Genomic DNA, 143,440 nt, shown 5'->3' on the forward strand with positions numbered 1-143,440 from the left:
ATTTACTACTGAGCCCACATGGGGTAGGAAGGCAGTAAAATAAGGAACACCTGAAATGTGCAGAAAAGACTTCAGCAGGGAAATTTTGGTGAAGAAAGAGTTAATGCTTTTAAGCAGCTCTCCGTCCTCTTACCATAGATAAGGGTGCATTCTAGTGGCAAAATCCGTGCAATGCAGCTGCATAGCTGACTGATCTAAAAAGAAACCTGGGGAATATGAGGCTTTGGAGGATTGTGTGCATGTGCAGAAAGGGGGGGAGGGGGGAGATGTGATCTGAAATGCACAGAAACCTCACCCAGAATTGCCTGTTCCCTTTTGATTTCCCGCTCTCCCTGGTAGCCAGCCCTGTGCCTCTGCTGGTGAGCGATCTCCCAGCACTCAACCCAGCCATCCTGCTGCAGCTCCAGGTGTAACATCCTTGTGCACAGCTGCCTGGGCTGGCCACGGGGCTGCACAATGCAATTTTGGAGATTCCCTTCACCGCGCTTCCAGCTTCCCCACTCCTAGCAATGAATGAGCACCGAGGGAGGCAAGTGTGAAGGACCAGGGCCCAGAGAGCTGTAGCACTGAGGAATGTAGAGGTGGAACAAAAGGCAGCAAACTCCAAGCTATCCAGTACAGGGGATGAGCACTGCAAAGTGCTCTCTTTCTTCTTTTTCCATCTCCCCCTACACTTTGTGCAGGGCAAAAAGCAGAAGAAGAATGAGCTAAAATGTGCAAATTGGAATTTGTATGGCAAAATTCCCCTTGTTCTCTGGCATGCCCTAAGCTACAGCGAACTTTTCCGAAGAGTAATCTAGCACAGTTCTTACAAGCAGCCTAGCCCTCCCTCCTGCACGCTGTCCGGCCACGTTAACCCTTGTTGTCTGGGGATGTGGGGGGCACAGCCTGTACACCCTCATTGAGTTCTTATACCTTGCTCAGGACTGGGGAGGCAGAAAGGGACAGCTGGGCACACTGCACTCATAGAATAGGAGTAGGGTGGGTGAGAGCAGATCCGTGGCACACATCCAGCCATCTCCCTGCCATGCTCACCTTAGGAGTCGAGGGGTACTCAGGGTCCCCCCACTTTCTGCAGGTCCCGAGCAGGGCACGGGAGTCCCCATCTCACCAGCAAGACTGCAGTCAGTCTCAATAGCAAGCCCTGCAGATGCAACATCCCCCTACCTCCCTAAACTCACAGTTCTCCCACCCAGATGCCCTGCAACCCAATTGCAACCATTTTTCTCCTTTTATACATCCACATATATATTTAAATATATATATATATATTTAAAACCGTGCAGATCCCAACTATTTTTTCCCCCTGCCTCTCCCCTCCCAATCCTCGCCTTCCCCTTCCCCCTCCTCCTCCCCTTGTCTCTCCTCATAATATTATCCTTGATCACTGCCCGGGGTTTGAAGCCCAGAAGTCAGAAGCTGCGCACCCCACCCCCACCGGCTCGAGTGTGTACTGATAGGGCCCTGGCTGCTGGCACCCAGTCAAGCTGAGGTGTCATTGGGATCTCAAATTGCAGCTAGGGGCTGGCAGGCAGCCAGGGGCAGTCTATTTAAAAGACAGCCTGTTCTGCAGTATTCAGTCTCTTTAGAAACTTCTCCAGGGGAAAAGTGTTGGGAGATCTACAAAGTGGATTTTTTTTTTTCCTTTTTCTTTTTTTTTTCTTCCCTCTTTCTCCCCGTTTTTTACCGCTCCTCTGCAGACTTTCCAACCAAACATTTCAATTTTGCAGAAAACTTCTGTTTTCCTTTTTTTTTTTCCTTCTTTTTGCCATTTTGGGGGGCTTTTTCTCTTTCTCCACTTTTTTTATTTTTTTTTTTAATTTTTTTATTTTTCAAACCTTGGAAGAGGAAAGCGAGAGGGTTGAACAGAACCGATCGAAACACCACTTTGCTTCATACCACGCTTCCCAGCAGCTCGCTGCGTCGGGAGAGACTTCTCCTCCGCCTGCAGAAGAAGGGGGAGGGAAGGGGAGCTTTGCATCCCCTCTTCCTTCTCCTGCGCTTTGCTTTTTTTCCCCCCTCTTGACTGCTTTGATGCCATAAGAGCAGGACGCTGGGTTTCAAGGAACTTTGCTCCCTTCCCAACCTGCCTCCTCCCATCCCTTTGGGTGCGTGTGCTTGTGTGTGCGTGCGGTCCCATCCCGCTCCCCAACCCCTGCAACCTGTAGGCTGCAGCTCCCCGTGCAACCTTCTCTCCCTTTCCCTCCTCCTCCCCTCCCTTTCTCTTTCTGCGCTCCCGCGGATCGCCGTGCAATTCCCCATTTCCAGGCGAAAAAAGAAAGAAAAAGACCCAAAGCAAACGTAGTCCCTCTCCCACAGCCAAAAGAAAAGCTGGAGGCTCTCGCACCCCGAGAATAACCCTCAGCCTGGGGTGCCCGCAAACAGGGGCTGCGCTTTCAGCCGCTTTTCTTTTTTAAATTCTCCAGTTTTCTTTTTTTCTTTTTCCTCCCCCCTCCCGGAGGGGCCAAGCGGGAAGCAGACGTCCCCCGCCCCCGCCGGCGGCAGCCCCGCGCCCCGTCCCGCAGCATCCATCCCCCCGCCGCGATGCTGCTGCGGCTCCTGGTGCTGCTGGGCGCCTGCCCGGGGCTCTCGCGGTGCCTGGGTTCCTTCGTTCAGTGCGAACCGTGCGACGGCAAAGCTCTGTCGCTGTGCCCTCCGCCGCCGCTGGGCTGCGAGCTGGTGAAGGAGCCGGGCTGCGGCTGCTGCCTCACCTGCGCCCTGCCCGCCGGGCAGCCCTGCGGCGTCTACACCGAGCGCTGCGCCCGAGGGCTCCGCTGCCTGCCTCGCCAGGGCGAGGAGAAGCCGCTGCACGCCCTGCTCCACGGCACCGCCGTCTGCCTCAGCGAGAAGAGCTACCGCGAGCAAGCCAAGGCCGGTGAGTGCCCCGCGGCCGAACAGCCGCTCTCCTCTGCGCCCATCCTCCCGCTGCCCCCCTCCATCCCCGCCTGCCTTTCCCTCTTCCGGGAGCGCTTCCGCACCCTCCCGCTTTGCTTTTCCGCCCTCCCGGCTGCTCCCTTTCCAGCTTTCCGCTTGCTTTTCCACTCCCTCCCTCCGCTTGCTCTTCCCTGCCCCCGCCGGCCGCTTTCCCATCCTTCCGGCTGCATTTTCCAGCGTTCCAGGTGTTCTTCCGTGTCCCTCGCTCGCTTTTCCACCTTTCCAGCTGCTTGCCGTCCTTCTGCTCTCTTTCCATTCCCAGCTGCTCTTCCTTTCCCCCTCCCCACCATGTTCTTTCTGGCCACTCTTCCATCCCCCTCCACCACACCACTACCAGCTGCTTTGCCATCCTTTCAGCTGCATTGCCATCCTTCAGCCCCACTTCTCCCTCTCTTTCTCACATCCCCTGACAGCTCTTTCATCCTTACTGCTATTTCCTCATCCCTTCCTCTCCCCACTATCAGCTGCTTTCCCAAGCCCCCAGTTGCTTTTCCAGCTTTCCAGCTGCTCTCCACCACTACCACTTCCCCTGGTTGTTCTGCCATCCCCTTATTGCTATACTGCTTTCCCAACTACTTTCCCATCATTCCAACTGCTCTTCCACCCCCCCCCCCCAGCTCTTTTTCCATCCTCTCAGCTGCCCTTCCATACCTTCGGACCACTTTACCCATCTTTCCCATCCATGCCCTGGCTGAATCTCCTATTGCATCCTCCCTCATCCCCCTGTCCATCGCCTCTGGGTTGACCCATTCCTAGGAGAGTTTTCTTCCCCCACTTCCTAGCTGCATCTGAGTCTTTTCCCAGCTGAATCCTTTCCACCTCTTATCTCCATCCTTGCCCTCTCCCTGACCTCCTTTCTCTCCACCTTGCTCTTGGGCTCTGCAGCTTGAGCTCCAGGGGACCCTTCTGGGCAAGGCACCCAAGGCACCTTGCATCCCTCAAACCCTCCTGCTTTGGCATTCAGACTCCTTCTTCGCCTTGTTGCAGCCTGCTCCTTGCTGCCTGCTGCTGGACATCTTTGTTGGGCAAAGGGCTTTAGCACTGGGAGGTAAAAAGAGCAGGTGCATTAGGAACAGGGAATCTGAATGCAGAAAAGAATGACAGTGTAGCTAACAGCCAGAAAGAACATATTAAAAGCAAGTATGAAGGCTGGCATGGTAGCACTAGCGCAAAGCCAAGCTGAAATGCTTGCACCTTGCACGTGACAAAAGCACGAATGCAAGTGCTGCTTCACTTGGACACTTGCTGCACTCCCACTGCAGGATCTGTGGCTGATTCAGGGTGGTTCCCCCTATGCAACACTTCTACGTTTCTGCCATGGCATACAGGAGGGCAGGAAGGTGTCAAAGGGACCCAGGAAACCACTTGGCAAAAAAAAAGAAAAAAAGCAGAACCAAGGCTCCCCAAGTCTTTTTGGTCCAGAAAAACATCATTTTTGCTTGTTAGCAAGCTGCTGCTTATATCAGCACAATGAGAGTCCATTTCTCCTTTCCAGCACCTAATAAATCTTGATGCGTTTAGTATTTTTTCCTTATTACTACTTGTGCTGTTATGCGCCATCCTTCAGAGCAAACACAATTTCTGTGTGTATATATACATCGACATATCACTTTCCCTGCACCAAATGACAAAAAGTGTCCTTCCTCCCCTAAAACTGACCAGAAACAATAAAGCTGAGTTCAGCTTTCTGCAAGGAACCTGGATGGAGCAAGAGCCACGGGACATATGGGTAGCAGAGCAGGAAGCCAGGATCCCCTTTCCCATCTAGGAGTGCAGGAGGTAGCTCAGAACCCGCTCGCAGATGAGCTATGCAGAGCATCCTGCAGTGTCACCTGCCGGGTTTATTTCCCTCAGTTGTATGTCTGGGAGGCAGTGTGCTTGGGACAGCAAGCCGTGAAGTGAGAGCAGAGCTGAGCCTTGCACACATAGCCAGCTTGCCCTTTGCAGTCTGAAGCATCCAACAAACCTTTATCTCTTGGCTTCTTGCATGAATCTCCTTAAGTTCCACCTGCCCAAGGAGTCTGGTCCTTCAGCAGATGCTCTGCATGCAGAGCGTGCCCGGTCTCCTGGTAACATTGCTGCTTTTGGTTAGCTTGGGGTGGGAGCACCCTCAGAAGAAACACAGAGGGCAGCAGGACAGAGGGCGCAGGTTTGTTGCAAAACCACTGCTGGCACCACTTGAGCTTTGAGTTTGCACCCGAGTACCACAGGAGCTCATTTCAGTGGGTTTTGTTTGAGCTCCAGTGGGAGACGCTTTGCAGGAGGCAGAGTGGCAGGTTTCTCCCCAGCTTTGCCAAAAAAAAAAAACCCAAAAAAAACCCCACACAAATAAAAAATAAATCAGGAATTCCTGAGGATGGGAGAAGGAAAAAACTCTCTTGGCATTCGGCTGGTAGCGTGTGAGAACAAAGTATATTTTCATAGGCGTGTTCCTAAGCAACGGGGCAAGGAAAGAAATGAAGTTTGACTTGAACGCTCCGGCCTCTGCCAGTTTGGCCAGCAGCACAGGGACTGTGTGCTGGGGGAGCTGGCTGGGCCCTCCGATCTATCAGTGACCAAAATTGGCCCTGAGCTGTGAACTGCTGAGAAAGAATCAGCACTCTTCAAAATGAACTATGGGACAGTGGCAAGGACAAGATCTAACTGCATTTCTATCTATTTCTGCGCTCGTGCTGGCTGAGCTGAAAATCACAGATGCTTTCCTCCTTATAGCCAAGGTGGAGGCGCAAGGAGAACAGTGCAGGATCACAGGGCTGGAGGCCGGGCTTGGCTCTGCAGCTGAGCAGATGTTTTGCGTGGGGACAGGATGCTCCCGGGCACAGTGCCTCAGTTTCCTCTTCTGTGAGCTGGGCACAGTGGTGCTGAGGAACGCTATGCAGGATGTGCTGCTGGCTGGCAAATGGGTCGGAAATGAAAGCAAATGTAGGATTAAAGGGCTTTGGTAATGCTTGTTTTAAGTAGGCTGATGTGTAGGTAGTGACAGGACGGTCCCTGTAGTCCTGGCTGGCACAGCAGCCAGACACTGTCCTTTACCGAAAGCCAAACACCACTGCTGCGCTGTAATTGACGTTCCTGGTTAAAAAAAAAAAAAAAAAAAGAAAAGAAAAACCATGAATGAGCTTCATTTATGGCACAAGCTTCAGGATTCTGGGTTCGCTCTGTTTGGTTTAGGTTTTGTTTGAAACTCACCACGTCTTTCCATTCCACTGCCCTGTGCTCCCGCCAGACTTCCTCCTGCTGACACAGCAAGGTCAGGCCGAGCGCCGGGAGCACGGGGCACCGAGCACAGCCTGCCGCCCCAAACGGGCTGCTGGAAAAACAAAGGTTGTCAAATATTTCCTTCTCCTCTGCCGTTCCTTCGCTTTCTAGAAAGCAAGCGAGACTTGGCAAGTTTCCCCACGAAACCGTGAGCCAATGATAACCAGGAGGGGAAGGGAGGAGGGGTGCAGAATTAGCGCTAAGAAAATTGTCTTTGCTGCGTCAGCTGGAAGCAGGAGGAGGAGGAGGGCTGCAGAGCCCAGGTTTTCTGCAGCTTGCATTGGGTGCAGTCCCTCATCCAGCCTGACACGTTCCCCACCCCGCTTCTCTTCCCCCTCCCTTGGCTCGGCGATGCAGGATGTGGATACAGGGTTTTGAGGTGGGCAGCAGCTATGGGATTGGGGTGCAGAGCCAAGCACAGGATCCTTTGTGCAAAGAGCTTCCGACTTGTCAAGGCAAAAGCTACAGAACAGGCCTGCAAAGCCTCCTGTCCAGAACAGGAAAAATCCCATTTTTCTTCTCATCTGAAGTTTCAACTACAATATCAATATATTAAAAAAAAAAAAAAAAAATTGAAATCCATCAGGTGCCAGCAAGAAAGCTGGGTTTCTGCGGTGTGCATGTATGGAGGTGGGAGCAAGGAGTGGTTCAAACAGGAAAGGAGGGGCCTTGGCTGGAGAGTCTTTTCGGCAGCCTGGTTTCTAAGGAAGAAGCAAGAATATTAAGTAGCTGATCCAAACGAAATTCCTGCCTGGTGCCAGCAAAGTTCACCGGAGCAGAGACGTGGCTCTGTGCGTGCGTGCGTGCGCGAGTGATGGAGCGACTCCAAGCTCCCGCGCACGGCTGTCAGCCTGGACCGGCTCCCAGGGAGCCCGCCCAGAACTGTACCACTGCCTGCAGTGCTGGGGCTGGCCTTACATGGGAGCCTCTGCAGCTAGGAGGGATGCTGAAGGCAAGCAGTGTGCCTCCTGCCGTCAGTGCTCGCGTACCAGCATCCCGTGCCCGGCACACGTTTGGCACACGCATGTCGGTACAGCAGGGAGGAGGACAGGCAGTGAGTCGACTGTACTTGCACGCAGAGCACGGTGCTCTGCTTCCTCCTAACGACCGCTGAGAGCTTTGCTCGCTGCACTGAACAGCTCTGCGCCAAGTTGTTATGGCAGTGGTGGCTCCCGGTGCTCCTCACCCAAACTGGGAAGGCCGGCAGGAGAGGACAAGCTGTAGATAAATGTTGTGACTTGTTTTTCACTTGCACTAACTCAGGGCAGATAAAATGGCCCATAGTATGGCAAATCTTGCCAGTATTTTTTCTCAAGCACTTAGTAGTGTTAATTCAAGGTCAGACATAAAAACGAAAGGGGAATTCGGTTTGAGCACACCTGCCCCTCAACGTGGGCTGCTGAGCAGCAGAGTTATTACGCACAGGGAAGATATGCATGTGAACATACACATACATGTTCCCATGTTCACACACCCACACATGTCTGCACAAACATTTAATGTGTGCAAACACACACGCAGCATTTTTGTCTCTGGGGGCAGAATGGTTTCCTGGAAGCACGCATAAATTTCTCTTACGTGGTTCTGCTTAATGACTAGAACATGGATGTTTGGCCATAAAGATCAGATACTGACACACAGAGCAGCCTACCCTTTCCTCCCACTGAGGACTGAGAGATGAGATGCAGCAGGTGAGCGTATCAACAGGAGGTAAGGGGAGATAGAGGCAAGATAGTTCTCTTTGCCAGCTGCATGGATCTGAGCTCACATGCTGTGCTTGGAATTGTGGGCTGTATTTTCTGGATGGACTAAGTCTGTGTAAAGTACTCTGACAGCCTGAGTAACTGGAGATAGCCCAGTGAAGGTGTAGACAGGCTGTGGCTTGCTGAGGGCTGTCCATCCACCTCCTTTTGACTGTCCATCCATCTCTTGCTCCATGCCAGGACTGGAGAATATGTGCAGGGAGCTGTGGTGACTGATGCTGGGAGTCTGCAAGCTTCTCTTTGCCAAGGTAGTAACGTGGCCTTTGGGAATCTGAGAAATGAGACCTGAATTGGGAAAAGATGGCAAGTTTGGTGAGATATGGCAAACTGAGGACAGGAGAAATAACCTCCAGTGTTGAGGAGGGGCAAGCAGCACGAAGATAGGGTGCATGCAGAGATCAAAAATGACACAGTTTGGCTTCCCTAGCAGCCTGCATAATAACCACGTAGTAAAGAGGCTTTTTACAGGTAAAAAAAGACTGGTATAATCTGCTTATCCTCAGGACAGGTGTAGCAAAAATCACATGGAGGAGAGGGCAACCTCCAGGCTGGGTGCCCTCAGGGCTATGTGCTGGAGGCCAGGAGGCCACAGAACAGCTGGGCTCATGCTCCCAGGCCCCAGGGATGCCACTGCAGATCGCCAGGCACAGGTTACACGGTGTGTCAGCCTGTTTGGGAAGGGTCACATCACATCTGATGAAAAAGTAGTGAAATCCCCTGTCGTCTCCCCACTGCTCCCCCACCAAACACTGTCTTTCTATTCCTTCAGCTGTGTAGCCAAGGCAACTCTCAGCAAGATGTTGTTTTTGAAGTGGCTCTTTGATGGTGGTGATCTAAGGGGACCCCTTAGTGTTTATGTCAATCCACCTGCTCTCAGTTAATCCAAGCAGGAGCCAGCATAATGTGTTTGCAGAAATTTGGGACTCTCAGTGGTTTGATGTCAGCGAGTTTGCTCTCAAGGAAGCTATTTCTCAGCATGTTCTGCAGGATCTGCTGTCTGCTTATGATGTTTCCAGGACAAGTGTGCAAACTGCTCATCAATCTGAGCTCCACTGGCTGTGCATCATTCCCAAGCAAGGCTTGACCCTGAAAGATGCTGTGTACCTTTTTCCCATGACTGAGATCCAGAGCAACAAAGGCACCTAATCCCCTCCGTGGGAGCTACCTCAGTCTTCGAAAGACTGAAGAGGAAAACCTAGAGATGCTGTTGTAGGATTGGAAAGCATTTCCAATTGCACTTCCAAAGCAATTCCAAGCTGCCCACCTTGAGGACTGTTATTGCAGAGTTTGGTTTGTTTGCTTGCTGGATGGACACAGCTGGTTCACTGATAGAGATAATTGTTATGTTGATAGAGATAGCTTGTCTGGTTGCTATTTAAGGGGAAGAAGATAATCCTGACAGATACTTAAGGAAATGATCCTCCAGCTAAACAAGAGAAGGAATGTATCTTAAAGGTAATACTGGGGGCAAAGTTGACCTATATTCTTTTTAAAAAAAAAAACAAAAAAACAACAGTATAAATATTTTCTTTTTTCCAGTCTGGATGGAAGTTGCCCTCTGAAGATAATTGAATCTACAGACCCTTTCATTATTCTTGCTTAAGAAATTAGATGTTATGCATTGGACTAATGATGAAACCCTAGTAATTAAGCCAGTGAATGGTGATGGAACCTGGCTTTCACTTTTTAATTTAAAAGAGATGCAGGAAAAGTGAAGAAAAAAAAAGTTTTATTAGGAAATCTCATAACCATGTAGCAATCACAATAGACATCCATGAGGCTGTAACATTCCCTTTCATTTGTGGCTGAAGAAATAGCAAAAGTAGGGGAATTTTTACTGCATCATTTCATAGCCATTTCAGTATTCAGTTCTTTTCTTTTATAACAGCCAGGGAGGCTTGAAGTTGTGGGAAAAACAACAGCAAAGTGCAACAGGGAATTAGTTCTGGAAAGACTCAAGACCTGTTAGTGTGATCTGAGTTTCAGACCCCAAAATGGAGACCTGTATACTGTATCCTGTATACCTTGTTGCACTGAAGAAATCTTGATGTTGTTTTTTAACATTGAAAAGCATCTTTGCATACTGATGGACCAAGAGAAGTTGGTTGGGTTACGCCACAGTACAGTGCAGGGAGAGAGATGGCAAGGAGGAGCAAGAGCAGCAGTTCAGTTCAGGCTTGAGCAAGTTTCTTGTTAGCAATATTGTCAGAATGTGAACATCAAACTTCTGGTACTGTTTTGTGATACTTCTTAAGTGAATGGAGAGATGAAATAATGGCGAGACCTACCCAGCCTGGCTTTCTGACAGAGGGACCACTAAGGAAGCAGAAGGGAGGCCTGAGGGCAGAGGTGGAAATCTCATCACTGAAGCTCATAAAAGTCAGGTCGGACAGTACATGTGACGATGTGTCATCTGGTGCTGACACAGAGATGAGCAATGAATGATCTCACAGATCTTTTCCATCTGGTTTAAGGCAGAGCTGTGAAAGTCAGGCTGAACTCCTAGAAACTCATCCAGGCTCAGCGGGAGGTTGCAGTCATAGCTGCACGTGTGAAATATTTGTGGGGTTTGGCCAGTTCTCATTCAGCACCTCAAACAGGTGCATCTCCAGATTCCATCTAACACACCTTCACCTCCTTCTAGAGGGAGGCAAAAGGTTTGGCTTTCTCTTCCTTATGAAGGAAAGAGGTGTGAAGGGTTGGAAGAAAACCCCAGCAGCAGTTGCTTTTCAGGTCCTCTCAGCTGGTAGCCATATGAGCAGTTCAGGCTCTTTTGTTTTCATTCAGAAGATGAGAAAGCACTTTTGTTTTTCATGAAGGGATTTCCTTTCTTTTTGCCACAGCTAAGCCTCTTGGAGAAACTGTCAGTAAACAGTTGAATGATGTTCGTTGGGAGCTTCTCCAGATTTTTACCATCAGTTACAGAGAGACAGTCATGCAATCTTCTGTCCTGAGTTTTCCTTCTCCTCTCTTTTCTGCTCTTAGTTCCTTGGCAGCATGGTCTCTTCTTCGATGCCTTTATTGCAACCAGTGGAATCTGCCACTAGGGTGGATTTGTTGGAAAGCATACAAGACTAAGAAAGACTCAATGATTTCATCCTTTCCAGGAAGAAAAAGTATATCTTGGTCACTATGCTTTTGCAAGATGATTTATTTAGATTTCTCTGGATTATTCTTCAATTCATTTCTCAGATTCTTCTGCAGCTTCATATGGAATGGGAAACATCTGCAGACTCCAGATGATGTGAAAGAAATATGTTTTATCTTCCTATCATCAGTGCATCAGCTACAGGAGCTTTTTGATGTAAATCTGATCCTGAAATACTTCCTTCCTCTCCACCTGCCAGTTCAGTTCCCTGGCAGATAACTTTGTTCATGAAGTGTCAGGCTGATACAAGCAGCTATCTAGAAACAGAGTGCCTGCAATTTTCAAGATGGTGCACATCAACATTACTTAATTGAGATAGATGGATGTTTATTCATTTATTTAGGAGGAAGAGACTAAAATGTTTCCTAACCCAGTTACTTGTTGAGTATTTTAGGTTGCACCTTACTGGAAACGATTGGATTGCCACTGTGAACCACAAATTTGGTCACACTGACTGTTAGCCACAAACCCTCACCCCAGCTTTGTGTGCCTTATATACATAGTGCAAATTCTAAAACTGTGTTGAGAACTGATCTCAGTCAGATTTGAGAGCTCTCTGGAGACAAAGAGCCAAATCAAAGACACCACCTCTTGGTGAGCGCCAGTCATTGCTTCTGCATGTTAGGTAGGAAACTGCCCAGCTCATCAGCTGATACCCAAGCCTAGCTCTTCCAGCACAGCGTGGATGCTTGGAGCCTGCTGAACTAACAGCTAGCACATGTAGGGAGGGAAAGGTTGTCATGGAGCTACGCATATCTAAACCTGCTTTTCTGCTTGCTCTGGAGAGTTGATCCCAGGGAGTTTTACTTTGTGGCTGCAGCAAGGAAAGTCAGCTCAGGGAAGTATCATTTGTTACACAACTGCACTGATCCTTCTGTATGCTTCTAGCTGCCACAGCTTTACCTCTCCCACCTTCTTGGCATTTGCTGGCAGGGCAAAGAACTAGTGCTGACCTGGAGATCCGTTCCTACAGATAGGCCCTGTGCTTCCATAGCAGAACTAAACATGAGCTGGTTCCCTTTAGAGCTTCTTCCCACATGCTGAGCTGCATTTCTTCTCCATCCAGCTTTGTGTGAGGACACCAAGGTCATCAGAACAATGATCTCCCTTTCCCATGAATATTGTGTGAACCTGGGGGCAGCCCAAGCACCTGATATTCACGCTCTGCAGGTGAGCCCTGGCTGATGCAGCAGAATCTGCATCACAGGTTTCTGCTGAGACATTAATCTCCTGAGAAAAGAGCTGGTCTTCCAGGCTCTTTCAGCAAAGCTCAAGCAGTACCTTGAGAGAAAAAAAGCCCCAGCATAGTACATCCCTTTGCCATCTGTCTCCAAGGCTCTTCAGGTGTTCCTGAGCATCCTGCTGGGTCTCAGCTTAATAAAATAAGTCTTAACCTAGAGTTGAGTATTTCTAGCCGTCTGGCTGCTTTTCCAGCCCTTCCCTGAGCTTGGTCCCACCAAGCCATAGACTTCTCTTAAATATTGTCTCTGTAGCACAAGAAAATGAGGTCCTAGAGACATTCTTCATGCTGTTATAGGGATTTAAGGCACCAAGGTATCCCAGAGCTCTTTTCCAAAAGCATCTGTGGTTTTTGGGCTGTGATCTATGGATTTCTTTTGTGGGTACTTCACAGTGTTTTGACTATTAAAGACTTCCTTGCATCAGTCAGCAGGTCACAAAGGTAATTTGCTATTTTTGCAGCTCTTTGGCTAATTCCCAGTGAAGGAAATAGAGTATGGGTTTTCTTAACAGTATACCTGTATATGTAGGACAGTTTGGCACAGCCTCCCATGAGAGCTGCATCATAATCCGCAGATAGACCCATACTGAAGAGGCAATGGGATTTACCTTTCTTAACTTCAGCTTAAGTGAGACCAGTGCAGTCACAGGAGGAGAGACTGCAGCCTCCAGAAATGCGATGTTCCACCCTAAAATCAGCACCTTAGCCAAATGATGGGGCTTACTGCAGTTTGGAGGGTGCAGTATCCCCACAATGACCAAGACATGGAGTTTAGCCATCCAAAAGTCTCTGTGTCAAGTCTGTTGTAAATGCCTGTTGCACATGTTGTGGTCTCAGAGGGGCTGAGATGGCCATCGGCAGAGGTTGTCCTTTCCAAGCCAGGCTGCTGCTTTCCAGCCCTTCTCAGTGTGTGGTGCCTCCTCCCAGTCTCTCATCGCCTTCAAGCCTCACCAGCATGCTCCCACGCCGACCCACCACTGAATCTCCACAAAAGCACAAAAGTTCGTCAAAAGTCCAAGCTGTGTTGCAGCTGGCTCTCCTGCAGCCAACACCCCGGGCTAGTGGAGGGACTGGCTGCAGCCTGCATCCCTGGCCCTGGCTGCTCCTCCTCCTTGGCTGGATGGCCGCTGCGGCCGCCTGACATCACTGCCTGACTTCACCGGGCAGTGGTCCATGGCAGTGACCCCAGCCCTGGGCATTGTTCCAGAGCCAGCTCTGTGCTCATCCAAGCAGGGCTGGGGGTCACTCATCGCCACGTTGTAAGTTGTGCCTGCTGTGGGAATGTAAATGAGCTTTTCTTCGTTAGGGTGGCGAATGGGCTGGTCCCTGTGAACTTTGAGGAGCTCAGGAATGCTTTTGTTCAGTTGTGCTCTCTGGCTGCCAAAGGGTGCAAGATGAGCTGACCCTCCTGCTCTGTATCCCATTCCTGCCTGCCCATTGGTAACGCAAACACTGTCCCTATATGCTGAAGGAGGGATTTTTACTTTCCTCTCTTGGTCAAAGATGTAAGTGCAGGCTGGAGAGGAACTTGCCTGCCCGTCCCAAATTTTAGTGTGGGTCAGTAGTCAGGTCAAACAGGGGAAATACACAAAGTGAATTATTACTGGCCGGAGACCTGAGCCCAGAATTCCTGCATAAAATCCAATCTAAAGAAAAATAGGTACATCTTTTACATTACCTGCAAGTGTTGATGCTGCTTTCAGGGGCAGTACCAATGCTTCTCCTCTCCCAGCCAAGGGAAGCTGCTTTCTGCTGCCCAGCCAGAAGCAGCAGCAGAAAGGATGGAGATGGAGAAATGCTGTCGTTCCCCTGCTGAAGTTTAACTAAGATTCTTGTTGTGTCTTTCTTTAGCACCTTCCTGTTTAAATGGTGCATTATGTTAGTGTTTGTGCTGTAAATATTAATAATCATGATAGTAATCAAGTAGGCTGTTGAGAAAGATTGGAGGCAATGGTTGTGCCTGTACTTGTTAGGCGCATATGGCTTTTTTCCAGTTTTTGAACAGGACAGCAAGTTCTCTAGCAGTGGCCTGTGGATGTAATGAGCACGGATCATTAGCAGCAGCAGTCAATAGGTACTTTTCCTACCTTCCTGCCAGAAACCAATGGAAATTTGTTACAAAAATTCAAGCCTCCCAGTCATTTGGAAAACACTTCCTGCTCAGCTCTGCAGTGCAAATGGGCAGGGAGGCAGTGTTCTCACACACCCACGTGCACACGCACACACTGTGTGGGCTTCATATGTGTCCAAACCTCTGAAACATGAGAGTGGCGGGGCTGGTTTGGGGCCAGGTGTAAGGAGATGCACAGGCTGTCCCAGGCATTGACTGTCGAGGACAGCAGAAGGAATTTGTGGCTTCCCTGTGACCAGTATTTTGCTGTTCTGTGTCCCTATTATACTGGAAGGGTGGAAATAGTTCCTGGAGGGAAGGATTCCTATAGAACTTGTCCTGGCCAGCCCTGATGCTAAGCCTTTAGCCCCTAGGGCAGGGGACAGCCCACACTTAGCTAAGGGTACATTCTACCTCCCAGGGCTGATGGTAACCTGTACAAATTAAGACATCAACAATACAGCCCTTCTGCTGACCTGACGCATGCTGGAGCCGTGCAGGTTGGTCTCCAGCTGCTCTCTGCTTTTTCCTTGGTTCCTCCATGGACACCAGAGCACCAGGAGCAGAAACGAAGTCATGAGGTGGCTCTGAGTTGAGTTCAATCTCCTGCCTTGGCCATAGGGTTACCATCCCCTTGAGATGGCTGCAGCCGGAGTCCCACCTCCAGGCTAGCCAGTATTCTCAGCAATGTCACTCTTCATTGTGGCCATCGAGTCTAGGACATCTGCTAAGCAGCGACCTCCTCCTGAGGAGTGTGTTAAAGGGATGACAGTGGTGAGACCCACCCACCTCCTGCTGCCCATGGAGCTGAGACTGGGAGGTATAGCCCTACCTCTGCATACAGCCTGCCCACAGCCCAGCCACCGGAGGTGGCTGGGTTGGGGCCAGGTGTGAGGAGGTGCACAGGCTGTCCCACTGTTGCCAAGGCGGATGGGAGTTGGCCCTGGCTGTAGGCAAGAAGGGGCCGTGCATCAGGCCTGATGGTGATGGCGAGGGAGGAGAAACTCCTGCCTCCTTCCTGAGCAATTAGGGCTTCTTCAGGAAAACTGGGTGTTCTTCCCATTGGCATTTCCTTGGGAGCAGACACATAATGCTGACTGCTGTGCGCCTGCCCTGTGTGGCAGGTGATGGCTGAGGAATGAGCCAGTGGGTAAGGATGGGATGATGGACAATTCTTTGGAGATGCTGACACGGTCCCAGTGGCATGGGGTGGCTGCAGGTTGATGCAGGTCAGATGGCTGAGGGGCATAGGAGGGACTGGGGGTAGCCAGTGCTGCCCCGACTCTGACAATCCCCTCATGTTGACATCATGAAGGTCTCTGACCATCTGCCCAGAGCTTGTCAGGAGTTTGTATGTTAGGGACCTCTGCCCTTCAATTTGTCAAAATTGGCTTGTTAGTATCCAATTAGGGAACAGATGGACAGGTGCATGAGCTTCAGCCTTGTTGCTGGAGGAAATTAGGTTAAAAATCACCAGAGGGCAGAGAAAAGGGATCTATGGAGTTCTCACTGGGAGATAAAGACCTAAACTGTTGTTTCTTCCATGGCTGTCTGCATTCCAAGGGAGTCAAAAGGCATCTGTTCCATTTGCTGCTTCTATCCTGGAGGAAGAGCTGGTCTCAGGTGGGAGCTGGGCAGCTTTCAGTGCTCACCAGCCCTCACTCTCTTTGCAGAGTGCAGAGCTCCTTTGCTTCCCATCTGTCCTTGCCAAAAGGGCTCCTCCACATTAGCCCCTGGCTTCCAGCCCGCTCTGGCTTTCTGGCAGCTTGCAGGAAGCAGAGGAACAAGGTGTTTCCAGAAGCTCAAGTTGCTGACCATATGAGTGGACACAAGCTGCTGCAAACACCTATTGCACCACGATTCCAGGGGACTGGACACTCTGTGCTGTTTCTCTGAATTCTCACTGCTGTGTCCTGTTTGTTATTTCAGAGCTGTCCAGGTAACCATGCCTCTCTTGTTTATTACTGCACAGGTAATGAGCTGCAACCTGTTGTGTTCTTGTAGGTTGCCTGCTTTGAAAGGGCAGCCCAGGGAGATGCCCTAGCAGTCAGTGCCAGGGGGGCTCCAGGGACAGAAGAGGCAGTGTGTCACTACTGTGGGTGAGCTTGTTCACTGAGGATGTCTCATGGCTTCTTTCAGACCTTGGATTGCAGCAGCATCTTGTGGCAAAGTGTGCATTTCGGTTGCACTTTGTACATTCCCAGTATAATCTATCTCTTCCCTATCCCCTGTCCGTCATCTCCTTATAATAGAGGAGTGACTGAAATCCTTCAACAAGGCAAAAATTTGGGGACATGAATGTCATGGGGCAAATTGGCAAGAGGATCCTGTTCTGGATATACATGCGAGTCCCAAAGATGATGGATGGGGTCATTTGTGTTGCTTTGGATAGTTCGGAGGGTGCCGACTCTGGTATGTTGATCAACCTCTGTTCTTGTGGAAGAATAAAAAAGAAAAAGCAGGCTGCTTTAGTAAGTACATGTCCATGGAAATCTTCCCAGCTTTGAAAAGTGGGAGCCCAGTGACTGGCCTGTCCCCTCAGCCATCTCCAGAGCCACCCACAGATTGCATGCACCCATGTGCAGCCTGGTGGGGAAGCCATCTGCAGGGTCACTCCTGTCTGCCTTGTTGTTTCAGCCCCTCTGGTGCCTGTCATCCTGCTGCAGTGGCTTCTCCCATGCCTGCCTGCTGGTCCCAGCACAAACCTGACAACATCAGTACTGGACTCCTGGGAACCAGGGCTGGGAGGCAGCAGCCTCAGGAGCTTTAAACTGTATTCAGATTTAGTCCAGATATAGCCCTTTTTCACTCTGGTGGCTGTACTAAAGGTCACAAGTCAGCTAAGTTTAGACTGTCATCAGCTCTCTCCTATATATATCCGAGTAGGGCTCCTGAACTGCATCCATCCGGCGCAGGTCATGCTGAGGCGATGTGAGGGGGTGCACGGGGCCATGGACAGAGCGTAAATGGGTTCCTCCCTTGCCTCTGGTATCATCAGTGATAGCTATGTTCAGGCAGCATTACTCTGCAGCATTGCCTCTGGCTTTACTTACATCACAGCAGGCTTGCAGGCTGAGGACTCTGGTCAGTGTCTTCAGCATCACTGCCAATGTGTCTGTCCAGCAGTGTGGCAGCTTTGCTAATTGATAGTCCTTGACTTTGGAGTCATCTCATCTTTGAGCATCCCTGGCTTTTGTTCTTGCATCTGCAAGGCTGAGATGTGAGCTTATCACTTAATCCTCCTGCCATTGCTAAAGAGGGACTTCTCCCCCACATTTTGTGTCCTCTCTGGTCCTCTCTGGATGAGGGATAACCATCCAGATAACCAGTCATTCTCTACTGAAACACTGCGAATAATGGTGGCCTTGTATGTAAATCCCATTCTAGAACCCCCAGCTTCTCCATTCCCAGAAGACACTTTCCTGTCCTGAGATCACATGAAATACACACCAAGTCCCAAAAATTGGGATAAAACCAGGGCTGTAGAAAGGAGCTGGAAAAAGGCTTTCAAGGAGGGCATCATTGGGCATAGAATTGGGCAAGCAAACCCTTGTCAGCTGCTGGAGGCCTGACAGTTCTGTATCCCTTTCCTTACAGAACGGGAATCCCGTGAGCATGAGGAGCCGACCACATCGGAGATGACAGAGGAGACCTACCCGCCCAAGGCCTACCGGCCCAAGCATGGCCGCCTCTCTGACCTCAAAGCTGAGGCTCTGAAGAAGGACCGCCGGAAGAAGCTGACCTTAGCCAAGTTTGTGGGCATGGCAGAAAACACAGCACATCCCCGCGTGGTCATCCCCGAGCTCCGGCAAGAGTTTGAGCTGGTGGGTGCTGCCCACTTTGCCCCATGGAAGAGGGGCTGTGGGAGGGCTTTGTGCCTCTGGCAGGGGGTACCGGTAGGAGGGACCAGGGGACATTTGCAGCTCAAGGCTTCCTGCCTAACTTACTCTGTTCCTTCCCCGCAGGGCCCTTGCCGCAGGCACATGGAGGCCTCCCTGCAGGAGCTGAAGAGCAGCCAGCGGATGGTCCCCCGCGCTGTGCATCTCCCCAACTGCGACCGAAAGGGATTCTACAAGAGGAAGCAGGTAAGAGCCCTGCAGAGGCAGGGATGCTCCCCACACAGAGAGGCTTTATTCTGTCACAACTAAATGAAGAGAATTGAGGTTTTTCTTCCACTGGGCTAATGGGAAGATTGCAGTAAGCCTCTCCAGGCATGGTTGGTGGGGTTGGCCTTGTTGGTGGCTCAGAGCATCCTCCAGCCTGAGGCTAGCATCCTACAGGAGATGGTGGGGTAGAAGGAAATGGAGAGCTCCAGGCTGGGAGATGGAGATGATGAAGTAAAAGAAGCAAAGCACAAGGCCGAGCCTCAGTCCTAGCACAAAGGAGGCATTGGAGGGTGGTGGCAAGCTCCTCATTTCTGCACTTGTGTGTCTCTCCCCAGTGCAAGCCCTCCCGGGGACGGAAGCGTGGGCTGTGTTGGTGTGTGGACAAATATGGCATGAAGCTGCCGGGGACTGACTACCTGAGCGGAGACCTGCAGTGTCACGCATTCGACAGCAGCAACGTGGAGTGAAGTTGCATCCCCTCCCTCTGCCCCATCACCACCCACCCAGGCTCCCTTCCACCCTCCCCTCCGCACCTCCCTGCGCCCCAGGACTCCGATTCCTTTCATCTCATGTAAGAAGAATAAAAGAGAGGAAAAGAAAAAAGAGAAAGAGAGGAACAGAACAAAAAAATAAATAAGGGACAAAGAAAAGGAGAAAGGAAAAGAAAAAAAGAGAAGAAAGGAAAAGTTAAAAAAAAACCCACAAAGAAAAAAGAAAAGAAAAGAAAGAAAAGAAAAGAAGAAAAGAAAAGAAAAGAAAAGAAAAGAAAAGAAAAGAAAAGAAAAGAAAAGAAAAGAAAAGAAAGAAAAGAAAAGAAAAGAAAAGAAAAGAAAAGAAAAGAAAAGAAAAGAAAAGAAAAAAGAGAAAGGAAAAAGGAAAAAAGAAAGGAAAGGAAAGGAAAGAAGAAAAGAGAAATACAAACCCTGAAGAGACTGAGGACTCGGAATCTACAGCAGTGTCTTGACAACAAGGACTCAGCAAGGAAAGGACAGAGCCAGAGACAAGCCAGCTTTGGGTGCTCCGCAGTCCCGCACCTCTCCCTGCACTGCCTGCGCACCCCTGCCGCCGAGCAGAGCCCACGCCGATGTAGAAAGCTCTCCGAGTTGGTGATTTTCTAGTACGGGGTGCGGGCGGGGTTAATTTTTCATTTCTTTATTTTTGATTTTTTGTTAGCTAGTCATTTTCCAAAGGGTCTGGAGAGAAAATCTTGCAGCCATCAGCGTCTCCCCTCCTTGCTCCATTCCTCTGGAGTTTCTTCCCTGTATCGCTGGGATGCATTCAAGTCATTCTTATCTCCATCCCAAATGACCACCCTGATCCAAGCAGATTTGGACCACGCTGGGAGGAAGATGAAGAAGAGGAAGAGGAGGAGGAGGATTCACTGCGCACGTGGAGATGAGATGGGGAGGGACACAAAGCTTCTGCAACGGCATGAATACTCCCCACAGTATTCGTGAACATCAAAAAGAAACCAGAAGGGAGACATACCCTTCTCAATGTGGCTCCTCTTGACTTGGGAAGTCAGAAATCTGAGTTTTGGACAAGTGAGACTCTGAACGTCACCCATGCGGGTATGGAAGTGTTTGTGGCGTGCACACATGTGCACAGATGTGACTTCTCCTCCTTGCCTGGAAACATGCAATTTGAGGGCTTCACTGTAAGCAGGGGGAGAGCTGCCAGACTGAGCAGGGAAGAGAGTTGTAGTGGTGTTCCATCTGTGTCAGCTCCATGGATGCTCTATCACTCCCAAGAGCAAAGCAGGCATATACTGGGACAGGGGGACTGGGGACGAAACCCTTCACCACCATGGCAAAGACCAACTATGGAGATTTTTATTTTTTTTTCACAGCCAAAAAAGAATAGTTTGCTCCAGGGGGAAAAAAAGACTTTGTTTTATCTTGGTTTTTTGTTAAGGCTGGATTATAGCCTTTCCCAGGGGTAGGAAAACACCAGCCTCCATCTTTTGCATTGCGGAAACTGCTGACATCTGCCACGGCTGACTCCCTCTGCCAACTCCCCAACCTGCATTGAGCTCTGCGACAGGTCTTCAAGACTTGTAACCCAGGACCCAAATCCTCATTCAGCAACAGCAGCCACCGCAGTGTGGAGACCCACTGCCTCAGGTTTGCTTGGACAGCTGATAGCCGCCTTCCTGACTATTTCATTGGGTTTTTTATTTTCCGTGTTGGATTTTGGGACTCAATTCCCCATGACAAGGGTCTCTGTGGTGGCTGTGCTGGGAGGATATCCCGCAGTAAAGATGAGTCATGGGGTCTGGGCATAATAGCCCTGGCACGTGAACACGTACCTGGAGACATCTGAAGTATACATCTGATCTTGGGGGGAGGATGCAGCCAATGTGTCCCCCAGTGCTGGTCTGAACCTCCTGGGGCTGGATAAGGAAGAAGAGGGGATTCCCAGCACCAGTGGGGCCAAGATGAGGGGGAAATGGGTGCTGAGGAGCTCTTTTGGAAGCTTCTCCCCATCACTGGTTCAGTGCCGTCACTGTAGTGTCCCATGGGATGAGATCAACCCCATGGGCAACCCACAAGGATGCTTGTCTCAACGGAGAGCAGGACTGGATGGCCCCCAGATTTTGGCAACGGACTTCCATGAAAACCCAGTGGGGCACATTTGGAGCTGGGAGTGAGGTGCCTTCCTGTGCTGTAAAGAAGAGGGGACTGCCACCATATGTGGATCTTATTCCCCCTACTGAAAAAAAGAATGCAGGAATGGGGTGATGGGGTAGTCCCCGTGCCATGTTGCTGGAGGGGAGCTGGGGCCGGGGCAAATGGAGCAAGGTCGGATTGAGCTGGGTGGAGGGTGAAGGTGGGGTGAATATAGTGGGAGGTGGAGGAGCCATGTCAAGCCCCAAGGTCACAGATCACCATCAATGCTGTCTCCTCTCTCCTCAAATTGCCGGTCCCAGTACAAAACCCAGTGTTATAGGCCAGTACCACCTTCCCCAGTACCCTACCTCCTTTCGTCTTCTCTCTCCTTCTTGCTTTTGTTTATTTTTGTTTTATTGTTTGATTTCCCAAAACTTGAAAGCCTTTGGCTGCAGAGAAAGGAGCCATGCTGCCTAGGGGTGGGCAGAATGGGAGCGGGCAGAGAGTCAGCAGGTCCACAAGGAACATGTATTTTGAGGTAAACTCACCTCCTGGGGGGGTGCAGAGCAGTCTGGTGGTGGCCTCATGGCATGGCCACCATGGTGACACTGGGAGGGGGACGCAGGAGGATTCTCCAGCCTCCCAGTACAAAGTGGGTCCCAGCTGTGGACTCACAGGCACCAGAATCCATTGGGTGGTGACAAAGCATCACCACTTCCAGCAGAGAGGCAGAGGGACCTGCTTTGCATTTTGTGGTGGGATAAGCAGAACAGACACATCCGGGAGCTGGAAGGGCTGCGGTGAGAGAGGCGCACGAGGAGTTGCTGGCCATTTTGCACGCCAGTGGCCGCATGGTGAGGAAAAAGCTGGAGCAGGGGTGAGGACAGTCCTTGGACCACATCTCCCATGAGAGATGTTCAGCAGCTGGGTTACCCCTTGTCTGTACTGCAGTGGCCTTCGAAAACCACTAGTACAAGAGCATTTTGCACTATTTCTCCGCTCTCTTTCTCTTCCCCCTTCTCTTTTTCTCTGCCTTCTCCATGAAAAAAAAAAAAAAAAAAAAAAATTTTTTTTTTCTTGTTGGTGTTGTTTTTTTGGTTTTGTTTTTTTGTTTTGTTTTTCCCAAAACGGAGCATTGTATATTTAACAACCGACAGCTCACCTTGCTTCCAGACAGCTGTCCTGGCCCTGGCGAGGAGCCCTGCTCACCGTGCCCCGTCCCCAGCCCCGCCAGCCACCCGCCACTGCCACCGGGACAGACGTCACCGCACACATCACCCACCGTTGTACCACAGTCGTTCACACACCAGATTCCGAGTTTCCTGCCTGTTTTTTTTTCGTTGTTTTTTTTTTTTTTTAACCTTTAAGCAATACTCACTACACATTTTACGGTAGCTTTTTATAGCTTTACATACATACGGTAGCTCTGTTTTTTGGTTTTTTTTTTTCCCGTTTTGTTTTGTTTTTGTTGTGTTTGTGGTTTTTTTTTTTTTTTTTTTCCAGTAAACAAGAAATACTCATAATCTTACTGGTGGGGAAAAAAAAAAAAAAAAAAAAGCAGTTTGTGAAAAACTGACAATGGAAGAAGAGCTTAATGCTCTGTTTAGCATTTTGTACTTAAAAAAAAAAAATCTCACATTTTATTAAAAAGTGAAGATTGCTGTATACTATTTATTCAACTTATAATTTATGTTACTCTTTGATCTTTGTCTTTTCTCATGACAAAGCATTTATTTAATAAAGTTATGCATTCAGTTAGCTTGTGCCTGACCCTCGTAGAGTGTCTGCGTGCCAGCCCTGCCATTAGCACACTGTGCCTGGGGGCTCAGCCAGCTCTATGGGTCCGACAGGGCAGGGTGACCTGGTGGCAATGGCTTAGGCAACCTTTAGACCCCAGAGAACTCTGCTAAGACAGTGGTAAATTTGAAAGGTTGAGCTTAGAGCATCCTTACTGCTGAGCTGTAATTTTTTAGCTGTTTATTTGCAGGGGTGGGGCTGGAGCACCCATGTTCTGCTGGGTCATGAATGGAAAGAGAATTGTAGTCATAGAATCATTAAGGTTGGAAAGACCACTAAGACCATCTAGTCCAACTGTCAACCCACACCTGTCACCACTCTAAACCATGGCTCTTGGTGCTACATCTACCATTTTCTTGTATGCCTCCAAGGATTTGGTGCCCATAATGCTGAGCACTCAACTGCTACCCCAAATTGATCTCAATGCTTCAGGATGCGATATCTGAGCCTCAAAACTCTCCAGGCAGTGGGAAGTCCTGCCCCAACATCTCGGTGAACAGGAATGTCCCCATCCCATCCCTGCAGGGTACACGAGCCCAGCCAGGCTGTAGTCTTCAGCAACCTCATGACAGCCCTCAGTGCCCCTTCCCACCACCCATGTCCTCCTCCTCTGCTCACACAACCTTTCATCTTCCCACACACCCCTTTGTCGCATGCCTCCATCCCCACCGTCTGCCTCAGTTGCCAACATCGTTCCATGTGCCCAAAGCATCACAGGAGACAAAAAATGTCCCCTTTATCCCCAAATAGGTGGCTGGGCTGTGCTAAGATACATCCCCCACCCTCTATCTGCATCACCAGACCCAGCTGCCTGATCTGCAATGGGCTCCTCACCCTGGAGCCGGAGTGGACTGTGGGGCCTGTATCCCACTGCCCCTCAGTGATACACAGCCCAAGGTATGGAAATCAGCCAACACCAGGACATTTTTGCTGGTAGGTGGGGAAGCACTGCTGCTGAACTGTCAGCTATGCCAGCACTGAAAGGTGGCTTTCCACACAGACAGTTCAGGGCTATGCTACCAGTTCCTTGTCACCATCACCCATGCCCATCAGGCCCACCCACAGCACATTCCATGCCATGGCCCTGGTTAGCCCCAGCCATGCAGAAATCTCTTCCTTCAGCACTGCAATTTCAGCTCTTAAGCATGGCTTGCAATTATTATCATTATTCTTTGCTTTGCCGTGGCATCCCGAGCTCCTTTTGGCCACAGAGATTTTCCTCCTGCAGTCCAAGAACTCTTTGCACAGGCAGCAGAGACAAAACCAGCAAGGCCAGGATGATCCCTGGAGAACAGGTCCATCTGCTGGCTGACAAACAGCATGACCGGCTGCAAGAACCAACTTGAAAAGCACCCAAAATCCTGAAGACTGGGAGTCTGGGAGGAGCTGACCTTCACCCAAATATCTGCTGAAGTCCCAGGGCAGAGGGACTTTGTGCCCTTGCAAAGCTCTCACAGAGCTCCCAGGTTGAACAGGGTGCTTCTACAGCCCCCCTCCCAGCAAGAACATTGTGCCAAAAACCACCTTTTTCCACCAGACCTGTCTGCCATCAGGCAGCAAAACTGCCTCTGCACATGTGTCGGGCAGATGCTGACTTGAGAGGACTCAAAGGCATGGCTGCATTGTGCAGAACTGCAGAAACACCCACAGAGCAGGAAGAGAGGGGATGGGGTGACACCAGGGCTTCCCAGCTCACACAACTGGGACCAGTAGGGGTAAAAACCAAACTCCCAATGCTGCTCATTGGGCTCAGCATTTACAACACCCCCAGGGCAAAAGCCCAAGTTTGTGTGTGATGCATCAGGCAAGAAAACATGCTCTATTTAATAGAGAAGGTTGGGGAGGGGGAAGATGACAGTTTTCTGGCATCCCATTTAATTTATTCCAACTTTACGCAGCTCAGCATCTCCCAAAGAGAAAAGAAAAACACAAAAAGAAAACTTCCTGGTTCCTAAACAAAACAAAAAGTACAAACTGCAGCTGACAGCCAGAGTGTGCATGGTTTACATGGAAAAGCTGAACACCCTGTGCTGTTAACAGAAGACAGGTAGCATCATTTTTACAGTTACTCAGTTCTGCATTCAGGTGCATTCTCTTTCTCTCTGATACATTCTCACTCCCTCTCTCTCACATACTCACATCTCTCTATCACTTTCCTCCTACAGCCCCAAAGCATTTTCCTTTTCTCTTCCACTGATACTTCCAAACTCCTGCAAGGACATGAGGAGTTCAATCTGCATAGACTGTCCCTGCTCTTTGCACTTGGGAAACTTCGGGCTAGGAAGGTGGGGGGAAGTGAGGGGGTAAGGAACAGCAACAAACCCCAGCATTCCCATTACTGCAGAGTTTTGGGCTTTTTGCTTTTCTTTCCCCAGCCCAAGTCCCCAGGTGAGTGGTGTTTGTCCCACAACCCCAAGGAGCATATGCTGGCAGCACCCCTCAGCCCCTCTGTGGGCCCATCCCAGCCCTGCCCAAGGTCCCACAAAAAACTCTATATTTCTCCCCTTACTGTAGTAAGGATAAGAATGTTTGCAATTGTTTTGCAAATGGAATCCACATTAAAAATGGGGGGAAGGAAGAAAAAGTCTCCTTGCTTCGGCGACAGGGAAGTTATTTATTCTCAGCGTCGGTGTGTTCTGTACAGAAAGAAATCAACAGGTGAAGTAATGGCAGAGACATCGGTCCTCAGAGCAGCACGTCCAGTGCAAAACATCTCAGAGCGCCTGCAATTGCTTGGATTTAACCTATACAAACATGCATGTGGGCAGAGGGGTGCGTGTGTGTGTCTGGGCCTTTACAAAGCATGATATATACTGTACTTACAATAAAAAAAATGTGCGCTGAAAAGCAGATGCTCACTCCTGTCCCAAGCGAAAATGGAGGGACAAGAGCAGCTGCTGGGAGTGCAGGTTTTAGATGGGTTTTTCCTATCTAGAAAGAAAGAAAGAGAGACACTCCCTGGCTTATTATCCTAAAATCTACACAGGCATCCTTCCACCCAGCCCCGGCGAGTTCACTTTAGCTCCCTCAGCTTAAGCCAATCCTAAGAAATACCGGGCAGCAGCCCTCCAAACCCCTCAGAAAACCAAGCATTCAGCTCCACAGTCACCCAAAGGCCCCATCCTCCCAGAGCAGCAGGGCTGGCTGCAACCAGCAGTGGTTCAGGGGGCTGCCTCGTCCTTATCCCCTGGCAATGCCCCCTTGAGGAACGCAGCCCCATCATGCTGCCACGCTCCAACTGGAAAGAGGGGACTTCCCTCCTTCCCACACCGCATCCCACGCCAGGGCCAATGCACAGGGGACAGGCAGGACACGAGAGGCAGTATTTACAGTCTTTGGTCTCGGGGAAGGGAGGTAGGAAGAGGGAAATGGAACTTTGTTGTTCGTTTCTTTTTTCTTTTTTCTTTTTTTTTTTTTTCTTTCCCTCTCCCACCCACGGTTAGGTGTTTTGCCTGCAGGAATATGCCACAAAGCAGTAGGGAGGGCAGGGCCACAGGGCGAGGAGCAAAAAAGACTGGTTCTCTGGCTGACATTGGGCAAAAGACTATAGGAAAGTAGTCCCTTCTCCTTGCAACCTCCCCCCCCTCCCCCCCCACCCTTCCCCTCCTGTCATCTCTTCCCTCCCCAAGAACTGGGGCAGCAGGAGGGCAGCACACAGGACCCAACCCCGGTCTCTTCCAGAGCCTAAAAGAGACATGCTGAAACCCATGTAAAAAATCCAGCACCGGGGCCACAGCAAGCAGGATTACATCCATCTACTGGCTCCGCAAGGCGTGTGCTCCCCGGTCCTCCTGCTCATGGGCTGTGTAGAAGAGGTGGCACTCGGGGTCCCCGCGGATGGTGGGTGCACCCTGGATCACTTTCCCATGGATGGGGTCCACACACCAGCACTCTCCACGCTGCCCGTTCACCGACATCTTGCACTGCAGAGAGAGGGATAGAGCAGGCATCAGCTGAGGAGATACAGAGAGACGAGCACCCTCATCCACATAGATTCTCTGGAGATTCAGCACAGATAGCTTGGATGAGCCTGTGCTGTAGCAGCATCACTGCTTCTTCCCTCAAACCGTGGATGGCTGGACTAGATGATCTTAGTGGTCTTTTCCAACATTAGTGATTCTATGCATGAGACCATTGAGCTGATTTCAATAAACCATGAGGACAATCATCCCCAAATTACATTTCTCTTTCAACTGTGGATGAAAGCACCTAGACAGTCAACAATCCCTGGGTGAGTAGGGATGAAATATGCTTACAGAGCAGCTGCATAAGCTTTATTCTGCCTGCAAATTGAGTTAAACATACTAAATGTGACAACACGGGTCCATGGACAAACTCAGCTATGTTTGGGAACAGGATCTCAACCCCAGCAGTGACCACAGCAAGCATGGACATGGCCTCTATACCCCAAAGCCTGCTCTGGTAAGAGAGAAGTTTCTTGCTGTAATGGCTATTCCTTGCCCTTGCAAGGCTGTAGGCACCTTGTACCTGGTTCTCATCCCCCCATATCCAAAATGAATACATCCCTAAACATGGCACAGCAGGATCCAGCCCCTACAGCAGACTCTGCATGCATTCTGCAAAGCTGAAGTCAAGCCATTTTCTGCAGCTGGACTGAGGTTAGAATGCAGCCTTATTCGGGGGGAAAAAAAGCAGGAAAAAAGGTAAAAAATAAAATAAAAATAAAAATAAAAATAAAAATAAAAATAAAAATAAAAATAAAAATAAAAATAAAAATAAAAATAAAAATAAAAATGCTCCCCAGCATGAGAGCACATTAAGGCACCCTCCACCTTGTCCTGACCCACAGGAGGTGGGAGCAGCCAGGAATGCTTTTATTGGCATCTAGTTTCCAACCAAGGAAAAGGAGCTGACACGCAGCTCTGGAAACCCAGATGGACTGAAAGCTGGGAATGGCCTCATGTTTGTCCTCACCCAGGGCAGGCAGAAGAGACAGCATTTTTGTTCCCTTTTTCTGCAGCTATGATCAGTGTGCAACTTCTGCATAGTGCAGAGAAGAGAAAGGACAAAGCAAGATTATCTCAGAGCAATCTGCTCTTTTCTAACATTTTTGGCTTTTTCTTTTTTTGAAAAAAATGCTCCCAACTAAAGGGTGGAAGTAGCTCTTAAAAAAAAAAAAAAAAAAAGGCTTAGCCATGAAAACAGCAGGATGTCTGGGTCTTCTCCAAGGGATCATTCTGCACAGTTATAAGAGGTGCTCACATCCAGGTACTATCAATGCAAGCCAGCCCCCAGATGTTGCTTTGCTGCTTAACAGAGCTTCCGTCTGGCTCCAGATTCTACTGCAATATCTGCTGATGCCCCCAGAGCCTGTGACCATTCCTCTCACTGTAGATATCATGCAGCCAGCTCTGATCCAGGCCCCGCATTTGGTAAGGTTGATTTTGTCTGGCTGCAAAGCTTTGCTGGGCAAAACTGTTCAGGGAAGGTGTGGGAATGAAACAGAGAGGAAAGGAAGAAGTCAGCACAGGTAAAAGCCTTTCCTGGGAGAGACCCATGCCAGAAAAGCTTCAGCATGCTCCTGTTTCCAACCTGAGCAGAAGAATCATCTCTCTCATCACTCTCTGTGCACATCCCACACCCATACTGCTCCCAGCTTGTCCTCCTGCATACCTCCTGCAAAGCTGCAGACATTCAATCTAGGAAGAGGCAAGAGAAAGGAGCAGACAGCATTGCAGCAATGCTTGTAACCCTTGTTAGGAAATCACTATGATACAATCATTTAGTCTGTGGTGGAACAAAGGCATACTACGCTACAGAGGTACTGGGGATAAGTGGAAGCTCAGCTCTCATCCTGTTAGTGATGACAACTTGATGAGAAATGCAACTGCCCTATGTTTTGGGTCTGGACAGCAGACAGGCAGTCCCCACACCCTGGGACCTGCTTCCTGCCACCCAAGGAGTAGGGCGTAATTTCTGTGCAGTGCTGAGCATAGTGATGCTGCCACGAATGCAGCTGGCTCCAGGGCTCCAGTTCTTCCTACTTGCCTGCTTGAGATTGTACAAGCCATGCTTGTCACAGTTGGGGATGTGGAGGGAGTAGAGGTGCTCCAGGGGACCTCGCTCATCCGGCAGTCGCATGGTAGAGATGCGTTCCAGGACCTGATCCAGCTCCTGCTGACAAGGGGTCTGAAAAAAGCCAAGAAAACAAATTAAAAAACAAGAAATGTACATCCTGATAAAGGGACCATTTGCCATGTCATAACCTCAAATCTTCACATGGTAAAGAGCAAACTAATACCTAACTCCAAAGCCTAGGACCCGCCAAGGCAGTCCAGTTAAATTCCACCTGGTGTTAGCCAAAGCAACTCTGCACCTCACTGCCTTCTGCATCTGCTTTTTTTCTCCTAGACAAGTGGCAGCACTTGTCTCTAAGCCAATGGTAGCAGCACCATGCCATGGAGCCACATCTGTGCCACAGACATCAGCCTGTTAGGCTAAATTTGACCTAAAGGACTGCAGTTGCAAGGTTTATCTGGGACAGCACATGAAGTGTAGATTAGGGAGATGAGGCCATAAGCAGCTGCTCTGCCTGTTCCTTGGAAGTGAGGTTCTCAAAGTTCCTCTCTGTTCTTCTGGTCCTAAGATATAAATACCCCATGCTGATAGAGAAATATTACAAAGTTTTTGGAGGTGGCTTTCCATCCCCATGACATCTAGTTGCCTTGACCTAGCTGCCCACTAGAGGGAAACCATGGCCAAGGACCGGAGGGCAGCAGGCCAGGTAGGACATTGGGCACTGTCCTGCTTCTTGACAACTCCACAGCCTATTCTCTCTCTGGGGCTATCCCCAGTGCAGGCAGAGTTCCACACCATAAATCCCGCAGGCCATCCCTGGGGAGTTGCTTAGGAAAAAAAGGGTGTGCAAAAGCTGGGTTGCAGGCAAGGCTCACAGCCTGCGGGGGCTGGTGCTGAGCCAGCAGGACCCCCCTTCTCCAGCTCTGCTGTCAGAATGTGAAGCTGCAATGAAAATAACGCCTCCTCGCCAGCACATCAAAGTTCATCAGATGGTGCGTTCAACCTCAGCTTCAGGCCAAAATAAATGTTTGCTTTTCTTTTTATTTTTTTTTTTTCCCTACTCTTTTTCTCTTTTAAAGGCAGTTTGTTGTAAATGTCATTTTGCATTCTGCATATCCTTGAGCTCTGCTTCCCCCCCTCCTCCTCTCACCCTGCCTGTCGGCATCCGCGACTTCTTTGAATCCTCATGGTTGTGATGGGCCTTGCCCACTTTGCCCATCTGCCGCTGCTGCTCGTTCACCTTCTCCCTCATCACCGCCAGCTCCTTCATGCCTGTTTTAATGGGTTTCCTGCTGCTGGCTCCACTCAACATCCCCCCAGTGCTGTCCACATGGTTCTCAGCAAGGATGCTCTCAGACCGGTCATCACCATTGTCTGTAGGAGAGAGAGGAGACAAGGAAAGGGTCAAGCTCAGCCAGGCCTCTCATGTGTTCATCCCATCCTGGATTGCTTTCAAGCGTGGCCAGTTACCAAGCCATAAAATCTTTGCATGCAAAAATTTTAAATTGCATTAGCTCTTTCATCTGGAAGGCGAGAATAGATTCTTTCATTCTGGAGTTATTATTACTGCACTAAAAGACAGTTTAGAGAGCAGGGGAAATCGCTGCTGGAGAAGTTCTTTCTGGTTTTTCTTTGACCTTCTAAATTACTTCCCGAAGAATGTAATTTTCCCATCAGAAGTCCAGTTGGGTTAGTGATGCCAAGTGCGTCTCTGCTCCAAAACTGAAAACCACAGTGATTAGTAACAATACCTTGAGTCCATCTATCATCCCCTAGAGTATCTCCAGGAATACTTACTCAATATTAATGTGCTAAAATAAATTATCAGGACCGCTTTCAAAAATACCTCGCCTTTCTTTTATGGCCACCCTAATTTCCCGCAGAAATCCTGCCATTTCAGTAATCATCCTTGCCATATCATCTTTCACATCATTTGTCATGTGGTACATTACTCATTCAGCTGCTAGCACACAGCCTATCTACTGCTGGATTTGAGCACTTCTTCTAACTGCGGAACTACCCTATGTGGCATACCAGCTCTGCCACAAGACCCCTACCTAATCCAGCCACTTCAAAATCGGCTGGCAAAAAAGCTGGGATAACACTGGGCTCTTCTCACCTCCTCCACCCTCCGTTTTATCCTTCCGGTCCTATAGAGATGATGAACACAAAGCATCTTTACATTACCAAGGGAAATCAGAGCACTCAGGCTCACATCACAAACAAACACAGTCCAGAATGCCACTGGCATTTCTGATTTCAGCTTTATTATAGAATCATAATGGTTGGAAAAGACCACACAAAAACCATCTAGTCCAACCAGCACCCTAGATACTCATAAGAAGAAACTATAATAAACCACGAACAAAAGAGGGCTCGCAATGCTTTAATTCACTTCATTTATGAGTCCATCCTGCTTTCTCTAAGTCTAAGCATGCAGAGCATCTTGATTTTAACATCTAGAAGCTTAGAAGACTCATTAAAATTGGAAAAGACCTCTAAAATCACCTATTCCAACTGTCCACCTACCACTAACACTGCCCACTAGCCCACATCCCTCAGTGCCACCTCTCCATGTTTTTTGAACATCTCCAGGGACACTGGGGGACAGTGAGCCAATCACCTCCCAGCAGCCCATTCCATTGTCCAACCATTCTTTCAGAGAAGTTTTTCCTAATATCCTACCTTTCTTTTAAAAGCTGCATTGTGATGTTTTATCAGGACATAACTGTACTGTCTTGATACAGGGTAAAAAAAAAAAAAAAAAAAAAGTGATAATAACAAATGTTTTATGTCACAGCTTCCTGAGCTCTTCTCCACAGTGCACCATAGTGTGTTACTACCCTGGGAACCTGGAGGGGAAAATGCAAGAAGAGTTTTGTCCACAATTACTCAGAAAACACATGGCTGTCCATAGACTGACAGCAGAGCAGCCCAAGAAGGCTGGATCAGACACATCCCAGCATCCCATTCCCATCAGCATCTGTTTGTGGATGTGCCTCAGAAGGACCATTCCCAACCTGTGCTACAGACAAGTAGCAACAGCACATCTGTGCTGGAAATTGCATCTGCTTGACAGGATTTAAAAGCCACCAAAGGACCCCATCCTTTGTGGATCTGTCCAATATCCTTTTGAACTTCCTCTTGATTTTGGCCCCAAATCTCCCCGTACTGGGATCAGCACACTTCCCAGAAATACTAAATGAGTTTTGTTTGCAAGTTTTTAAGCTGCTTAGGTAGCAACTGAAAAGCAAACATGGGGCAAAACCAATCTGGCAAAGTGTGTAACTTTCCTCAACACTGGTTCCAGACAAGAATTTGGATGAGGCTTGATAGCCAGATGGGCGAGCTCAATGTCTGGGCTGCTGCCTGGCAATTGCTGCCTTGGCTATCATCCGAGGAGCTGGGCAAGGAATACTTTTGAGCAGGAATCTTCTGTTTATCCACAAGTCTCCCCGTTAATTAGAAACACACAGTGAGAAGGCCACGAGGCTGCCCTTCAGACAGGATCAAATGAAAAAGTCACATGCAGAAGATGGGCAAGGCTAGCCAGGAGCTGAATCCCAATGAGCCACTTTAGGAGGGTTTTAGCCTTTTGACTTTTTTGTCATCTTAGTGGCATCATGAAACTATCAACAACATGAGGAGAGCGAGTGTAGCAAGGCTGCATTTTGGATGCCATGTGGTGCCCAGCTCTATTCAGAAGACCAGCAGTGTGACGAATGCAGTGACCTTCCCAATCAATTCTTCTTCCTGCCTCCAACTAAAATATATATACATCTGCCCAAATAAGCACCACTCTAGTAAATCAAGGCAAGCTGGTAAGCCTCTTGTCGGCTGATTCATTCACAAAACCTGCTTCTGATAATATTTTCACTCATTTTTCTCACTTTCCAATGCTAACAAATATCAGCCCAAAGAAAACCCCTGGTGGGAGCAGAGCGTGCAAGCCCATGTGCACAAACACACCCAGGGACGGGAGAGGTCCGTCTTGGCTCCTCGAGCACCCACCACAGGAACAAACTCAGATTGAGGGCCAAAGAGGTCCAGCTGCTATCGACTGCAAGACTTCCTCCCTGCTGCTGAGCTGATCCACTCTGGGCTGAGTCCAGAGCCCCAGCACAGCTTTTCCATCTCCTGAAGCCCATGCTGCTCCTTTGGAGTTCTGACTGACCTGGGGCTACCAGAGATGGCTTAAGGTCAAGAAGGACCTGTTTTTCCTGTCCTCTTGCTCACATTCATTCAAGCCATCAATCGTGGCTTCCCCTTACTCCAGCAAGTACAAAAAGGGTCAGAATGGAGAAGATCAGTCCCACCTTCCCTTCATGGAAGAGTCTCAAGTTTGGTGGGCCTCATTTTGAAGAGCTAAAAGGGACCGGGCAGCAATGGCGAGAGCACTGAGTACTTACGTTGGAAGAACAGGGAGCCAAATAGTGCTATTTACAGCCAAATAATACTCTCTAACTCTGCTCAAGAGAAAAGAGATGTCCATGCATGCTTACGACTATAGATCAATTCAGCCACCTACCAACACCACCAGCATGGGATGGGCAGGTATGGAATCGAGTCAGATACACAATCTTAATCCATTTGTCATCCTAGCAAACGCCTTTTTGCTGACCAATTTCAATTCACACTGAATATATCTGTGAACAGAGCAGTGCCAAACTCCAAAACAATTATGTTTTATAGTTCTTCCATTTTCCTATGGCATGTGGAAAACATCTTCTGTGCTATTTTGGATCAAAAGGTAGAGCGCTTTGCGCAGGGCGTGACAAGTGTGGCAAGAATCAAAGCAGATAGCTGAAGTTCTCCTGAACACACGAAACAGCTCCTCCATGGCAAGAAAATGAAATGTTATTATGGCTTTTTTCAAGGAAAATTCCCATTAGCTTCAATGGGGCGAGGACTTGGCTGAGGTGGAAGCATATCCAATGGCCATCAACTAACGTCTGTATCGAGCCACTCAGTCTCGCCAACATTTTCAGAACCGCTACCAATTTCCAGTACTGAAAGCTTTCAGAATCTGATTTGAGACCTTTAGGCACCTCCACCAACACAGCAGAGAAACAGACAAGCTTGCAAAGGATCTGCTGCTTCCTGAACTGCAAGGAGAAAAGCGTCATGCAAAGAAAGGCAGCTGTCTGACATTAAAAACACACCTCCATCCTTTTGGAGAGCCCCAAAGCATATGTGGGCCACAGGACAGGACTCAGCCAGCCGCAAGCACCATGACATCACAGGGAGCTTGCGCCGTGCCAAGGACTGCATTGCCCTCGCCAGCGTCGCTCTCCCCCTATATTCACTTCCCTCCAACAACAGCTCACTGAGAGGTTTTGCATGCACGTTTATCTATCCAGAGTGTTTATATAGCAATTCAAGTGCTGACTGAGGTCTCAAACTCACAGAAAATTTCACCCAAGTAACCTTCAACACCCTGCCCACAGCCCGCCCCTCAGCTCTGTGCCCAGGATGTGCCCCAAGCTCACGTCTCACTGGAGCTACTGCCCTCCATCTCCAAAGCACATTATGGTCCACTAACGATTCTGGAGAGAGAGGCGTTCTTTCTGGGATACACACAGCTATTTTAACAAGTTCTGCTCCCCATTCCCAGATGCCCAGCCCTTGTCTTTTGCAGCCCGAGAGCAGACAGAGCCTTTAAACCTGACCTTGAACATGCATCACAGCCGTGGCCAGTGATCAACTTGCAGAGGGAGAAGGTAAAGGAGCAGACCCCGACTGCAGCCCTAGTGATCTCTACCTCATCCTTCTGCAAAGTATTTAAAGAAGAGCTCTGGGCAAAGGTTCCTTTCTAATAGCTATGGTGTGGGTGTTGTTGACCGGGAGCTCAGATATCTCAGGAAACATTTCCCAGCAGGGATTATATCGGCATTGCAATTTCCTTGTGGCAAGAGCTGCCAAGAACAAAGTCCCCCCCAGGCTCTCTGGCCCACCATGCCCCAGAAAGGAACCAGGTTTGCTGCCTACCACTGCCAGACTGGACAAGACTGGACCACTGCAGTATCCATCAGGTCTCAGTTACCACTGCAGGGATGGACATGAGGGCATTGGTGTGTGGTCCAATCCCATACAACTGAGCCAGTTTGGATGCGGCTCTTCAGAGGCAGAATAAATCAAAGCATCCAATCGAGTTTCACGCCCTGCTTCACACACACACAAAATACAGTAGGAAAATGCCACAGAGGGAGTGCAAGCAATATGCAATGTAGAAGAGAAAGGGTGCAGAAGGGATGCATGGAAAAACCATCCCGGCCCAGGACACTTCTCACAGAGACCAACTGGGGACAACTCCGGGAACAGTAACTCATCCCCAGATGCCCCACTAAGTCCCAACAAATGGGAAGCTCCTGAACTACAGGTTACATCTAGACCAGGTCTAACAGCTATCATGAAATCATAGACTGGTCTGGGTTGGAAGGGACCTTGAAGATCATCTAGTTCCAACACCCAAGTCATGAGCAGGTTTGCCAGCCACTAGATCAAGCTGCCCAGGTATGAATTATGTGGGAATCCCACCTAGATACTCCCTCCTGGTCTCTGCCCAGCCTATTCCACTCAGCCTCATACATCTCTGCATAACCAACATGTGCCCTTCAGATGCTTGCTGACAGTTAAGCATGTCAAGTGGCTGCAGAGGACACAGCTGCGAGGGGTATACCCATGCCAGCCAGCAAGGTGGCTGCATATCACTACCAGGAAATTCCCACTGTGTCTCCAAGAGATGGCCTGACCTGAACAGTACGCTGTCCACAAAGAACCCACAGCTCCCTTGGGGCTCTCAAACACCCTTTGTTTGTTGCCATCCAATCTTTTCAGCCCATCTCCAGCAGCAGGAGGGAACGCTATGTCCCGGCCAGGGCTTGCTTCACAAGCTCCTCTCCCTGCTCTGAGCTGCTGGGGTGATCCAAGGGGCACCCAGTGCCTTCCTTTGGCTCAGCTGTCTAGCAGGAAATGCTTTATGCTCCTGCAAAATGCTGAGACACTGACTCAGGGCAGCGCAGCCTCCAGAAGCAACTTAATTCTTCTCTCTGCCCCTTCCTGGTGGCTGCACAGAGCAGCTTTCCCTCCTCCATCCACCTGGGCACAGAGCCCGAAATATACCCACACAGTGCCCTACAGTGTGTCTGTGCCCCATCACACCCAAACTCCTCCAGCACTCTAGGGCAAGTACTGAAGTGATAACAAAACAGAGATGATGGCAGATAAGAGTGAAAGAGGCATTGAAATGTCCCTTCCCCCAGGCTTCACTTGAAACTTTTTTTTTTTTAAATCATGTTTGCAGACTGGTTTCCCAAGGATACAGGACTTGTGCAATAACACAGCCTACCTCTTATGTGTTTCTGCATGTGTTTGCATGACTGCCTGTCTCCCTATTAGGTCCTCCTCCACCTCCCAGTATATCTACAAACACGTCAGCATATGCCAACTAAATCTCAAACAAGAACAGAATTCTCAAAAATATTAAGTTTCCACCATTTCACGAACATGTGCAGCCAGGCTGAAGAGAGATAAAACAGCAAGGTTTGTTTTGTTAACTTTTTTTCCAACAGATTCAGCTGATGGGCCATGTAGCATATCACCAGCCCACTCCCTGTGGGCCCAGAAGAGCACAAAGCGCCTCCAGGAAAGGTCCGCTCCAGCCCTCCTACTGCCAACAACCAGCCCAAAAATGCTGTTTGACATCCTGCTCCCTCCTGTGCCAGCCATTTGCTTTGTGTCAAGAATGATAGGGTCCCTCTCCCAAGCACTGCTTGGGTCCCTCAAAAATGCAGACAAATGCTTCTGCAATCTACTTATTCAACAGCCACTCATCGACCCATTTTCCTTTCTTCCACTTCTTCCTCTGAACATGGAACTGCAGAGTTACAATCATCATCCCTAAGCATGCCTACAGCAGAGATGCCCCAGACTCCTAAAAGCCATAGCAGAACCAGGTCTTGGCTCATGGGCAGACACAGTGGTTTGGCCCCACCTCTGCCACAGTGCCCAAGCTGACTTACCCACCTCCACCTCCCTCCACTTGCTTGTTTCCCAGGGCACTGATAAGAATCTGGTCCTAAAAGCAGCATGTAAAACCTACACTGATCCTTCCCAACCCTCCCTTCCCCCCCATCACCCCCATCCCCCACCCCCCAATACCACACACACAACTTAAACTCGTGTGAAGGCAGCCTGCTAGGGAAATATGTTAACGTGTCTGAAAGGTTTTGCTGAGTGAGGCTCTCCAAGCTCCCTGCCACCATAAGAGCATTCTCCCTTGCTAGTGAGCCGTATCTCAGCCCTTTCAACACAATTCTCTGATTAGCCCTCCACATAGCTGGAATCTTCCCAGCAGAACCAAATGAATTAACTCAAAAACACTTCGAAGTTTAAATTAATTGCACTGCAGCTTCCCTGTTTGACCTTGACCCTGCTAGTAAAATCCCTAGGGTAGCTACTTCATAGTCATTAGAGGCTTCTGCGTGAATGAACTGAGCTGTTAACATCACCAGGCCACCTCTCTGCCTTCCTTTCCCTGTCATTTGCATGCATTCCTGTGGTCTTCAGTACCCCAGCCACCCCAAAAAGCCTGCACCACATTTCAGTCTAAGCTCAGCCCCTAAATCCTTATTTCCTCTGAGTTTCCAGAACAAAATCAGACCACAAAATCACTTCATTCATTTCCTTCAGGCTACACTGCAGTGTTCATATCTCCTTTATTACGCTAGTTTATTAGGAAACATAGGGTCATCTCCGAGACCAAGACCATTCAGGCTACTGCATCTCATAGCCTGGACTGCACAGAAGATCTTTCCTTGCTGTAGCCTCAATGATAATCCCCAAGTTAATTGCTATGTAAGTGACATTGTTTTGGCACTGGGATGTTGCACCTCTGTACTGTAGGAATGTGGAGTCTTAAAAAGGATGATTCCCATCCCATCCCATACAAAGCTCTGCAGACCAATCAAAGGAAGAACAGCCCCTTCCAAGGTTCAAGAGCTTCATGAACACCCCAAACCCACTCATCTTTCTCACGATTTTAGAGAAAATGCAATACACAGGACACAGTCAGACTCTTTTTCCCATTTAAAAATTACTGCCTTCCCAAGTCCAGGCACTAACAAACCAGCACCAACAATTAGCTGAGGACGGACCACAAATCCCTTTGAATCTGCATCAAGGAGTAAGCTAACTCTCCAGCAGACTGTCATACCTGCCCAGGAGGGTTTTCAAGACCATGTAGCAAGTTCCTTGGATAGAGTACTTTAACCAAATACAAGATTTCTTGTTCCAAATGAAGGTGGCTCAGCAAAATGTTTTTTGTCTCTCATAAAAGTTTGCAGAGATAGTCCAGTGGTCATTTCTGGCCATAAAAGCTTTTCCTCCACGGGCAAAGCGATGCCCTCCTGTTCCAGCTCCTCAATGATGGCTTGGACCAGCAGCAAGGCGTATTCTGACTCTGGAAATCCAACTGTGCCCTTTAGTGCCCAATCACAACTCCCACTGAGATCAACAGCTAAGGCAGGCAGAAGCTCCAGACAGGATATGAACCTACAGCAGCATTCCCATTTGCCTTCTGGGAACGCTGCAAGCCGAGTTGCCAGAAGTCTGACCTTCTGCTCTACAGAAAGGTAGAAAAGCTTGAAAATTAAGAAGAAAAAAAAGTAAAAAAATACAAAGCCCCAAAGGCCAGAGCAGTGCCCCACCCTGCCTGCCTGTCTCTCATCTATCTCCGATGTTGCTCCACTCCCTTCTCAGCCACACTGGCTTCTCCACTTATTACGACTATTGCATGCAAATGGAATGAACTTCAGCCATTTGTATTACTAATTTTTAAATAACATCTCACTTTTCCACAGTCAATTTTCCAGACAGTGGCTCAGTCCAGGGCTCCCCTCACCACCCACCCAAATCTCATTGCGCATTTCCTCCAAGTCTGCCTTTTCAAAACATGCTATTATTATGGCAAGTCCTTTCTACCTTCTCCTCAGAAACCATGCCAGACCCCCAACTGCAATTACTACCACCAGCACCTCCAGGTCTACCAGACCTACTGTCCCCATGCAGCCCCTTGGCTGAGCACCAGCTCTCAAAGCCAACCCTATATCGGAATTTTCCCCAGGAACCTGCAATCCCCACAGACAAAGCACAACTGCCTCCGAATAGAATCAGAGCACTGAACTGTGGGTGGAAAGACAGTATCTGCTCTATTTAGCTGAGCCTCTTCTGCCCACCAGCAGCTCCCAGCTGTCTACAATGCTCACAAACATTATCCTTCCCTCCTTATGGCAGCCATTATAGATTCACCATATCCCCTATGTGAATTACAGGTTGAGGTGCACAGATTGTGCTTTTGATGACCAAACTAAACAACTTTGCAATTGTTTCAGGTTAGGTCAAAACATTTTGTTCATCTCCCGTGGAGTTCTTGGACCAATATTTCACCATTCGGCAGTCCCTCTGCTGGATTTCCTTACCCTTGTTCTCCCATGTAGGGTCAGAGCTGAATTTAACTGTCATTATAAATAACACCGCAAGAAGGGACTTACCCCCATCTTGATTGCACATTTATCATTTACTGAAATCAGACAACTGCCAATCTTTAGGCAAGAAGGACTCACTGGTAGGAAACCACTTTTCAAACAAACAGATCTGTTCAAACAAAATACAGCCTTGCAGATTTGTCCCATGGCTGACTGACACATGCAGTAACTTCATGAAGGGCTGAGACACACAGATATCCTAGCAGAAGGCAGCAACGTACAGCACACTGGCTGATCTGTAATGACAGCATATGGCATACAACAGCCATGCACATGCTGGTAATGCTTGTTAGCTTTACAGTCCTTTATTGACTTCCACCCTTCCAAGCCATGGGTAGATCAATGGCGTTTGGCGTTCAGAAGGAGAAATTTCCTCCCACACAGGTGGGAGGAGTAAGCTCAAGGCAGCCCGCTGTGCTGCTGTGCTGTGTCACTGCTTCAGGCTCCTGCCTTTGTAGGGAAAGGGGACGGATCCTGTTTTATTTCCAAACGATATCGTATTTTGGGCCACCCATGAAGTTGCCCAAGCTCCAACCTCAGGAGAACGCAGCCTCCTGCTGAGCAAGAGGCAGGAAGTGAGAGTCATAAAACTGCGGTCGAGGAAGGAAGAAAGGAAAGGGGAAGATCAGTCGGCTGCGTTCCCAAGGAGGAGGGAGGCATCGCAATGCCTAGAATACAGACCACCACAAACCAGTGATATGATAAAGCAGCTGAGCAGCCAGAAGGGCAGCTAATATTCTCTCAGAGCTGCAGGCATACATCCAGCCAAAACATGCAGCACCAAGTGCCTAAGCGTGACTGCTGTGCACCTGATCCACACAGCACTCCTTGCCCTGTGCTGCTCAGCTCCATGTGGGCCTTCCCATCAGCTCCAGAGTTGATACCTGGAAGATCTGGCTACAGTACAGAGAATTAGGCTTGGAAGATACCCAGGCTTGTGACAAAGAGCCCTTTATGACACAGGGAGATCCCCAACTGACAGCAAACCATTCCTGTCTGTGCTATCACCCCAAATACACAAAACACTGAGCTTCTACAAGGAAATGCTTGGGGATATCCTAGCTTCCAAATGAACACATTCTCACAGAGTTTGCTCCAGAACACTTTGGCACAGCTTTGGCTAGCTTGTGCCATACAAATGTTTCAGCTCCTCTCCAAACCAACCTTGCAAGTGGTCTGAGCACTAAACAGCTGAGCCCCACCCAAGCCAAAATCCAGCTGCTCAGCTGGCCACTCACTGCCTTGCACTGAATACATACAATGTGTGAAAAACAAGCCTCACCCATCCATCCATCTCCTTTCAGCCTAAAGAACCCTGCTACCTTCTACTGCATTTCTGCATCTCCACATTTGGGGATCATTCAAAGGCACTCAACTCCACAGGCACAGGGCTTTGTGCAAGAGCTCATCAAGGGAGCCAGAGCATGAAGGTGAGAGGCTGTCATTAGCTGAACTGCCTCAGAGTGCTGTCATCAACCCCCCCAGCCCCTACCAAAGGCTTTTGGCAACTCCAAAAACAAAATCACTGCACTGCTCCATCACAAAGCACAGGCGCATGCGCCCACCCCCACAGCACTCAGTCTATAAAGCTGCACTTCATCGGAGCCACATCTGTTAGTGCTTTAGAGCACGTACATCTGGCTTAATTGAGCACTTGACTTTATTGCTGCTTTATCTCCATTTTCTGAACAGGCCTTGAAGAGAGTGTTCTGTGTGTTTGTGGGCTTCTTCATTTATTTTAAGGTTTTTTTTCCCCCCATAGAAATCCCACCTGAAACAGAAAAGCCTTTGCTGCAGTCACTTGCTTGCTGGGACAGCTTTTTGCTGCATCTCCCTTCTACACGATGAACCCTGACCTGTGTACCCTGCTCTTTGTTCTTTGACACCACAGAGCTCTGATGCACCATCTCCCCACACTCTGACTCTCCCGGGTAAAAAAAAAAAATAATAATATATATATTTTTTTTTAAATCAACATTATTGGTGGAAGGTGCTGCAGTGCATGCCAGGGAGAAAAGAAAGAAGAGAAAAAGGTCTCACTGCCCCTGCTGCCTCCAAAACTTTGCCTCTGCCAAGTTACAACAAACAGGAAAGGCAAAATCAAAACACAGCCCCTACGTCCCCCTCCATCCACTCAGCTCAGGCTGCAGGGGTGCCAGCTACCACTCACAAACAATTACACTGCAAGCCTTCTCAGACACATCCTCCCAGGTGGCCTGAGGAGCAGAAAAGCTCAGCTCAGGAAGCCTGGATGTGATGCATAGGGTGCTTGAAATGCCTTCCAGGAAGCACTAAAGTCCTTCATGCCCTTTGCCAGCCCCTGTGCTGGAAGATGCTGGTTCCTGCCCGTGAGGAAAGGAGGACTGACTGCAGAACTGGCAGTCTTCCCACTAAGCCACCCCAAATGCTTCCCAGCAATATAGCACGGCTGCTCCCTCCTGCAGGAAGTAGTTGGGGCAGCACTGCTGGGCTGAGGCATCCTCCCAGGAATCTGTGCCCAACATCCTTCCACAGTTCTCAGATCACAATGCGTCTGGCATGGGCTGGTACCGGCAGCATCTCAATCCTGGCTCTGGAGCTGCCCCAGCCATCTCCCCTCCAACCAGCAGCCTGCCTTCCACCCATACACAGAGCCCTACTCTGCCAGCACTGCTCTGATCCCTACTTGTAAACTCTGCCTTTCAAAACTCCCAATGGAAGCAGGCATCCATGTCCTGTGCCTGCTCCCATTCCTTCCAGAGTAAGATATTAAAAGCACTGTCAGTCCTCCCAATGCTGCGTTCCAGTTTGATTTCATGCTGCGGTGCTGAGTTCAGCCATCTTTTATCCTTGCTGCCTGGTATCTTTTCTCAGATGTCTGAGCACAAAAGCCACCCCTGAAGCAGGCAAAAAGCAAGGCGCATTAGCAGTAGCTGAACGAGCTCCCCAGTACTTCCTGCTCAAGTCCAACAAGACTTCAGGCCCAGAAGAAGAAAAAATTGAATAGGAGAGCTAAAAGAGAGGGGTCAAAATGCAATTAAGCTCTGCACTTCCCATCCCAAACTGGCAGGTGTTGCTGAGAGCTTGAGAGTTCACCAAAGAAAGCAGACCCACTTTCAACAAGACAAGCTCTTCTGGTCTCTTCGGGAGAATGTAAGCAAATTATACCTTCTAAACCTCTCCTGTCTTCTCCCCTTGCTTGGGGGCAGGGGAAGGCTTGTCCTTGTGCCCGTACATCTTTCACATCAAAAATTCCCTCCTTAGCTTTCAAGTGATTTCTGCTGTGTTCTACCCATGGAAAAAACAACAACCAAAGTCATCAGCACACAGATACCCTGTCTTCCAAAGGTGGAGAGCTTAGACACTACAGTACACAAAAAGCAAAACCTGCAGTGAGACCCTCTGACTTATCTTCAAGGTCACATGTCCCACAGGCTATGGTTTTCGTGCAACCCACATTACTAGTGTTGAACAGTGTAAAGGGGACAGAAGAGGGAGGCTGCATCAATGCTCACTGTGCAGACTGAGCAGCTCCAAGCACAACTGACCATTACAGATGTTTGCCCATGTAGAGGCACAAGCAGCTTTGTCCAGCTGCACACAGCTTGTTGGAAGCCCCAGCACATGACTCTTCTTTATGTCTCCCTGCCAAGAAATGTGTTCTTCCAGTGCAGGACCACCATCAGCAGCTACAGCCAGGGTCAGCAGCAGATGTTAGAGGAAACACAAGGATTGATCCCTTCCACTTCTGAAAAACCAACATTTGGGAACTTTCCAAGCCAGAGACTGCACACAGATCTCCATACTTCACAGTCACCTATTCTCTATAAATTACTCTACTACTCCTTTTGGACTAGATGATTCTTATGAGCCCCTTCCAACTCAAATGATTCTATGACTCTTAGGAACCATTTATACCAAGGATGTTTTCCCCTCTGGACACGTTGTCTGATCTTTTTATGGGATGCTGAATGAAACAGAAACACCAACCTTCTCCTTCTTCACACTTTACAGCCCATGATAACAAGTAAGCAGTAAAAGCGACCTTCACATCCAAGGGTAGATCTTCACACTGCTGAGAAAGATTCTGAAGACCCTTTCATCAAGCTGTGACCTTCAGAAAGCAGCACACACCTGCTGCCTGTCACACAGGTCTCCATCACACCTCTGAAATCAACTGCAGCCCTCAGAAGGGGCTGGGAGCCAGGAAACCTCTGCTTTAAAGAGAAAGAAAAATGCCCGGCCTTTTCACAAATACAGAAGGCCTTGGCACAAGCCAAGGGCACAGGAACAAAGCCAAAGCACATAGAAAACAGCAGCAGTTCTTACTGCTGCCCAATTTGAGAGCTGGGACATCACCCCAGAGTGAGCTCATGAGGGATTCGTCACCGGGTTGTGACAGGTTGTGTGGGACTCCAACATGACTGGAGACCTTTGCAGTGCCACCCATCACCACCATGGCAGCTCCAGCCCATCAGCACACTCTTGCCATGGGCTGCTCTTTCTCAAAAGCCTGCAGAGCACCTTGGCTGGATCCCAATGAAAGCATCTTTTAATGGAATTTTTCAGGTTTCAAGGATATCTGTATCTGGCATAGGCTGAAGTAATTAATATGTCAAACAGATGATCTGGTATTGATTAACTGTTTACCATTGCAAACCCACCCTCCAACTCTGCACCAAAACACTCAATTCCATAATTGTTTTCTCCCTCACCTTATCCCTGCCTTTCACAAAGCACAGCCACAGCCTCGCTGCCACTTCTCTGCTGGGGCCATGCTTTGCCTCATCAAGTAAACAGTGACGATGTCAGCCAGGCTGAAGCTGCAAGGCTTGCCGAGGGTTGAAGAGAAAACATGTGTTGCTCTTGGTAAACAGATAAACCCAGCTTTGACTGAGCAGACCTCAAGATGGACAGTCTCAGCCATATGCATTCGCATGTCTGTTTTCATTGTGAATTCTTCCTACTGAATATAGGGTAAGAAAATTATCAGGCTGATCTTACTCCTATCAGCTTTACTGAGTCAGCCCCTGTGCAAGTAAGGATCTGTTCAGCATCAATTTCTTCCAGACCAGGGGAATCCCAGCAGCCAAGGTGAAGGCTACTTTCTCTACATCTCCTCCTGCATTACCTAAAAAACATGCCCGGAGGAGCAGTAGGCAGGCAGCCCTGCAGGGAAGGGTTTAAAGTCAGCAGCAACGGGTGGCATTTAACACCTGCAATAACATTAAGACAAATTCAGAGATTGGGATTTATTGCAGCAAACAGCAGCAGAGCTGGCAGGTCCAGCTTTACTGGGAACAAACTGGGTCCTCCACCCTGGGTCTCATCACCCAGCATGCAAAGAACATGAGTTGGGTGGGTTGCCAACTGTGCTTGCTGCTTCTGTGTGCGTGTGATGTACAGATCAAGCTGCATGATGCATCTCCATAGGAAAAAGTGGAAAGATAAGATGATAAAAAGAAAAAAAAGCCATAAGGGAAAATATTTTTTCACCTATAGATAAGTATACAAAGACTAAAAAGGAATCTGTGACCCTTCCAAATGCAAAATTGTTACTGAGATGAAAACAATTTACTGGATGAGACTTACATGGATAATCCAATTAATTAGCCGCTGTCACAGTTTACAGGAGGGCTGTGATTAGCTTCTCCTGGTGTGATTTTTCAAGTCAAAACAGGAATTCAGATGGTAAAAATCTGGGATCTGAGCTGGACCAGGAGTCAAGCTTCAGGACAACGTACCTTCCTTCTGGCCATAAAACTAAAAAGTCAAGAGCACCAGAGAGCTGGATGCATCTAGAAGACATGACGCTGCATGAGCTGGCCCCCAAACCAAGTACCTCCACCAAAGAGTGGGCAATGCTCAGATGAGACCTGCTACCGTGAAATTGAGTGTAGAATGGAGGTCTGCAGATGCTGATTGCTCACAAAAGCTGCCTTGATCCACTGCCGTGACTGATGAGGTTAGCATAAATCCTTGAATCAGACAAGAAACAACACCTCACTGATACAGCAAACAGCCCCAGAGACAGACAAAGGAACAAACTCTTAATAAAGCATCAGGTGGTGGAAAGTGTTAGGAATCATTGGAGAAGCCATCAGGCAAATGAACTGGAAAATGGCAGGACGCTGATGAATATCTGGCACCAAAAGAATCATCAGCTTCCCTGGGATGTTCCCAGAATGAAGCTGTCAAGTGTGTCATAAATAGCTTGAAGTGCACACCTTGCTCCTTCACCCCAAATGCAGCACAGCTGCACCAGGAAACGCAGAGGTAGGGGAAAAGCAAATGCCTAAAATCTAACCATCATTAAGTCACAGGAATAAGTTACCCCAGAACAATCTACAAAGGAGTGTTATAAGCTGGGGAAGAGGCTCCTGGAGGCCTTCAAGGCATGAGACATCTTTCTTTCTTTCCTGCCAGCTTCTGTTTCATTTGCAATTAAAGCACCAGATACCAGCTATCCTTTCCCTGTTTCTACTGAGGGTTGTAGGCCTCCTGATGTTTCCTCTTGACAAATTATTTCACTATCAAGGGCTTCCTAACTTGGTCACATTACCTGTTATCGGCATTGTATAAGAGCATTGCTTAAAAGAAAATTTCCCCAGTTTCCCCATGGCAAATATTCACTTTCTGTGCATTCGCCATTTCTCTGTCCCCCTGCAAATCCCCTCTTGTTGGAAGTTTAAGGTCACAAAGCACAGATTTCCTTTTTTCACTAAAGCTGGAGTAATTCGGCTTTGCTGCGGGATAAACTCTGGAGCCTACAGAAAATAAACACAGGATACTTCTGCTATCCTGAAATGCTGAGCAATAAAATCTCAGTAAATAAATAAATACATGAAAATTTGCTTTAAGACAGAGTACATCATGCTGCTTACAAATTAAAAAGAAAAAAAAAAGAAAAAAAACAGCAGACTGAGGTCCTGCATCTAGACAACAGGATTGACAAAAGCAGCAAAAACCTCTTGAGCCCCACTTCCTTTGATAATTCAGCTCATCTTGCAAAACTGGAACATTACTTTAGCATAGATCCAACTGCACTTTGAACCAGACCCCACATTCTGGGAGCAAGATTTTATTTTGCATTTGGTGGATAAATATTGATCTTTAACAGCTTCTCTCCCATGACTTTGCCAAACTGGAAGAACACTGGCATGGCAAGGTCAGCACTACACTGCCCTGGGCAATGACAAGAGTAAGGAGAACATGCAAGAGAACTAAAAGATCATTACAGTTTTTGCATAAGGGATAAAAACCCATCCCTGGTGGTGGTGCAAGGGTGTCCGTCCCAAGGAACTGAATCAGCCCATGCCATCAGCCACATGACATCTATCACCCAATGGGAACAGGAAAGCTGCTGTGCTGCCCTGCCCTCCAGGTGCTACATGGAGGTGTTCTAGAAGGAGAACACTCCAGCCAGCAGGAGATGCCATGTTTTCAGATGTGATATTATTAGGGCTGAGTTATGGCATGCTGTCCTCATGCCAGCACTGCTCTCTAGCTCACAGTGCTCTTCCCTCTCCCCATCTTTGTTTCCCTCCCCTATCATGAGGGAGCAGCCAAGTCCTCCCCTGCCAAGCTCTCCTCACCACACAGGCTCCCGCTCCCCTGGAGCTCTTCCCTGCACCTGCGCCGGCCCACAGCCATCTTTTTTTTTTTTTTCCAAGCTCATGACTGCAGCCCAGGGCTTGCCAGCTGCTTTCAGAGAGGGTTAACACTTCCCTCCCCCCACTGGAGGCTTCTCCATGGATTTGAGTGAGACTGGGTTTTGCAAAGAGTCCTGTTTGAAGATTCTAGCCCGGTCTTCAGTTGCAAGCCTCAGCACTGTACTATTGCATTTTATCCCGTTTCTGACAGTCACCCCTTTAGATCAACTCCCCAGAAGTTTTCATGAACTTGCTCTCCACAGCAATGATCCCAACTTGGCGCAACTAAGCACTGAAGCCCTTCACACCTACCAGGGCCATCACTGCAGTTTGCTGGTTTGGGTTGATTCATTTTTAAATGAAAAATCATCCATCAGACAAAGTAGTGCCTTGGCCTGGCATGCTCCACCTCTACTCAGTTCCCAGTGCATCCCACCTGTTCAGTATTTACCCACAAATCTTTAACTACTCTTTTCCTCAGATCCATTACAAGATCCACTACTGAGGCCATGTTGAGGGGGTCTGTTCTTTAATCTCCTTTGGAGAGCCGAAATATTGGGTCTCTATTTGCTATTTACCACCATGATTTGCATTCATGCCACAGCAAATTTCTGTCCTGTTCACTTCAGAAAGTTCCTGGCCTCTGCTCTCCAACCAATTTCAATTTAGTTGCTTGTCTCCTGTTTTTCCCATTAATTTTTTTAAAGTTTCCATATCCTCACCCCCTCCAACTGCACTGAGAACTGAAATGAAGGTTGGTTCATGCTAGAGCCATACCTAGATCATCATCTTTAACCTCCAATTAGTCCTTACAGCACAGCAGCTTCAATATTTATATAGCTGAGAAACCTGTTGCTATTTGTTTTAATTTCCTTTGCCAGGCCTAACACAGCTTGACTTTTGGCAATTCTCATTCTATCCCTACCCCTCCTGACCTCTAAGACAATGCCTTTTTTTTTTTTTTTTTTTTTTTTTGCTGATTAGTCCACTTTTCCATTCCTTACAGATGCTCTGCTTAATCCAGCTATCCCTTTTAAGGTGGCTATCCACCAAATTCAGCCTGGAGCCCTTTCCTACTGAGTGCTCTCCTTCTGCTTGGGATCCCCAGCTCAGTGAATTCCCACAGCTCTGACCCGGAGGAAGGTTCCACGTCCTCCACACTCATATTCCCATGCTTCTCTGCCCAGATGACTTCACCAGCCAGGTTTGGTTTTTGTTTTTGTTTTCAGTTTTCAAAGTCTGCCCTTTCAAAGACAAGTATCTTAATTCCAGACTGACACTTGTTTAGGCTTCCATTTAATTTAAAAGGAATCCATTTTATGAGCACTAAGTCCAAGATTCCTCTGTACAACCAGGCCCTTCTGTAACATCAACACTAGTTACCAAAACAAAGCCTAAAATAGCACCTCCATTTGCTGGTGTTGTTACTATTTAATGAAAAAAAATCTGTGCTATTACATCCAGGAATATCTGTTTTACCTTATTAATACAATGTGTTTGCCAATGTGTATTCCTAGATATAAAGACAGATTCCTGAGCTCCCACAGCAATATTATTTTGGAAACATTTATCTTTCTAATAAGATTAGAAAACCATCCACACCACTTCTGCCACCTCTCATTTCACAGCCTGCAGCTTTAATGTGTCCTCCCATGGGTATTTCTACAGGCACTTAGATGAACTGCCATCTCCTTAGATATTCTGCAAATACCTTCAAATGGTCCTACCACCAGCATTTATCTCTGAAAACAGTCAGTCCATCACAGGAACAGATCACAGGCCCACTTAGCCAAAAGTGGATGGCAGAGAACTAGAAACAGGACAGCACGTGACACTTCCATGCAGCACAATCACTGTCGGCCTATGGGCTTCCTAAGCTAGAGCTGGTTTCTGTGCATTCAGTAATCCCTCACCCCCTCCTCAACTAACTTCCCCACTTTCCCCTTGAGCACAAAAATTTTGACTGTTCACAGCATCCTCTGGAAAAGAGTCCCACAGCTCAGCTACCACACAATGAAAAATCTCTTGATTTCGGCAGCCTCTGACCTCAGTCCCAGTCTTCAATATGGAAATAAGAATTTGTAATTCTGTTTGATATTGGAAACCCTGGTTTCACCAGGGGCACTGGCTTTATTGCCTAGTCATTCTCTCCTGCTTCCTCATAGCTAAGCCTCATGCTTAACAGGTGGTACAGTTACTTATTACCCATAGGAGATGAATACTTTAATTTCACTTTTTTTGATACAAGCCCAATCATACGTTGATCAGTTAGGTAATTCATACCTGTGTATCTCATTAAGGTATTTGCTCTCAAACTGAAGACAGCTTTGGACATTGCTGTGTGTTTCAAGCTTCAACCTGCTCACCTGAAAGCTCTTCCAGAAGCCTAATAAGAGATTTCTCTTTCTTACAGACCTTGCCTTGCACATCTTTAGACTGCTGAGGACCAGGATTACAATGCTACAAGCTCATGTGGTCTACATGCAAGAGGTCCCGGTGTCACCAGCTCCAGGGCCACTGATTCCTCATCACAGACACTCAGATTCCACCCCTTAAAAAACAAAAAACACCACCATACAAAAACACCACCACAACGGCCCTTCACTGAAGATCATTAAATGATCTATGTCTTAACATTCATATACCCATCCTTGGTCTGTCTGAGAAAGCTGTCCCAGTGAATGCATTTGTTATGGAAGTAATAGGCTCTGGCAAGTTTCTTCATCAAAACCAACGCTGTCCAAAAAATGGGAAACACAAACAAAAGAGGATGAATTAGGCTAAGAAGAATGAATGCTGGTAGACAGAACAGTCCCAGTGCCCTTCTTGATACTGACTGTAACACCAAAGAGCTTTACTTTCAGTAGTGCCTTTGTTTCTGCTCCCATTCCAATTTGTGTGTGCTGTATTTCACAGTAAAGTCCTTGAAAACAGCTCCTGTGGCCCTGGTTGTAATCTTAAGGTAGTTTACACTGAAGCAATATAGCTGACTCCAGGGGAGTTACTTCTGACATCAGGAAGGTCCCATTAAGAGTCTCAGAGCCAAGTTCATGACCTGGGATTCCAAAGAACTGGATTCAAGCTCTTCTACTCTGTCCCCCCCCCCCTCCCCCCCCCCCTTGATGGAGACCTTGAGGAAGTCACTTTACCCCAAAGTACAAAAAAGGATCATAAAATTCCCATCCTTGAGACAACAACTGCTAGATCAACCCAGCGGATAAAAAGAAGTCCTCATAACCATAGCAAGGACAGCCACACCAGATACTTAGGTTCAAATCCCTTGCTCTGACACTGTGCATTTAGTACCATACAAATGACCCCACTTTTTTTTTTTTTTTTTTTGGCATGCTGTTCTCCCTGCACATAAAAGCTAAATGAAAAGGAAAAAAAAAACAACAAAGCAGCAAGATGTTTCCTTCTCTCATCAGCCCTGAAAAGGCAGGAGCTGCTTTGTGAAATCTGAGAGGAAGAGGATTGTGGCAATTACCTCACCTGCCTTACTCCAAGGATTGCCTCTTCACAAGAAGCCTCAATGCACTGCAGCTGCCCAAACCAAGACAACCCCAGGCATTAACCCTGAGCTGTGTGGCTGACTTGCTTTTTATCTCAGGCAATGCAGATTAAGCAAAGCTGACCCCATTCAAAACCCCAGGAGAGACAGCTGCCCCTGCCTGCCTGCAGCAAACACACCTCACCGTATCACCTTGATGCCTGCTGGAAAACTCCTGCTCTTGCTTGGCACTGGGCACGGTGATTACGGAGTGTGGCTGAGGTTAGGCACTCCTCAAACTCAGGACTTTCAGGAAAAAACTGGGTGCGTCTCTTCTTCCTCCCATAAAATAAGAATCAGCAATTTTGCAGAAACCATTTGCATTTTCTCAACTCAATCATTTCTCATATCAAAGAAGTGTACGTGCCAAAATGTACGTGAGCCTAGGCACATAAGAGACTACAGAAGTCTCCAGCTTGCCCTTAAGAAAAGTCACACTGTAATGAGCTCTCTACTCATGGGGAGAGTGTTGCTCTCGGTGAGGAGATTAAGACGCCGAGGTTCAGGCCTGCAAGAACCTCAAGACCCCAGGAGCAAAGTTCATATGGCCTCCTAAAGGTCATAAATCTGATTCTACGTCTAAGACAGTCAGATGCTGCTGTTATCACTGATGATGACCACTTTGACCTGAGGTCCTCTGAGGACAACGGAGTTCCAGCATACAACTTGATGAACAAACCCATTTAGAGATAATCTTGTCTCCCAAATCCTTCTTCAAAGAAAAAACAGCCAGGCCTCTGGGGATACACAGCTCTCCTCTTATCTCATTGCCTCATGGCTGGATTAGCTAATAAGGATCTTTGGTTCAGGTCCTGAAGCAGAGCTCCTCAAGTCAACCTGCTACTGCTGGTCCTCCTGGCCTGCCTGACTCAGACGCTGCACACCGACAAGGCTTTGTTTGAAGGCCTTCGTCATCCTCCTCAAATGCATTAAGATTTCAAGCTCTCTGAAACCAACCCTGTATCATCTCAATGCTTACAACAGAGCAGAGAGGCAAGCTGGAGTACTGAGGGTCATCTGTTCAAGATCATGCAGGTGTCAGTGGCAAAGCCAGGAATAGAGTGCTGGACTCCTGACTCCAGCTCTTGTTTTTCCACAATAGATAGTGTAATTCCAGGATGAGGCAACTAGACTTGCACAAGTCCAGACTGGCTCACCATAAGGAATGTTCTTGCCTACTCTCCACTGTATGGTTGTAATGGCCATGGGTTTGGAAGGAGAATAAGGCAGAGACAAAGCAACAATATAGTGGTATAGGAAGGCAGCCTGCTCTCTTGTGCTGCCCTATCTCCTCAGCTGGTTATAATCTCTTTCACAAAATGAAATAACAAGAGGATGACTAATGACTGGAAGATGAGAGTGCTTTGCTGAAGCAATGCAGCAGGGCAAACGACTCTTGCCAAGGGTAATGGAGAATCTTATTTCACTGCTTCCATGAAGATAGCAGCCATCTGCCTACCTCACTAGATCCATCATGCCTTCATTGCATTGGCCTATTGAAAGTAACCCTTATCTCCCACTGAAGGCAGTGATTAATGCTCCCAAATCACCTTAGTTGCTCTGAACTCATTTTCCCTTAACAAGCTAGGCTAGGTCTATGTTGTTCCACCACAGCTGTTCAGAGGCATCTATCAGGGATCTGAAGTGCCCAGGGAAGGAGCATGTACAGATCAGCTAGGAAATCCCCAGATGGCCTACAGGGAGGGAGAAAAAAAAAAGGTTGCAACCACATGATGAAATCTCTTGCATTTCAGTAAACCTGCCCTAACCAGTTCCCAACCAGGGTAATTTCTTCCTAGGACAGCTGTTTGTTCATGTACAGATGTCCAGAGGCAGCTATCCCCACGTTCTTTTGCCTTCTCTCCACCACTTATTTCACTATTTCAATTATATCTAATACTATCTTACTCCTGGCTTCAAGCAACAGCACTCATTTCAGCTAAAATACACTCTTTCCTTTGTTCTCCCTCCTCCCTCCCCCCATGCCTTCACTGATTCTTGCACTGAAACAACATTAGCTTGTGACCCTGCCCTTCTTTCTGCTCTCATGCCAAACAGGCACCACTCCAAACCCATTTCATAAAGGATTCCCACCTGGAAGACCTGCTGGGAACAGCAGCAGTTTCTGTAGCAGCTTACCCTGAACTTGAGGGTTGTGCTGAGCTGCATGATCAAGAAAGACTTGGAGAAAAGGAACTAGACTCTAGCAGCAGAAGCATTTGGAGAAGGGGATAGAAAAGGTCTGAGAAGGCAGAAAGAAATAACAGGTTGCCCAGAGAAGTGGTGGATTCTCCATCCTTGGACACAGTAAAGGTTGGGTTGGAGGGGCTCTGAGCATGTGATCAAGCTGCAGGTGTCCCTGCTTACTGCAGGGAGTTGGACCAGATGGCCTTCCAGAGTCCCTACCAACACAGCCTATTCAGTGAATTGCATTAATATGTCCAGATCTCTCACAGAATATTCTCAAGCATTTTAAAAATATAAATCGATGAGGCCAGTTTCAGCAGCTCCTTTGCCCAAAGTGACAGTGCACTAGCATGGCCTCCAGAGAGCAGAACCAAGGAGGCCAACAGTCCAGGGGGCTGGCATGGTGGAATGCTTCCCATGCAGTTCTTTGACGTCAAATTTAAAGTATTAAAAGGGTCTCTACTCTCTGCCAATTTTCACAAAATGAATAACAAATAGTTCAAATGGCTTCAAAGATTATTACATTAGGCATGTGATGGAATGAATGAAACATGGGAAATGCTGCCATTTGCTTGTTTAAAAAACAGGCTGAAAAATCTTGATTATTTTTGCTTGCAGATTGGACTCCCACAGTCTAGAAAGACTGACAAGAGACTACACATTCACTCAGCACCACATCTGATCCATCCTCAAGGTCCAACCTAGTGCAGAGGAATCCAATGGGGCAAGAACTCCTGGTGCCAGACAGTAGCTGTGCACTACTGCGACTTGACAAGGAAAAAAGGAAGCCCAGCCAGTGGTGTCATACAAGCCAGTGAGTATCCTAAGAACATGTCTTAGATAGGACACCTAACATCTACAGAAAATGAGATAAAACAAGGTGGTCCGTAAGACACCTGCCCAGCTGGTCCCCCACTTTAGCTCCTCACCCTCTCTGTAGAATGAGTGGCCTCCAGGAGGAGAGCAGAGATGATGCTTGTTAGGGAATAAGATCCAGAGAGGCCATCAAGACTGACATCTCTGGAACAGGAGTCTCAGCAAGCAATCTCCCACAGCCAGAAACACTGACTAATTAGACACATGTTTAAGTCCCCAACTGGGGTGGTGCCTGAAAAAGCCAGAACTTATAATAATGATATTTGTAACAGCTGTTACTTATCTTCTCAGGATGTTGACAGCAGCACTTAGCAAGTACACAACAATGAATTGCTTAAACGCAATAATTCTCTTCTTAAAAATAAAAATTAAAAAAATCACACATTTTAACTCTCAAAGAATACTTTTCCATCTCCCGGAACCTGAGGGATCACCAAAATGATTAGAAACCTCAGCAAACAACAGCTCTTGGAGGTGATAATCAAACCCTTCTTGCCCACATGCGACTCATAAGGTCCAGTTTCTTATGCTCTACAGTTTCCAGCTGGGACCCATCAGCAAACCATCAACTGCTCCTATGTACAGATGAACAGGTAATTAGTAAAGTGACCTAATTAATATCAATACACCGGAGTGACAGGTCTAGCAAAGCTTGAGGGTGTTTTATTATTATTATTATTTTTTAATGTAGCTTTTTCCTGTGACTGTACTTAAGAAACTGTTGGCACTCTTATGTCTGATAGGGCTGCAATAGAAACTCAGCTGCATCAGTACGCAAAAAAGGTGAAGTCCCACCACCCAGCAACTGTTTCACAAAAGCTGTAGAAAAAACAGTATCTGAGCTCAATCCTTCCAGTGAATGTTCTGGTTCAAAAGTTTTCAGGGTAGCCATAGAGACAAAGATAATCCACACGTGCCCACACACACGGCTCATCTGGAAGGAAGCCAGGCTCAAAATGGGACAGCCAGTACACTGCTTTAAAACAAGAAATAGAAGTCATTACTGAGTGCAAGAGCTAAACAATGACCACGTTCACACTTTATTGCTCAGCTGTCCTCCTTATAGAGTTAATATAGCATGACACATTTTAATAGGGAAGGATCTTGCAAGTTTGCAGTTCTCCTCTGGTAGAGACAGTTACAAACACTGTCAAAGCTGATGTACCTAACAACCACCACCACACTACATCCCATTTCTAGTCCTTCAAAAATGATTAAGAGAAGAAGAAGCTGCATCAGGCTGGAGGATGCAGCAGAAGGATGCAGGCATTGGCACGTCCAGAGCCCCAGGGAGGGGCAGGGGTGAAGCACAGCCCAGGGCTGCTCTCAGCAGCTGAGGCTGCGGCACTTGTTGCAGCAGGAGGAATTAGTAACAGGCATAGGGAAAGGTGGGGGTGTCAGATTCAAGGTCTGTGCTCCTACAGGAAAGCACCAAAAGGGTCCTTGGGAAGGGTCTTTGGCTCCGATCAGTTATTTTCTGCTTGAATTTATTTATTAAAACATTCTTCAGACCCCTGACTGCGGCCTGTTATATATCCATAAACACCCTGGAAACAAGAAAGGCAAACCAATTATTTCCCTTCCTTAAGCTTTTAGGGAATCAGAAGAAAATGCAAGTGGCAACAGCTATCTTTGCAACCTTCAGATCTCTCCACTGATCCTTGCAAAGCACTGCCTGGGAGGAGCAGAATGAAGAGCCCACATTACCCCATCCCCTGGCAGTTCAGCTGTTTGCATCATCGCCGTGAATCAGCCAGCATGTGCGTGGGTGCTGCCCACGCTGGCGGGTATGGGCATCACCCACAGCTCAGACCCCACTCTCCTCTTGGAGGATGGTGAAGGCCATCAGGAGCTTCTGCAAAAGCACAGCATGGCCAGGAGAAATCCTTTTCCCCACAGTAATGATACAGTATCACCAACAGCTCCATTCCACATCTGATTTTTTTTTTAGCAGAATGAAACACTGAGCTCAGCCATTGTCTTCCAGAGCCACTATTACTGCAGCAAAGGCCCTGAGCTTTTCCCAGTATCTTTACTCTGGGACCACACTCAGGTTACAACTCCAAAGGACCGCAAACCTCTGCTTCTGAGGTTTCCTCCTGCAAGGAATGTGAATGGCTGAGAAATGCAAGTGGCTTTCCCACACGGATCCACAGAGGGAAGCCGAGACACCAGGCAACCACAGCCTTTCAGGAAAGAATTCGGGCTGAAAAATGATGGCTCTCCCTCCTGGCGGGGTAACCCTACACTAGGAAGGACTCTCGACCTGCATCTGCACCGCAGCCACTCGCGCCAAGCAGAGCTCCCAGTGCACGAGGGCTGCCGGATCAGGACTGTACGTACGCATTAAGACTCTTTCTAAAGCACATTAGTCAATGAAGGGACCCAGCAGGAGCCTGGTTGGGCTGTTGGACAAAAAGGGGGGAAGGGGAAAACTGTGACAAATTGAAAATTCAACATGGATTGCGTAACGGCATGAATAATTTCTTTCAAGCCAAAAGGGATTCCTGCAAAAGAGGTGGTTTGCTGCAGTCCCTCCATTCTGTTTAATGAAAGGACCCCCAGACGGGTTCCCCCCCACCCCCCCCAAAAAAAAAAAAGTACTCCTTACAGCCCTGTTGCAATCTGTAAGATGCAACTGAACTTCCACGGTTTGGTTCCCACAGCTCTTCTCTGCCAAACGGGTGACACTGGAGACAAATTTCCTCACTTTGTCTGGGCAAGGAATTTTTTCGAAATGGCAAAAATGCTCATTCCTTCTTGCTGGAGACAAATTAATAAAAACAATGCAAGAGATATTTGTAGGAGAGAGGAGAAAATCTGCTGACAAATATTTTCTCTAAAACGGGAAGTGAGATTTATTAGACTGTGGGATCATCTCCCAGCAGGAAAGAGGAATTGGCAAAACCAAGGAAACACTGGAAAAGCAGAGGAAAGAAACCCAGCAGTAAGGCCTATTGAACACGCTTTTGGAAATGCCACTCAGTATCAGCCCTGAGGCTGATGGTTTCCTCTCAGCAACAGCCAAAAGCAGCAATGGTGCAGCAAGAGCACTGGTTCCCAGAGGGACAGCCAGCCACCACAGGAACAGAGCGCAGCGCACCTTGGGCCCCAGCACCCGTGTGGATGCCCTGATGTCTAATATGAAAGCAGAACTCACACTTCAGCCTGTCTCTCCAAGCAGACAGTAAGAGAGCCTTGCTCCTCTACTTGACAAGGGAACTCTACCAGACTTCTATGGAGGAAACCAGTCAAACTTCTGTTCCACCTCACCAGTAGGGAACTGCTCAATGGATCCAAAAGCTTGACAGAAATCAAGCTAAGAATGCATCCTGTTCAGTGGGATCCTTTAGAGCCAAGCTCACAGGCTTTGGAGCTCCTCCTTGAATTCTACATCATACCATTTGCCTAAAACCAGACACCCAACTCCCCACCAAGCCCATCTAAATCACTGGCCTGGAGGCCAGGTACATATCCCATTCCACAAGTTCCTCCCCTCTCCTGGGCAGCCCCAACTTCTCCTCTCCTCAGAACTCCATCCCCACAACTGTTTATTCACCATTTTCCACCCCTGCCCCAGTTCCCCTTCCTCCCTCTCTTTGCTTCCCACATGAATACTGTGAGGACTAACTCTCCTCCCAGCCAACTACTGACCCCATTTCAGTAAGGAGGGCCCAGCTGTCTACCATGAGCTCCAGGGTTGGACACAAAGATCAGAAGATAGGACAGCAGGTTGGGCATTTTGGAAACTGCTGTCACTGATCTCATTTTCCCTGCTTGTGTATCCCTATTTAGAGGTAGGGACACCTGAAAGCAGATCAGAATCCCTCCTTCTCTGACTCCAGCTACACTGCACAAGTGCTGACTCAGGCATGAGCAACACCCATGCGATGGCATTGCCTGCCCTGGGCACCCAGACAGCCCACACCATCAGCCAAGAACGTGTTCTGCCCCAGTGAATCACACATCAACCCCAGCAAGTCCTTTCATGACCCATCAGTCACCAGAGGGGAAAAAAAATTACATGCACACAAAGTAATTAGAGGTGTAACCCTCTCCCCTCCCTCTGTGCAGGCTTAATGCTCCCTTTGTCTGAGCATGTTTGCCTCGCTAAGTCATGCCTCGGGACAGCTTTCTTGACAGAAGACAAAGGTTAATTAAAAAAAAGCACATAGAAATCCCTCATTAAAATGGCCACCCCTCTCAACATGGCTCTGTACCCAGCCTGATCCCTCATGAAAACAGAGTACTGACCCACAGTCATCAACCCTACAAGGAAGTTGAATTGCACACAGCCAGTCTAGGGCTGTCACTGGCAATGAAAGGTTGGAAACCTGGAGAGGGGATGACCTAAGAGGCAGCCAGATGCAAATCCAATGGTTCTTATCTGCCTCATGCACTGAGATCCCAACCTCACTGGATGTTCACCTTCAATTCAATTAAAACCTTCCTCTAGCTTGGTGGCACATGCCCTGTGACCTGATACAACTCTGCAACCAGCAGTTCTCACATCAAAGACACTCTGTTCCCTTCCCTCCTCACCTAGGGAGCTGAAGACACAAACCTTGCTTTCAACCTGACCGCCTGCACTACCAAATACTTCACCTCCATAATGGAGCTCTCCCATTATAGGACAGGTAAAGTCTGTTTAAATCCTGCAATCTGCAACTGCACAAACATCTCCCCCACATACTCATCCAATTTACCTGCATGAGCAATTCTGATCCTATTAGCTGGAGAGAAGTGGTGAAAGCATGCACACGTGCATGCACACCAGCCAGCTCATTAAAACTAATTAAATAGTCTTCCACAGGGAGTTTTGAAATGCATATACAGCAATTTTTTTTTTTTGCATTGCTCTTCCACACATCCAGAGGCTTGAGTAGCATGATTACTCACCACATTAAAAATAAAATTAATATGAAATTTAAGGGAGCTGCCATACTTGTACATTAATGGAGGTGTGCTGTGATTTAACCCTCCCTCCTGCTTAGAGACAAATACGATGACAGCAATAGAGGGTAAAGAACACCAATGCTCAGTCAATCCAACCTTCTGCAAGAAAATGATCATATATATCATCTTTTCCTGAGCAACTTTTGGTAAAAATCTACTCAAATGCCATCATTTTGGTGTGTGAGCTGTGGAGGCAAACACATTGGTATGAGCTTTCAGTACAGGGAAACTGCAGCCTCAGGCTTGAAATGTGACACAAAGGATACATAAGGGCTGAGCACTGAAAAGGGGGATCTGCAGTATTCCTCAAAGTGATTTCGGTCAGAGCAATTGGTTACTTACAAGTGCTCTACTGAATGAAGAGAAATGGTGCCCACTGAAACCCCGGCACTCATGTAAAATATTCAAAAAAAGCTTCCAATTTTGCATTGCAGGGGTCAGTCTGGTCTCACCATGGCCAGTTGTCATCAGCCAAACTCAAGAGCAGTAGCAGCCAGTTCCATCTCCACACTTGCCTCCACTCAGAGAAGCTTCACAAATGCTTTCAACGCAGTCACAAAATTTAAGCAGACATGAACTTCTGAAAGTTTAAGAGTATTTTGCATGAAAACTCCAGCACAAAACAAGGAGGCCTCCATTTGGCCATACCACAATGTTCCTGCTAAGGGAGATCCTCAGCTCCTCAGAGCAATTTTGCACCAATACAAAGTCCCAAACCAGGCTGCAGATTTGTCTTGAAGGGACAGGTTGAAAGTCTTCCCCCTTGCTGTACCATAGGGGCTGCCTCCAGCTTCCTACTGCCCCCTGACATTGGATATAGACCACACATAGTATAGACCAGTCACCAGCTCAGAGCCAGCACTAAGGCACCTGCCGGCCAATGGGATCACCCCAAACCTAGCCACATCCGTACAGCAGTACACATGGCTGTATGTCTGCCTGTACACGTGATCCTGGTAATTTCATGACAGACAATCCAAAAAACAGGAAAGTAGACACAGAAGCCACATACCATTACTGCTGTAATGAGCAAATTTCCCTAATCCACTGGAGATGCACTTTGGGTCAAACTCTGCCACAGACAAGGATGAAGTAAATGTTCCCACTGACCTCCTGAGAGTTGGTCCTGGTGCAGATGCATTCAGGGCACACAGCTAGTTAAGCACAGGGCTGGTATGCTCAGTGAATTTGTGAGCTTGGCTAGCAAAACCAAAGGGCTTGCAATTTCAGTAAATCAAGCCGCTCCCAATTTTTTCACCCTTGCTTTTAGGTCTTAAGCACAAAAAGAACCTATAAACACAAAAAGCTCCTCCACTGCAGTAGGAAATATCATGAAATATGAAGGATGATTGAAGCAGTTGCTCATTTGTACACGTAGCATAACTGCACTATTCAGGTTATTTTGTTTGTTAAACGTCTAACTTATGTCTATTGCTGTGAACAGTAGGAATACAAGTCATAAAATACACAAAATGACAAGTCTCCAGGCAGGGTTAGTACACAGGACTGCACTGACCAAGTTCCAATTACATGATTATTCCAGCAATACAGCTTTGACAGTCACTACAATTTCAATTTTAAAAGCACCAGAAATTAATTGTGAACAGCAGCACACAAAGCCAGAAAGCAGCCTAGATGTCAAAACAAGACAGAAGAAACCATTTCTGTCAGTAAGATCTTTCAAGAAAAATTTCATCAAAGCAATACACAGTAAGTGTACTTAAAGGAAATTGTACTTTAAAGAAAAAACAACTAAGCTAAAACTGACAATTTCCCACAGATTTTTTGTTGTTGTTGGTGGTGGTTTTCTTTTTTTGTTTTGTTTTGTTTTTTTGTGACCGTATGGTAGTTGACTTTGCTGCATGGCTCATTACCAGAGCCACCAGTGACATATTTTCATTTCTTTTCCCCCTATTTTGTTCTGAAAGCTTTGAACTGCTAGCGAAAACGTTAAGAAATGAACCTGTTAAAAAAAAAAAAAAAAAAGAGCGCACAGCCAACTGTGAGCTCAGTGCTACAGAGCTGGCTTTGCAGAAGTGTTTCATCCAGAAAACTTTAAAAAGAAAAAGAAAAGATTTAAAGCGATATTTATTCTAACTACTGAAAAATACAGGTGTTAGTCCTAGACTATATCCGGTTGGGAACAAAAGCTATGGGAGGGGAAAACTTTAGAAGTATTGGAGTCACAACAGCTTTTTCACAGAGACAGGGAGAAGCAACTTGCATATAAATAAGTGTCCAAAATAGGTCAGCACTCTTTTCTTGGCCACTGAAGTTTGATACTTTTCAGGGAGTTAGTCTGGATGGTGGTGGCACACATGACACCAGTGAAACCTGTATGCATGGAGGGAGCCCACCAGCAGCTGTAGTCCCCAGCCAACCCCACAGCAGATCAGGGCTGCCCATACATCAAGGCTAGGAAGTGCAGATAGAAGAGAGAACTAGAGATTCCTATAGCACTGGGGAGCAAGGCTTCTGGTCAAGCCCTAGCATCATCCTTGACTTGCTCAGCTTATTACCATCAATAAAAAGCCCATTAATTGCGCAGTGTGCTTGTTAAAAATAACTCTCAAAGTCATAACTAGTAAATTAGTAAGACATCAGGAGATGCAGACACCTTAGTATGGCATTATGGAAACCACAGAAGAGTCAGGATTCCCTCAGGAGCTTTCCCTAAGGAAAACATGCAGGGAGATCCTTTCCCTTTGATTGGGCCCAGCTAACAAGGTCCACTCTCCATGTAACCACCCAGCCCCTTCCATTAGGGAACTTTCCCTCTCCTCTGCCCTCCTAAGCGAATTGTCTGTGGGACCATGCTAAGCAGCACTCTACACTAAGGACATCGCATATATATCCAAAATAATCCTCAGACCAAAGGACAACAGGCAATACAACAAACTGTAGACTTACACATTAGGAGAAGGAAAGAAGAGCACGTGACAAGGAAAAGGAACAACAACAACAACAACAACAACAACAACAACAACAACAACAACAACAACAACACCCCTTCCCCCCCCCCCCCCCCAAAAAAAAAAAAAAACAAACAAGACCCCATTCAATGCTTTAATTCAGGTGGACTTGATGAGGGGTAAGACCTACAACCAAATTTGCAGCTGAAGCTTGTGCCTGTATGATGATGCTCAGCTGTGTCAACTGAGACTGTTTCCAGGCGGAAAGTAGGGAGAACAGCTCCTCTGTGGGGGTCTCTATTTCAGAAACTGCCATTTCTGTTCCTTGGGGACAGCTGTCCCTCAGCAGACAAGCCTCTCCTACAGCAAGTCATCTGCAAGGCCACTGAGGTTACACTGAGGAAGAGGTTGATCTGTTGTGTCTCTACCAGATTCGTGCTTTAAGAAACAGTGATGAGGCTTCCTACAAGCAAGTCACTGAGAGGCAGCGAGCTTCATACCTGTGGCTTCAGCAGAGCAAGCTGTAGCAGGGCTGCATGGGGACCTCCTCAGCCACTCAAGGGGTCAGGGATGGCTCATGTTGGAGAACCATCACCTCCAGCCCCACTGGAGTTACATAACTCCACTCGATCTAGTGGTTGGCAACCCTGCCCATGGCAGAGGGATGGAACTAGATGATCACACAGTGGTTTGGGTTGGAAAGGACCTTAAAACCATTCCTTTCAACCCATTGCTGTGGCCTGGTTGCCACCTTCCAGATCAGGCTGCCCAGAGCAGCCTGGCCATGAACGCCTCCAGGGATGAAGCATGCACAACTTCTTTTATTTTAAAGCCATTCCCCCTGTTCTATCTCTATCAGACCACATAAAAGGTTTAAGGTCCCTTGCAACCCAACCCATTCTACGATCAATGTAATGACATAGCTTACACTGGGTTTCTCAAACAGGCTAACTCCAGTTTGAGGATGCTTAAAACCTCAAGCAGAGACAAAGGGATGATGACCCGCTCTGCTCTCACCCCTGTTACATCTCTCGTGTCCAAAATGCTTTGGGGGCAGGAGGAACGCCTCCGCTCCAGTGAATTCCAGGCTGGATCGAGTATCGCTCTGCCCGCACCGCTGTAACGCGACGCCGGCGCAGGGCAGCACGCCAGCACAAACACCGTATCGGGTGCTCCGGCTGCATCGACAGCAATGCTGCAGTGTCCCGGGGCCGGATCCAGCCTCTCCACACACGTGCACCTCCGGTGCCGACGGATGGCCGTGCAGACACAGCCCGGGTCTGCGCACAGCAGCGGGCGGCAGCAAGCCCCACAGAGGAGATCTGCGTGCCTGGCGAGTGCGAGGGCTCCTGGGAACGGCCCTTTTACTGGGCTCCAGATGCTGTGGAGTGATTGCTTATATGAAGGCGGGGGAGGCCCCTTTACTGTTTCTCATTTCCTCCTTTTTTTTTTCTCTCCTTTTTTTCTCCATTTTTTTTTCTCCCCCCCGCCCCCCGATTTCCTGGTTTTGTTCAGAAGCACAAGAGAGTCATTCATCATTTTTCTTCGAGCACAAGGAGAGCTCTCACCTCCCCCTCACCCCAAAATCCCTGCCCACCAGAACAGGCCAAAAAGGCTCGCAGCGGGGAAGACAGAGCTCCCCGGCTCCTCCAAGCAGCCTGGGCACAAAGGGCCACTTTCTCAGCCGGGATCAGTGGGTGCCAGCCCCGAAAGGGTGAAGGCCAAAACTCAATGCTAGGTCAGAAAACGGATATCGGTGGCAGAGAAAAGCAATTTGCACCGGTTTGAATTACAGGAGATACAAAGCAGAGGGTAATTTGCATGCTGAGGAGACAGACAGTGCCTCAGGTAACAGGAATAAAGAGCTGGGAGATGCAAGGACACTTTCTCCGCAGCCCTCCCGCTAACCCAAACCCGGGATGGTTCCATCACTCTGCTGATCCCCTGCCCCTCAGAAGGGGATGGCAGTGGTCCAGGAGCAGCCTAGGTGCAGGATTTGCACATAATGACAAGCCACCAGCCTCAGCTTTGGGGATGGGCTTTCAGGAAAGTCCCATTTGGAACACAGAAGGGAGTGAAAAGGGGCTGCTACAAATGCACCCACCTAGAGCACCAAAGGAAAACCTTTGTATGGCTTTGATGCATCATCTCCAAGTCCCAGTTGGGTTCACCACCATCTCCATATCTTTCTGATGGCCTTCTCCTTCTCTTGGAGGGAGAGAGCCAGGACTAGGATACCTCAGAACAGCTGCGACAAAAGGAGATACTACAGATGTCCTGAAGAAAGAGAGTAGGAAAAACCCAAGGTAGTTAGAACACTTGCATACATTTTTATAAGCAACTCTGCCTCTGCACAAAAAACAGGACAGTGCAAATACATGGCATCTGCATGGGGCCTTCTGGCTTGGCTGATATCCTGGTAGAAAGGAAAGAGCAAATAAAACTGGACATAGAGAGTATGTTCTGGGTTTTCATTTTGTTTGGTATGTCAAACAGGTCTGCTCCTGGTCAAACATAAGGCTTCGTTACAGTGTTTTTAAAAGGAAAAAGGAGATTAGATTGTGGTCAGTAAAGGGCTGAAGGGACAGAGGGAACCTGAGTACGAGCAGTTCCACTGAGGAGAGACATGCATGGCACGATTCCAGCAAGAACTGAACAATAACAATAGAAGCCACCAAGAATTGGCATTCAGGTGAGTGGATTTGTTCAGTTTCCATGACCTGAAGTGCCATCACTTGGAAAGACCCCAGTGTTTCAGTGTGGGAGCTTACACAGACAGTGTTCATTTCCTGTGCAAAGGAAGAGTTCAGGTTGGATATCAGGAAAAATTTCTTCTCAAAAAGGGTGGAAATGCACTGGAACAGGATACCTGGGGAGGTGGTGGAGTTATCATCCCTGGAGGTGTTTCAAGAAAAGGGCAGAAGTGGCACTGAGGAACACAGTAGGTGGGCACATACTGAGGGGGTGATGGCTGGGCTAGGTGATCTTAGTGGTTTTTCCAACCACTGTGACTTTTCTCATTTTTCTTTGTGGGTTAATTTTTGTTTTTTACTGTGAGCAACTAGAATGATCAGTCCCAGCCACTGGCCCCAGGCAGGACCCAACATGTGGACTCCACTGCACCGCAGACCCGGAGCCTGTCACCTCCCTGGCTCCAACCCTCCCACCCCGCCGGGATGGACCCTGCCAGCTGCTCTCTCCGCAGTGATGCAGGTCTGAGCAGGTCTCCGCTGAGCCAGCCAGGTCAAAATGAGCCTGCCAGAACCTCTGCAAAAATAATGCCAGGTGAATTCGAGAGTGGGCATAGGGAGAGAAGGGGAGGCTGAAGTGCAGCAAGAGGAAAAAAGAGGAAGAGAACGCAGCACTTTGCAACAGAAGATAAGCCTGATGGCCCAAAAAATAGGTGATGGGACAAAGCAGCAGCTAAGGAAGAAGGCAAGAAGGGCTGGGATGAATACGTTGGTCAGCATGGGTATAATAGTGTGTTTCCCTCTTGGCATCAGTGAGTGCCCCACCAGGGGCCCATCAGGCTCTCACACCACAGAAGACCAAGTTTCTGCTGTTGTTGGAAAGAGTATCAAAATAACCCCCAAAAATCCCGGGGGATTTTACACTGGAGGTTTTCAGTGATTTCTTCACCACGGCATGTTCAAACTAGGCTGCACACGCCATGTGGCACCACAGTGGTTTCTGTAGCACTATCTCTGCAGTACCTCCCAGCCTGTTCTATCTAAGAAACGGGGATATGGAAGGGATGATAGCAGCCCAAAACCGAGACCAGCTCCAAAATGAGGCCAGCTGGACACTGTTCCAGCTACAGCCCTGCACTTTGGCCAGGAAAAGCCCTGCACGTTTTCCTCAGAAAGGAGCTGGGAGTGAAAAGCTCGCAGCAGGAGCGCTTCCTCCCAGCCTGACCCGAGCCGTCCCACGTACCCGCAGCAAGGGCATGGCCACAGGCAGCCAGCTCGCCCACCCTGCGAGGAGAAAGGGGAAGTCCATTTTCTCAGCCAAAAGAAAACGAGGAGTTCAGTTCCGATGGCAGGAACGTCGCCATGATGTTTAGTCACTCGCTATTTCTGCTTCTCCTGTATGACAGAAGTCAGTGCCGCAAAATGCATTTGCCCAAATTTTGTTGACCAAACTCTTATGCCCAAGCTTTGGTGCTCCAATCTCCCTGTGCGAGGAAAGGGTTTTGGGAAGGGTTGGACTCCCCTGAGCCCCAACAAAGCAGGCTGCCTGCAAACATACATGGAAAAAGGGCGAACCTGCAGCCCTGGGCTAGGGCTGCCCAGGGTCTGACTCACCGGCCAAAAACAGCAAAGCCAGCCATGCTGCAAGCCAGGGCATGACAGCTTCAGTGCCCAGAGGACCAACTGTGTCTCCTGCTCTGCAGCACAGCTGCTGTGGGAAAATCCACATTTGCTCCATCTTCAGCTGTGAGTCCATAGAATCATAGAATGGCTTAGGTTGGAGAAGATCTTAAAGCCCATCCTGTTCCAACTCCCTGATATGGGCAGGGCTGCCACCCACCAGATCAGGTTGCCCAGGGCCCCTTCCAACCTGGCCTCGAATGCCTCAAGAGATGGGACATCCACAGCTTCTCTGTGCACCTGTTCCAGTGTTCCATGCCTATCTCTATGACCATGTTCTAAGTCCAAGACCCTACTTCACACGTGGCATTGTTCTGACAACAAAGCTAGCACCCTCAGCCCAAATTTCAGCTGCAGGACAACACCTGATCCCTAGTGTCACAGTCCCTCTTGTTCTGCCTGGAGGCATGGGCTGGAGCTGTTTGCCCTTCAGGCACCATGCATGCCTGCAAGGTTGGTGAGAAAAAGGTGCAACCGGCTCGGGGTAACTCCCGGGCAGAGCAAACAGCAGGCTCCGAGTGTTGCACAACAAGCCTGGGTCCCACAGCCAGGCGGGCAGCCCTGCCCCACTCCTGCTGCTGACACCACTCAGCCCATAGCTGCAGGGATTTCAAAGGCACAGTGCCTTCCTTACCATGCCACCATGCTAACTGCAGCACTGCACTGCAGACACTTAACTTTCAGCTATACAGACCTGAAGTTTCAGCCATTAACTACTCTTTCAAGGAGAAGATTATGTGAATTGTCTCGTCCCCAAATTCTGACCGAGTCCATGATGGGCTGCTTCAAGAGAAGAGCTGCAAGAGTGCTTGAAGCCCCTGTGATGGAAATCAAGGCAGCTCAAGGCAAGGCTCACCCCATATTCAAGGCAATGCTCACCCCATACTCACCCTTTTCTTTAATTCCCAATTTATGCACTGCTGGTCACCACCTAAGGCAGGATTATGGGCTTGATGGACCTTTGGCCTGATTGGACTGCTGCCAGGTAGTATCTGTGCTGCACTTTCAGCAGGGTCTGAATTTTCAAAGGGCTGTTTTAGGACATGTGGGACCAGCCCAATGGCCAGGGGTTAAGGTAACAAATCCTTGAAATAAGATTGATAAAAAGACAGAATAAACAGAAAAAGAGAGGTAAGCAGTGACTGAAATCAATAACAATCATTACTAGAAAGTCGGAAGCAGTCCAACCAGCTGAGATTAGAAGAAAACCAGCTGCATGATCATTTTTCACTCTTTTCTAGCAGGCAAATTTTATTAATGCTGAAAAATCTGCAATTTGTCTGTCAGTTCAGCTGGCCTTAGTCCTTGCTGGATGAGGGTCATGGTTCATTCCCCAGAGGAGTCAGCACAGAACAAGTCATGTTCTGTACAGTCAGACCTGCAATAACCTGATCACCTCCCTGGTCACACTGCCATGTTCAACTCCAGAATAGGAGGAGAAATAGCAAAAAAAGTCAAGCCCTGGTCCACAAAGTTGAGGTTGAGCACAAATAAGAGCTTAGTCCCATGGTGGAGATGGCTGGACTAGATGATCTTAGTGGTCTTTCTAACCTTAATGATTCTATAATTCTGTGACTCAAATGGAGAACCTCTGCCCGATCAGAAGTATCTGAAACAATATTCATAAAGCAAACACTGCAATGACCAGCAAGCAGTGCCCACTTTGCACACTTGCCCCTTACCAGCACACACTTCTCAGGACAGCACTGATTATACTAGAAAGGGATTCAAATCAGATTGAGCTCACAGAGTCCACACAGTACCTTTGTTTAAAAAGCTATGTGAGAAATGATAAGCTTTTACAGACAGACTCTGCACAAATGTAAGCAAGGGAAAGTTATCAGCTCTGGGCTTCCAAAATATTTACCCAACCTGCAGTTGCTCTGGCAGCTCTTTGAAAGTCACATGCTGTCATTTTTATGGCATTTCTTTGACCAAAACTCAAATGCAGAGGATCCTTTGCCACAGACATTCCCAACCACTTCCATACCCCAGACACAAACGGGTCCTTGCAAGGTAGGAACAGCACTATGGAAATCCACCACAGATGGTGGATGCCCTATCCCTGTAGGCATTCAAGGCCAGGTTGGATGGGGCCCTGGGCAGCCTGATCTGGTGGGAGACAACCCTGCCCACGGCAGAGGGTTCTGAATAGACAATCTTTAAGATGTCCTCCAACTCAAGTCATTCTATGATTCTATGTAACAACATCCAAGGCTAAAACAAACTGGAGGAGTAATTAGCAAGCCTACATGAATGGCTCAAGTTGAGCAGAGACTAAGAGGCTGAGAGAAGACACTCTCATGAAGCAGGCTGGGACATTTTAGTGGCTGTGCTTGATCTAAAACTTGGGTTTGGATCTCATCTGGCCGAAAGCCACAGCTTCAGAGCACATCTGGAGGAGGATGTCGGTATACGCTGCACGTTTCCTGACAAAGGCTTGGGATACCAGTTTTTATTTTTAGTACCATTTTCATTTCTTCATGTAATGAGTTCAGTGTTTCAGGCAGCCCTGGAGGAGCAGGAAGGACATGTCCTGTAATAAAACTAATTAATTCATGTGGAATTTCTAGCCATTATTGTGAAAGTGGCCAAATTCCTCACTCCTGAAAAGCTGCCAAAATAGCCATTAATCTGGCTGTGGTCATAAGCAGGATTCCTGTGGCCTCCTGCAACACTCGACCGGCCCCCAGGACAGGGAATGCAGAAACCAAAGCGGATGTTGTGATTTCCTCACCCCAACTCCTACAGCCCCAGCTTTGCTAAATGGGACCATTGCCTTAAAGGGCTCCATGCCAAATTCCTCCCAGTGCCCCCCGACCAGACATGTCTCAGTCATGTACACAAAGGTCAAGCCCTTAGACCTCCAAAATCAAGCAGTTCAGCATCATTCAAAGCTCTGCAAACCAAGCTTTTCCACCTGCCCAGTCTTGATCACATTCTCAGTGACAGGTGTCCTGAAGGAAACAGGAATCTGTTTTGAACACACTGGAAATTGTATTCCCACCACCCCACTGGGTCTGTTAGAAGGGTGAACTTTTCAAGTCCCATCTGCAATCAGTGGGAAGCCAGGCTCCTCCACAGAGAAATTTCAGGCAAAAATCCCATCAACCAAAATCCCCCAATAACGCTCAAGAATTAATGGAATCTGTCTCGCTCCCTGTGAGCTGGAGGTGACAGGGTCTGTGGGGTCTGGCATGGAAAATAAACATGGAATAAGCTTATTTCAGTCACTATTGTCAACAACAACAACAAAATGACTCAGAATATCTACAAGGTGCCAATCTATTGTGTAAGAAGGCCGTAGTTGCCACAGTCTCCTTTTGCTCCAAAAAATTCTGGACTGCTCTTTAAATTCAGTGATGGGTTAGAGGGTCAGGATCAAAATAGACCTCTGGTGCTGTCCCACCATCCAGTCCAAGGAGTGGCCACTCTCCTTGAACACCGCAAGGAATCCAGATGTTCTGCAACAAACATCCTGTTTAACAGACTAACTGGATTTCTAACACTTTAAATAAAATTCTCCTCAAACCACCTCTGCATAAGACATGGAGGGATTGCTGTTCACTATGGATAATGGAAAAGGTCCCCTACTATGGCTACGCATTGCTTCAGTCCTCCTCATCCCAGTTACCATCATGGCAGATGATTTACCTGTCCAATCACACCACTGTTAGGTCAAGGTGGGCAGCTGTGATTTCCCTGCCGTTGCATCACTCTGGACTGTATGATGTTCAGATGAAGGGTAACTGCCCTCTGCACATCAGAGATTGTATCAAACTCAGTCCTTGGCTAGTGGTAAATACTCTGCAAGAAAGAGAAGGCTCTTGGAGCTCAATAGTGTAGAACAGACAAGAAGGTTCTACCACAGGACTGTTGTTCTTGGCCAGTCTGATTGAGAGCTACGTGGTCAGAACCTGGACTGGACCCTGGAACAGTGCTGAAACTCCTATAGCTTTATCACCTAGCATTTTTTCTCACTAATTCAGCTGCAAACCTAAAAGAGTAAAGCTGATACTATGTGGGGCATGAATTGCAGCACCCCTGACAAGTGCCCCCAATACTAAGACATGAACCAGCTGGGTAACTGGAATTTGCCTTTAGCAAAGGGACTTCAGGGTGAGTGAGGAGGACCAGGAGGAAGAGAAAACCACTCCTGAAAGTCCCAGAGTTGTTGGGTTACCCTCACTGCAAATAGAAACGTCACTGTGGCCAGCTATCCTGACCCTACAACCCACACAGCCCACTGCTCTGGTGGCCAAGACCCAGAGGACAGAAACCAGGCACCTCGGGGAGCACCCAGCAACCTTGGTTCATCTCCCAGCTGGCAATCTGAACTGTCCACTACCTCATGAGCTCCACATAGCTGGGACCAATGGGGCACAGCCCCACCACCAGCCTTGGGCTCCAACAGCACAGGAGGCCAAGAGCCCCAGACCCGTCAGCCTTCCTGCTCCTCCTCCTTGCTAAACCTAAGTATCCTTCCCTGTTTCTGCATGCTTTTGAAGTGACAGATGAAATGGCAGCAGAATGGAGCAGAACGCAAGGAGAGACGAGTGTTTCCACATGGACTGTGTGGGAGGGCCATCACTGCTTAGGGTGTAAACTGCGGACCTCACTCTCACTCAGCTCACTGCTGAGCCACAGGCTCCATGCTGTGGGAAAACCCTTCCAAATTCAAACAGAAAATCACCCCCAAATGAAAAAAAGTTCAAATTCTGGCCAAGATTTGCCCTGCTCCCTTCAGAGTAAAATCTGGGTCTTCTGAAGTGCAGGACGCCAGAAGACAGGCCACATTGGAAGACACTCACTTGCTCTTTGAAGTTGCTTAGAGGACACTTAACACAACCAAAATGCCTTCAGCAACTCACTTGATCCACCAATCCCCCCAAAGACTGAACAAGAAACATTCCTGGGACATGGACATCAGGTGCCCAGCAGCATTTCCCTGTTGTCTGTATGCTGCATCAGCTGGCTACAAAGACGAGGTGCAAGGAGGCACAGAAACTCTCCCCAAAAATTGCCTTCAGCCAGCAAGGCAGTGAAGACGATATTAATTTCAATGGCAGAGCATTAAAAATCCCTTCATCCCACCTGAGCTGTTCTATCTGCAGAAAATTGTAAGGAAAAGCACAGATTTCAACACGGTCCAATTCCCACCAGCGCTTTGTGTCACTCTCAATTACAGCCCAGAATGAAATACCAAGAAATCGTTCCTCGCGGCTGGCAGAATTAATGGGATCTTTGACTACAGAGAGCACCAGGCAGTGAACTTGCTCCCTTACCAGCCAAGAGGCACAGTGCAGCTTTCTTCAGAATAAAAGCTGCAATGTCAAAAGATAGATTAAGGCTTATAAAAGTGACCTGATGTTTTTCCGTACTCCGATCCACAAGAAAGGCATGTGATTACTGACCCTTTCCTTTCTAAAACAATTTATTTCTATCATAAGATGAGACAGCAGGAGATTTTCATCTTCCTGCTCATACCTAGCCAAATTACATGTGGGCAAAACACTAAATACACCACCATTCTGCAGCTACAACAGTGGAACCCAGGCTGTCATACGCTGAGCTGCCATAAAACTCCAGGAACTGTGCTCTCACCCCTGTTCCTCCAGCCTTCTGCCAGGACAACTACATTACAGAATCATGGAATGACTTGTGTTGGAAGGGACCTCAAAGATCACCCACTTCCAACACCCAGCCATGGACAGGGTTGCCAACCACTGGATCAGGCTGCCCAAAGCCCCATCCAACCTGGTGCCTCAAGCACCTCCTGAAATGGCACATCTGTCACGTTTGCTTGTAATGAGATGCTCGCTTGCAGGTTTAATGAGCTCATACTTGGCCAACTCGTAAAAGCATCCTGACCACCAAAGGTGGACAGAGATGCTTCAGCCACAGATTTGGTCTTCTGAAGGTAGTTTGTGGTAGAATAATCGTCATAGAATCATTTGAGTTGGAAGGGACTCTTAAAGGTTATCTAGTCCAACTCCCTTGCAACAAACAGGGACACCTACAGCTCCATCAGGTGCTAAGAGCCCTCCAGAGCCTTGAGTTTCTCTAGGGATGGAGCATCCACCACATATCTGGGCAACCTCTTCCAATGCCTCAGAACCCTTACTGCAAAAAAACTTTTTCCTTATATCCAGACAGCATCTCCCCTAACTGGTAACACCGGTAACACTTACAGAGCCAGAGGTGCAATCTCCTTTTTCGGCTGGTAGAAAACAAGTGAGGCTATATTCATAAAACAGCACCTGAAGTTGTCGTTCTGTTCTCCAGCACTGTTACTCCTCAGTTCAGGATGGCTATGGGACAGCACTAGGAGGGGGGACACAGACTTCAAACACACTGCATCCAGCCCCAGGTGTGTGCTGAGGACAAACACACCTCGCTGGCAGAAGCAAACAGCTAGCCATGACATGATGGAAAGCAGAGCCTGACGATTTCAGTATGTGCCGCTACACACATGCTGATCTGGGCAGCACCTTCCCGTGGAGGAGGGGGGAATATCTGGAAACTCAGCACACCACTGAGCTCAGCCCTTGTGGAACAGAAATGCTTTAAAAGCATCTTCTTATTTTACGTTGCCCTTCATCTTACTCTGCCAGCCTCAAGCAAAAGAATTACCCCAAAGGAATCCACCAAGTCCCATTCTCCCTAACCCAACCATGTCTGTAGGAACAGACAGCAGCAGCCCATCGGTGGGATGCATCAGCCCCTGTGAATGCTGCAGCCAGGTCTTGCCCCGGGCCAAACACAAACACACCTCTCGCATTCCAGTTTTCACTGCTTTGCCTCTTGAATTGTTTATCTCGGTTCAATTCCTGGATGTGGATAAAACAAACGACATGGACTTTCTCACAGACAGGGCTCCTCGTTGTTCCCCTGACAAATACCACACTCAGCGAGCATGAGCCTGAAACCCAGAGGAAAGGAAACAACTGCAAAGAAGGAAACAGATCATTTGCCAAGGGACAGCATGAAAACACATTTCTCCTTTGGGCCAGAGCCTTGAAATCTTCCCAGACTCCCCATTCCCTCCAGCCCACATTCACCACACCGTAAGCCCCATCACAGCACGCTGGAGGGAGAGTCATTTTCAAGAAGCTGCTCCACAAGTTGTTATTTATTACTTTCATATCTAAAGATGATGACAACCAACCCAGGACCCAGTCGGGTTCATCCTTGACCAGACACAGCTGATGCAGGAGACCTTGGAAACCTGGTCCATCTACCGGCAGAACCCCAGAGGCAACAAGGATGGATGAGCTGTATGCTTTCTCATTCACGTACCATCCTTGGAGCTGTTATTAATTGCATTTCACTTGTAATAACTTCTTCCACAGCCCAGAGCTCTGCAGCCCCTTAGTTCAGCCGGAGCAGCAATATCAACACAGTGCCATGGACTGGCTCTTTGCAGCTGGCTTCTCCAATGTCTCACAATACGCAAGCCTGCATAAGCCAAGCTGGATGCCCAGCTGCAGCACTGGTAATGAGTTTCTCCCATGCCTGTGCACTTCTGACTCGAAAGCTAACTGGTACAGAGCATGTGAGACGCTCACAGCCAGGCTCTCCCCTGCCTGCTGCCTACACCTTTCTGGCCTTTAAGGCTATGTCAGAGCATCTGGCGGGGTCAGGAGCTTTGGAGGCGGAAGGGCAGATAGACACGTGCATGTGCAGAGCATGACAAATGCTTTGTTTCCGTAGAAAAGCTGGGGGAAAGAAGAAGTCTTCCTGGCAATTCAGTGGATGTGAAAAATGCAGTCATAGCATTACTGGCATGATTTTCGAGTTGCTGTTAAAATTCCACTTACATTATGCTACCTCCAACATCAGAGTCTTCTGTGTTTTGGAGCAATACATTAAACTGTCTTTTAGCAGCTGCCTGCCAAGGGGGAAATGGAGGTTTTGACATCTGACCCATGAGGAAGGATGTGTGGCATTTGGGGCCAAATCCCAAATAGGGATTTTAACTGGATGTTAGAGCTTTGCTAATGGTTAACTATTTTGGCGCTGTTTTTGTTCCGTGGGAGTCCCCGGCCTGGTGAATGGGGCAGCCCCAGCCCTGCAAGCTCAAGTTTGCCTGCACCTTAATCCTTTAATCCTAGGATATCATCTCCATTAGGAGCAAAGAGCAATGATGCACTGGCACAGGCTGCCCAGGATGGTGCTGAAGTCACCATCCCTGGAAGTCTTCAAGAACTGTGGAGATATGGTTAGCAGGCACAGTAGGAATAGGATGGAGCTGGAGTAGATGATCATAGAGATCTTTTCCAACCTTAATGATCCTACAGTTCTAAAATGGCCACTGGGGACCGAGACACAGCATGCCAGCAAGTAGGGTGCGAGGACACTGTACAGGCAGTCGTCGCTCTCCTCCAAGTGCCCAACCCGTTAATCCACCTTAACATGGTGTGCAGAGCTCTGTGCCGTGCTGAAGGAATGAATTCACTCAGGGCTGGCATGAGAGCTCCGCACACAGTAAGAGCCCTCTGTCCCGCATGCGGGCAGCTTCACTCAGCACTATGTCAAGTTGGTGACGTGATGACCTGAAATACACCATAAAACCATGTGGTCCAGCGGCATCGGAACTATTTTGGAGGCCCCGATCCCCGGAGGTGCTGAGCCTCCGTCTCGCTGCCTCCATCCGCAGGAGTTCATGCCCTCGGCTCCCCGAGGGGGTGGAGGTTCTCAGCCCGATTTCCACAGACTGCTGCTGTTTTGTTCCAACATTCCCAACATCTTCAAAATACCCAAAGCTTCTTGTGCAATGAGCAACATCCCCTGCTTCCTAGCTACGTGGTGGTTTATGTTACTTTCCGCCTACAACCATTTCAGGATTGGCTTTACAGACCTAAGTGGAAGACTAAACAATGCCGGAGCCACAGTGGGAGGATTTGCAGAGTTTTAGTCCTTGTTTCGTTTGGGCAATCCTTCTGCATCTCATCAGGGACAAAAAAACTTGCCAACCTCTTAATTTAGGAATAACACGAGCTCTGCATTCCAGCCCTGAATCAGCCAAAGAAGCCTTTTCAAGCTGGAAAGGGGAAAAAGGGCAAATACCTTTAAGCACATTTAGAAAAAAAAAAAAAAAAAGGCAGACACCTGCCTTTTGCAGGCAAAAACCTGCTCTGGGGCACTGAGACAAGCTTGACATCAGCATTTGAAAGGGAATTCCAATCCCTGTGCTTTGGGTGCCAGACTGCTCTCCTTGTCACCACTTTGAAGCAGAGGCAAACTCTCCCCGTGTACATTTTGCAGATGGGAGCAGCGCTGTGAGCCTGAGCAGAACAGCACAGAACGGAGCTGGCAGATGGGGGCTTTGTTTTTGTTGTGGGTTTTATTTAATAGCTACAACAACCTGTTAAAAGTTTTGTAATCCGAAGAGAGCAAACCCTTTTCTGGATGTCCAGGCTCGGCTGCCAAGACGTGCTCAGTGGAGAATATTCCAGCTGCGTGCTTCACATCACGCTGCTTCAAGATGTGCCAGTGTTTTTATTATTCATCCCCTATGGACATTGCAGAACGCCACATACATTAAAGCACTCTTAAGCTGCGCTATTTATATGCGAGTGAGTGAGCGTTGCATATAAGCAGAGATATAGGCAAATCAGTCACACGCGTTGTAAAGGCACAGGGAGAGTAAAATGAAACAAAAATGCAATTCTAGCAGGAAAAAAAAAAAAAAAAAGGCCATAAAAGCAAAAAGCTGGCATTAACTCCGAAAATCATCTCTTAATACACCACTGCTGCGTTCTCCATTCCACCCCAGCTTCTTCTAAAAGCGTAAAGCTCGAGTCAGCACCAGATTCCTTCAATCTGAATGCCCTCGGCTTCTAGAAGAGTGCAAAATTCACTCCGCAGATGCTCACATGGTGCAGCTGAGCAGCGGTGCACAGCCCCATTAGGCAAAGGAGGGGCAGGAGTGGGGATGGTTGCAGCGTGGCCGCACAGAAGCAGCACCGAGCAAAGTTTTCTATGCCGCTGTTTTTTCTTTCTCCCTCTCTCTGCCTCTCCCTCTCTCTCAGAGTGAGCCGAGGTGTTCGCTAAGCGATGGCATCCCCGTGAGAGCTGCCTCGCGCAATCAGCGCAGCAACAGGTCGGGAGCCTGTGGCGTCCCTTCGGGCGGCGTGCTCGATGATGCTGCAGTCCTCCCCGGCACCCGCTGCACGGAGGTAGAGGGGCCCCAGCCCCACGGTGGGTTCTGCTGGGAGTTGGGCACGGCTCCCACATCGTGGCCCCGCAGCCGCCCACTTTCCACCAGGCAGCACATGGTGCTCATACACCGCCTCCGCCTGTATCTTCGGGGCATCCGTCACCCTACACGCTGTTTCCAGTTCCCCACCAAGCCCAAAGTGCCCCTTACACCCCCCCAGCTCGGCGAAGCCCCCACCCCCAGCCGCATCTCCCCTCAATCTGCGCCGGGGGACTCCTCCTCCGGAGGACCCCAATCTCCACCGCAGCCCGGCTCCCCTCGCCTTCGGACCGGGAGCTGCCCCCAACAAATCCCCTTTACACCCCACCTCTGCGGTTCCCGTACAAAAGGAAAACTCCCCCAGGGAAAGCTGCAACCCCGAGCACCCTCTTCACTTCACCGCGGACACCCATCCTCTCCTCACTCCCACCCTATCCTCACCCCTCTGTCCGCTCCTCCCCCAGGCATCCCCCGTCCCCTGCCCTCCCGAGGGGTCCCCTCTCTCCCCGGCTCCCGGCCGCCGCTCACCTGCGGGGCGCTCGGCGCTGGCTCCGTACTCGGCCGTGTCGCGGCGGCGGGCGCAGGTGCCCTGTCCCTGCACCAGGGCTTGCAGGGGCAGCTCGGCTCCGGGGTCGGGGTAGCAGCGCAAACCGGCGGCGCAGCGCGGGGTGTACACGCCGCAAGCTTCGGCCTCCAGGCGGGCGCACACCGGACAGCAGCCGCAACCCGGTTCCCGCACCAGCTCGGGGCAGGGCGGCCGGGCGGCCGGAGAGCAAGCGGCCAGGCGCTCCGCCGTGCAGGGCGGGCAGCGGAACAGCACCTCGGGCAGCGCCGGCCCCGCCAGCGCCAGCGCCGCCGCCAACGCCGCCAGCAGCAACCGCGGCCAAGCGGCCCGCGCCGCGCCGCCGCGACCGACCCCGCCGAGCGCCATGGCGGGACTGACGGGCGGCGGGGCCGGCAGGTGGACACGCCGCTCGGCCCCCCGGCGGCGCGGCGCGGCGCGGCGCGGCACGGCACGGCGCGGCACGGCGCGGCTCGGTGCGGAGCGGGGCCGGGCGCGCCGCCGCGGCGCCGCAGGGTCCTAGAGCCGCCCACCCGCGGTGGGGGTCGTGCGAGAGGCTGGGCAAAGGGGGGTCTGACAGGGGGAGGTGGTGAGTGCGGGGGTACCTCGAGAGCGGACCCTGCCCCGATGGGGAGGAATCCGCAAAGAGAGCCGGGAGTGGGGCGGGGGGTCGTCCCAGGGGCCGTGTCCCGCTGCGGGGGCTTGGGGACAGCCCTCCGCAGTGCTTTCCCGAGGAAGAGGGGACGCTCTCCAGACTCGGTGCTTCGGTGTAAAACCCCCATTTTAAGCCCCAGCGCGCTCCAATCCCCCTGCTCCGCTGTCACAGTTCACCCAGAGGTTCCAAAGCACGAGGGGCATTACACTGATTCCTTGCTTAAGAAGTTTTATAGCAAAGCCAAGGGGTTGCAACCTGACTGATGGAGCTGGGAATGTCTGATCATGTCGTCGTGGGATGAGATGGTTCAAGCCATGCTCTGAGTTTGAGCTCCCTCAGCCAGGAATGTCAGTTCCATGGCACTTAGATTTGCCATTCTCTGCTGCAGGTTTTCTGCTCTTCGTGCTTTCTTTTTCAAATTAAGGAAAAGCTGAAGTGCCCCTCGTGCAACTCAACTCCCAGCATGGGACCGTGGAGCTTCACAATGTGTCTATGGGACCAATGGGTGCAGAAAGGGATGGGAAACCCCCACTATTCACCCCAGCACTAAGCACACGTTCCCACCCCACTCCCAGATTTCCCCAAAGAATAATTCCATTTTTACAAGGGTTTCACCAAACAGAGTCCCTCTCCTTTTAAAGGCTAAAAAGAAGAAGAAGAATCCCAGTGCACACTCTGTGTTTGTTCCTGCTGCGTATCTCATGGTGGGAATGGGGACATGGCAGCCCCTGTGAGCAGATGTTCCGTGTACAACGCGCTGAGTTATTCTTGCCGCACGCTCACGATTTCTCAAGGCTCTCAGTACCTTTTTTATGATCTGCCGTTGACTTCACTAATGACTCACATTTGGTTCCAATGAGATATTTTCATATGACTAATGAATCTATATTTGGAGGCGTAAGAGGGTTTGGCTAATTATCTGTTGCAGGCAGTTAAATATTCCAAGCATCCAGCGTTGGTTTTCTCCCAGTGGTGAGCTCCGTGCCCTCATACTCTCAGTACACGGGCTGATATCTGCCTTTCAGCCTTTGTAAGCACAAGGGACAGCCTGAACCTCATTGTAAAGCATTTTTTAGATGGCTGATGGGGGTCGTTCCCCTAGGGGAGGGTTTCAGCCCGGTTCTTTGCCAGGCACTCAGTGCAACGCCATTGTGCCATGCCATTAATAACTCCTGGCAAGGGACAGGTTCCCGATTAGCACCCAGTGTCACCACTTGTTGCCCCAGCAGAGAGCTCTCTGCAGAGCCCCTCGGCCACAGGAGAACAACAAAGAGAGTTTTACAGCTGTTGTGCTGAGGAGGGGCGAGGAGAAAGCAGCTCGAGTGCCCATGCCCGGCTATAATTTCTGCAGCGGGTCTCTGCTGACAGTTTTAGGATTAACAAGCGAGCTCTGTTCTCAGACATTTACCCCTCTGAAGAAGCTGGCCTGTTTGTTCTCAAGGGTTTATTTTACCCTACAAAATATGGCATTGCCAAACAGATGTAGGCTTGTTCCTAGAAAGGCGACTTATAACTGCAGCCGCATTTCACAGAGGCTTTCGCCCTCGGGATTGTTTGTAAATGCAGCAGTATTCCTCCGACCCTTTTCAGGGCCGTTTTTTCCCACAGACGTGCTGGTCGGGTCTTTTATGGCTCTGTCCTTTGTCAAGGATGAATTAAGAAAAATAAACTCGCAAACACAAAGTGGAGGCCCAGCCCTGAGATCCTCTCACTCCCAACCATTAAGGGGTATTTTACAGCGCTGGGTGGGGGGAAAAGAAAACAATGCATCCTCCTGCATTTTTCTTGCCCTCATTTGTAGCTCCAGGGGTAAGGAAGAAAAATAAATAAATAAAAAGAGGGAAGTGGAATAAAAGTGCCTTGGTATTTCTGCAGCCTCCTGTTGAAGAGGCTGATACAAAGCACTCCCCCTGCAAAGAGCCTCCTGCATCTCTAAGCTGCCAGACAGTGATGAGGAAGGGAAGGCAGTGAGGAGGAAGGCTGTGAGGACGGGATCTTGGGCTCTTGCTTTCTTCCAGAAGTTTGGCCAACTCTGGCCATGAGCAATGGGGAAGAGGTCTGCAGAGCAGCTGTGCCCTAGGAATGACCACTGACCCTCATCCACTATGTGCCCCAGGGCCCACTCCTTCCCCATACTGCTCTCCCCAGGTGCAGAGTGCAGATGTCAGCAGAAGGGTCAATTATAGGCCACTCTCTTTACATGGATCCTATCTGACACGTCTTTAGAGCAGCCCTAAACTCATTATCTGTGATCCTGACCCAGTCATTATGAATGCTTTGGAGTGGTCCGGGCTGGTTTGACCAGATTTCTGCAGCACTGACTACAGATCAGCAAAGGTAAAGCTGCCCATCAGTGTGGGGCATGGAGCCATGGTGGTAGCTCTGAGCTGTGGTTGCATTCCCCAGCAGCCAAACCCCTTTGCTCATCCCTGGATATCCCTCCAAGATGCCTTCATTAATCTCAAAGGTAAGAAGCAGCCTGAGGCCCAGCAGCTGCCAGGAAAAGGTGCTGCAGAAAGGATTCAACACTGACGTGGGGCAGTCAGGCACCATGACTCAGGCTATAGGGATGACAATATAAGAACAGAAGGGATTTGTGTGGACAGTGTCTCTGACTTCAGCATGTACTGGGTTACCAAAGTAAGGACAAGGGAGATGAAGCCATAACATGGCCTACATCTACCAGCTGCAGAGCTTCCCGATCTGCCCCTTGACCTTCATGGCCAACTCTAACAAATGGGGGGACCCATAGGTACCTCTGACATTGGTGCTGACAGGCTTCCCCCAACTTCTGGTACCCCTTGGGCAGGGCAGTGGAGTGAAAGCATTTCAAAGCACACGTCGATGCTCAAGAATTTTACTAGCAGAATCAGCCAACGTTTCCATTTGCTTGGTGTTTGCTGTTGGAAAAGCAATAACAACTTTGAAGATTCTGCTCAGGAGAGAAAACAGCCCTTTCCAAGGCACCATGCTGAGATGCTGCTTTGTGTAACAACACTGTGGGAAGGAGGAGCTGGGATGGATGACATGAGCCTGTGGAAAGGGCTCTGATGGGCAGGATGAAGGCAAAGGGAAGAGTGGTATAAGTTTGTGGTGAGAAAGAGCTCCAGCTGCTGGTCCCTAGCTGCTAGAGTCAGAGCCTCGTGGGGGAAATAACTACACTTGCCTCATTGGACACATAAAACAAGCACTGGAAAAATATAGGGAATAGCCTTGTGTTGGCAGGGCACCATTTAGATGTTAACCCAATGCACAGAGCTCTCCTAGGGCAAGAGAAATGCACTAAAAGGTACTCCTAACTCCATCTCTTCTGAATCGTCCCTTTAGAGTCAAACACAACAACCAGCTCTGGCTGTCTTTAGGTTGCACAAACCCAGCCCGCAGCCCCTCCTCATCACTTGCTATCACATGTTAGTTATTATCCAGAACTGCTCCTATCCTTTCATTTAAGATTCTGGTGTCTCGCTCTACAGTAGAGCACAATTTTAGGTTTATAGCTCTGTGTTTATTTCCAAGGAAAACTTAATGGCCTGATGTACAAAGCTACTTAAGCCTTAAAATTAAGTCATCTCTGCTGCAGAATACAGCTTGCTAATTAACTCCACACAAAAACAGTGCAGCTGAGGTCTTAAAGGACAAGTGCCAACATAGAAGAGTAAAGGGCCTTTGGGGAGGTACCAGGAGGGACCCAGAGTGTGGGTTTGCGTGGACGTGGGAGCTGCCTGAGCCAAAATTCATTATGTTGCCTTGAAAGTGAGCGGACACTAATAACGAGGCCGCTCCCACTCAAATAAACTAAATTTGGGTTTTAAGCTCAGCCCCACTCTGCAAAGCAACTCCATAAAAATGTCATTGCGGGACTTCCTGTTTATTGTCTCTCACAGGCTCCAAATGAAACCTGTTCCACTAAAAAAAAGAGCCATCTGTAAGCATAGGTCCCCCTCCTTCACCCATAGCTCTAAAATGAAGGATCCAAGATAACCTCCCCAAAGGATTTGGACTCCAGGGGTTCCTTCCAATCTGGGATATTCTATGAAACCTCATGCAAGACTCTGACTTTTGAGATACATATCTGGCCAGAAGATGCCAACCTGCTGCTTGCCCTATGCTTGATCCATCCTTCTCCTTTTCTAGTGCCCATCTTTTCCATGGGTCAGCCTGTGGGCACACTGTGGGCACTCTGCTGTGGCCACACTGTGCTATGGGAGCAGCCGAGAGCAAATGCAGCCCTTTTATAGCCCTCAGAGCCTGGTCCAGTCTGACCTTGAATGATGGGGCAACCACCATCCCTCTGTGCAACCTGTTCCCATTCTTCACTACCCAATTGTAAAATACTTGTTCCTTATATCCAGTTATCCAGTATTATCTTAGACAATAGACAAGTTACTTTTTACCTACCAGAACAGCTGTGCACTGGAGTAAGACTTTTATTACCTTCATAGCAGGCACTGAGGTTTTTCAGAAAAGCCTCAGAGAGCCAGGAGATGCAACAAGCATTTAATTGCAGATGACTACATGATTTCCTTCAGCACTGTTGACTCTCCCAGCCTGCAGCACGTACAGCCCAACTCTGACCCTTTAAAGGAAGCAAATGGATAACAACCGCTGCTCCTCTGCTGCAGTCTTTTGAGAGTTAACAACACTTTAAATCACTTTGATGATGCATACGCTAATTTCTCCTGATAAAAGACATCCCCAACAACCAAAAAAAAAAAAGAAAAGGAGGGGGGAAAATGACTTTGCATAAATGAATCTCATCTGCTGGGAGCCCAGAACGATCCCAAACGACCTTTCCTGGCAACTCGCTGGGGTTGCCAGCATGGGCCTGATGCGAGCAGAGAAGGAAAGACTGCAAGAATGGGGATGCTCTCTTAGCTCGCTTGCCCTCTGCCGGATGCCAGGAGCTCGGCGAGCCCAGCCCGATAAGCAGCTCTGCATTGCTACGGGGCTGCATGCATAGGTAGATGCAAGGTGAGGACAAAGGAAAAAACTGAGCACATAAGATACGGCAGAACTAGAATTGCAATAGATATAGAAAGTGATGGAGGGTATGCTGGAAAAAGAAGTCTCTTCCTCTTGCTGCTTGTAGTTGTTGGAATTGTTCAGCTTCTTAATGAAACAAGTTTTTCTAGCTGAAATTCTAAAGATTTGGGAGTCTGTCTTCCTGAGTGCTGCCTTCTAGTACCATGTGAACTCAGCAATGCCAGCAGAGAGAGGTTCCATGCAAGTGGCATGAAGGTGCAAAGCCCACTATGGATGCCAACCTGCTTCTTCCTGCATGATGCTCAGAAAGAAAGCAGGCTTCCAGCAGACAGGGCTGTGTTCACACCAGAATAACCAGTGGGCACCAGACAGTAGGGGAAACCCAGCACCAATAAGGGGCCAGTGGAGCACCAAACCACTGTGGGTTTGACTAGACTGGACCTCTAAGTGCATGAAGCTGTGGGTGGATACAGCATGACAGGGAGAGATGGGAGACAGCTCTCAGCAAGCTCTCCCCATGATCAGTGTGTTTGGCTTTGCCCATGTGCCTGTGCTATGCTGCACCATGCGCTGAGGACGCACTTCTTCTGGGAGAGTCAAATGGAGGAGAAGCAGTGGCACAATGGGAAGATAGTGCAGCTTTCAAACACTTTCAGCCATTTAGCTACTGCAGAAACAACCCCATCTCAATAGCTTTTGTGGGCCAGTCTCTTAATTTCATGGGACAGGTCAGGGCACAGAGCTGTGCAGGAGCCAGCAAGGATTCCTGCATGCACACGAGGTTTAAATGATGGCCTGTGGGAAAACATAGCTTCTCCTGACACAGCAGAACCAATGGTGGTGAGAGACACCTGGAAAGGCTTGATAGCAAGCTCAGTGTCATCCATGTGGATCCACTCTTGAACCAGCACTGTAGATGTCACAGCTGACCTGAGGTTGCAACGGTCAGCCCAGGAAGCCTAACAGGGCTGCACTGCACACTGAAACAATAAAATCACTGTCCTTGCAGTAAGCTGTCTTCAGAAAAGTACAGCTCTGCTGGTGTAGCTGCACTGGGTACTTCAACGAGCACAGCAAAAGCTGCTCAGAAATCACATCACCCCCCACCCCTGACCCACATAGCTCTGAGGGTAAAAGTCTGTAGCACTGCCCTGGCCAGAGATATTAGACATAACAAATGTATTTTTAAAACAAGGGGAAGGAACATTTTTCAGGCCTAGGGGGTAGGGGATGTTGGCTTGAACTGCAGGAGAAAGTTCAAGGTCAAATCTTCCTGCATGCAAACTAGCCCCTGCAGCAATGCTTTGCGGCAGTGCCAAGTATCAGCCCCTATTCTAACATCTTCCACACCAGTATCGCTCTGCTTTGGGCACACTCCTAAAGAGCTGCAAATAAGCTCTGCTTGTAGCTGATAAAGTCTTCAAGGCAACGGCAGTCTCTAAATAATACCTGAAAACCATATGACAGAAAGGCAGGAGGTGTTGCCACGTGTGTTCCCCATGCTTCTCATTCAGGACCCCAACAGGAGCTCCATAATTCCTGATACCATCTCTCTTCCAAGACTAGGACAGATGGATGGACAGGTGGACAAGCAGATCGTGTGTCAGTAAAATGGATCACATTTAGAGTATCTCTGGCTTCACCTTAGTCTTCCCACTGGGAAAGCCAAACAAAAAGAACCTAGACCTCTTTCAAAGTCTATCCAAAATCCCTTTCCCCAGCAGCGATTGCCCAAAGCCTTATTATTTTTAGCAGTTGTCATAACCAACTAACGGGATGCTTTGTAAACTTGAGCTCCAGTCAGTTGACAAAAATAAGAACTAAAAACAGACTCTAGTCCTATCTAGGGCCTCACCACCAACAGCTGTAGTTTTACAAGCTGGTTTTCTTGGGTTTTAAGCATTTTGCTCTCTTCCTTGTTGTGAGAGAGACACGAATTTGACTGCAGGGAAGGGAGTAATGAAACCTACCAAGTTCACATTTGCTTGATCTCACTCATCTCCCCCAGTCTGAGCCACACCGGGTCCTTCTGTACAGCTGATTAATGCCCTTCTGTACAGAAAATTTATCATTGTTCCCCCAAGCAAGTTTTTCCTTCACTTTTATTACAGCAAAGTGCTTTCAGAAGAAATGTTGCATCAGGAAATTAACTATGCTACAGATGCTAAAAAATGTATCTCGAATTGTTTATAGCTCTCAGCATGATCATTTTTCTCCTCTATTACATTCTCAGTCCCTCATCACCCTTAAAAGAGATTTAGGAGAAACATAGCAAAGACCCTCCAGCTTTGTCCTGAGGGCTGTACTTCAGCCAAATCCTCAATATTTGTCACATGCCTGCCTTTAAAGTCACTCAAGAGTTCACCCAACTATGTGTGACTGCAAAACAGTCTCCTTAACCACAATCCTTAAGGTGCTCCTTGCACGAGGGTTCCACATGCCATTCCCAAAGGCCTGGGCAGCACAATAACCCTGTGTCAGGTCTAAGCCCAGAGCAGGCTCTGCAGTCCCAGCTGGAAGCTGCCCTCAGCACCACAGCCTGCCAGAATCAACACTCGTCCTGACCTTCAAATGCGAGCAAGAAAATCCCATAATGCAGACCTTGCCACGAACATCTGTGCTCATGCTGTGGCCAGGTGAAATCACTATAACAGGCTGTTAATTGGCCTCTTGCTGAATCCAGGCCAGAGACAGCAGTGCCAGGGGAACACCAGTTGTCCTCATTGGCATGCTCCCCAGTTGAGCAGCCCCGCTTTTGTAGACCACCTGGTAACCAGCTGGGATTGCAATGGGTCACCTCCAGGATCTACAGGTCACCCTATCTCCACTGTGTCCTTCACCCCAGGTCTCTGCTTGGAGGAGAAATGACAGCCTGAGCCACCCTGTCCCTCATGTAGGGCCTACTTCTTTCCACTGGGCTGCCCACAGAGACCCTCCTGACTGGCTGCAGGGAAAAGATCTATTCCCCCCTGCCTTACCCTGCCCCACAGATACAGATGACCATCTGCTGGTGCCCAGTAGTTAGAGAACTTCACCCACTGCCAGGTTCTCCTCTGCTGCCTGGCTGTACTCTGGGACGCATTGGCTTTGTGTCCAGATTTTTTAAATATTTTGCTTTGTGGTTTTCCATGCAGTGCTCAAAATGCTTTGCAAAAGGCACCTTATAAATTGACTCAACAAGTACGTATAAAACACCAAGTTTAATCCTTCCTTTCATATTCTTTCTCTTATGTCCCCAGCATACCAGCCTCTTCTCCACCTTGTGTCTTGGCCAGCCCAGTCCAACTTAAAATACTTTTGGCTTCTACAGGAAGAGTGGAGAAAGATTATTTTATTTCAAGGAAGCTTGTTTTGGACTAAAATCAGGGCTTGTAAATGACTAAAGCAAAGAATGGCTGTAAGAACTATCACATCAGCTGCACTAAATAACAAAAATATGGTGGGGTTTTCATGGCTCTAGTACTGTGCTAAAAGGCCTCCTCTCACTAGGTCTTCCTCACTAGGCCAACCTGAATGGGAAAAAGGACATTAAGAAAAGGAAACAAGAAAAAAAGAACAATAGAAAGGCTAAAGGAGAGCCAGACATGGGCTGAGCAGTGTGGGTGCAGTTCCAGGAACAGCCTCAGGGACTTTCCCACACCAATAGTGGGACGGTCTCCCTTCTACAAGTCAAAAAACTGCAAGGCTGTATTGAATTACTCCTAAAAGCTAGGTTCTGCTCCTCAAAAAGCAGGCCAAATAGGCACTAGTTTTTAATTAACTTCAGAGGAAGATCCATCAAACTTGCACTGGTTTTCTCACTGCCATGGTGTTTGTGTTTTATCCAGCACCAGAGATGCTCAGCCCACCAACAGCGTTTGGTCTGTGCTCCTCAGCCCCCAGCTCCCACTCTCTCCTTGCAGCCCAGCTCTGCTCAGCACTGATGGGCCATCTTCAGGTCCTCTGTGCACTAAAGAAATATTGGGACAAACCAACAAAGAAAAGTGGCGCAGGTCAAAGCATAATGGTGGAAGTTCAGCCTGTGCTGGCCCGTGCTTTGTACCCTATGGTTTTCCTCCAGCAGCTGAGAGATGAAGAGATACAAAAGAGTACTGGAATACATTTTGTACATGACTGAGTAATAGCTGAGCAGTTTCCTCCCTGTGACCAGATGACAGAGCCTTATCTGAAAGAGAGACTCATGCTTTGGTACCTCCATCGCAGTCATAGGGCACAGTGAGATTCCTGCCACCCAGAAGAGGCAAGGGGACACCTACATCTGACAGGGCTCAGAGCAGCTCCTTGGTGATAAGCCCCAGAGGATCATATCCATGCTCTTTAAACAGCACAGATCTCATATCAGAGTCTCATCAGCCAAGAGGTCTATGACCAAGAGCAGTTGAGTGAGCACACCAGCCCAGATTTTGTTCCTGAAGTGCAAGCCCTGCAGTTCAGCTTTTTAAAAAGGATTCCTTTAGGATCACAATGTTCTGGACAAGAGACCTTTGGGACCTCTTGGGTAAATGTGGGCATTTCTTGTATTCATTACCACTCTCTGGCTGCATTAATACCTTAGCTATTTCATCACCAGCCTCTCATGCCTGTTAATATGTCTTTTGGATTCATTTCAGCCCGCAAGCCTCCCAATTCCACAGTGTTGCTGAGCAGCTTTGTCCTTTTTCAGAAGGAGCTGAGTGCTGTGGTCTGGAGGTTAAAGCCCTGGAGACCTGTGCATGGCAGCTGGCCTCCGTCCCTGGCTTACTGCAGCCCAGGCACCCCTTTCACCCTTTCTATCCCTCTAAGCCTGATGGCTTAGACAGAAAACCTGTCTGCAGCAAGGTGATCTGGCCCATAGTATTTGTAGAACAAGAAATTACATATGCATGGATGTTTTTGTGTGCATCTGATACCAATTCCTCACTGACAGCCCAAAACACTGCAGCAGTGAAACCAAGCACGATGCTGGCTCAACTAGCCCTGTTGAAGACTTGTGAAGCTTCAGTGCAAGACCCTAAAGAAGAGACATTAGGTTGCTTTGTCCATTAGAAAACAAGGGATAAATCCTGCTTTTGACACATCCTTAATCATTTAAAGATGACCATAGTTTCAAATGAAGGTTTGTTCTCAAGGTCTGGAAGGGGGAAAGATATGACAGTAGGATTAGTTTGCTCAACAGGTCAGGGAGAGCCTGCAAGAAGAGCCAGCAACGGTGAATTCACCCCCCCTGTGCCCAGGGAAAAACCCAAGAAATGGTTCCAGCAATGCCCTTTGATTGGCAGTGTTTTCTGTGGAGGAAGATGCATGGAAAAGATGAGGAGCAGAAACCAGTCCCTGCTCCATGTGCTTCTAGCAGCTTCCCATCTCCTTTCTCTCAGAAATGTGGAAGGGATGTGGGGCCTGTGTGCAAACAGGGATCAAGTGCTTTGCCAAGGAATCCCACTGGGGCCCAAACCCCAAGACTTGATTACAGGAGCTGACAGCTAAAGGAATCTGGCCATCTTCATTGTGGCACCATCACCAGGCTGTTTGAATGGAACTTACTTACAAGGCAGCTAGCTTTGGTGCAACCAAGGCATGGGGTTTTCATTCTCTTCTAAGGCTTTTTACAATGGCTTAGTGAAAAATCAGCCAAGCTGGCTGGGAAAAAAGATATTAAGATACTGTTGCTCTTCCCTGCTTTTTTTTTTTTTTTTTTTTAAGTCATTTTCATTGACCTTCTTTTCTCAAGTTTAGGATGAAGAAACAAAACTTCCACAGTTTTCAAAAGTTCATAAATTTATCTGAAAAAAAAAAAGTAACCTTGGGGGTTTATTTTGTTATTTTCCCATGAAAAATCTAGGAAAAAATTCATCAGAAAGAAATCTCCTGTTGAAATGCTCAGTTTCACAAAAAGGACTGGTTTTCATCTTGCATAAATAATTCTTGTAGAAATTTAGAAGCACATCAGCTGAGATACTTCATATGGGTTTGGTTCCTCAAGAAGTAGTGAATCTAAAATTCCTGCCCTGTCACAGTCTTTCTGAAACTGTCAGGAAGGGAAGCTGCATCCTCTAACCAGATAACTAAACAGTATTGGCACGTCTTTGCACTTTTCATCATAGTCAGGGATTTGCAGTTGCTATTGAAGCTTCAGTTTAACAATTTCCCCATGCCTTCAGCTCACTAATTGCATCAGTGAAAGGAATGCATTTGATTTGTATCTACATCAAATGAGTGACACTCTCCAATAAAGGAACAGTATATTCAACAATAAGAGAAATGTCACAATGCTTTCCAGAATGACAGTAAACCTTTTGAATTTTTAAATCAGAAATAGGTAAATTAATTCAGACTGCTCCTCCTGGTACCTAGTCTGAAGCTGATGTTTTCCAAAATCTACTTCAGAAATGCAATTTGGTGAGGAAATAAAAGACACAAACTTGTCACTTATTTTCCTGTTCCTCCAGACTGGATCTCAAACCACCTTCTCCAACACAGCTGGATCCTCTGCATACCCAAACTGCCCAAAGATAAATCTTCAAAGCAAATAATCCTCCCGGGTCCTTCTTTCCTCAGCTCCCTTCAAGTGGCCAAGTACAGGTCTCTCCTCACTGAGCTGCAGATGAGGACTTCAACAGACTTTGGGGAAGAAGGCAAGAAAGAAGGAAAAGGGAAATAGCACTTTGGTGGGCTGTGAACTATCTGACCATGCTTTTACGTATCAGTAAGGTCACAAGATACCCAGGTCTTGCTTTTCTTTCTAGATGTCACTGTGCAGGTCTGGTCACCACAAATATTTCCACACTGGTGGCTCTAGAAACTTAATCCATTTGTGCTCAGAGGCAAAGCCAACTAGCTGAATCAGCACTGTGCTTTGGTCAAGCAAGGAACAGGGAAAGAGCAGCCTTTCAGGAGCATTTCATTTGTTCAGGAGACCAAACAGTGTTCCCTTCACCTTACCTGAGCTACTGCTTAGCTAGTGGCTGTGGGCCACTCGAGGTGACCAAGATCTTGGCCTCAGAATGAACCAATCACTTATAATTCATGCAGGACTCTGCTTCGAGACCTGCTCAATGCAGCCTGCTGGCCAGATATTTCTCTCCCTATGCCTAACCCCTAGGCTCAGAAACTAGCCAGAAGAGACCAAAACGATCACTCAGTCTGAACTCTTGCACTGAACAGACCACAGAGTCTACTTCAGTAATTCTTGCATGAACATGCTGCAGTCCTCCAGAGCCACTGGGAATACAGAGCTGGAAACAATAGCTTTGAAAGAGCAAATCAAACTTGGGGGGAAAAAAAAAAAAAAAAAAAAAAAAAAGAAGGGAAGAGGGCAATAAAAGTCGTGATGAGTCAAAGAGATGATTGTGTGTGATAGCAGGGCTCCTTGGGCTGGGGACCAGCAAAAGACACTGCCCACATCCAACCCCTTGAGACAAGCGTGACAGAGCATTTTGTGCTGCAGAGAATTAGAGATCTCCCAACAGGAGAAAGGTGAGGGGGAAGGCAATAATCTGAGATGGAGCTAGGCTTAACTCAGACACACACAAGTCATTAAGCTAATGTTTCTTGGCTAATTACGCACAGACAGTCATATCCTGCAAGGAAAACAGTGCGAGAAGCAGCCTCATGGAATGGGCACCGAACAAATGCATTAGACAGGGGAACAGTAATCCGTTTTCTATGCCAGCAGGGTGTGAGGCATTTCTCATCCCCAGGACTGCAGCCATTCAGTCGTGCTCAGCCCACGGGAATCCCACAGAAGCAAGAAGATGCAAGAAGCTACAGGCCCCTCCATCACTGCTACACATATAAAGACTCAGGGCAGAGAGGAAGAGATCTGGCTGATGATACTTGCATGCTGTTAAACATACCTCCCTAAGAACTGTGAGCCACAAGTTTAGATGTAGCAATAAAACCCTGAATTGAGAGCAGAGGAAGGAGGCCAATACTTCTGGGTATTGTTCACAGCTCTGCCCATGTTTGCACAGTGATTCAACCCAACGTTATTGGGTCTTTTAGAAAGGGGCCATGAGTCACCCACAGAATTGGTTCCTTTCCTCTCTGGACAACCCACAGCCAGGAGGGTGAACATATGGAATGGCATTTTTCTTGATGAAACCCTTCAGCCTCACAGGTTCCCTATGTTATCTGACAACAGGTGTCCATAAGTCTTGGACTCCTCCAATCAAGAATGGAGCATGCACAACCTGTTGCCCTCAGAGCTCTGTGCTGTTCTTCAAAGTGAAAGCCAGAAGGACCTTAGGAGGACAGTTTGCTTTCATGTCTCCTACCAATGTCAACTCTACCAGAGCCGCTTCTGTACTTGCCTACCTTCCAACTTAAAAACTTTCAGACAATCCCAGCACCTAATTTCTCCACTGTGTGGCCATTCTCACTGCTGATAAACTGCTCCTGATACAGAATTGTAGAATAACAGAGGCTGGAAAGTACCTCTGCAAGTCTCTGCTCTGACCCCAACTCAAAGTAAGGCCAACCAGCTCCTGACTTGTATCTCTCTTGCTGCAATTCGGAATATCATTGCTTGTCACATCTGCCATGGAACAGGTAATTAATGAGACTATCTCCTTGGAGCAACTTCTTGCATATTAAAGAAAAAAAAAGTCAAAAAGCATTTACATCTCCAGATCCTTCAGACTTTTTCTCATAGGACATGTTTTTGAGACTGCTGGCTTTGTGTTATAGACATAGCTAGCCTCTAGACACACAGATCCCAGAGCTGCCAACCTCATGAAGACTTCTGGGAAAAGTTATAAGCATGTGCCTCCACAGGATTCCTCCATGGAGAGAAGACGACAGAGAAAAGGCAAGCAAAGCAGAAACAGCTCATGATCCACTCTTAACACCAGCCTTCCCTTGGGCCCCTTCCCCTTCCCCTCACATCTCCCATAACCTCGAGCACGAAGACACATAAAAAAACAATTCCTCAATTCAGCTGTTGATAGCTGTGGTACTTCTGGCTGTGCCAGCAGTGTTGCACGCCTCAGCTCTTCCCCAGCGCCAGCAGTATAAGAGTGGAAAACCTAACTCACGAGACATTATTGTTATTGTTTTCCAACAGCATTGTGCCAGAACTCTTCAGCCCAGAGGAAAGCCTTCAGTGCCATGAACCAGGCAAGCACAGCCCTTGTCTCCAACTGTTGACAGGCAAATGAGGAGAGGAGGCTCATGGACAAATGCTTTCTTCAATTCCCAGAAAAATTAGGATCAGGTTTCTCTTAGCTGTTAGCCCGTGTATGGATGCCCTCTGCTCTGCAAATCTGTTAGCTGTGTCACCCCATACTCTTCCTGACCCTGTCCTAGGAGCAATGCTCTTCCATCCTGCCCTGCTAGCCCATCCCACAAAGCACATGCAACCTCCTTAAGCGTGACAAAAGCCCTCCTGGGATTTCTCTTCAAACCCAGTCCCACATTCTCCCCACATCCTCCCCTTTCCCAGATACCTGTGCATTTTAGGGCTGAAAAATTCCGGTCAAACAAGAGGTGTTTTAGGAGAGCAGGGCTTTCAATAGAAAGGGCCTTGCCATTTTGATCAGCGTCGCCTGCCAGCAAACAGCACAGACCCTGAACACGCAAGGAATTTTGACCTCATATAGTGAAATTTCCTAGAACTTTAAACCTTTGTTGTTGTTGTTATCACCACAGTTTTTTTGGCTCTCTCTTGCTTTTCAATTTTCCACTTGGCAACCGTGTTGAAATGATGCAAGGAAGTAGCCACTGCTTAACAGCAAGTTATTAATTAGATGCCAGGGAGTGCGTGCGTGACTACATGCAGTGCAAGGGGGTCTATCCTCTGCTTTACAAAATCAGCTTGGTGTTGCTTTTCTGCCCAGAAGTATAACCTAGTGGCAAGTGTCCATTTGCTCCAGAACCAATTCCTATAAGAGAAGGTACTTGTACAGCCTACGGGGACAGGGAGAGAAAAAAAAGCCCTTGGTGACCAAGGGCTGATACTTTAGCTGTTGAAACTCTTTCCTAAGAGTCTCAATCTCTGCTAAAACAAATGCTAATTGTTCTTAACTAGGAACAGTCTGACTGAAGACATTCTGCTGTAAAATACCAGTCTGGTGAAATTGAGAAAGGCTCCACGTGCTCAGGGCTACCCAGCTCTCCAGGTTTTCCCAAGACTTACTGCCACCCCAGCGGGAGCTGACACTCCTCTAAGACAGTGTGTCTGGCCACAAGCGTCCTCCCAGACTGCTGCCGTGCAATTGAAAGTAGGTTTGCACAAGCCATGGCTGAAGGCACTGTGGTTTTTGGTGTTGTACGTACGCTTTGCCCTAGACATGTCTGCTCCCAGGACCTCATAGTTTAAATACTCAAAGACCAACAAACATCCCGGGGGGAATCTGTTCCAGTGGGTAATTACCCTCATTGTTAAAAATTAACAAGAAAACAATAATCATAGACAGCTGGGCCTTTCATGCCTTTTATAGCAACATTCCCACAGCTCCGCGAGAGACATTGTTTGGGATTCACAAATAAATTTTCACCCCAATTCAGGATAAATCCTTAGTTCACTATTTCAGATGTTTTCCCAAGAGGGAATGGCCACTTCTTATGTGGCTCTAGCTATGGCATATCTTCCTGGCACACATGTCCAAAGTAGAAGAGTTGCTCCACACCACGCTTGCGCACCCAGAGTTGTTGCAGAACTCATTTTCTGTAAGGTTTAACTCACAGGGTTGACCAGCCTTGACACCACCGGAGGCTTGGGAGCCTTCCATTGTGTCCTTCCCTCCACACTCACTGCTCACAGGTGGCCTAGGGCAAATTGTAGAATCATTGAGGTTGGAAAGACCACTAAGATCATCTAGTCCAATCATCAAGCCATCACCACAGTGTTCACTAAAATCATATCCCTCTGTACCACACCTGCATGTTTCTTGAACACCTCCAGGGACTGTGACTCCACCATTCCACTGGGCTGTATGTTCCAATACCTCTACACACTGAGAAGAATTTTTTCCTAATATCCAAACCAAACCACCTGTGGTGGAACTTAAAGCCACTACCTCTTGTCTTATCCTTGCAAAGAGAAGCTTGAAAGTATATGTGAGGGAAAACTTGAAGCTAGTTCATTTTCAAGGGGGTAGGAAATTGTAGCAACAAGGTGTACTTCAGTTGAGCAGAAAAACTACTCCAGACCCTGCATGCCAACTTGCAAACCTAGCAGAACAATGACAAAGGTCTGACAAAAAGGGTGGAAGAAGGTTGGCTAGCTGCGATAAGTAGCCTACAAAACTGGAAGACCGTGCTTGGTTTGGACTATGCCCCGTGTGGTCTTGAGACTGTTGTTTGGAGACAGACCTACACATATCAGCCTGGGGATGTCAGCTCTGCAAATCACATGTTCCACACCATCAGAGCCCTTTCCCTGCTCAAGGAACATGGTTTGGGGGCAATGGCAAGGAGAAGTTCACCTGCTCTCTACATGCAAAGCTCCTCATACAGCTTCCTGGAAACCAGAACTCCAACCTCAGCCCCCTCCACCTCTCTACCACCCACAAAAATCCATAGTTCTGTGTACCTGTAAGCACTAGCCAAAAGCAGCAGCATGGGCTTGAAAACTGCAAGGAAAAGCTGTGGTGGGTCCTTAGATGTTGCAACTGATCACCACCACTGTACAGCCTGATGAAAAAACAGAGCTGTATGATGCAAACCATCATATAGACCCTGTCCAGATGAACAAGAAAAGCCAGTGCTCAGTCTTTGCCCTAAGAATCAGAAATTCTTAGTATTCCAGACTAAGAAACATCCCTAGGGAATCTGTCCCACTGGTTAATCACTATTGCTCTTAAAAATTAACAACAAAACAATAATAATAGACAGCTGTGCTTTTCATGCCTTTTATAGCAAAGTTCCCAGAGCAGGACATTGTTTTGTGCTCACAAACATTTTTTTGGGCCACATTTGTGCCTTCATCTTTTTTTCCGGGGCCTACCACTCACCTGCTGAATACCGCCCACCAGAAGGCAGCCAGCACGACACTTCCATTGCAATAAAATCAACCAGACAGCAGAAAAGTACATGCATACAAAGCAAGACTGGTTGTAGCCTGGGTGAAGCTTAGCATTCCTTCACATTCTGGATTGTGGAAAGAGTTGTTCAAACCGGGCTCATAGCAACCTATTAGACGCTGCACTCGGAGTTATGTAAAATATTTTCCCTGCTTTGGTAGCTGGCAAATTCTGTTTTATAAGACAAATGGAATGTATTAATGCAAAATATTTATCAAGTCTTTGTATTTTTTTTTCTTCCAAGGGAGTGGAGAGGTTGACTAGGAGTCTTTCATCTTTGTTAGCTTCTGAATGTTAAAAATGCAGCTGATTTAGAGCGAGACCACAAGCCAGAGTCTCTTTCACATAACCCCTTTCTGTGCAAGTGATGGCAAGTTCTCTCTTTGACAAATGTACCCTCTTCCTGCAGTTATGGCAGGGAACATTCAGGAAACATATTCTCACAGGCTTAGGTGATCTCGTCCTGCAGGTAAAGAACAGAGGTAAATAGAAGCAGATAGTTCCTCTGTACTCAACTCTCCACAGAGCCAAACAAGATGTTTCATTCCTCAAGGAATGCTCGAGGAGAGTGCAGATAAGTTGGGAACACAGGAAAAAATAGGAGTATTGGGGAAGGGGAGGAAGGTATGTTGACCAGATGAAGTAGCCTGATCCCCACTTACAAACTCTGACCACTTAGGTCAATCCTTTGGAAATAAAGTGACAACGCAACTGGCAGCTCTACTACCACGTCTAACACCTTGGAGTCTCCAAGTGAACAATGTAAAATTGCTTACCGTTGCCTAAAGTCCACACTGTAAAAGCCTCCATCATCTTAAGCTGCTAAGCATGTCTTCCATAAAAATCCAAGCCAGTGTGCTTGACAACAGTCACAGAGCTGATGGACTCAGGTCACAACTCGCTTTCTTTATGCTTCCTGATGGTCTAATACTTTCCTCTATCTAATTTTCTTCTTCTTTTTGATAGGTACCAGCACAGTTTTCATCTGAGGTTCGTAAGGACTATTAAGACATATGCAACATTTTTGTCAGGGCGGACCCACATTGGAATAAACACCTCTGCAATGCAAAGTTGCATTTTTTTTCCTTCTTATTCTCCACGCACAAAAAACATTACACCTTCAGCAAGCTAAGGTTAAAAACATTTTTTTTTTTTTTTAAATGCCAGGCTTATTTATTTGTTTCCCCTCTTCCCTTTCATGACTTGGGTCTGCTCTGTGTTTAAGGTTTTAAGTGTTCCTTTTTATCCCAAATTCAATCCATTACAGTAAAAACAGTTACACATCCAACAGCTTGAATGGAAACAGGCATAGTTGTTAGAGACCAGGATGCAATCTTTAGGCAATCAGTTTGGCCTCACAGAATCAGAGAATGGCTGAAGTTGGAAGGGACCTCTGAATCTAACACCCGCTCAAGCAGAGATACCCAGAGCAGAGTGCCCAAGGCTGTACCCAGACAGATTTTGAAGATATCCAGGGAGGTCTCCAAGCACTTCACAGCTCTCTGGAACAGCCCGTGCTAGTGCTCTGTTACCTGCATGGTAACAGTGCTTCCCAATGCTTAGACAGAACATCTTGCATTTCATTTTGCGCCCATACCTCTGGTAAATATCAGGACATCAGAGACAATCTCGGTCTGTGTCTAGTCTTATCCCCCAAAGGTGAGGCCCAGTAAGTGGCGACTCGGAGTAACTTTATTCAGCAATAGAGCCTTCTTTGTTGCATCTTAGCATCTCCTGTGAAATGATATTTATTTGGAGGAGTCAGGTCCTCTGTTCATGCTTTCAAAGCACTGGAGCAGTTCCAGAATTGCCTGAAGGGGAGAACAAAGCAGCAACTTGAAGGACATTTGTCTCAGGGTGGCCAAGGGCTGCAGAATACAACATTTCTCTTATAATATTAGATTTAAATCAAAGAAAGGGAGATGGGTCACAGAGCAAATTCCTGAAATCAAATTAATGAGTCATAAGTAAGTAGTTCCTTAGGTGCAGACAGAGATCTCTTCATAAAAGCCCAGTAACTCAAGGCTGAAAATATTCCATTTTGGTGAAAAAATAGAAAAAAAAAAGAGAAGTCATCATTATCAAGAGAGCCACATGATCTGCGAGGTGCATGATCCATGAGTACCCTGTTCTCCAGACTGACAGACCCACATTGTAGAAATGGATTGAAGTCACAAAGCTCTAAGCAGCACATAAGTAGAAAAGGGCAGAATCTTCTCCCAGCCTGGACCACTCTTCCATCATCTCAAATGTCTTCTTCTGCATCAGGTTCTGCTCCTGGTTTTCCACTCTCTTCACAACCCAGGTCACTGTGGGACAAACACAAACTTGGTGGCCCCACAACTCAGTCTGCTCTGCAGCAGCTTCTGTGCATTGCCTTAGGCAGCTTTGCTATGAACTGCAGGTAGGACTCTGTACACGAGGGTACCTGACATCCCCAACCTGAACAGAAACACACTCCCCAGAGTACATCTGTAAGATGTCTGAAGGCCAGAAGAGGATGTTGGAGGTCAGGCAAAGCAAAGGGAAACTTTTACAGAAATCACATTTCAAATGTACAACCCAAAGCCTTAGTTGGTGTAACCTAGCAATAACATGCCTGCAATTGCACAAAAATAAGAAACCCAGGCCAACTCTCTCCACTGCTACAGGGGGGACAAACAGTTGTGATAGCACACACTGCAGCAGACCTGGGGAGGAGTGCAGTTCCAATCATTTCTTCTGGGGAGATGTTGAGGTTTGGGTGATGCTATGCTGTTTTTTCCCTTTCTTTGCTTTTGTAGTTTGAGATGCTAGAATGGCATTGCCCTGCCCTTTGCCTAGGCAGAGGAAGATGCTCAGCGCAGGTCTGATGCTCTGTGCATTTGTACAGGCACTGGTTCAAACGCTGCTTCTGCAGCAGCACTGTGAGAAATAAAAAGGGAGCACACAAACTGATTCATTTGCTAAAATGTTATTGAAAGTAAGACATTAAATCTACTATTACCATGCAAGGATATAATCCAGATTGCTAAAAACAGAGAAGAGAGAAAAACAGGGAAAGAGATGAGAAGAAATGGATTCAGTTTTTCAAATGCATCCCAAAATCCAGACCTACAACTCACAGGAGTCCCGGGAGGCTGAGCAGAGCAGTGACACCAGGCTGTTGAGCACCAAACAAGTGTCTTAGAGAAACCCTTTCCTGCAGAGCTGCCACAATTCACGTGCTTGAAGCAGCACTGCACAGAAAGGATAAAGGTTGTGTTGTGTTTTTCTCTGGGGGGGGATGTTTAATAAAAAAAAAAGAAAAAGAAAGGGCACAAACTCTGCACTGGGAAAGCCACACCGATGAGCTTGTTAACATTTGAAGAGACTGCCTGGCGTGATTCCGTACATGGTTTCCTGCCAAGAATTTGCAAGAGGAAAGTATATTTAGCAATCCAAGGCATGCCAGAGCCTTGTCAAGAGAAAAAAAAAAAAAAAAAAAAAAAAAAAAAAAACCAACAAAAAAACAACACTTTGAATATGTGGAATAGCAATTAGACATTTTCTAAGCAGCCATTTTCAAAATGCATCCAGGCATCTAATAAGGGCACCTGAGGCATATCCACAACTCCGCCACACTCCATGCCTCAGAAGACATCCGCTAAGCATCAAATAAGCAGAACAAGAATATGTTACTGATGGCAGCTGCCTACTTGCAAAGCACTAGGGCTGGTTTCAAGCCTGTGGTTCCCTGCCACCCTAAGAAACTGGAAGCACACAGTTTCTTGATGTATCACTTTGTAGCATCCTTTGAGGAATCATTTTTCCAAAAGCTGTGAGCCATGCTGCATAACTGGGAATCGTGGAATCATTAAAGTTGGAAAAGACCACCAAGATCATCTAGTCCAACCCCAATCCATCTCCACCAACTATGTCCTCAGTGCCACATCTCCACAGTTCTTGAACACTTTCAGGTATGGTGACTCCAGCACCTCCTAATATCCAACCTGAACCATCCCGGGTGCAACTTAAGGCCATTACCTCTTGTCCTATCGAGAGTCTCTGCCTGTCCACTTTATCCATTTTGTGGGCAGGCTCACTGCCATGAGCTCTCAGCGATACTTTGTGTCCCCAGAGGGAGCTGGGACCACCCAAGTGCTATGAGCAGCAGCAATAAGCTGGAACAGTACGTGAATTCAGACGGTTAGAGAGGGTGCATCTGCCCCAGGAGCATCACTCAGTGCATCAGTCCCTCTTGCTCCTGAAGCACCTGGGAGCAGCACAGGGAAAGAGACCTAAAGGAGCCCAGGAGTAACATGCAGCCTCGGTCTTACACACGCACGAAAGCACCTGAGCTGAAAGGGAATAGCTGAATTGACACTGCATTTCAGTCACGAGTGATACAAGAAGATCTCGTCGGATATACAGAGCGTTCTGACGGAGTTGTTAGAAAAACTCGCGACAACCGCCCACAGCCCCTCATCCCGGTCCTTTCCTCCTGAAGGAACGCGGGCGCCCCCAGCAGCAGCGCGACAGCGCCCCCCGCCGGCCGGCCGCAGTACTGCCGCGAGCTTCCCCCCCAACTTTTTTCTCCACCCCGCGGCAGGGGGAAGCACCTTAGATAGGATGTCAGTGTAATCGCCCTGGGGATGGAGGTAGCGTAGACGTATCCTCCGTGCTTGTTAATGGACTACTGCTTCGTGTCGGTTGGACAGACTTTAATCAGAAGCCTGGGCTTTAATTACAGCCTCAACCCAAACACAGAACTATATCCCTCTGTGCTTTCTACCTCAGCACAGAACTGAGATCTGCAGCTATTCCATGGACTGAGCAGCGCTTTTCACAGCAGTGACTTTCTTCTGACAGCTGAACCCCTTCTATTGCTCCCACATCACTGCTATCTCCACAAAGTTTTGCTCCAGTAGAAATACCTCATGCTGGCAGTGCCGGAGTTTCAGACCTCCTCTGTAGCCTTGCTGAAAAACCATGAAGGGCACTTCTCCCATTGCCAGGAAGCTCTGGGGCTGCTCCCAGGCTGCCAGGCCTCTGCCTGCTCCGTCCGGCCCAAGGTGCCTCTGCAGTGGCAACAACCTCCCCCAGACACGCAGGTGTTTTACCAACAAAGGCCTTCCCACAAAGCTGCAAACTACAGCTTGAGAACAAGCTACAGTTTAGGTCCAGCTCTGAACATAACTTTTTAATAAAGACCAGGTTCATTAATGACATTGTCATAGTTCATCACTGTCCCAAATAATTTCAAGTTTAAGGTGGAGCAAGCAAGCACTGTTATTGATTTACTGTTGTTCTTCCAGCAATTATCAGGGTTCTTCCCACAACCTGTTTTCTGACCCAACTGCAAAGTGTTGCAGTGACCAAAAATAAACCTGTGATCCCAATCCAAATCAAATCTTACCTCACAAATTGACTGTAGAAAATGTTCCAGTATCTTCAACCTGATAGTATAATAACTGCCTCCAAACAATCTTTAACTCAAACAGCAGCTTTTACTCTGAGATCGACCGTCCTTGGCATCAGCTCAAACTGTCGATGTTTGTTGCAATTTAGGATGTATGTTCAAGTTCCCCAGCCCATACATGAGAGACATATCTCAGAACCAAAAAGAGCAAGCCAATGACAGCATTTGCATGGGCTAATCTTGAGACTTGGTCACAACAAAAAACACTGTGTAGCTGGCTCTGGAAAATTAACAGCACCAGAAAGCAGAGGATGATGGCTGCTCTTTTACCATTTCAATCAGTGTCTCCGAGCCAGTCTCTCAATCTTGCAGCACATGAACCAGGAACAGGCAGAGCAATGTCTCACATACTCTCTCCTCTCCCCTCACATTTGCCCACTTCTCCACTAGTATACTTGCTCTATGATATTCTTCAAGGCACAGGGATAAAGGACACATCAAGTTGTGCTGGGCTTCTTAAGCTATTTAAGTTTTCATCACATGTACCTCAGTGCATTCAAGCAACAGAAATAGAGTATGTAATCAAGTGGAATAGAAAAAATGCTTTCTAATGGCTTAACTTAGAAATAAGAGCTTTTCAACTACTGGATAGAAATGCTAATGTCTCCATGGTTATATTATAAATACAGTACAAAAAAGACAAGTATTATCTGACTCCACTCCATATCACCTTTTATTGTTAAAGGTACAGATCTTAACAGTGGAGGAAAAGAAAAAAAACACGTTTCACAGGGAGAACAGGATGTAGCATCTACTGATCTTTCAACTCTTTCAGTCTTCTGATTGCAGATTTGACCGTCACTGCAGAGGTGGTACTGAAAGAAGAAGCAAAGTCATTTGCACGTTGCAGCAGCAGAACAACTCACACCAAAAAGCACTAATAATTTTCAATAGCTATCACTTGATTGCATTGTCAACAGGAGGCTAAGCCTCTGATTTTCATTGTAACAATGCCTTTGTCTACAGAAGCATAGAACTTCACATCAACATCTCAGCCAAATTAGCCAGTCATGCAAGTGCACGGGCCAATTCCTAGCAGTAGCTGTGTGGGTAATGGTGGCTTCTACCATAATGGGAGGGATGAAGGGGAATTTAAAAAAAAAAAAAAAAGGAGGGGGGGGAGATACATACAAGAGCACCATCACAATAGGGATTATAATATTTCAGTGGTTTTAAAAAAAAGAAAACACAGAAATTGCTCTAAGCAAACCTGTTTTTAACTATTACATCTGTTTCTCTCAACAGAAAAGGCTACTGCAGTAACCACAAACGACGTGCTACTTAAACTTCAAAGAAGGACGTCAGAGAGCCTTTCCACAACTAAGATTTTTCTACAGTCAACAGAATCAAGGAAGAATAAATACTCCCCAGGTCAGAGCCATCATTTATTACAAGTTATGTCAGCCACGCAGCTGATACCACTCTGACAATGGCTGGACGGACCAGCCACCATCTCTTCTCCTTTCCTTCCAACACTTGTGCAGCAGAGCTATAGTTTGCATCTCCAGTAAGAAATGCTACTGAAGCAGAGGCACAAAAAGACAACTTAGAAATAAATATTTGTTTCTGCATTTGCAGCCGTTTGAATTTATTCCAAGTTTGGGAAAAGATGCAGAGATTGTTTTTCTTTAACAGTAAAGTAACCACTTGAATAAATTTTGAAGAGAGAAGAAAATTTTGGAGACCCACCAAGAACAGAAGGAGGAATGTAATGGATGAAATGCAGTAGCAAGCACTTTACACTCCAATCAAATGTTAATAATGAAATTGAAAGAAGAACCAAAAATTATACCATTTATTTTGAGACAGACCTGCTTAATGGTTAACAGATTATAATTAAGTAATATTTAAGAAGTTTTACTACGTTTCAACTGTATGAAAATTAACACTGATAGGAACTTCGTGGCCTTACTTGTAAGTCCAGGCACCACCAGCAACTGTCTTCATGCAGGACCCACAGTGCCAGATACCAACAGCCTTCCTCTTCATTTTGGTCTGTAATAAAGGTAAAAAAGAAAAAAAAGAAAAGAAAAGAAAAGAAAAAAGGAATGTGCTCTCAATCATTTGGAAAACAAAACTAATAATGAGTTACACTGGTGCTAACAACTGATACCCTCAGTCGGTGTGATGAATGACACAACACTGCTATTATATGTTGGCTCTGAACATTCTAAGATTACTGCAAACAGAAAGTCTTGAACAGCATCTAAAGAATGACTGCAGGGTACTCAAATCCCTTCACTGAGGAAGTCTTCATCATCTCACAAAGATGACAACAGGTTTGTTTATATTTATGTTGGACTTAGATGACTGCTTAAACGGAGTTTCTGACATTCTCATTTCACCTGTAAAGGATGTTAGATTAAAAAAAAATAAATCTATTTATGCTTCCAATCAATTAAAGATACTCCCTTTGCAGGTATCAATAGTCCAGACAAAAACCAAGCTGCTGGGCCTCTTAGATTGTCAAAAAACAGATTCAAGTGAACTGCGATCACATACATGATCAGATAAAACTATCACTTATTAGTAATTCTATCCCATCCAGAGTAACGTCATACACAGATAGATACAAGCAACCAATCAAAAGTTCTCTAGGGGAAAAACCAGATCCCTCCCTCTCCTGGATATGCTGTATGGGAGAAAAGCAAAGCTCCAGTCATGTCTTAATTACCAGGATAACACACATGTTTTATAAATTGTTAGGTCTTCTTATTAGACATCAATAATGTACAGTCCAGCAACAATACACATTTGTTAAATGAAAAAAAAAAATCATTTTTCATTACTCAAATGTTCACCTGAAAAGTATAACAAACCTTTTTATTTTACAAGGGATTCTGACAGTGACCAGAAGTTCACAACAAACTGTTTTCTCAAAACTAGTTGTCTCCTCAGTAGAAAAACTCCTGAAGTAACAGACTGCACTTCTAACGCTACTGACAAAGCAATTTTTAAGACTATTATAGGGAACAAGATGCCTCACCTTGCCGCAGAAGGAGCAGGTATACTTGGCATGCTGGCTGATTTCAATCTTCTTCACCATTTTCCTTAGAGACGCACCATAACGGGTTCCATATTTACCCACAATCCCCACCTTCTTGGTGCGCTTGGCCTGTCAGGAAGCAAAACACAGCCGGCTGCAACTTCATCGCCATCACACCCTCCTCAGCAGCTCCTGACACGAGTGCTCACAGTCAGAGCGGTGCTGCAGACGACCAAAGCTTCTCGCAACCTTTTTACACGGTGTTCTTCACTTAACTACGAGGAGCACGTTCTGACACAGCCAAACCCGAGCAGAGATGCCTCCATTCCGCCAGGGCCGCCCCGCTCCGAACCGGGCCCGGCCTCTCATTCCCCCCACAAGCCTCCGAGGACGGCATAGGAATGAGGCCTACCCGGAGAATCCCACACAAGGCCTCCGCCCAGGTCACCCGTCGAGCACATAAGCTCTCCCGTTCCCTCCCCTCTCCGCCGCCCCCACGCCGTGCCCCGCAGCCTCTGCTCACTGCCTCTGGGGCGGATGGAGGCGGATAGGCCGCGGGGCTGCAGCTCTGCTCACCATCTTCCTTCCCGGCGCCGCTACAGAGAGAGGAAGTTGCTGTGCGCAGGCGCAGTATGAGCTGTCGCGCCGGAAGCTGGTGTGAGAGGACCGGATGTGACGCACGGCGGGCTTGTCTGCCCGTGGGGGTGCTGAGCTCTATGATCGGCGGCGCTCTCCTCCGCCTTTGCGGGAAAACTGCCCCAAAGCTGCAGCCGTTGTTAAACCGTCCCGTGATAACGGGATTATCCACAGCACATTCAGTGGATTTTTTTTTATTATTATTTTATTTTTTTACAACCACGATTCAGATAAAATCGATGTGCAGCAGCACCAGGCGTTACTGGGAATGCAGACCATGGTCTTCCGTGCAAGGACAGCACAAAAGGAAAACAGGAGGAGCAGGCCGTGGGGCTGCCTGCACGCACTCCTCCATCCCGCGTGTGGTTCGGGGTGATGGTGGGACAGACGAGGGCTCAGCAGGGCTCCAGGCAACAGTATTTATATCTCTCTCTACTGAGTCAAACTCTCATTCCACACATCCTAGGAATATATTTGCCCTTTTCAGATCTTCATCATAATGATGACTCACAGGACACGTCTTCAATACTAGCATATTAAAAAACAATAATAAAAAGTTCCTCTTGCTGCTTTGTGGTTATTTTGGTTAAGATTGAATTGCCAGCCAACGCATCCAGGACAGAGGATCTATCACTGTTCTGCAGTCTGTGCCTACAGTTAAGATTTGCTTTAACATAGTATACAGTCAGATCCTTCACCTACCATTACTGCAGACAGTTCTGCCAACAGCGAAACCCCAGCTCCCTCAGACTGCAGCCAGTCCCAGCACTGCCAAAATAAATGTGTTTCCAGGTGGGTGAGAAGATGGATGGGTGCAGAGAAGCCTGCACAGCTTCCAGAGCCTTGTCTTGGCTATCAGCTCAGCCTATTCTGCACAACCCTGGCTCTCCAGCTTCAAAATACCGCAAAATACAGCAATTGAATTGCTACTTTTTATTGCTCAAGTACCTGTTGTTTCAGATTGGGCATCCTTCCTCAAAAAGTCTGTCTGTAATATAGGTGAGAGGACACACAGATGTACAGAAAGGTAGACCAGTCACGTCAATAGAATGCTCCAAGTTCAGCACCAGTACAGAAGAAATAATGCTGCAATTGTGAGTCTGAAAGGTCTGAGTGTATCCAGACACACACAGTGATAATTATGGTTGTCCTAGAAGTGTCCCTTTCTTGTCTAGTAGGCTGATCAGCATACTTCTTGCTTGAAGTGTGGCAGCATCAAGATGCCCTACTGCACTGGATCACATATGAAACAGCCTGACCTTAAAAAGCTCCCTGAACATACAGAAAACAAGAGGAAAGTACCTTAATAGAAATCCTACGGAAAAGGTGAAGGATGTATCACAGAACTTGCCACATTCCATTTTCTTTAATGGAAGTTCCATTCACTTTACCAAGATGTAGATAATGGAAAAAAGAAAAAACAAAAAACACAATAGTGTCTTGTGTCTTTGATGGGCAGATATAAGAGTCCCCAAAGCACTGCATGCTCTTGAGCCTGCCTGTAGATCTCACTGGCAACCTGCACACTATCTTGTACAAATTCTCAGCAGCAAGCCTTGGAGACCCCATCTAAGACTGCTGGCAACATCCCAACAACCTCATCCTATTAATGACAGAATAATGGTATAACTGGGCTAAGGCAGGCACAGTCTTTCTAACTCCTTGAGGTAATGACTAAAAGCACTTTCCTTCAAGATTCTTCTCCCCTTTTTCATCTACTATGGATAAACCAAATCTCAGGTGTACTTGAAGAGCTTCTGTAATCCTGCAGCAATCCAGCTGAGATTTTGTGGGTCCTAACAAAGAAAGAGTACACCTGGCATTCCTCTAACAGAACTGGGACTATTCAGTATATGGGTAGATAAATTGAGCTTATGAAAAGCAGAATTCTCCAAGGGCACTTTCATCAGATTTCAGAAAAAATACTGCTTTGAAGTAGCTGTACCTTTACAAAGAAGAGAATTACTTCTATAGGAGATGACAATATGGTTACACAAGTAATGCCTCCCATTTGTTTTTCAGTAGATAGATGGCAACATTTCTCACCCCTTACTCAGAACAACCTTCTCTTCAAGTGGAAAGATTGTGTTCTAGAAACAGATTAAATACTCCCATGTTCAAGAAGAAAGCCATTTAAAAGCATTTTAAAGTGTGTATTTGTCTCCTAGCCAGTCGTCAGAGTAAGAGAAATAACGTTCAACTTTTACTCTCAAATCCAGAGACAAAACATTTCCCACAGTTGCCCAGTCACTCGATCTTCAGTCCTGCACTTCTTCACTTGCACACTTACCAAAGCACGATTTCTAGTCATGAATGAAAAGCAAATCTCTACCCAGCACAACTGCAAACATTTCCATGATGACACTTGCTGAAAATGAAATAATCAAACCCTTTGAAACAGGAAAAAAATATCCTAGTTATTATCAGTCTGATCCTTTAGCACAAACCTTTTCCTCGTTTAGGCCTACCATGGAAGGGAGGGCTTTCTGCCACTGCTTAGTATCTGCACAGAGCTAAGCGTGTTCCCTGCACAGCACATTAGCTCCTGCCCTCCGGGAGCTAAATGTAAGCCTTCAGTTTGCTATTTCCCTATCCTTCACCAAAGATAATGGCTATAAACTCTTGTTAGCTGGTACCTCTGGAATTTTATCTTCTCATCACACCCTGGTGAACATTTGCATAACACTAGAACACTTCCAAGCGTCTTCCAGTACTAAGACCAAAAGTGGGAAAGACATGAATTTGGAATTACGTTACACTGCAGTAGAAATAACATACACCATGAAAAGACAACTACACAGAGATGCCTGAAAAGACCAGTTACAATCAATAGAGTCATTTGCCTTTACATCAAGCTCACAGCAAAAATGGCCTCTAGAACTTTTGCTGAGCCAGCACTGCAGTGTAGTAGACTCAGATCATTCACAAGGAATAACGATTGTGTCACAAATCCCTGAAAGAAACAAAAGAGTAGGTTTGCTTAGATGGCACTGATGCTAAGATTCCAGGTCTCAGGAGCTCAGAGCACTAACAGCAGGATGGAGACTATTACAAATTGAAAACATGATGCAGTTTAGTCACCATGTCAAACAATAGTCCTGCTCATACATTCTCACTGTAAACTGTACAGAGGTGTAAGGGAGTGAATAACAAATCTTAACCAGCCTGAATGCCTTGTGGAAGTAGCTGCTGATGCACGTCTAGCCAAAAAAATCATGGGTGATTCTCTTCTGAAAGCTCATGTGTTTTAGAAAGCACAAAAAGAAGCATCACTAGATCACCTCTGTCCACTGTAAATATATATATATATGTGTGTGTGTGTGTGTGTGTGTGTGTGTGTGTGTATTTTAAATCAACAAACAAAACAACCCCACTAATATTCTCACTGCATCATGTCTTCTAAACTTAACGTTCAAATGCAAGATAAAATTCTAATACAAAAAAATATTTAAAGCTTGGGAACCATGAGTTAAAACAACTTTTTATTTAAGTTACTCAGTCCAGAATCAGCTTCCTACAAAAAACTGAACAGCTCCCTCATGATCCCCTGTCTTCACTCATCTGTGGAAATACGTCTTGACCCTAAAAGAAAACACACATGCACACACACTCCTTCCCCTGAGTAACCAAGCTTAATCTCTGTCAGTAAGCACAGGCTTCACCCTTCACTGAGACAAGCAAGTGCTGTGGAGTAGGTCCTAAGATTTAGAGGATGAGGCCAGAGACAAACGTGCTCAGGCAAATATTTGCCTAACAGGCAACACACTTGCTGGTAGGCCGTAACAACGCTTGGTTTCAAGGTACTGCCAAAATTTCTGGGGCTCTCCTTCCTCTTGCTTACCTCCAGAAAATATCAAGAACTATCTGTATCCCTATTTCTTCTCTGCTCTCTGCCAAACTGAATATGAGAGCTGGTTTGTGCATGACTCACATAAGGACCAAATTCTGCCTGTGAACCAATTCCTCATAATACACACTAAGCTTTTTGGAGATGACTGTTGGAAGCACTCTGCAGTTGCTGATACAATAATTCTCAGAAGAGCTCTTCTATGCGGACAGACAACAGTTATCTGTTTTATAAATAAAACAACTGTGGAAGCTGAGTTGCCAAAACAAAGCAGCATGCTACCTTTCCATGTCCACTCAGTCATCAGCAAAGGCAAGACTGCAAGACCAGCAGGTTGCCAAGTGTGCAGTGCTCATCTGTCATGCTGTCATCCTTTGATATGAAATGCACTACAGATACAAAATTTGAAGTATTTTATTTCTAAAAACTCAAAAACAATACCTGATCTTTTTTTTTTTTTTTTTTTTTTTTTTTTAAGTTAAAAATATACGTTAGCCACTTTTGCTTTGTTACTCTTTAATAAACTCCTCGGTACGCCGCTTTTTGGGGGAACTCACTGAACACCTCTCTTCTATGTCTTGAAAGGCACTGTCAGAGTCAAACTCACAACAAGCATCAGCTGCTTCTAAAAGTGCAACATCAGTATCATCTTTGCTGTCAGAGAAGGTCCTCTGGAAAAGGTCGTAAATGGTCTTCTGCTTTGGATCCGGCTGAGAAATTAGAACAGATAGAAGATGTATATGCATTGTCATATAAAAAAGTGAGAAACAACCAAAGTGTAATCTCACATTTCTAGCTCCTTCTGAGCTTTGCTACCCAATACAGAATTCAAGCCCAAAAGGGATTGGCTTTACTTGGGTGATTCAAGATCTATCTGAATCTGAACTCTACACGAGGTCGTATGTCATTACTTTCTGTCAACAAAAGGTAAATATTCAAAATACTGTTATGTCTTTAATGAGAAGAAAAGAAAGGATACGGACTCTGTGAAAAGTAAATAAAGCCACTGATTCGATAGGAGTTGGACATTCTGTTCCGTGATACTGAAGGCAGAAAAGGTGTAAGGTCAGCCTACCAATTACATGCCAATCTAGATGTACACAAGCCAAAATCCATTCAGTCTCTCCTGGGGACCATCAACATTTTTTCAGGTCAGTTACCTTAGGATAGTAATTAGTAGATTCAGCTGTATTGGAGAAATTGGTTTCTGAAAGTCCCGCTTCTCCCAGCACTTTTATTTTCTCTTGAATCATTGGCCTAGAAGAGATAAACAGTAATTACTGGAAGGAAGAAAATAACATGCAAGATTCTGTGGCCAAATGAGAAGGATGTTCAGTCATTTACAATGTGTAGATGAAAAAAAAAAAAAAAAAAAAAAAGATGTAGCAGGAATGTAAAGATGGCTCTTCTACCAAAGCTTGTTAGCTTCTTAATCTGTGTTCTTTTGCTTATGATGGTTGTACACTGCTTTGAGATATCAATTAACCCATGAAAGTATCAGTCCAATTTAAATAAGTAACATATAAGAAAATGTGATTTCAGGCTATTAATACTTGGAGGAGTTGCACATTCAGGAGGGAAAGTAGTTGGCTGTGGTGACACTGATGGTATGAAGTCAGAATAAGAAGATGCAGTTAAAGGGAACCTGAATAGCCTATGCGTTGAGTCTCCAAGGCAAGCAGCAGTGTAATGCCTGTCAACAGCCAGATAAGCATTTCTGGGGTATCTCCTATTGTACTGCAGAAGTAAGAATCCATTGCTGGGTCAAAATGTCTAGTGAAGTTCCAGCAGCATCTCCACAATGAACACCAAATATCCTTGTCTTTTTGTTCTTTTTCTTGCCTTTAAAAATGATGACAATATCCGTCTTTGAAGAGCCGCATTTCCTTCCAGCTAAGCATTAATGACTACATAAACAGCATTTCACAATACAGACAGAATTACTGTCATTATATTTCTGTGAAACGTGGGCGATGCATCAGTTTCCAGATCCCTGCATTGTAGGGTTATAATTATTTGCCATCATGATATTCTAGAAACTGGACAAGTTCATTTACCCCACTTGTTCCTTTAAATGAGGCAATAAAGAAGTAATTTTGGACTTAAAATGAACCAGCTGGTGGATAATTTATTTTGGTCATTTGCAGGTCAGTTCCCTTGCAGCAGAAAGGATTCCTCAGATTCTCCACTACCCCAGGATGTCACATTCCCTAGCCCCAAGTGCTGCAGTGACAGCTCAGACCCCATTTACATAGAGATGGATCAGTAGCATTTCTTTAATCTCTATCAAAGGGCTTACTGAAGAGCAAGATAAAAGCAACAATGCAGTCATCCTCTACACACTCCTGTCCAAGTGCTCCCAAACCAGCCAGACTGCTCCTCAGACTTGATCCACAAGACTCACAACTGACTCACATCCAATCTCCAGTACCTGGTGGGTTCACTGGAACGTACTGAACACTTTACAGTACCCCTGCATCAGAACCCTCTGCACTGTATGTGAGAAACTTTCTTGTCTTGGAAGCTGTGAAGGTTTTAGATGCATCACCCTTCCCAGATTTTTTCCTCAGCAGCCCCTTCTTTGCCAGATAACTACTTGTATTCCTCCTGTGTATCACCCACTTAGTTGTATCCACTGTGACACTGTGCTGTCTCCATTTCAATGTAGCCCTGGCTAGCAATTGCTGTTTCTCTCCTTGCAGACTGTGGAGATCAACACTAGTATTAAACAACTTCTGTGTCACATATGATGCACTGAAATTAGGTAGCAGGACAATCAAAGAGACACTCTCCACTTCCTACCATAAGAAGTCGTCTGCTGTGCCTCTAGCCACCAAGTAGTGTACATTAACAGAGCTGGTCTGTCCAATTCGATGCGCCCGATCTTCTGCTTGGATCAAAACCTTTATGTAAAAACATTACAAAGAAAATCAATTGAAAGCTCCAACATCTAAGGAATAACAAACACCAGAGAACAGGGAGATCTCTTTCCTTGTGCTCTGTGACTACTTCTTATCTGGATCCCATTAACTTCTGCGTCCTTCAACACAGACTGAGACGAAAGTCTACTTTTGCTACTGCATCAGGTTGACTAAAAGACAACAAGCATTTTTCAAAAGATGCCCTAAATCCTCTCCTCCTACTGAATTTCAGTAATCTGTGGCTGAGGGATGTAGGACTCACTCCCATAAGACTGAATATACAATAATGGAGAGAGATGCTTGAACTGCATACGGTATGGGGTGCAACTTGTGCTGTCCACAGCCTGCATTCACTCTCTGTCAAATACACTGGTAATACATACTGAGATGATACTTGAAATACAGAGCCCTTGTTCCTAGGTGTTTGCTGCCAGATGAAAAGCTGTACAAATGTGGCTGAGATTAAGGGAACTGGATAAACAAACCAGGAAAACCTACATTCCCTCCATTTTCAAAGCGAAGTGCGGAGTCAGCACTGATGATGGACTATTCAGATCTTGGCTGAGCTGAGGGAGCTGTTGAGAGCTGTCAAGAAACAGCAGCGTGTTTCCCTTTCATGCTACGTTCTCCAGCCAGCAAACAGTTTAACCAGCCACAATGGTTCAAGCCCAAGGTGCTTGAACAAATAGCCGCCTGAGAGATAACAGAAAAACCTTAGAGAAAGTTTCCTGCCCTCACATCTCCTCCCAAGAGCTCTCCAGGCAGCATCCAGCACCCATCCCCTCCAGGATTTGTACCCCTGGATTCCAGAAGAGCTCTGCAAACACCACCAGGTCCGCAGCAGACAGTGTCAGGCCCATGTTTGCAGCAGTGAGGGACAGAACGGCCACAGCCTGTTTCTCTGATAACTGGAACTTCTGGCACAAAGACTGCCGTTCAGCTGACGGTGTAGAGCCATCAATGCGGATGTAGTCGAAATGCTGAGAAAAGGCAGAGAAAGATCCTACTTAGCAGTCTTTCCTGCATTCATCTTCCACATTTTAATGGATTCTATTTCCCTTCCCCATACCAGAACCAGGAAAGTAAGAATTGCAACTACTGTCTTTTAAAAAGTTCTCTCAAATTTTTAGGCACTGTAGCTCAACATACAACATACTTCTCCTCTGCTAACAATGCCTGTCTTGCTTCTGTGTCCATTACTCCCCTATCAGCCCTGAGCAACAGGAAGAACATCAACCCAACTGGCAACTCAAGTACAGCAGAAAGGGAAATGGCTTAACAAAAAGATGAATGCTATATGCACGTATGTGCTACAAACAGCTACAACCTTGCCAACCTCCTTAAGTCTTCCTCTGCTTACAAAAGGAGGAGATGAGATCCTCATAGCATTAGGTGAGACATCCAAGTTTATACTTGGATGATACAGGGGCTATTACTTCAGGGTTCAGCCTCCTTGCTCTGATGGAGAATGCTGCCACAAAGGCAAAGTCACGGCTGCCACTATATTTTAAAGCTAAGAATATTAAATCATCATTCACACTGCCCCAACGTGACCAAGAACTCTTTAGGAACGCCCATAGAAATCTCTCATGAGTGATTAGTGCCAGCATTTTTGAAGTAAGAGAAATTACTGCCCAGGTACAAGGGTTCTATACCATAGGAGTACTATAGTAGAAAGGAAGGCAGCCATAGCTGGGCTTGGGTTGTTACCTTTTCCCTCTCTGAGGAAAGCTTGGAGGAAAAAGCAGAAATGGCCACACAGGTTAATTCTACTCCAGAAGTTTCCTAGCTCCAGGGCAGATGATGAAGGTCAGCAAAAAAACAACAAAAGCCACTCAGCTAATTCAGAGTGCATCTCATGATGCTCAGCTCAGCTCCCTTGGAGAAGGGCATGCTCAGACGCACAGCAAGTACAAATGATCTCTGTCCATATCTTTCATAAAATAGATGACTAGCCCTAACTCTTGGGAGCTCTTAAACGGCTTTGAAGCTGCAACAGTGATAAAATTGGGAAATTTCAGGCATTACTTACTTTCTTCTCCAGCTCTTCAACTATTGCATCCAGCACTACTTTATGATGAGCAAACACCAGGAATTTATCTTTCCCACTTTCTAGTAACTCCAAGATGTATTCTCTATATTAAAGAGGAGGAGAAAAAGAAAACACCACAAGTTCTGAATTATCTGCTGACAGAATACAGGCATTGCTCAAAATAAATTTCAAATCAACTTTTTACCCAACAGAAACTAGAAACTAAGTTAGCATAAATTGTTGCTGCAAAATGCAAATAACAAGACAAGTCTCCTACAGATTGAAGAAAAAAATCCATTCATTTTCTTCACATCAGCTGGACAGCTGCCCACATCTATGCTTGTTTATCATTGAGAATCAATTTAATATATCCTACTTGACTTACGGCATCCCAGACCAATCAAATGGAAAGTACCTACGCTTTTTGACAATCCATTTGTCCTTCTGTATTTCTGACTTGTGCTCAATCACAGATAATCAAAATTCCCTGTCTCCTATAGAATAGCAAATAGCTGTTCTAGACCAAGAACGTCAAGTTCTTTGCTAAACACAACACAGCTTAGATCAGCAGCAACTGGCAGAATCTTACATGAAGTAATACTTTAACTGCTACTAAACATCAGAAAAGGAAGTGGACAAGCTGCTATACCTCTTAGTATTTGTCTTAGTATTTGCAGTGTCAGGTAAACAGCACAACATGGTTTATTCAGTTCAAATTTGCAACTGAATATAAAAGGAAGAAACTCTACTAACTGTTCAGTAACACAAAAAGAAGAAGTCCTGCTCTACAAGAGCTGGGACTCTGAAGTGCAGTTCTGTGCCAAACAGGCAGATTTTGCAGTAAGGTCTGAGATTGTGGAGTCACACAGTGCACTTCAGCTGGTCCTTACATTCAAAGGGCTGAGAAAAAGTAAGCTGTTTTCATGTTACCAGCACACTAATTAAAAAGTCTAAATGAACTACAGCAACTCCTCTGCAGTCCCAGAAGAAAGAATAAGGATGGAAAGGCTTTACAAGGCACTGAAGGACATCTAGAAGGTTATCTGTAAGAAAAAATATTTGCTACTGAGGTCCAACATGAGCTCTGTGGAAGAGCCAAGAACTTCAGTAGGGGCTGTGACATCCTTGCAGAATGGTATAACTAAAGCTCATCTCATCTCATAAGCTTTCTGAGTCAGGGCTCCTGCTGCAGTACTACTGCGGTATTTGAGTTCTCAAATTCTGTTGATACTTTTAGTTTCATTGCTTCACCTCCCCATAAACTGAAACAGGGACTGGAGCAGGGAGTCTAACCCAAGTCCCAGACATCAAATAATTTTCAGTGGTTCAAATGACACAGTTTAGATCCTTATCTGGAATGAAATCAGAAAACTTGTTAATCCTAGGAATGCCAAGAGAAGGAAACCTTTAGTGCATTGTAATTAAAATCAATTTTTTTAAGCTGGCTTGAGGCTATTCTTCATGTCCCCACACTGTTATCTCTAAGGCACCATTTTCCCGTTCTCAGCAGAAAAACACATTTTAGTAGGCGAGAATGAAGTAGTGACATGCAGCTTACATGACTGAGTAGATTTTAGCTTCTGCTGTTCTGTTGTAGAAGAGGAGAAGAGCTTCCTTCTCCTGTTGCTTCTGCAAAGAGAAAGAAAAACAAATTTGAGTCCCAGTAATGCCTTCTGTCCCTTCTTGCTTACAGATTTAGGTTGGCTGCTGTAGCTTGTATACACTTCGCTAGAAAAAAATGAACCTATTAACACAAACCAAAAGGAGATTGGATGGGGGAGTCTACTCACCTCTGGGCACAGCACATAGCCAAACTCATTCTTCTGACACCTCCCTACCTACCTCCTACTCAACTCCTACAAGTTGCATGACAAGCATATCACAAATGCAGTTTTAGCTGCTAAAGCACTTCCCAACTAAAATGACAAAGAACAAGTCCCAGGTTATTACAGAACTGTGTTGGAAACTTATTTGCTTGCCAAAGTAGAAAAAAAAAATTCCAAAAACACAGTCTTCACTTTTTTGGCTACTTCTGTGTTCTACAACTCATCTTCAGTAAGGCTGTGTTTATAGTCTGAATGGGATTACATGGCAAGACAGAAGAATAGGCAGAGGCAAAAGAGATACAAACGATAATTAGAAAGGACTAACAAGAAGAACGAGAGAAGAAATAGTATTTGACACAGAAAGGATAAAGTATACCTCTTTAAAGGGAAAAAAAAATCTGTTTTGTGGTGTACAATACTTTCCAACTGTGCCTTCAGTGGCCTTTCACTGTGCTTTCACATGGGATGCAGCTCTAACTTTCATTGGAGCACAGGACAGATTTTTCACTGATTTTTAATTCAATTTAACCAAACAAGAGTTCTAATCTGAAAAATAAAGGCACCTGAAATACCAACGGCTCATCACAAAAATCAGTTCTGACTTACACTTTCATATCCTTTGGCCATTTTCTTAGCTTCAGCTGCCAACATAGCTTTGGTCTTTGCATTAATGCCTTCAGGAGCTACCACAACCATTTTGCGTTGCTTTGCTGGAAGCTGGGATAGCACATCTGATTTAAGACGTCGGATCATGATGGACTCTTCCAGCAAAATTTTCAGTTCAACTAAGTTGGATGATCCAGAGTAGTCCCAACCCCACGGCATCTGGGAAAGATCAAAGCAATTATCAGTGCCACACTTACAAGAGAGACTGATGCTTCTGTTCTGCAGGTGATCCAGCAGTGGAATAAGCTTTATCTAGTTTCCCTGGAGCTAAGAACTTAATGATTACTAGGAAAAGAGATGTGGGAAATATGGCGGTATGACAGAAAGATACAAACTAATCCAAGAGAAGGTTACTCATCAAGTTCCTTTTCTTCTATCTACAAGTATTCAGGAAGGTACAGGAAATAGGATTATGGAAAAAGATAGGGATCCTTCTCACGTGCCTTGGTATTTACCCTCACCCTACTGGGTATTTCTACTCTTGTAGCTTTAGGCAGGCCTACAAAACTCAGTGCAGTTCTGTGTATATGAATTTACATCAGCTCTAAGCAGGGAGAAAGACAAACTTCTCCAGCAGCATAATCACAAGCATCCTTAACCAAATACCTTCACAGAGACATTAAACTTATCTAGTTTACTAACCTAGTAAATGCTAAGTAAAAACTGCCTGCTTTCCACCATGACCTGTCTCTTGGCTCTGCCATTATTGTTTTTGGCTCAGACTTGAGCATACCATGAATAAACTTTGGTCCAAAATACATCACTCAAAGTATTGTCTTTTCAAAGCATTATCACTTCAAAGCTCCTCTAGATAAATTCTTCATTTAATCCACTTTTAAGCACTAGCCTCTGAACCTGCCCTATCCTCCAGCACCCTACACACAGACATCATCTACCTGTTCAATTCATTTTTAGCTCATACTTTCTCCTACCAGTAACCCTGCAGCCACTCATTTGTTCTCTGGGGATGCTAAGATGCCAACCATTACAGTTTCCAAATGAAGCATCTTTCAACAACTTGTATTCAGACAGGAAACCAATAAGGTTTTCATAATGATATAAAGGATAAAGAGATCTTTTTTTGTTTCTTTGCCAAGTTTCACAAATATATATATATATATATATATATATATATATATATATATATATATATATATATATATATATATATATATATATATATATAAATAAAGCTACAGTAATCTGAAAAACAAACGCTGGCAAAGAGGATCTTCCTCAGCTCCAATTTCAAGTCTTGCTGACAGTGTTACCAAAATCCACCACAAATACAAGCTCTGATCCTCCAACAATTCAAAGCAACCCTTATGTATGTATATATCCTGAACTGCCTGTAAGAGACATGAGGTACCTTAGCACCAACCCCTTTGGTCTGCTGCTCTATTCTTATTGTATCACTTTAACTGCTAAAATAGATTTAACTTGAAAAAAATCCATATTCCCTTTATTTGCCTTCCCCAAGAGAAATCTGCTGCAAAGCAGTATTTGAATAAAATAGTAAAAAGCTCTGCAGCACTCACTGCACCTTCTATCTTCTTGTAGAACAGAGGAGACAAAAGTAACAATATTTGACATGAGGTTAACCACATCACTTACTGTATTAACGAATGGTGCGTTGATGGAAGAGGGACAAGAACAGGTTATGAGACAGAAAGGGGAGGAATCAAACAAGTCACAGGCAATTAAGACCTTTTTCATATATTAAAGCAAGTATTCTTATTTCAGGTTGGGACATAACAGGACAACCTGTAATTCTATTGCCATATTGCAGTGATGAGAACCATTAACTAACTACAGATTCTGGCACCTGTAGCCACCATTAAAACTCATTTGACTTAATGTATTCCTATTTAATTATGGTACTTTCTGATTATCTGTAATAGGTTCATTAAAGCTAGAAATAATTCAAACCATACATACAGAACCAGACTAAGTCCTGTAAAGATTTCTGGCTCTTAAAACAGCCCAGTGGTATATAGCTAAAGGTAATAAACCCACTTGGATCTAAGCCAAGCCTCCAAAAGCCACCATGGGTATTAATGCTCTGCTTCCCTGAAACCAGGGGTGCAATGCAAGTCCCTTGGGATCCTGGAAAGCTGGCTCAAGTCTAGCTAGGTTCATTAGCTTTAGACATGCTGCAGTACAGCTAACAGTGCTCAGCCCCAAGTCTCTGTGCCCTCCTTCTGCACTGCTTAAGAATTCTGACTCAGCAGAATAGATGTGAAGAAGGACCTGTGCTGCATCCAGCTTGGTCACACTGCTCAGTGCTCTGACAGTGAATGAGCAGGGATCAGTGCTGAGTGAGCAGCTGAACAAGACCTTCCACACAGCCTGAACGCTCTACACAGGCTGCCACATTCTATTCACACAGCACACCTTCCACTTTTCATTGCCATCATGGACAAATGATATATACATTTTAGATTCACATAGTACAATTCATTTCAGAAAACTAACATCATCATGACTGGAAGAACAAGGCAGAAACAGAGCCAATACAATATCTACTGTCATGTTAAGAAGTACACACTGGCAGAATGGAATTTTCAGATAACTGTCTTTCTGTTATGGTGATTGTGTTGCTGGAACAACCTGCAAACAAGAAAGCATACTAGTTTTGTGTTGTAACTAGTTCATGATAGATAATTATTCTTGGAACTATTAAAATAAGTTTTATTGTATATTACAATGAAAAAAAAGAGAGGAGGAAAAAAAAGAGGGATATTTATTTTGCCAAAATACACATCTGGCTTTGATCCATAACATTCCAGAACAAATGCATCTGTGATTTTCTTAAAGTGTTACAGCATTTTACATGAGTCAGTAAACTTAATACACTGTTAGCAGAAGCTGCCAAACTAACAAATTCAGAGCATGTGCTCAGTTAGAAATTATTTAATATTGGCCAACATCACCGAGTTGGAAAAATGAATTTGCAGCACGTATTACAGGAAACAGACCTGTGCTGTTTTGTAAATATACAGGTGACATTTCACTTACTACATTTTTGAGAGTATTGATGCTGGGAGACTGAATTACAAAATGACAAACTTCTATATCTTTCCTAATCACATCTGCCAGATACCTGCAATTTTCTGTTAAGTAATCTATTCTCTTCAAATGGAATGTTGTCAGGTTTTTAGTTTAAAATTGGATGGTACACAGGTTTGTCAGTTTTTCCTTAATCAGATTTATTACTAACACCAAAACATTTTTACACAGCACCTTTCATTCTGACAGATCTCCAACAGCTTTGCAAAACCTCTCTGGTTCTGTGCAATTCCATTCCATCCCCCCTTATAGTGCAGCCACTTTCAGGACAAAAAGAAGCACCTATTTGAATAATGACTGCAAAAGTACCACAACAGTTCTTTGAAGAGGCTGCAACTCAACATGATCTCATGTTAGAACTGCAAAAATAAATGTGAGGGACGCACTACAATCACCAAAGCACCTTTCAGTTTACTCATAGCTGAGAGGATCTAAGGCAACTCAATATGCAGTAGTCCTATTTTTAACTTGGCTACTATCCACATCCCTTCATTTTCAGCAGCTCCACTTCTGCTCTAAATAAGCAAATTCTTCCTAGGTTCACTCTATAATTTATTGACACTGACTGTAGCAAAACATCCCAGGAGAGCACCGAGAAGACCAGTAATGTTCAACTGTCTAGTAGAGATGGGTCAAATGGAAATGAAATTGTACTACAGACCCTACAGAGGCTTTGAAGAGGAACTGATACGGACTGTGACCCACACACTGAGTTTCACTGTGGGCTGAAAACTCATTTATACAGAATACATTGCTGCAACCTGAACTGTGCAGAACAATTTTATTTCTTTTATCCAATTACACATCTTACCTGAGGTCCATATGCCTTGTAATTGAAGTAACAGCAAGTCATGCAGAACTTTGCCCTCAAAGGGTTTATGAAACTCCAGACTTATTTAGACTCACAATCTAACCTTCCTTTTTACTGCAGAAAGCCAATAAGATTAAACTGCATCTCTTCATTTCCCTCTAGAAAGCATGCTGGACACCGTTCAGACAGGAATCTCTCAGCTAAGATAACGTAACTCAGCAGAATAGCTGCCCTCTCCCTCCCGCTGAGCTCTTCATCCATACAACTCCTACGATGGATGAACTAATAAGAAGTTTCTGTCATCTGCCAGGAAAGCAGTGCTTTACTAACATTAATGCTGTTATCTTCTAGAACTCATGCTCTGTATCTGTGATTCTGCACATTAAATGGTCTTACTTCAATCAATGATAACAGTACTATCAGTCCAAAGCCAGTGAACTGCACATCTATCTTGTACATCTGGACAAACATAGAATAGCACTAAGCTAGCTACAAAAGCTGAAGTGAACATTCACATCTAGGGAAAATGGTCTTGTCAACTTCTGATGGGACAGCATCTTTCTGATGCAAACTTAGCATACATTAGCTACACTAAAGAGAAAAAAAATAAAAAAAAATCAGTAAGTACAGCATCAGTGCCCTACAAATAGATGCAACTATTTTTATGGCATGCACTGATGATTTTCATTCTGCTGCAAACATTTCTGAGTGTACACGTGGTCATTTGGCATTTCCAACACTCTGCTGAGATTAAGGTATTGCCCAGTCTTAGACAAGCTGAGGCACAAGAATGGCTTATTTGAGAATAAAGCAGAGAGAGCAATTTTATGCAGTACGTGTCCTTTCTCACACTGCCAAGCCAGTGTAACTGCTACATGCCTGTCCTGGAAGAGCTAGAGAGCAAACCAGATTAGAAGGGTCTTGTTCCAAATGAGAACTCAGTCTATGCAACCAACACAAAAGATTCCAGAACCTTGCTGTTAACAGGCAGAAGCAACAGCTCTGCTCATAGCAGTGTGTGTTCCAACACACATCGCAGCCTGAGAGATTACAAAGCCAAGGGCAGCTGAGTTTCATGCATGTCAAGATCAAGTCAGAGTCTCACCATCATAGTTGCAAGAACTAACTTGCTGCAAAGCCAAATTCTTGCAGTGGTTGCACTCAGGACTCTGCTAAAACCACTGAGAGCAGCTGTCAGGGATAAGAGAGGTTACTTTGTCTTCAGGGTATGTTGCGGAAAACATCCATTTCATAAATTGGCAGAAAATAGAATAAATAGATGGACTGCAAGTCTTTTTTTTTTTTTTTTTTTTTTTATAAATTTCATCTTACTTGGAGGCATTACATTGTTAAAATGTATGTTAAGTGTAAAATGTGTAAAATGTTAAAAGCAGCCTTACGTTGTTAAAATGGTCACTGAACCAGACAATAAATTGTTTTTTAACCAATTAGCTCAATCCTGCAGCTGCTTAAAATGACCACACTGTATCCACTTAGAACTCTTAGCAAGTTCTGGTCAGAACAATCTCTTAACCCACAAGCTATGGCCACTTCAGCTTTTAGCTTTTTATTTCCATGCTCTTCCAGAGCAGAATTTGATAAGAAGCTTCACTGCCTCTATCTCAGGCCTACTTTTTATTTGCACTACCTACAGCTTCTAAGGTTGAGAGCCTTCAAAATACCACTGCGGAGCAAAACCTTCTCAAAAAGTAATATCAGAAAGGGAAAGAAAGGCAAGAGAGAAACACTCCAATTAAAACAAAACAAACAAAAAAAACCCAATAAAATAAAATGCTGTTTGGAGAGTCCAATTTCATCATTTCGCCACCATCCCTCTGAAGTACCTTTTTTGCATCACAGTAGCGGAGCCCAAAGGTGTGGAACTGTGGAAAGAAACCTGGCTGGACAGCTGCAATCTGTGTGTAGAGCTCTGCAGGCCGTGACATGGCAGGGGTTCCCGAAAGTAAGATCACTCTCTTCGCAGCCTAGAAAAGCAAAATGGGACATCCTTTATCATAAAGCTGACAACATAGATGACACCTGCAATGAGGCCATCCCTGGCCCCAGTAGAAAGCCCCAGGGCCGTTGTCCTATCATCATAAATAGAGAAATGTTTCACTTTCCAAAGATGCTTTCGGCCTTCACTTTCAAAAGGCTCCCAAGGACAGTGCTTAAAACTTCTAGGAGGCAGGACAAACTGTATCATTTCTTATTCATCATGCACATGCTGGAAGGAGACATCAATTTTTATGACAGTTCTTTCTGAATTGGCATTTACGCACAGGACGCGTTAATACCTTATGTCTGGCTCAACATTTCATCTGGCATTAGGATGTCACAGGAGCATGACACACACTCCTCTCAGGTACATCTCACCTCCAAAATAAATTCTCTTGCAATAAACCTGCCACAACAAGCCACGAACAAACTGTCTTGCTCACAAAAGCAGAAGGGATCTAGAGAAGTAGAGTTTTTCATGTTTTTAGGGCATTTTCTTTTTAATTCAACTAGGAAGGAGAGAAAGATGATGCTGCCAGAAGAAGGTTGCCCACCTAGCAGTCATTCTGAGTCTAAGCACAGCTTGCTGGATGTATGCAAAAAAACCCAAAAAACTGCTTTTTATTGGATACAGGAGGGAGGGGTAGACAAACAAAAAGAACCCACACAGTAATCTGAAGTAGGTGCTCAAAAAAAGTTAGGAAAAAAATAATTACACCGTAGACACAAAAGCCTCCAAAATGCATTTCTATCCTCTTATATTCAGTGTTATCCAGTTCTATTATTAGATGAGAGCAATGAATTTCTACTGCTGTAAATTCACGTATAGTAGTTAAATTACAAATGCCTTGTAATTTCCTGCATAGTTTAAAGCAGGTTCATTAAAATAACAAAAAGATTCTTGAGTGACATCTGTACCAGCAGCTCATTCATATTTAAATGAAAAAGAAAATGAAATTCTTTTATCATTTCGCTGAGATCTACCAGTCACCCAAATCTATTCAAGATGATTCATCAACTCACCAACCAAATGTGATGGGAAAAAAAAAAGAGTTCATAGATCAGCTAACGGAAATTAATTTCAGGACTTTATCAGATATTTATATGCAGGTTGTAACCAAGGTGGAACTTGTCTTCCCCCTCTGTTGAACAGATCAGAAGGAAATGTGACGACCAATAGGACCATGCAATTCTCACAAATCTTAAAAAAAGCAGGATATTTATCACACTAAGTGAGAAGAGGTAGCTAACCTTTTGACATATCGGAAAGGTGTAAGTTCACACAAGACAAAGATCCCTACGCTACTCAAAAGAGGGAAGGGTGACAGCCAGTGCTGGGAAAGAAGACAACATGGAGGTCACACGACTACATGCTTGCAGAAGAGAGCATATCAAGGTCAAGATGAATGGGAGGGAACAGCACAGCTGGGACATTTCCAAGCAACGTGTACACAGACCAGGAACACACTAGATGCAACATAAAACCATCTGTGTTGAAAGTTATACCACTCTCAAGGCTCTTCCTCCATGGATGGTGCTCCTCAGGAGCTACGCAAGACAAGGCTGGAATGCTAATTCCCTGGTAGTTGCAACACTTGGTTGGTCTCTTTGCTCCTTCTCTAATCCCAGAATGAATATCAAAAGGGGGAGTTCAGAAGCTACATGTCACATGAATTCTAACCATGTCAGCTGTTGCTTCTTTGTTTGCATCTTATTTTTGAAGAGAAAAGATATCTAATCACTGCAAGCACTTACAGTGTGTTGTGACACATCTACAATTAACCATTTTAAAAATCAGGAGAACTAAAAACCAAACAACTTAAAAAAAAACCAACCCATATTACTTAAGCAACAGCTGTGAAGAACTTGAAGTTAATTTCAGAAAATGGTGTAGAACACAGGTGGTCTGACTCATTATCCAAGAATCCCTTTCAGTATTAAAAACCGTAATAGAAAGAGCCCAAGGGAGAGGAGAAAAAAAATCTTAGGCAGACAAGGTTTCAAGTGCTGAAGACTTAGATTCTGGGTGACAGAAATGTCTTTGATTCACAGATCTTTTACTAGTGGCAACTCATTTTGAACACGTGCCAATAAAGATTTGCTCCTGCAAATCCTGCAGAAAAGTCTGTGCTGATCACTGCTTACTCTCATTTCTCGAGAAACCTTCTGTAATGTCAAGAAGTGAGAGTTCACCCTTTTTCATCCAAGATATGTAAGAACAATATGGAATAACAACACAGAAAATATGATCGCAGTGACAAACGTGGACTCTTCAGCAAAAAAACAGAACTGTCCTCAATTTCTATGCATCTCCAATAGAACAAATAACTTCAGTTACTAGTTATCATGCAGGCATGAAGACTAATCTCGACCAGAAGTACTCCCTCCTCTCTCTCTCTCTCTCTCATCTGTCCTTGAGACAATTCTTACAGCTACTTTCCTGTGAAACTGCTTCAAGCAAATCTTGAAGATGATGACTTGACCAGTCTGTAGACCTGAGTAACATAAAACAATTGTGGCACTGCAGCACACACAAGACACCAGCAAGAATGATTTCCGCAGCTGTGGTAACATTTTCAAAAATTACTTTTGAAAGTTGAATAATTTATTAAGCCTGAAGGCACTTTGGAGTTTCAAACTCAGCATCCAACTGACTGGAAGGGGGAGTAGTTAGGGGGTGGTGTGGTGTGTTATGCCACAAAACTAAACACACAAAGAGCCTCATTAACATACAACGACTGCCTCTATTGTAAATGAATTTCACAGCATGAGCTCTGCCATATGCTAACAGACTTACACTTAAAAAAAAAAGTTTGGCTGATTCTGGCTATATAATTACTTGTGTCCCCAGTTTTTGCTTACTTTGTCATTTTGAACTGCTTAGCTAAGAACGCATTATCCTGTGAAATTAGAAATCTGAGAGTGGCCATAATGTAATGGGGATAATAAATGTAGTAGAAGATTTGATAAAGGGAAAATGTTGCAGCTGTTTTGGGGAGTCTATTTCTGTACTTGGGTCAGTGTTCTGCATTTTGTAAGATGATGTGGTCATTCCAAAAAATATAAATGCTTTTCTCTATTATTAAATGACACCCAGAGAACTTTTCCCAAATTGTGACAAACAGCTCCCACTGAACAAAATTACCTCCCCACCTGGAGAATCAGCTGCTCTGATTTCAATACAACATTCTTCCTCACAGCAGGTGAGGAGTAAAGGTTTCTTTATCCAATCCATATAAATTTGTAATGCCTAAAGATAGCAGCTATTTATTTCCTACAGAGAGATTTTTCTGTTCCCTCCTTACCTTCTACCTTCAACATTGACCTAATTCCCTTTATTATTTTTAAGCATCACTTTATTGAAAGAAGCACGCAGAGCATCAGATTCCAGCTACCCAGTGTATTTGGACTTAAGTAGAAACAAAGAACTTTAACCTTGTATGTATCAGGATGTGCATTATGTTATTTACCTGCATAGCAGCTCAGTAAGAACAATTTCATGAGTAATATTACCCAAGTGTTCTGGAAAAAAGCCCATAGAGAAAACAACAAAAATAAGCCCATTTTATGTCACCAGAATCTTTGATTAAATACTATTATGTATTTCTCAGTTTCTAACTCAGTTCTTCACTGAAAACTTACTTCATGCCTCCAGAAACACTCATCCATATTCCACTGGGACCTTTCTCAGTTTCCCTTGCTTCGCAATTACAGAACAAAGACAACATAGCTTTTCAGCTAGTTGAAGGATGTAGAATCCTTTTCTCCCAAGTCCCCAAGAGATCCCTCTACAGATCACTGAAAAACTTCGATTTCATTGTTTCTTCTTCCTCTACTTTCCTTGGGGCTTTGTTGTTTTACGGCTATTGGTAGTATACTTCCTCAATACTCACGTTCCTAGGCCAGTCTAACCTTGTAAGGAGAAAACTAAAATGTATCTAGAATAGGTAACACCTTGGGAGGCAGATGCAGGACAGAGGTAAAGAGAACAAAGGGTATCAACAATACACTCAGGACAGTAACTCAATCCCAACCAGGAAACTAAAGAGAACAGCAAGGTGACAAATTCCTATGACTGACTGCCGCAGCCATCTGGGACAATCAGGCTGGGATAATAAGGGACTGGGACAAATAAAGCCTGAAAACAATAACTCAAGCAAAGCCCAACAGTATGAGGCTATGTCACTTTGATATACATGGAAACAGGACAAAAGGACCACTTTGAACACAGGAACTTCCAGCTCTCCTGAGTGCTACAAGACACGCTGAAGCAGGGGACATACCTCATACAGTTACTTGCACAGACTGACCAGCATGAAAGTTAGCTAAGCTTGAAAGCAGCGTTTTTGCCACGTGCCAAAACATCAAAGTACAGTTTTCCACTATGGCTTTCAATCCATTTGCCTCCATAATTGTGCAGGGTCACATGCTGTATACAGACTTGGTCACCTGAGTCCTTGTGGGCAGGTGTATCATTCTCCCCCACATACAAGTCTGCACACCCAAAACAAAGCACATCCACAAGGAAGGTGAAGGGGGTAAGAAATCCAGCCTACACACTTTACTGTCACTATTTCAGCTCATTCTATCATATTGCAAAGGCAAGTTCCTCTCTCAAAGTTTTGCCCAGTAAAAATAAACTGGGCACATCGTGTCTTTATTCCCATACATCTGTTAAGGTACTTCAGAAGGTAGTAAGCATTGTTAGTGCATACATCCAGCCACTATAAAAGCAAACTAAGAAGTCCTTCTGGTCACACTGCCCATTGCTCTCAAGCAAAACATTACCTCTGTCAGGGTAAACAACTAAGTATGTCATAAAAGATACTAAGTACTACACACTAAAAAATAAATAAATAAATAAATAAATAAATAGGTGCTTCGTTTTTAAAATTTTTTTTAAATGCCAAGAAGTCCCCAACCAACAGATTTAGGCCACGTGCTTATTACATGGCTCTGCTTGACAATTCTATACCACACTTGCTCTCCAATACATGCAAGAGAGCAGGGAAAGACAAATTGCAACTGGGTAGTTAAAAATACCATTTTGAAAAACAATCAGGGTCAGATACTAAAACTAAAACAAGACTTTAAATGCTGTAATCATAGGTTAAATATTTCAGATGCTAGAGATTCAGCCTGGCTGTCCAACAAGGCAGATTCAAAATTAACATCCAAGCTAAGTATCTTTATTATGAATGTGCTGATGTATAATCTGGTTATTGTGCAGTTCTGCCTAAGCCTCCACAACAATTCTTGTGTTTCACTTATCATTCAAACAGAGGAGTCACAGAAGCAGATTCTACCGAGATAAAAAGAATCCATTAAGCACCAACAGAAGGGACAGAAACATTTCAGGCTAAGAAATATTTTAATTTACATCTGTCTGGTGTCATTATGGATTCAATTCTTTGTAGCAAGTAAGGACCAACAATAACATTTCTTGTGTTTTTTTCATTCTTTTTCTTCTCTGTCCCCAAAGTTCAGTTCAAGGCTAAGCCTTCAGGCTTAAAGGTACTGGGAACCTCATAGGAAATATAAACAACTACAGCAATTTAAGGAAGTTGAAAGCAACATAATGCCAAACACAAGAATTGCTTAAGAAGTACTCTAGGCATGACTTGGCTCCACAGGCTCCGGCTACAGCACTGACAAGGCTTTGTACTGTGACCTTAAGGTAGGGACTTATGTGCCACAAGCACTGTATCTATCGAGCTCTTGACTATGGAAAGAGCTTTTTCTGGTCTCTTCCAAAAGACTCACTACTGCTCTAATCCTTTTAAATGCAAGGAAAGCAAAAGCAAGAACATTATCTTCAGCACTCAAATCTCTAGCAACAATAAACAGCAACTTCATCCATTCATCTTATGCAATAATCTTGAAGTATTGCATAAAATACTAAAAAATACTCCCATTTTTACTCCATTTACTATTTACTATACAGGTGACAATGTAATTTTTACATACAGTGTTCAGGTGATGAAATCTCCTCATATCTTGGTCGGTCTTTCAAATAAAAAATTGCCACAATGTGCTATGCCAGTAGGAGGCAACAGATCATTCACTAGCAGTTGAGGACAAAGCTGCCAAAGGGAGTAGATTTAGAGCAAAATACATGTTGGAAAGCAAGGAGGGCTAATGAGTGGCTATTACAGACAACACTCACTGCAAAAATTACAGTCAGAAAACACAGTTTACGTGAACATGTAGTAGAAAATGTTCTCTAAAGGTTCTGGTCCTGTCTTCTTACACATGAGAAAACGCATGACGCAAATATGAAACTCCTGACTGAAAATTCAGTTTCAAAAGCACAAGATCTCAGTGCTTTAAAGACCAGTTATGTGACAGCATAAAACTATAAATTCTCACTAAGTTCATACAGGCAATTAACCTTTATATAACAGTTACCATCTTTCACATCTTATAGCCTGCAAATAATTCTGACAAGCTGATCCTTACAAAGCTATAAGTAGGAAAGGAGACCAATTTTTGAGCATTCTGCCAAGAGGTAAAAATTGTTATTTTCTGCCATTTGTGGTTGTACACCCCCCCCCCCCCCTTTGGGTCTACTTCAAAATGCTCATAAAATCACATCTCCTGCTTAGTTTCCAAATACTCAAGGACTGTCACTAAAAATCACTAGAAGTGATCTGGAAAGCCAAGAGAAGACAAGAGAGAATTTAAGGAGAATGACGAAGTTACTAAGGACAACCACCTCTGCCTGCCATTAAAAATCTTGCATATAAAAGTTGACCACTGTAAAGCCATCATGGATCAATCCTTCTCTTTATATACAAATTCTGATAGCTATTGAGAAAAAGCTGCATTTGCCTTGTTCTAATGAACAGACTTTGCAGTGTCTAGAAACTACTGCTGCCTTTAATCTCTGAAAGGTTACTAGTGATAATTTAGCTCTTTGATCCCAGGACCCCAAGCAGATATAAAAACTCACATTTCTCCTGATATCAGTTCAATATTTCTTCCCTCCTGTGAGTCACTTGCCTTGCTTACCTCACATCCCACCATTTCCTACTAGTTCTTTATATTTAACCAGTAGAAGTGCTCTTGTACCCCAATCACACAAGTATATTGGAGGCTCGCAGTAACAGAGCAAAGGTTAAAACTGAAACCAAGGAAGGTACCTAGTTAAGGTCATTTTGATATGTCACAGTGATTTGAGAGCGAAGAAGTAACTGAGTATGACAATTTACATTAAATAAGCTGCACTGATAATACTATATTCTTTCTGCTCTTCACTAATACATTCAGTAAGTTTTGACATCCCCTCTTTCCCATCACCATAAAACCACTGGCTATAATACAACTAGATCAAGGGAGGTACTTCTGTGGCAACTGCTGAATCACAGCCTGAACCTCTGATTGATCACCTGAGGCGAGCAGTGAGTCAGCCACAGGAGCACAGGTGAAGGCAATTTTCCTGTGCTGTTGGAAGGAGTGGAGCTCCTCTTCTAGAGATCCTTCCTCTGGAGTTTCATAGCGAGCTCAGGATATGAGTAAGCATTCTATCTATCCTCTTTTGGATAGATAACTGCTTAGCCACACTCTCTGGTATATTTCACAATTATAACATCTGTACATTCATTGATTATACAGTACTGAAGTTCTTTTGTTGTATGGAAATTAGTGATTAAGTCAGAGACAAATTTTGCTCTTAACCAACAGTTACTTGGACTTCCACAAGCACAACAGAAGAATTCAGCTGCTGGCTCAGACAGTAACACTGCTTGGGGAGTCTGGCCTTGGCTGCAGGAGGTTTGGCATGCAGCGTACGTACCTTAAGTAGAGGCATGGCAGCTCGGCACCGCGCAGTTTTTATGTTCTTTAGGTAATGAGATTCATCCTGAAACAAAACCAGCATGAAAATGAAGACAGCTCTGATCCACAGTCCAACTGCAGGCTAAAGAACAAATTCTCAGTGCTCTCAGCTATCTAATATTACAAGCCTGCATCCCAGAGGATATTCCAAGTACTGGGATAGTCACGTCAAAATCTCAACTAGAAGACAGCATGGGGAGTAGCAGGCTTCCTACATTCAAACCCATGGTTGTAATTGAATGGAATAGAAATCAAACCTTAAGGCCATAAATCGCAAATGACTACAGGCAAGTAAAAAGAGGTGGACAAAGACAGGTGGAGAAGGAGGAATATTCATTCTACCACTGATGCTTGTTTGCCCCAGATTTCCACCCTGATGCCCTTAAAATGCAGCAATCACAGGAAGCCTATACATTGTTATTTCCTTAAACAAAGAGGTTAATGAAAACAATACGGAAAAAAAGAAATCTAATTAGGATCCAACTGCTCTGCTGATAGGGCTCACCAGGTGGAAAATAGCCTCCTACTTGACATGTCACCCCCAAACAGCCCATATTTCTTCTGCTGTAGCAAGGCAGACTTGGACACAAAAAGTAATTGGCACCCTCCAAGGGTACATTCTCATCTTTCCACATGTGGATGAGCAAGCAACCATGTATGCTTAGTACAACTGCTCAGTCTCTTGGGTACAGCCTTCTCCTTCCCAGTTAACAAATAACCTACATGAATAGCTCCAGTCAGTGAAAGCATATTGAATGTAAAAGCAGGGAAGTTCAGCATTCAGTAGGACTACTTAAATCTGTAAAAAACATGCAGGGTCCAAATCTGAACACACAAAGACACACAACATCTGCAGCTCAGGGGATTCCAAAGCAGCAGCCCTAGAGCCCAAGTCTCTTTACAGAAAGCAGCAACCCACACAAAGCAAGAACCCGTACTTCCAGTCTGAATGCCTTGTATGGAAGGGGACCAAGGGAAATAAAGTTAATTCCCTTATGAGCAGTTTGATCTCCAAAGCCCTCATCTACTCCCATATTCCCACATGATGCTGAGAAAAAAAAAAAAAAAAGCTATTATGTTCCAAGTGTCATAATCATGGAGACAGTGGATCTGTTTGCTGAAAACCACACTGAGAATGTGAAATACTTGCAAGAAGGTATATAGACACTTCTAGTCTTTACAGTCTTGAAAGCTGGATTTGAAACATAGGTGTTTTGAATTTTTAAGAAGTGAAATCTAGAAAAATGCCTTTTACCACAGCTCCTAAAAAGGTGAAAAACCATTTACAACAGTAGTGATACATGTGCTCAATGAAAGCTTAGTGCACACTGTCAGTGGTACTCAAACACAGGAAGACTTCTTGATGCTTCACCCACATACTTGGTGTTGAGAAGTTATCTGGCTTGTTGGAAAACATTAAAATCAAACATCAAGTCCAATTACCATAAAATGACATAATTCCAAAGCTACTGTATTGACATACCACATACAACACCTTAGTTTCCTATAAGGAACACACCCTATCACAGCAAAACCAGGGAGGCATCCTAACCAGTAAAAGAGAAAACAGCCACAAGAACCAAAAACGTTTCAGAGAACTCTGATGTTTCTGCTCACAGAGCTGTAATCACAGTCACAATTCTAAGACAATTTCAGTCCTAAAAATGGCCTGCCTTACACTTCTCTGCTGTACAATCCTAAGGATACCCCATTTGCAGAATATAATCAACTTCAGAACTCTAGCATACTACTTACAATAATAATTACTTGGAAAGTGCTCTTGATTTGCTTGTCCATCTTGCTGAGGAGGTCAAAGCTGATGATATTAATCAAGCTTGCTGTTAGGCTATCTTTGCCAGTCACTATAACATTAGTGCTTCCTGGTCTTAAGGATGGAAGCCACCTGTGAAATGCCTGGAAGAAAAGAGAGTGATTAATTGCATTACTGTGCTCACATCCACTGCAAAGATCCCCAAACCCACCACAGCTTATAAAAGAGCATCCTCAAGGATGCTTAGAACAAGGAACAATCCCACTCTCCATTTAGACACCAGGTGAGGGTATAGAAGGGGTGAGCAGCCTTCACAAGTCAGCGCTGCTAGTAATAGGAAGATCAAAAACAGCACTCAGGATATAAGGCCAAATCCACTTTCCACAGATACGAAGACTCAAAAATGATTTATTCTTGCTTCTTACTGAAAAAGAAATCTGATCTGCAGTGGAAATGTGTGTAACCTCCTGACAATGTTACCTGCTGTGTTTGTAGCCAGAGAATGCAATGAACACTGTTGACAGGGAAATTCATCATTTTCCCACTCAAAAGACTGTGAAATACAGCATTCTGAGCAGTAAACATCTCTCACTACAGCAATGTTTACTCCACAATGATGAAGTACAACACATCCATACCAACAAAAACTTCCACTATTCCTCCTTCTTAAAAAGCCTACCAAAAATAAAAAAATACCACCACCCCCCAATCACAAAAAAGATCAAAATGACACCACACTAGCTTCAATATGACAACAGATGAACATGTGGGAAGTCATTCAAATCAGCCTCCTGAAATGCTCTGCACACCACAGGAAGATAACCTCCTGCAAACACATCTGTTAAGTACTGAGCACCCACCACTTCCCTTGTAAATCTATCTCCAACAGCACCAATACCTCTGCAACATCTAAGTCCTGCTGACATTGCTCTCTAGAGGACTTGGCTGGTGCTCTAGCAATCATAACCTGGTCTCTACAGGAATGTATTCATAGACTGGTGATGGGAAATGTCATCTCTGACTCAAGCACCTTCACCTGGCAGTCCCCCGGGCCCCATTCTTCTGTTTATCCAGGGAAGTGATGGAGTCACTTTCCTTGGATCAAGAGAAAAGAGTGGATGTTGCAGTTAGGGACATAGTTTAGTGGGCATGGTGGTTGGACTAGATGACCTCACTGGTCTTTTCCAACCTTAGTGATTCCATGAATTACATGCAGCAGGTAGATGATTCAAATGCTGACAGCATATGAGAAATTAACAATTGCCTACACTTCACCACTTACAAGCACCACAACCAAAGCAGGCCACTATGTGGGCAAGCTTAGATCAAAACCAAAAAACATGGGGCTGATGCTACACAAAACTGACAAAGGCAGCAGTAGTAAAAAGAATCTAGAAGCTCCCAGCTGAACTGCTCTCCCCATTTGGAAAGGTCACATGCCTACTTCACAGAAAAGAGAATCTGAATATCTAAGTCTCAACACAGAACTCCAAATGCACACCTGCAGCACTTCTCATCCCTTCTTGCTGGCTTCCTATTGCGCTTAAAATACATAAGCACTCAATGGCATGAGCCTGGAAAACTGAAAACTAAACCTCGCACTTCTGAGATGAACACAATTTCTGGCTATTCATCTCCAGAAACAAAACAAGAACTTTATGTTAAATGTATCTGCACAGAATGAATTGAGGTTACAGACCATAACTTACACCTTTTTCTACACCTTCTGCCAAACGTTTTCCTTAGATTCACATCCTTCACCTACTGAAAGCAACAGAGAAAATTTCAAAGCAAATCTCCTAACAAATACCTCCCACAACAGCCTCCCAGGGAATCTGGAGGGTGTAGACAGAGGAAATGAAGCACCCAGTAGCAAATTCCCATATTGCTTAAATCTCTTAGAGCAGGATAGAGGAATTTCGCTGTAGGTACCCAGGACTTCAGCAACTTGAGCCCCAGATTCCTCCCAGTAGGTCTCAAACAGGAGTCATGGACACAGGATAGGTACTGAACCACAGGTCCACAGGCCTTTGAAACAAGTCCTTTGCCTTCACATCTCAAACACAATGAGCATTGCTCCCTTGTTCAGAAATCTTTTTTCTTCTTGTCATTCAGTGTTTTGTTGCACTACTGAATATGAAAACACAAGCCAGGATGTTCTTATAACCAGGTTACAATACAAAACAAAACAAGCATATTACCACCAATACGTTTCTCATTTTTCCATCAACGTAGCATCCCAGGGAAAGCAATGGAAGGAAACCTTGTCTACTCAGACATGAAAATTACTGACCTGAAACATCTGACTCGCATTTTTCTCCCACAGTGATTATCTCACTAGCATATGGCAACTAAAAAGCCTCAGTGGACAAGTCATGACAGTGATTTCTTTCAACCAGTTACATCTCCCAACCATACAAACTTTCTTGGGCTTCTGATTAACAGCAATAAAGGACTCAAAGGAGTCATATCCTTGACAGACTGAAAGACATAGTATGACAAACATATAATGACAATGATAACAGAACCTTGTGAAAAGAGGTGAGAATTCCAGCATCTGAACTTTTATTCCAGCAAGTCCAGCTATAAAGGGATTGAATACAACCAACAATTGCTTTAATGCAACTATTATCTTTGGCATTAATGAGCAAAACACCTCTTAAGAGCTAGCTGACTTGCAGGAACAAAGTTAAGAGGCTCAGAGGAGATATTTTCTTTAGATCTCCTTTCCAACAGCTGCACCACAAAAAGAAAATCAGGCAAGAAAAGAAATTAGGCATATAACATACGGTCAGTGCAAACGTCAAGCAATTTCTCTGCTCTTTAAAAAGTACAAATTTTACTTTCTTCACCTTAAAATATACCTTTTTAAAAAAAATTTAACTTGTCCCGATCGTTAACGCAGAATAACCATCACACATGCCCTCTACTGGCCATCTACATGATCCTAAACTCACAGTACCTCTGCCCATGTAAACCTCACAGAAGAAGGAGTCACCACCAGCAAGGGCCATTCCTTTTGGTAGTACGCAGCGATGCAGATCGCCTGAACAGTCTTGCCCAAACCCATGTCATCCGCAAGAAGTAAACGGCCATTTTTTAAAACTGCAAAACTAGGGAAAATAGAGAGGGAAATATGAGAGTCAAGAAATGGTCCTGTCTCTTTCCTTTGTCAAGTCCTGCCTCTTTCCTGGTAGCCAAGATGAGTACAACTCATCCGTCTACATCAGATGAGGAGAGTTCTGTAGAACTGAGAAGTGAAAAAATTAAATCCTTCTGCAGATCATGGATGACACTATACAGTGAGTATCAACTGCAGTAGCTGTATAGTATCTGATGAACTACAGATGTCTCTGCAGATTAAGCCTACAAGGTGTATCTCATGAAGTGACCTGAGCTTTTTATTTCAATAAACCTGTATCTTTTCCACTAGTCTTAACACAATTGAGCAGCTCACAACAATCCTTTCAAAGTGTAAATGGTTCAGCCAAGTGATCCTGGATGGTTACTCAGAGACACTGATTTAATACACGGAGTAGACTCAAGATCTTACAATTATTTTAAGAGCACATTCCATACTATTATTCATGTTCTGTCTTAAGAGTTCATTCCTATTGGGCTAAGAAAATATTATTTATAACACGGTCACCTAAGTAGCAGTAACTATGGGCTTTCCTGGATTGCATCTCAAATTCAACAACTAAACGCTATATATGGCAGAAATAGGGCCACATGAAAGTTTCCCTCTACATACAACTAGCCATTTTATGCCTTTCATTGTCAGGTTTCCATTTCCTGGCACTTACTGTGTGCATTACTATTTTAATACAAACAAACAACAGAGATGCACCGACTTAGGAAAAGATGACCTTACAAAAGCATCATATGACAATTAGGCACATACTGAATCATGGGATAGAGATGAGAAATTTATCACTTGAACAATGCTATTTTTCCTCCTGACTAATGATGAAGAATTCTAGCTGGAAACAAATAAATGTGTCATTCAAAACACACACACAGCCACACAAAGTCAAACCAGGCAAAACATCCAAGAGTCCACAATATCACAACACAAAACTATGGAGAAACATTAAGTCTTGCCCATGAAAAAGAATGAGGTCTGTACACTGATCTATTGAATTGTAGGCAAGGATTAGATCTTAACAGCATGCAAAAAGGACCTACTTCACACCTTCCCTCTGAAAAGGCATGAGGCTTGTCACAATTTTAGAGTCCACTACTGAAAGGTCAGCATCAGGAAAATCCATCTTCTGTGATGTAGAACTCTGTATTTGAGCACCAAAGGCCTGTATGACTGTCCCAGGAAGTGGCTCCACTTCTACAGACACAAGGTTCTGGAACACTTTCACTGCAAAGAACAGAGCAGTTGATTATCAGAAAGGGAAACATACACACATTAAGGACACCAGGGTAACATCCCTTGACCTCAACAACAACATTATCTCCTACCTTTAGACAGCTCAAGAAAGTACTGCATCACACAATCGTGTCAGCCTGGCCTCTTCTCTGAAATCTATTTCAGCAGCAAATGATGAATCACATTCCCTCCCCTCATATTTAGACTTGATTATAAAAAACTGGAAGTCTGATGCCATCATTCAGAGATGATTGCTACTAATACAGCTGGAGCTGGATTATTCACATTGAGGGCAGCTTAGGGCACACTTTACTCAGAAATGAAAGTATGGATTGGAACAAAAGAGCTCTTGAAACCTAGAAGACAGAAGCATCTTGGGATTCTGCATTAAATATCTCTCAGGTCTCCGCCACCTGAGTACATGGATCAGGAGTTACATGAGACAATTACCTAAAGGTCATACATCCTCAGCTTTGAAAACTCACTTCTCCTCCTGTTACCTAAATTCACATCAGTTTGGTTCTTTCTGGAATGTAGATAATCTCCCATTCTCCCACACTTGGATAACTCACAGAATCAGAACTTACTCTTGGACTCAGAAAGCCATCCCTCAGGGACATGACACCAACAGCAGCTCCTTACTCAGCTGGTGCACTCTGCCATTTACCAAGACAGTTCTGCAGCCCACAGGCTGCTTACCTGAATCCCTCAACACTACCGATGTTTGACTGAAGGCCTCTTTCAGCCTCTCTATCCCACCCAAAAAAAAAAAAACAAAAAAAAAAAAACCACCTCCTCTTAATCCAACAATAAGTTTACAAGAAAATAGAAATTTAAAACAAGCAAGGTCCCTGCTCACTATGTTTAGTAATCAGTCTCTGACCACTGATAGAAACAAAAGGCACCTCTGCACTATGAACACAAACACTCATGCACAGATCCTTTATGGCAAGGAGAGTAGTTGGTCTGTGTACGAAGTCAGAAAGATATGAAACAACTTTTTGCAAAAATGACCAGAGCTATGCACACTGAAATAAATACTCATGACACCAGCAGTAAGTGCACCTCCAGAACTCAGCTGAAATTAGAATACCCATCTCCAAGAGGTAAGCAGCAGAATGGATCTGTCATATGAAGGGGAAAAGCAATTCAAATAAATATACATATGAAAAGATTTCCATTTGTGACTGGGCTTTAGCCAAACTTTTTAAACTCTCCAGTTCAATTTGTACTTCAACAGCAAGAACTCTCTTCATTCAAAGTACAGCACATGCTTGTTATTACACTCACAGACTGAGCTATGTGTTAGCATAATTGCTACAATTTGCTCACTGATAATTCTGTTGCTATTGTTCTGTACATGAGCTGGAAAAGTGATTAAGATATATCTGCCACCAGCATGATTCATCCAACAGACACATTTTACTGAAGTGACCTTTATATAAAGATGACCGAGCATCCAGGCAAAGAGACATTAACCTCTACAAACAGTTCCAAACTAACAGATAGCACTGCTGGAAATGGCAACCAGCTTAATTTTTTATTTTTTCCCTGACGTAGGTAAATTAATAGGCACAAACCTAATGCTGCTCCTCTGAAAGGCACGTGCTAAAGAAGCCTCAAATGCCCTCACAAATTACTCCTTGCAAGAACATCTGAAGAATTTTTTGTGATTTGGTATTGTTGTTTTTTTTTTTTTTTTCCCAGCTTGATTTTGCTTTCCTTAAATCTGTAGGATTCTGAATTAACGTAAAAACTGCCAGCAAGCATAGTGACAGGCTGGGAGATGATGCATTTGCTCAGACTGCCTAGCTCTTACTACAGGATGAGCCCTTAGCAGATAGAAAAGACCCTTTTAAAAAGCAGTGTGGGTTCATCAGCTCCCACTGAATCCAGAGCCTCTGAGCACCACAATCCTGGAGTTTCATAATAGTCACCACCACGATACGCTCACTTCTTTCACAGCCTGCCATTGCTACAAGGCCCTATCACTGGAAGTAGAACAGCCTGGTAAGTTTTGCTCTGCACTCTCTTCTGAGTAAGGGGTGGCTGTGCAATTTTATGAATTGATGCATGCAGAAAAAGGAACAAAACTTTATGGGTAGGCTGGCACTGCAGATTATAGAAATACACCTAAAGACAGCCTGTAAGACAGAATTTCTGTAAGGACACTAAGGCTTGGTAGCCACCATGCCTACCTGTACAAAGCTTTCAAGACAGAAGATAGTAACCCATTTTCTTGCAGTTCCTTAGTTCAAGTATAGCTGCTGTACCTTATAAGCAGTAGCAATTTCATAATAGTTAATATAGGTCCTCTAAGAAGTTGCACAAAAATTCAGCATAGAACCTTACAAAAACAGGCCAGTGTGAGTAATACATATTTTTACAGTTTTGAGTCTGGGTAAACAGTATAAGTGTCTGACAAAGCAGGAAGACGCTTGCTTCATGGTTCATTAGCCACTCATTTCATCAAAATGAGAAGGCTCAATCCAAGAAATGGAGCTACAATTCACTTGCCTCCCCAGAAAACAGCCGTAGACAGGAGAAAAGGAGAAAAGGAGAAAAGGAGAAAAGGAGAAAAGGAGAAAAGGAGAAAAGGAGAAAAGGAGAAAAGGAGAAAAGGAAAAAGGAGAAAAGGAGAAAAGGAGAAAAGGAGAAAAGGAGAAAAGGAGAAAAGGAGAAAAGGAGAAAAGGAGAAAAGGAGAAAAGGAGAAAAGGAAAAAGGAGAAAAGGAGAAAAGGAGAAAAGGAGAAAAGGAGAAAAGGAGAAAAGGAGAAAAGGAGAAAAGGAGAAAAGGAGAAAAGGAGAAAAGGAGAAAAGGAGAAAAGGAGAAAAGGAGAAAAGGAGAAAGGAGAAAAGGAGAAAAGGGAAGGAAAAGGAGAAAAGGAGAAAAGGGAGAAAAGGGAGAAAAGGGAGAAAAGGGAGAAAGGAAAAGGGAAAAAAGGACAGATACTCACTCAGTTTGGGATAGTCCTCCAGTAAGAAATTCCACTTCCTGGTCTTCATATCTGCAACAGTTAAAAAAAAAAAACAAAAACAAGAAATGACTATTGCAACTTTCTTATAACTGAAATTTCTACCCATAAGTATGTGGTTAAACCCATATATCGTCATTTCAAAACAGATTTAACTGAATTCCTACCTTGTCCAGCCACCAATTTTCCTCTTTGTTTTCATGTTAAACAAATAGTTTGAAGAAAATTAGAAACATGGACACTCTGAAAAGTAGCATGAAGTCCTGACTTATCTGGCAATTCTACACCCAATTAGCATGTGCCTACAACCTCCAGGGAAGACAGAGAACCCAGAATCAGTAAGACAGTGAGCCAGTAGAGCTCTGCCCGAAGAGCCAGAGCTCCAGGATCTGCTCTCCATGCTGTCACTGACCTGCTGTGACACTGCACAAGCCACCTTACAACACTGCACCTTATTCCCACGTAACTGGTGGGAAAACTAGTGTGTACCTTTGAAATCTAAGTGCCAACAATAGAAGTGCTCTACAACTCCACTTGCCTCAAAAAAATATCAGTAAAGCTACTAGTAAACAGTCTGCTCAGACAGTTGCAATAGCCAGCTGACAATAAAAACAAGAACTTAACTGTGGCCTCTGTACTGGCAAACTGCTGTCACATCCCACCTTGAGAGTAAATATAATGTCAAGTGCTGAAATATCATCTTGACTAATAGGCTCTGAAGAGATTCTCTGGCACTGTGCAGGGCACAGATACAACACTATACCAGAACTAAGCTCTCAAAATCTTCACCGAAGCACATCCTCTCACACTATTTCAAAGATTGATGCCCTCACCACTCTCCCTCCTCCATATCATTCACAGCACTTCAAAAGCAGTCCCAGTAACATTAAAATAGAGACTCACCATAATTTCTGGAATTCATCTGTTTGAACACTCCAACCACTTCTGCAGAATACCCAATATCAACCTCAAACCGAGAACGAGAGATCAGCACACACTTCCCTTTGACGTGGGCTGAGGGTTTCTTCCAGTTCTTGCACATGTTCAAGAGGGATACCATATCAACCCCACTGCTGCTGAAATGAGAGCCTGATGACAACTCAACTGCATTTTCTCCTTCCAGTGGTGCCAGAATCACAGAGGAAAGTTGACTTGCTGCTTCCACTAGAAATAAAAACAAGAGATACTAAGGAAAGACTGGAGAACGGTGGTAATCTACTTTGGGAAAGGAAAGGACAAGAAGAAGACAAGCAAGCTAGGCATCTTCACATTTAAAGGGAATGAAGATTCCTTAATTTAACTTCGAGAGACAAAGAATAGAAGATGGTGGAATGCAACAGGGTCAGGGCAAACAGGAAAGAGTATGGGAATCAGGGCTCATTCAGAACTGCTACGGCGTTAGGTTCCTTCTGTCAACACCCCCAAAACATGGCTCACCAGGACAGTCCAGCCAATCTGCAGAAGCACATTCAGAAGTAAATTGCACACAGCCATAGCATTATCACATAAAAAGCTGCAGAGAAGTATGGTGATCAATAGTATGTGCCTGGGACGGTTGGAAGGTGTTTCTGCAAGTAGCAAGGGAGAAAGATCTAAAAACTTGTGCCTCTTTATTCACGTGGACATCTGAGCAATCTCATCAAGGAGAAATGCTCAATAAGCATAATACTGTAGGAAGGAATTTCATAAAAAGCCATAGACCTCTTCTTTGTTACAAGACCATCACCCTTTATTCTAACACAGCTTGCTGTTAGATCTGCATTTCTGCACAGCCAGGTGGGCTCCTATCTTACAGTTTGCAGCAACCACCTGTGTCACGATGCTAGGGCATGGGGGAGACAAGACATATTTTTGCCAGTTGAAGACCATGACTAACAACACTAATGTGTGTTACATTTTTCCCTTCTGTCTCTTTCAATCTATATCCATGTGACTGTTTTTATTGTTACAGCTGAAGTTATAGTTTAAGGAGAAAAAAAACAACTCTGACATAACACAATTTCAAAAAAATCATTCTCTTTATTTGCAAGTTCCTTAGTGCAGAGGCTCCACTCTCATCTGTACTCAGTACACTTCAAGCAAACCAGCAGCACTTAAATAATGAATGTGTGTGGCAACCCACATGGGAAGCTAGAATACCAGTACTCAACTGTGGGTTTTTCAAAGTGCTCAACACAGGCCTAATTCTGTTCCCACTGAAATCAATAATGATTTATCACTGGCTTCAAGACAATGCACTTCTGAAAAGCTTACCTGACTCGTTTGCCTCTCTGTCATCTCTCAATCTTTGCAGAAAATGACAATAGAGAAAAAGATAAAACCATCCTTGGTATGTAAAAAAACAAAAAAGGCAAGTTCATTTTCAGCCTCACTCAGAGCTCTAGAAAATTAGACTTTTTCCTTTCCTGATACCCAAAATTAATAGGAAAAACAGTAAAAAAAAAAAAGAAGAAGTTTTAAAAGAATGTACTTCAACAGATCTAGAAATTAAGTATTAGCCAATAGAGTCAGCTGTCAACACAGACTCGACTATAATCAAGCTTGTTGACTCCTAAGCAATTCAGCAACTGCAGAGAAGGTTAAACCTAAGCTAGCATTTAGATTACATCAAAAAATCATACTTCTAACATACTACAACATGTCAAAAAATACGTGCTAAAAGCCTAAAAGGTGGGCATTTGAGAGCACCATCTTTTTTTCATTACTCCAGACAATAACAAAGTAAAACCACAATCAGAGAAAAGTCTTAAGATCATCACCATAACCTAAGAGCCTTTCTTATCATTCAACAATCCATTTACTTACTGAAACTGCTGTAATCTTCTAGGCTGAAATTCCATTTTTTCGTAGTAGGATCTAAAATCAGGCAGAATACGAGTTATTTGGGGTAGAAAAAAGTGATGCTGTAAAACGTTTATGCCAGACAATACAGAATTCATTCTACACATGCAAATATCTCAGTAGACATCTGAAAAACAGCATGCCAAGGCTTCCAGCTACATGACACCAAATAAAGCCATAGGGCACATTAATGCTAAGACAAGGAGAATGCAGCAGTCATTCACAGGGAGTAACAACATATGTGGGAAACAAAAAGAGAATATAACAAAGGCATGGAGAAAAGATTAGCAAGCAGAAAACTCCACTACTTGCAATAGCCCAGTTAATACTCAGCCCATTGACTCTGAAGTGGCCTATTTTCCCATACTAATTCATTAATAACTTCCTTCATTTCCAAAACACAGACCAGCTACCAACACTAAACTTCTTTGAGCAGTTCGTAAACTTCTGATTTCTTGGCTAAATCCAAACTCAAGATTTTATGCTCAGAATACCTTTTCAGTTTCAGCTGCCTTGACTTTTCCAGTACCCCTTTAATACCATACCATATATTTAATCCCAACAGTAGCTGCCCTGCTAAAAACATAATGCTACTAAAGTTTCAGTATACACTGAAAAGGCAATCAAAACACAGAACAGAGAAAACAGCAATGAATCAATTCTTACCATAGATTCTGGTTGGTATCTTCTTAAACAAAGCAATAAGTTCAGCATTATACCCTACTTCAACCTGAAAACGGTCTTCTCCATATTTCACACATTTTCCTTTTGTGACATTATTTGCTTTCTTGCAAGAGGCAGCTTTGATAGAGTCTGCAACAGCGGGGCTAGTCAGCTTCTGTATCTTACCACTGGTTGGAAAGGCACCACTTCCACCCTGTCTTTCTGTTAGTCTGTTTGTATTTATCACCATTTCTGAAGCACTCAGAGTGGTGCTGCTTGGTGATGAAACATATTTTATGGCAGATTTGCTCTGACTTTGTAAATCTTTAATACCGTCAGAGTTCTTGTTACCAGTCAAATTAGGGTGAGATATTTCTGTAGGCTTTTTGAAAGCTGGGTAGCACTTGGGCCGCTGGAGTGTACCAAGATTAATTAAAGCTTGTTGTCCACAGTGTCCATCTGAATAATGTTGATGGGAGTAACTGAGAGAATTTGGGATTGATGTAGGGAACTGCTTAATGCCACTTCCTCGTTTTGAGTCCTCTGAACAATTCTTTTGTTGCTCTCCCTGTGAACCAGCCATCTGTTGGTTTGCAGTGCAATGATTATAATCTCTCCGAAGATAGCTCTTCTGCTCCGCAGGACTGTCTGGATTCTGTTGGGGCAGGCTAATGAACCTGACATGATTGTTTTCTTGCTTCAAGCTTCCTCGATTGTCTGGACTCTGTTCTTTTACCTGAGGCCCAGTGATCCCCAGCTGCCCACCTTGCTGGGCTGCTAGCCTCTCTGCTCTCCTAGCCAAAGCCTTTTGGCGGTTCTCTTCAATTCTTCTCTTTTGCTCCTCTGTAAGGCCAGATGACATCTTCACCATTTCAAACAAACCTGAGTCAGTACATCAGTATTTCATCTCAGAGGCACTTGCTTCTTGATAGGAATGGAGGCCAGTCTGAAAAAGAAAGCAGCAGAAGTTCCAACTTTGTCCCAGACAACAAGCTTAACGCACTGACAAATCACTGCTATCAGTGATCGGTTTCTAACAACCTTTCAGTCCTCATAGCACACAGCAGGCACACACTCAGCTGCAGAAGGGAGTATCAGCTCCTCCCTTGAGAAAGGTCCTCTCGCTGCCGTGTTTGCGAAGAGCTTACCAGGCCCCCACCACACCTCCTCGCTCCACCTGCTCCTCGGCCTCTCTTCTGAGAAGCTAGGCACCTCCTCCAGTGCTCGGAGATGGACTTAACTAACTGTACAAAGTCAGGCCCGCGCCTCCCGTCCCCACGCCCCTCCCAGAGGTAACGTTCCATCCCTGCCCCCAAACCTGCAGGATAGGGAACCCCACGACCTCTTCAGGGCCCGGGAGCCACACCACGCCCAACACAATTCCCACTCTCCAGGCTCCCCCCTGCCCACAGAGGCCCCGCACCATACCGCAGCCCCCACCGCAACCCGCTATGGGCTCAGCCCTGACCGGCCTTCCACGAACACCCTGCACCATACCGCAGCCACCCCCGCAACCCGCTATGGGCTCAGCCCTGACCGGCCTTCCACGAACACCCCACACCCACCGGCGGGCAGAGGCCAGCACCACCGCCTCAGGGCGCGCAGCCGCGCAGACTACATCTCCCATCGGCCCCCGCCCTGCCGCCCGATGGCGCCAAACTGCCGGAGGCGCGCGGCGCGCTGGGAAATTGAGTCTTCCCTGCGCGGCGCCATCTTAGGGCCGCTAAGGGAATCTGGGTGGGAGGGGGCGCAGGCAGAGTCAGTTGTGCTGCGTTGCGCTCCTGATCACGTGCGAGGTGTGGGACCTCCATTGCAAGCTACGGGCTGAGGTTTTGTCCCCTGGTGCCCCAAGACGTTTTGGTGCAGAGTTAAAAACAATAGTAATGCATTTAAAAAAGCGATACTGTCTTCATAATATTGTAATTATTCACATTTTTATTAAAGTTCTGAATAAAAGTGCTTCCATGGGTTTTAATTATGCATATCAAGTTGTCCTTCGACAGCCAGGATTTCCCTCTATGCTGCCAGGCAGTACTGGGAGGGGAGGGAGGGGGAAAGCCAAGGAAACAGCCCTAGGAAGCACCGTTCCCCATCCTTATCTCATGCTTTCAGTCCTGTCCAGTGGCAGCTCTGGAGCCATCTGCCCTGTCTCGAAATGCTATTTTCTCTCACAGACCCCTCAGCTGGGGATGCGGCAGCCAGCTGGTTGTTTTGCAGATTATTTATTCATTCTCTCTGCTAGTTAATTAAAAAATGTTATCCTTAAATTGCTTCCTGATTAAGCAGCGGTGACTGTCATTAGTCAGGAGCT

The 143,440-nt window shown here is 45.9% G+C and overlaps 4 protein-coding genes across 7 annotated transcripts; 1 reads left to right on the forward strand and 3 right to left on the reverse strand.

The window, feature by feature from the left end:
* Positions 1–1,542: 1,542 nt before the first annotated feature.
* On the forward strand, positions 1,543–22,682 carry IGFBP5 (insulin like growth factor binding protein 5). Its single transcript, XM_085227569.1, has 4 exons — positions 1,543–2,875; positions 18,051–18,277; positions 18,419–18,538; positions 18,895–22,682. The coding sequence occupies exons 1-4, from the start codon at positions 2,545–2,547 to the stop codon at positions 19,024–19,026; spliced, it is 810 nt and encodes a 269-aa protein (XP_085083695.1). The 5' UTR covers positions 1,543–2,544; the 3' UTR covers positions 19,027–22,682.
* A 2,877-nt stretch (positions 22,683–25,559) lies between these two features.
* On the reverse strand, positions 25,560–77,306 carry IGFBP2 (insulin like growth factor binding protein 2). Its single transcript, XM_085227568.1, has 4 exons — positions 76,760–77,306; positions 30,155–30,378; positions 28,975–29,115; positions 25,560–26,888 (listed from the first exon to the last, which is right to left on the reverse strand). Exons 1-4 carry the CDS (start codon positions 77,160–77,162, stop codon positions 26,721–26,723), a joined length of 936 nt encoding a protein of 311 aa, XP_085083694.1. The 5' UTR covers positions 77,163–77,306; the 3' UTR covers positions 25,560–26,720.
* A 23,219-nt stretch (positions 77,307–100,525) lies between these two features.
* RPL37A (ribosomal protein L37a) lies at positions 100,526–103,527 on the reverse strand. The gene is made up of 4 exons (XM_003207650.5): positions 103,433–103,527; positions 102,857–102,985; positions 101,783–101,865; positions 100,526–100,685 (listed from the first exon to the last, which is right to left on the reverse strand). Exons 1-4 carry the CDS (start codon positions 103,433–103,435, stop codon positions 100,622–100,624), a joined length of 279 nt encoding a protein of 92 aa, XP_003207698.1. The 5' UTR covers positions 103,436–103,527; the 3' UTR covers positions 100,526–100,621.
* Positions 103,528–106,961: 3,434 nt separating this feature from the next.
* On the reverse strand, positions 106,962–142,811 carry SMARCAL1 (SNF2 related chromatin remodeling annealing helicase 1). 4 transcript variants are annotated; one of them, XM_010713600.3, is made up of 17 exons: positions 142,695–142,811; positions 141,133–142,075; positions 140,431–140,481; positions 138,529–138,789; positions 137,608–137,658; positions 134,458–134,641; positions 133,232–133,382; positions 130,254–130,412; positions 128,458–128,523; positions 120,509–120,649; positions 114,725–114,943; positions 113,851–113,921; positions 112,293–112,395; positions 111,058–111,240; positions 110,142–110,242; positions 108,500–108,596; positions 106,962–108,049 (listed from the first exon to the last, which is right to left on the reverse strand). In XM_010713600.3, the coding sequence occupies exons 2-17, from the start codon at positions 141,998–142,000 to the stop codon at positions 107,849–107,851; spliced, it is 2,907 nt and encodes a 968-aa protein (XP_010711902.2). In that variant the 5' UTR covers positions 142,001–142,075; positions 142,695–142,811; the 3' UTR covers positions 106,962–107,848. The 4 variants fall into 4 exon arrangements, with proteins under 4 accessions (XP_010711902.2, XP_019472652.2, XP_010711904.2 ...); XM_019617107.3 differs by having other exon boundaries at positions 142,627–142,702; XM_010713602.4 differs by lacking the exon at positions 142,695–142,811 and adding an exon at positions 142,278–142,405.
* Between the last annotated feature and the right edge of the window lie 629 nt (positions 142,812–143,440).

The sequence above is a fragment of the Meleagris gallopavo genome, chromosome 7 (genome assembly GCF_905368555.1).
Source record: "Meleagris gallopavo chromosome 7, MGAL_WU_HG_1.1, whole genome shotgun sequence".
NCBI lineage: Eukaryota > Metazoa > Chordata > Aves > Galliformes > Phasianidae > Meleagris > Meleagris gallopavo.

Coding starts and splice junctions, on each gene's coding strand:
- IGFBP5 (XM_085227569.1), top strand. CDS start 2,545: ATGCTGCTGCGGCTCCTGGTGCTGCTGGGCGCCTGCCCGGGGCTCTCG. Junction 18,278..18,418: donor TCCGGCAAGAGTTTGAGCTG/GTGGGTGCTGCC, acceptor CCTTCCCCGCAG/GGCCCTTGCCGCAGGCACAT. Junction 18,539..18,894: donor GATTCTACAAGAGGAAGCAG/GTAAGAGCCCTG, acceptor GTCTCTCCCCAG/TGCAAGCCCTCCCGGGGACG.
- IGFBP2 (XM_085227568.1), bottom strand. CDS start 77,162: ATGGCGCTCGGCGGGGTCGGTCGCGGCGGCGCGGCGCGGGCCGCTTGG. Junction 30,379..76,759: donor CAGCGCCGAGCGCCCCGCAG/GTGAGCGGCGGC, acceptor TCTCTCCTACAG/ACAATGGTGATGACCGGTCT. Junction 26,889..28,974: donor GCTTGTACAATCTCAAGCAG/GCAAGTAGGAAG, acceptor CTCTCTCTGCAG/TGCAAGATGTCGGTGAACGG.
- RPL37A (XM_003207650.5), bottom strand. Junction 101,866..102,856: donor CCTGCTCCTTCTGCGGCAAG/GTGAGGCATCTT, acceptor CCTTTATTACAG/ACCAAAATGAAGAGGAAGGC. Junction 100,686..101,782: donor GGTGGTGCCTGGACTTACAA/GTAAGGCCACGA, acceptor TTCTTCTTTCAG/TACCACCTCTGCAGTGACGG.
- SMARCAL1 (XM_010713600.3), bottom strand. CDS start 142,000: ATGGTGAAGATGTCATCTGGCCTTACAGAGGAGCAAAAGAGAAGAATT. Junction 110,243..111,057: donor AGCTCTTCTGGAATCCAGGG/GTACAAATCCTG, acceptor TTTTACATAAAG/GTTTTGATCCAAGCAGAAGA. Junction 108,597..110,141: donor ACAGCAGACGACTTCTTATG/GTAGGAAGTGGA, acceptor TATCTCTTCTAG/GCCAATGATTCAAGAGAAAA.